The sequence below is a fragment of the Sorex araneus genome, chromosome X (assembly GCF_027595985.1).
Source record: "Sorex araneus isolate mSorAra2 chromosome X, mSorAra2.pri, whole genome shotgun sequence".
Lineage (NCBI taxonomy): Eukaryota > Metazoa > Chordata > Mammalia > Eulipotyphla > Soricidae > Sorex > Sorex araneus.
In genome coordinates, this window is record NC_073313.1 from 240,717,083 (window position 1) to 240,855,924 (window position 138,842).

Consider the following 138,842-nt stretch of genomic DNA (forward strand, 5'->3'; position numbering starts at 1 on the left):
GGGTGGGATACTCTCGATAGCTTGCTGGGCTCTCAGATAGGGACGGAGGAATCAAACCCGGGTTGGCCGCGTGCAAAGCAAATGCTCTACCTGCTGTGCTATCGCTCCAGTCCCGTCTGTATGTCTAATCTTCAGAAATTCAATAACCAAGTCAGAAGAAACACAGAGACTAGTAGAGATCTTAATGGATAGTATCACGTTATTTTTCAGAATTTTTTAACCAGTTTCAACTGCCAACTCAAACATCTGAGAGGGAATGTGTTGTCACACTCTTCCAAGAAATGACTATGATCAGATTTTAAAATCTTAAATTGGTGAGCATAATACCTATTAATTTGCATTACTTTGACTGTTCAGAATAAATGGTCTTATAACTATTAATGTTTGTATTTTTATATGACTGTCATTCAATGTCTTTTATGTACTTTATATGAATATTTTAGTGTTTTCTTATCTTCCTGAGGGATTTCTGTATAAATTTCTATCAAATCTGTTATCAACTTGTTGGAAACATTTTTTTATAATGGGTCAAATTTTAAAAATTGTTTATATATTGAAAATGTAGAACTATTTAGGGAACAAAGTAGGAAAATTTCACAAACCTGTATCCAGCTGTATCAGGCAAATACTTTTTTGAAAAAAATTAGGAAAATGGATGCTGGGAGATAATTGCTTTGCACATGGCGACCTGGTTTCTAGCCCCAGTCCCCCATATGGTCCTCTGAGCCCCTCCAGGAGTGATCCCTGAGGGGAGAGCAAGGAGTAAGCCCTGAGCACCACCAGGTATGGGCCCCAAATATACACACACACTCAACAACCATTGAAAAATGAAATGGTTTATTGAGAAAAATGAAATAGGCAAGAAATAAAATAAATTTTTTTTTATTTATCACTTTTGAAAATAAAAGCGATAATGCAGTGAGAGTTGTTCTACTCGATATTAAGTTGATAAAGCTGCGAGAAATGGCTAATGGTCAGTGAACAGAACAGGGAGACAACTCAGGAGTTATCCTCCACAAAATGATCCCAAGAACTGAAAAGTAGGGGCTGGAGAGTGGTACAGGACTTAGGGTGCTTGTATAGCACATGATTAACCATCGTTTGATCAGAACCACAGTAGTGATCACCGTAAGGAGTGATCCATGAGGATCTGTTGTGTGATGCTCCAGGTATGTGCTCCTCCACTTGGAACCATATCTGGTCCATATCAAAGACAAGCCCTGGTCACATTCACTTTTAAAAACTTTTCTAGGTTTTTAATGCTCTTCTGCTTTTTGTTATTTTAAAAATATATAATTAATTGTCATCTATTGGTCAACTCTATCTTGTTGTTGCTCCCATTTTTTTTACTTGAATTTATATCTTTTTATTCATTTTGTTCTTTTGGGGGGGCCATACTCAATAGTTCTCAGGGATAGCTCCTGGAGGGATTGAGAATCAGATGGGGTTCTGGGGATTGAATCCACATTAACTTTGTACAAGGCCAGAGCCCTCCCTATCCAATGAACTATCTCTCCAGCCCCCCTCTTTTTTTACTTAATAGGGAAACCATTTAAATATATGCTTTTTTTTGCACTCAGGAATTACTCTTGACTGTGCTCGGGGTACCATATGGGATGCTGGGGATCGAACCTGGGTTGGCCGTGTGCAAGGCAAATGCCCTACCCATTGTACTAACTCTACGGGCCCCATAGGTTCTTTTTCTTCTTCATTTTTTTTTAAAAAAAAAAGCATAACCATGTATTTTTTACAGCAAGCTATTCAGGATATTTGGGTTTTTATTTCTGATTGCAAAAGTGATAACACTTATAGGAAATAATGAAAACCCAGGAAAGAAGGAATGCCTGTAACTTGGAGACTTGTGAACAGACTTGTTTGTTATGTCTTTTCTTTGAAGATGTATCTTAAAGAATGGGTATTTCACAGGGGAGTTAGGAGAAAGAGAGATCTGTAAAGATATTACAAAAAGAAAATAAATAATGCCAAAATGATCAGACTCATCCTGACTCAGAGGATGTTGTTACATGGAGTAAGAATGGACATAGATAAAGCTAGAAATGAGTTGGTGTGAGATCTTGGAGATCTCAACTGATAGGCTATGAAATTTAGCAGCTACATTCAAAAGGAAATGAAAATCCAAGTTCAAAATTTGTCTCTAAAAACCTTAACTTCCAGAACACACAAAATTCCCGTAAAGTTCTTTTCTGTACTACAATCCACAGACTCACAATTTGAGAATCACTATTTGCTCATTTCCTGTAAGACACGTTTGAATATAAAATGGGAGGAAAAGCCTTGTATTGGACTTCCTTCCTGATTCTCCTCCCAAGGGAGGGAGAAGCATGACACATTCACCTTCCTCAGTTGAACCAAATCAGAGCCATGCCCACTGAAAACTGTTGCACAAAACAACATTGCTACAAAAAACACAGAGCAAAGGTTTACATTTTTAACAGAGTCAATAAAGTTTTTTTGCAATGTTACAGAAAACCTGAAATGTCTGTAGTTTTGGTAGTTTTCTCAGTAGTTTGAAAGGACCTTGTTTTATTTAGTTTTTAATCTTGGGGTTAATTTTTCTTGGTCTCTGTCCCAATCAGTCACAGTGGTAAGTCATAAAGGATGACTCAGTGTGTAAGTTATCTGCTTTCATGTCTTATCTTCCTTGGATGACCAAGAACACTCCTCATTCATCTCTTTATTTCACACAAGTCCAACAAATTTTCTCTGTATTAAATGTTTGTTGAACCATATGAAAGACTTTCAATTCATCTGCCAAGGCTGGGAGTTGACCAGTTGTTTGTGATGGACCTGCTGGTATGAACTCAAGGCTGCTAGTTAGAGTCATCATGGCAAAACTAATGCAGGAGCTTTCTTCTTACTGTTCCCTGTCTAGAAATGGCCTAATGAACACTATTATCTAACAAGGAAACAGCTTTTTTTTAATTAAAAAATTTTTAATCACTGTGAGATAGACCATTACAAAGCTGTTCATGATTGAGTTTCAGTCATACAGTGTTCCAACACCCATCCCTCCACCAATGTACATTTCCCAGCACCAGTGTCCCCAGTTCCCCTCCCACCCCTCACCCCCTGCCTGCCTCTATGGCAGGAACTTCTCTCTCTCTCTCTCTCTCTCTCTCTCTCTCTCTCTCTCTCTCTCTCTCTCTCTCTCTCTTGTGCATTATGGTTTGCAATACAGAGACTAAGGGGTCACTGTGTTCAGGGGGTTCAGTATTTTTATCAGGAAGGTACAACTGGAGAAGCTTTTTTAATGGGGTGGCAATTTTGGAATGTGAACGGGACTTCTGGGGCATCCAGAAGTACAGAGAGGTGGGAGCACATAGCTTATCCCAACTCTGACAAAGCCTGGATACTTTAATTTTGGGAACAGCAGCTGCCAAGGTCTCTGGGCAGGCATGGGGGCATAGTCACTCTGTTCTGATGTGCCCTGGATTATTCAGGCATGTGTGGGTCTGAAGTTTTAATGTGGCTTTTAAAAAAAAAAATCTCTTCTGATATTTATGGGTTTACGAAGCAAGGCAGGTAGAAGAGCTTACATGGTAGTGCCAGAGCTGGCTCCTGGGGGTGACTGCCGGGACTGCAGGAGTATTGAGAAGCGGTGGGAATTCTGAGTCTCTGAGAAAGCCTGGAGATTTCAGTCTCAAAACACAGATACCTGGGTCTGGAACGGTAGCACAGCGGGTAGAGCTGTTTGCCTTGCATGCAGCTGATCCGGGTTTCCCAAATGGTCCCCTGAGCACCGCCAGGAGTAATTCCTGAGTGCATGAGCCAGGAGTAACCCCTATGCATTGCTATTTGGGTATGACCCAAAAAAAGCCAAAACCACGGATACCTGAATTTTTAGCGGGTTAATTTCTTGGTGAGGTCTGTTTGGAGATGGTGGAGTCCTCTTGGAGACACGTCAGTGATTTTGGACTATGGGGACGAGTAGTTGCCTAAGGCTCTTTGGGGCTAGGCACTTGGCTAACCCACCCCCTTCCAGTGTGATCCAGATTATTCAGCTATGGAGGGTCTGAGATTTACTGCATTAAAAAAAATTGTTTAATCTCTTCCAGGATTTATGTATGAATCTCTGGAGTGAGGTGCGTGAATGAGCCTGTAGGGCTAAGCCAGAGGTGGGTTTAGGACATGGCTCCCACGTACCTACATTTTGGCAGTTTGATTTCTCAGAAAACTTGGTCCTGAGTTGTTGGAGTCTGGCCAGAGGCAGAGCAGAGACTTTTGGGTGTCAGGAAGCCAGAGGGTACCGGCAGGCTGGCTGCTGATGCTCTCGCCCTGTAGGTCCAGGTTGACCTGCTGATGGTGCTGCGTCCTCTGGGCCCCAGTGGTGGCAGCAGTGCCAGGACCAGGAATGGGGCCACAGCAACTACTGTGCATGGCTCAGGCGCTCCAGGTGGGCTGCCACTACCAGTCCAGCAGAACCCGACCGGGGGGCACTTTCCCCTGCTCTGTGGGTCCGGCCTCCAGGCAGTTGGAGCTCAGGGAGATTTTCTTTCAAAATATACTGCAGATGGCAACGGTGGTGCCAGCTGATCGGGGGGGGGGGAGCACTGGCAGTGAGGATGCCCTACTGGTGCCTGAACCAGGATCCTCTATGGTGGAAACCTGAGGTATATTTCAGCTTTTCCACTCGCTGTATAGCTGCCGCTGTGCAGTGGAGCCAGGTTGGACCCGAAGAGCACTAATCATTCACACAGAAATTCTGCAGCCGCCGTGGCCTGCTGCCCATGGCGCCAACAGCTACCACAGCTCCTCCAGTTCTGGCGCCTGCAGCCACCCTGCCGCCACATTCACAAGTCCCACTCAGGGCCAGCACTCCATGGCGGGTGCCAGGTTGGTTTTTGAAAGACACTCTTCTTGAGAGAGAATATTTAAAGGACATGTACATTCATTATGTAGAAATTTCTGACCATAGCCGCCCACTGTTCAGAGCGCTGAGAGCTGCCTTCACACCACCAGCTCTGGTACCCAATGACATGCCGACACCCTCTTCCAAATCTGAATCTGTTCTTTCCAGAAATATGTTCCCCCTTCAGATAGTAATAGGGCTCTTCCGTGTATTGGGTTTAAGTGGTCCCAATAGGGTGCACTCTTGGCTGGATGCTGAACACTTGGTGAAATGATGTAAATCCAGAGGCTTGAACCTTCATGCTTTCTTCAGGAACACTTGGGAAATGACTCAGGTCTTGGGAGCATGCATATCTGAAAAGCCACTAAGTATCTCAAGGATGTCACTCTGCAGAAGCAGTGTGTGCCCTTCTGGTGCTACAATGCTGGCATCGGTAGGTGGGCCCAGGCCAAATGGTGGGGACGGACAGAGTTGGCCCGAAACAAGAGTGCTGAATTTTTACTGCACATGCTTAAGAATGCAGAGAACAATTCTGAAGTCAAGTGTTTAGAGGTAGAGTCTCTGGTCATTGAGCATATCCAGGTGAAAAAAGCACCCAAAATGCACTGCAGAACTTATAGAGCTCCTGGGTAGATTAACAGCCACATAGTTCTCCTTGTCACTCTGAAACGATCCTGATGAAAAGGAGCAGATTGTTCCTAAACCTGAAGATGAAGCTGCACAGAAGAAAAAGATACCACAGAAAACCTGAAGGAACAAAAATGTATGACTCTGAAATAAACTAAGCATGGAATAAATATAAGTAAAATTAAAAAAAAATACGGAAGAGGCTGGAGTGATAGCACAGCGGGTAGGGCGTTTGCCTTGCACCTGGCCAACCGGGGTTTGATTGCCAGCATCCCATATGGTCCCCCAAGCACCGCCAGGAGTAATTCCTGAGTGCATGAGCCAGGAGTAACCCCTGTGCAAGGCTGGGTGTGGCCAAAAAAACAAAGAAAAAAACAAAAACCGGAAATAGAACCATTCACCATCACCAAGAGTTTACAGTTAATTAGGAAGAGGGAGGAACACAGATGAGAGTGGTTCCTCCTCCTTTGGAATGCAAGTAGAATGTGAAGAGCAGAATAAATGCGCCTCCTTTCCAAACCCCTAAACAAGCAAAGGGGTATGTGTGTGTGGGTGGGGGTCAGCCAGCAGGCCATGGAACTGAGTTGCATAGACTGAAGATGAGTCCTCATCCTGAAGAATGTCGCTCTGATGTCACATGAGAGGTCTGCAGGAGTCACTTCACTTCTGAGAAGTATTGGCCGGGAGGAGGAAGGAGCTTTTTGGCTTCTGAATCACTTCTCAGAGGTGCTTGCAGAGTTCCTGTGAAAACTTTTGTGGGCCATCCATCTGGGTATCAAACCAAGGTAGCATAAGTTGGAAGCTGGACAGGCAGGACCAAGGCCTAATCATTAAAGGGTCCAGGGAAGAGCTCAGTGGTAGAGGCCCTGATTGGATCCCCAGAACCTCCCCATTCAGCCAGTTCCGCTGTTTGGGATTCCTGGCACCACACCCCCATGTGTGTGATCTCTGGCGTAGCAGAACCAAGTGCGTGAGAACATTCCCACTGAAGTCTGTGAGCCCAACCTAGTACTATGACCAGGGATATATGTCCCCCAGTCTTTACAGAAACCTCAACAATGTAGAAACGGAGGGAAAGAGGAGCCTCACTAAAGGAAGTGATGTCCATCAGCACAGAGAAAGCACAAATGTTGCTCCTGGTTTGGGTTTGCAGGAGGGAAGCTGGAGTTGCTCTACAGAAAGAAAATTCTGGGAACTTTTCCTCTCCTGTCCTGGAGAACTATTCGTCATCCCCCATCATTGCTGCTAATCCTTCAGAACGGTCTTAGAATGAAGCTAACTTTTGGGTCTTAGTACATCTGTGGTTGTACTCCTTGGGGAGCAGAAGGGAAACGGAGAGTGTTTGGACAAGAAGGACAAACTTCAGTTCTAGTGTGATTCAGTTCTGGGAATCTCATGTACAGCATAAAACTAATAGCTGGAAGCTCTGCACGGCACACTTGAAATTTACCATGATATTAAATCTTCTCACCGTACATGCAAAAAGCAATTCTGTGAGATGATGAATCTGTTTGTCAAATTTAGTGTTATCATCACTTTGCAGTATAGATGTATATCATCCCATCATGCTGTTCATCTTAACCTAACACAGTCTTATGTGTCAATTATCTTTCCATAAAGCAGAAAAATGACAATTTCCTGGGTCTGGTTGTAGAGATTTATTTATGCATTCAACATATATACAGCATCTATGTGTGACAAACATGACAGGGAGACAGTGTTTGCCGAGTGAATGGTGACTAGGATTTAGGAAGCTTCTTTGTGGTTCAGTGGCCAAGAAGTTTTTACCAAAAAGATCCACAGTTTGAGTGGGTAGGGTTTGGATGAGAGGAGATGGAGAAGGTGACTGGCTGGAGGGCTGGTAATATTAGTAGGGACATCTGCGAGGACTCACACAGGAAAGGCAGATTTCAATCAGGCTGAGAAACATCTGGAAGTCAAGAAATATGGAAATGGGTTGGATACATAACAGAACACTTGCGTTACCTGCGCAAGGCTCTGGGTTTGATCCATGGCATAGAAGGAAGGAATAAAGAAAGAAAAGAGAGAAATAGAGGGGGAAAGAAGGGAAGGACAAAAAGAATGGAAGGAACACAAGATGGAGGAAGAACGGAGATGTATGACCACAGGAGCAGAGCTTGGAGAAAGGGGCCCTGAGCCAAGGAATGAGGCTGCAGCTTACAGCTGGAAAAGTCAAGGAAATGGATTCTCTTATGGGTCCTCCAAAAGGAATACCACCTTGCCAACACCTTGATTTTAACTAGTAGCTCCTATGTTAGGCTTCTCAACTTTCCTCAGATCTGTACTGGTAGCATAATTGTTACCAGTTGAAGATTTGGTTCCAGGTGAAGAGGAAACTAATATGAAAGAAGACTAATGTTAATTTCTGGCATGCGCTTCCCAGTGATGTTTCTCACTGTGCTCACATTATTCTTCACAGTGAGAACAGCACTCAGAAGCTTGTCACCAGCAGTGCTAAGTGGCACAGCTGGACGCCAGCCAATTCTAAGGAACCTCTGAGCTCCTACTGGTCAGCCTCAGTGCCAGAGCCCACTAGCCTCTGGCTGCTGGGAGGCTATGCTGCCGCATGAGCTGGGAGGCACTTGCTGTCCCAGGAATAACAGCCTGGGAGGAGCATGACTGTCTGCAGCTCCAGGACTGTGCCTCAGACCCCGTGTGAGCTCTGGGAGCGCTGAGGTTAAGAAAGCACCACTGAGAATGGCACATATTAAAGCAGTGATGCGGTAAGAAAGGAATCCTCATCCACTGTGGGCGGGAATGTCTTCTGGTTAGGCCTCTGGAGAAAGCAATGTGGAGATCTATCCAAAAAATATGAGTAGAACTACCAAACGACCCAGTGATACCATTTTTTGGCATCTATCCCCCAAACATAAAAGCATTAATTAGAGGGGGCAGAGCGATAGTACATTAGGTAAGTTGCTTGCCTTGCATGTGGCTGACCTGGGTTTGGTCCTTTACTTTTGTTTCCCCCATGCACAGCCAGGAGTAATTCCTGAGTGCAGAGCCAGAAGTAACCCCTAAGCATCGCCTGGTGTGGCCCTAAGAAGAAAAAAGCATTAATTAGAAAACATACATACACATTTATGTTCATTGTCACACTTGGTACAATAACCAAATTATGGAAACAACCCAAATGGCCAACTATGGATGAATGGATCAAGAAGTTGTGAGATATATATATATCTCACAACACAATGGAATAATATACAGCTCTAAAAAAAGACAAAATCATATAACTGGCTAGGACATGGCTGGAACTAAAGGATATCATGCTGAGTAAAGTTGATCTAAAGGAAAGGGAGATACACAGGATGATCCTCCTTCATATGTGGGACTTAAAGATACACAGCAAGGTAGCAACAAAGGGCCAAAGACAATACAGCAGGAGAGATGATCCACACAACCAGATTTGTGTGTGTGAGAGGGAGAAGGATGAAAGGGAGTAGTGTTGGGGTCCTTGAGGGGAAGAGAGAAGGGTACACTGGTAATGAGCGTGGTGTAGGAGCTATGTGCATCGGAAATCACATGAACAGTGTTGTAAATCACAGAACCTTAGTCAATAAAAAAAAATGGTCAAGAAAATGGCAAACATAGAATGGAGATATAGAACAGTGGGTAAGACCAGGTGTGGTCCCAAACCAAAAGAAATAAAAAGAATATAGTACCGGGGCTGGAGTGATAGCACAGCGGGTAGGGCGTTTGCCTTGCATGCGGCTGACCCGGGTTCGAATCCCAGCATCCCATATGGTCCCCTGAGCACCGCCAGGAGTAATTCCTGAGTGCATGAGCCAGGAATAACCCCTGTGCATTGCCGGGTGTGACCCAAAAAGCAAATATATATATATATATATATATATATATATATATATATATATATATAGTACCATGGCCAGAGCAACAGTCCAGTCCATTGTTGGCCTTATGACTGTTTCCTCAGCCTGCAGTGGATTCTGGTCAGGAAAAGGGTGTTTGTCCAGGAGCAAAGAGAATTGAAGTGGTATAAATGCCACACAGAGAGAGAGACAGACAGACAGACAGACAGACACAGACAGACAGACACAGACAGATAGAGAGAGACAGAGAGACAAAGAGAGACAGAGTGAGAGACAGAGAGAGTAAGAGACAGGGACAGGTATAGATAGAGTAAAGAAACAGAAACAGAGACAGAGACAAAGATAAAGACAGGGACAGGGACAGAAAAGTCAAAATTTGTAGGAGAGAGGTGCCACTAAAAATAAAAATGGGGGAGCAGTGTGAAGGGATTTGGGTCACACCCGGCAGTACTCAAGACTTACTCTTGACCCCGAGGTCAGGATCACTCCTGGCAGTGTGGGCATATGTGGTGCCAGGGATCTAATTGGAATGAGCAAGGCAAGGCCTAAAGCCCTGTAAAATCTCTCCAGCCCAACTAAAGAGAAAATTTGTGTTTCTACTTTAACTGGAAGTGGTGGGTTTAGATGTTTACACTACCATTGCGAATGAAGAGGTCAGTAAAATTTTTCCATTTTCATTTGATCTAACCACTTCCCTTTTCCAATATTAAAATCTGAATTCCCTTCTCTCCTACACAAATCTACAGAAGTCTAGGGACGAGGGAGATAGTACAGGAGGTATTTGCATGCAGTGGTGGCAGCCATGACCCTGGTTTAAATTCATGGTTCCCGGTAAGCACAGAGCCAGGAATAGACCCTGAGAGATGCTGGATGTGGCCTGCACCCCCACCTCAAATCCATAAAAATCTATGAAATAAAATTCTGCCCCCATTGATCTCTCATGCCATATTTAAAAACAGAATTAAAATCAAGTGTACATTTAAAAAAGTGAGTTTATGCTGGGGCTGGAGCGATAGCACAGTGGTAGGGCCTTTGCCTTTCATGCATTCGACCCGGGTTCGATTCCTCCGCCCCTCTCAGACAGCCCTGCAAGCTGTCTAGAGTATCTCGCCCTCACGGCAGAGCCTGGCAAGCTACCGTGGCATATTCAATATGCCAAAAACAGTAACAACAAGTCTTACAATGGACATGTTACTAGTGCCCTCTCAAGAAAATCGATGAGCAATGGGGTGACAGTGACAGTGAGTTTATACTATGTGAATTCTATCTCAGCTAAAAAAATAAAGACTGTAGTTAAGACTACTGAAAGGAATTAGGATGTTAAAAATGTATACTTGAAGCAAGAGTCAAGTCAGTTTTTACCCAAAGTTAAACATTTTAGCATTCAACATAGCATGTCCAATGAAAACCATGTCTTTTTTTTTTTATAAAAACCACTCTGTAAAATCCCTGGAATTTCCTAGTGTAGAATAATAGGGATTCATTTTTTTTTTACCTTTTCTTAATAACTTCAGTGCCACCAGATTTCCCTCCAGCACTGAAACTCATCAGTGTTCCCACTGCTAGGCTGAGTTTTCCTTGGTTTGTGTTCCTTGCCTTGAGTTCTATGGAAACTATAACTTGAGCGTGCATGGTTTGTCAGAAATTCAAAACCCATGTGATGCAATTTCAGTTTCCTTAAATTCTGCACTTTACTCCACAAAATTTCTTGTAACCTTTCTCCTCATGTGTATTTACTTTATGATTCAATTATACTATCTAGTGAACCCTGAACCTCATCATTCTATGCATAATACATGGCCCTATAATAAAGCAAGTCAGTTTCTTCCATAGATCTGAATAATCCCAACATTTTCATATAGTTCTTTCTAATATTTTTCTACATTTATAAACATCCTTGATGTAATTTTGTACAAATTGTTACGTATTCCATTGTTTTTTGTTTTCTAGTGTTATAAATAAGGCCACAATGTACATATATGAACATAAGTCTTGGTTTGACCATTATTTTATTTTAAAATATTGGAAATAAACATTTAAGTTGCAAAACAAAGTTGAAGTAAAAATTCAGAGAATTTTATTTTGAGTATTTGAGAATAAGTTGACAACCTGAGGTTCCATGGCCCCTAAATATTTATTTCACCCCTTTTCTTTCCTTTACTGTTATTACTGTTATTGTTGATATGTTTGGGGGTCACACAGCTGGTTGTTAACATTTATTCTGGCTCCAGGGAACACGGTCGGCCATGCAGGGTGGAGATCAAACTTTCATCCTCACACGTGAAGGCAGGAGCTCTGATACAGAACCACACTCACTGTGTGCTTACCTACCAATAAGAACAGTCTTACGTGAGCATGAAACAGCAATCCAAGTCTAGAAATTAAAACTGATACATGAGGACTGTTTGATAATACTTGGTTCTCATTTTTGTCTGGCCAGTCATTCTATCAATGCCTTTCTAAGGGATTATTATCCCAGTTCATACTCAGATATTACATTCTGTGGTTATGTCATTTTAGCCCCCTACAGACTGAAACTTTAATTCAGGCTTCAATTTATTCATGAGCATTACATTCTCCAAAACATAGCTCTGGTATATTATACAATGACCATTGAGTTTAGTTGATGTTTCCTCTTCATTAAGTTTATTACAGATCCTTGGCAAAAAAAAAAAAGCACAGATTTGATGCTGAGTTCCCTTTGCATCCTAAGTCACACATAATTAAAGTTTGCCCCTTTATTAGTGTGCTCTTTGATATTTGAACCATGGTGGTATCAGTCAGCCTTCTTCTTTATAAAGTTATTCTTCACCCCTTTTCAATTTATAGATGTTTTATGGGGTGTTATTTGGAAGCAATGAAATGTTCCATTTCTCATTAAGCTTTCAAGGTATTGACTTAGCCATTGGGATCAGTATGGACTCAAGAACTAACCCTTCTGATCTCTCTGTACAACTCATAAAGTTGTAAAGGAAAAAGAAGAACTCGAGCAGAGACTAAAATAAAAACCAAAACAGACACTCCAATTTAGGGAGTCCTCTCTAAAGAATGTTTCTAAAATTTATTATCAAACCAAATGAAATCATAAATTGAAGTGTCATGGTTAGAGAGCACACGTTTGGCCAAATAAATCACAAATCCCAGTCAAGGAACAACGCACTCTTTGGTTTTCATAATCACAGAAAGCAATAAATGACAAGGACTAACTTGCAATAAAGCTGTTATCAGACTATGAGCAAAAGCCCATATATTCAAAGTTGTATTATAGCTATGACAACTCAATAAATTCAGATGCCTTTTTATGTTAGAATATTTTCTCATCACAAGTGAGGGAGCAAGTGGTGTTTGCGTTTCCAGACATTTGTCAGTCATTCCTACACTCCTGCCCGAATCACACTAGCTCATGTAAGAGGACTTAGAAATTGTGGCCAATCGTCCACACAGGTCAATGGAATAAATGTGCAGCTGGCTCGTGTGAAAGCTCATTTCACAAATAACTCCAGGCAGATTTATGGTGGTCAGACAGTGTGGGAATTTCCTGAGTGTTGGGGCTGAGAGGAAGGAACCAGAAGAGGGTTAGATGCACCTGTTGAGCTACAAGAAAGACAGAGAGAACTAAAAGAATTTAGAGAAGGGCTGCAGCCCCGAAGAGGCCCCGAGTTGCCGCCCATGAACGGCTCCTGGCTCCTGAATGGCCATATCTCAGAGGCACACAGACCAGTCTCGGAACCCAGCGGCTTTTGTCAGAAATGCATCTGGACTGAGCATTAATCTACAGCGCCGTGCCACACGGGTGGGGAAAAGTGTTTGTCCCTTCCACCTTTTCTCCCTGGCGGTGAGGTGGCTGCCACCTTTTCAGAGCCTATTGGACAGCCAGGTATGAAACTACAGTGACATGACACGTGGGGCCTCACGCGATGAAAGCTGGAACCGGCCCTCTCCCCGCCCCGACTAGGCCCCAAGTTGCCACCCATGAATGGCTCCTGTCTCCTGAATGGCCATGATCCAAGAGGCACACAGACCAATCTCAGAACGCAGAGGCTTTTGGCAGAAATCCCTCAAGACTTATTACTAAAATATCAGAAATCCAAAATCACGCGGCCATTTCATGGCCGTGTGACATCACATGCTCTTCATAATCAGCAATGGAAAACAAATTATCTAATGATGCCTTTTCGGCAGGTCTGATTGTTGGGGAAAAGTCCAAATAATAATACTGTGTCTTTTGTCGAAATATTGAATGTGATCAAAGTGGAGAGAGAGTAAAGTGGAAATCATCTGCCACATAAGCAGGGGGAAGGGTGGGATGGGAGGTATACTGGGGTTCTTGGTGGTGGAAAAAGTGCACTGGTGAGGGGATGGGTGTTTGATCATTGTATGACTGAGACTTAAACTGGAAAGTTTTGTAACTGTTCTCACGGTGATTCAAAAAATTAAAATTAAGAGAGAGAGAGAGAGAGAGAATGGCTGCAAAGGGAATGGAGTCAAGGAAAGAGGCAGTCTGCACTCACCCACTGCCCCAGGCTTGCCCTATGGATACTGTAGGGACTTAAGCACTGAACAGCTTCTGCTGTGAGGTGAGTAATGAGCACTCCTTCTTTCCTTGGAGGACTCTCCTAAAGCTGGTGAGATGACAGGTGACAAAAAGAGCTTTCAAAAATCTTGGTGAACTACTACAAAGAGAAAGACATTTTAATTTTGTCCCTAGCCAAACAGAGCATTCAAACTCAGTACATCAAGATCCTCCTCGAGCTGTATTACAGATTCACTACCAGGATCTCACCATTCTACAAGGAAGTGATACCATTTCACTGAAACTCTTCAGTGCCACCCTCAAGAATATCATGCAATGACTGGAATGGGAAGGAATGGGAGTGAAGATAGACGGCCGGCAACTATACCACCTCCGCTTCGCTGATGACATCATTCTCATAATGCCAAACATTAGCCAAGAGGCACAAAAGCTGGCCAACTTCCACCGCGAGAGTGGAAAGGTCGGACGGCAACTGAATGTTACCAAGACAATGCTCATGAAAAACGAACTAGTCCCTGATGTTCCATTTGCTCTCAAGGGAACAAACATCTCAGAATGCAGCAGCTATGTGTACCTGGGTCAAAACTCAACATGAGAAATGACTTGGCACCAGAACTGCACAGGAGAAAAAGTGCAGCATGGAATGCCTTCAAGAGCGTCGAAGAAGTGGTTAAGAGGATGAAGAACCTCCAGCTCCGGGCACATCTTTTTGACTCGACCATTCTTCCTGCACTAACATAAGCCTCAGAGACCTGGGCCCTAGGAAAATAGGATGAGAATACTATTCGGGTATCCCAAAGAGAAATCAAAAGAGCTATGTTAGGAGTATCACATTTTACTCAATGAGAGAAGGAATCTGGAGTTCCAACCTCCATCAACGGTCAAGAATCAGGGACGCTGTCTCATTTGCCAAGGAATCAAAAATCAGATGGGTCGAACACGTAATGCGATTCAGAGATGACCGCTGGACTAGAGCTTTACCGACTGGATTCCATGGGATCTCAAAAGACCGCGTGGCCGCCCACCAACTAGATGGTCAGACTTCTTTATCAAAACCCTGAATGAACGATTTGAGGCTCTTCCTGTTCCTGAAGCGAGCAGATATCATTGGGCTACACTAGCACATGACAGGGACAAATGGAGACGTTATTGGCGCCTGCTCGAGCAAATCGAAGATCAACGGGATGACAAGTGATACAAGTGATACAAGTTCTTACCATCACCCTCCATTTAAGTGTCTTTAAAACTGAGGAAAACACATTTTGGTGATGTGGATAAAAGTCAGAGCCCCTTGGGGCATGCTGATCTGTATCCAGCCCCCACCCCCTTACATTTCACCTGGGATCAGGCTGCTAGTACAGGTGTTAAGGCACTTGCCTTGCGCACAGCTGACTTTTTCAGTCCCACATATGGTCCCTCTGAGCACCACCAGAAGTGATCCCTGAACACAGAACCAGCAGTAAGCCCTGTACAGACGAAACAAACATAACAAATTATGTTTTATTTAGGTACAACTGCACTTTGTGCCTCTCTCCCCCTCAAATCAGAACCTGCCTAGCAATGCTTCCTGGGGTGTGTTGTTCTGCATCCAGGCCCCCCAGCCTCTTCAAATTTTCACCGCCAGTAAGAAGGACATGTTTGCAGATGCCGGAGCTCTCAGGAGCAAGAAGGGCCCCTAGCACAGGGAAGAGACTCCAGTGAGGGAAGCCATTGTAAGGTGGGATCTTTATTTTCTTTCTGAAGCTCGGGACAGGATTTGTGGGGAGGGAAGGATGCCCAGTGCATTTTCCAAATATACGGTAACAGGACCACTATGGCAGAGACGTGACAAATTATGTTTGATTTGGGTGCAACGGCACTTTGAAATTAATCATGAAGGAAATATTGGGAAAGAAGCAGAAAATAAATCCAGCTTTCTGCTTGTCATGATGAAGCATGGTGTTTACTTTTAAAGGATTAATTTAATAGGGATGGGGGTCCTGGCATGATGCCAAAAGAGTGGGACATACAGTTGGGGGGGGGAACTTTCTAGCCTTCTCCCCACCTCACCACATAAAACATGACCTCCTTAGGTCATTTCTCTCCAGTAAAGAATCCAAAGAAGTGAGGATGGTGATTTTTATAGCCCTTCTATTTATTTAATTTTAGTTTTTTGGGCCACGCCCAGCTGTGTTCAGGGCTTACTCCTGGGCAGGTTCAGGGAGCCCTATGGGACACCTGGGATCCAACCCAGGTCATCTGCTTATAAATCAAGTTCCCTACACACTATACTATCTTTGTAGCTCCTATTTATTTTTAATTAAAAAATTATTTTTGGTATTGAGCCATACCTGGCAGTGCTCAGAGCTTACTCCTGACTCAGTGCTTATGGATCATACCTGGTGATACTGTAGTTCTGGGGAATCAAATCTGGGAGGGCGTCATGCAAGGCAAGTGTCTTACCCACTACACTATCTCTCTAGCACCTACTTAAAATTTTTGACCTGCCGTCGGCCCCTTCCCTTCAACTGCGGTGATTGTGGTCATCGGGGATCACACATGAAGTTGTGGAGCATTGCACCCTTGATCACAATGCTTGCTCACCGAGGTTCTCACTCCTGTGGCTGTGGTGCTTACCGGGGGTCATACTCTTTCATGGAGGCACACAAGTCATGGCTGTGGCTGCTTCCCCAGGGGTCATTCTGGTGCTCACACAAATGCTCTCAAGAAAGGACACTTGTGGGCAATGATTGCTGCACTTTTTTTTTTTTTTTTTTTTTGCTTTTTGGGTCACACCCAGCAATGCACAGGGTTTACTCCTGGCTTTTCACTCAGGAATTACTCCTGGCGGTGCTTGGGGGACCATATGGGATGCCGGGGATCGAACCCAGGTTGGCCGCGTGCAAGGCAAATGCCCTACCCGCTGTGCTATCGCTCCGGCCCCGATTGCTGCACGTTTTGAGTTGCTGCGGGGAATCTGCTGTTGGAGCCTGGCAGTTCGGATAGACTTGGTGGTGCCCCACTTTTTGGTGCTTGCCCGCACCTGGCTACAGTGCAGCCAGAATTGCGGGTGGCACCAGGGAATGCAGACAGAAGAGCTGCCAGGCCCAGATAGCACAAAACCCAGAATCACCACCAGGGATTGGACTCATGATTCTAGGCTCGCAGTGTTCTATCCCTGCGCAATTCCTCTGGCCCCGAAGTCTTCATATCAGGAAGAACTTTGAATTTATTTTCAAAGGTAAAAAATTGAAAGACAGAAGCCAGAGCAATAGTACAGCGGGTAAGGTATCAGCTTTGTATGTAGCTGATCCAGGTCTGATCCCCTGCACCTCGTAGGGTCTCTCAGGAGTGAGACCCTGTGTACAAAGCCAGGGGAAATCTTGAGCATAGTTAGGTGTGGCCCCAAAAATAAATCCCCCAGAAAAACCAACAAAAACAAAACCCCCAAATCCACTGCCACCTTAACTGCTGTTAATGACTAATCTCCGTGACTTGCATCACAGGGGATGACAACACACAGGGTGTGCTTTCGGGTGTCCTCTGAGGTACTCTTGTCCAGAACACTGCTTAAGGACCCAAAGCCCAGTTGAAGCAACTCTCCTCTCCCTAATCCCAAACTCCAAGAGTTCCACAAGACTCTTCCCACTCCAAACAATAGGAATTCTGAATAAGATACAGTAACTTTTTAAAAATATATAGATTTTGAAAGGAAACGCCTAGTCACCAAGGCAGAATGTAGAACTGCAACGGAGCAATTCAGATTTCATCCAGGAAGACGCAGGGCCACTATATCTAGTCAAAGGTTCTGATGGGCGTGGGCTGGCATTGAAATATTGTTACAAGGCCATGGGAGAGATCACACAGGGTAGAACTGGAACCAGACCTCAGATGGGATCAAACTCTCTCAGTCCTTTTTTTTTTTCTTTTTGGGTCACACCTGGCGATGCACAGGGGTTACTCCTGGGTTTGCACTCAGGAACTACTGGCGGTGCTCAGAGGACCACATGGGATGCTGGGAATCAAACCTGGGTCAGTGGCGTGCAAGGCAAATGCCCTACCCGCTGTGCTATTGCTCCAGCCCCTCTCAGTCCCTCTTGAAGTGGGAGGGGATGCCACATTCAGAGCTCACAAGCAGTGTGCATCCTGGATCCTTTGAGGGAGGGGGGGTGACAGTGGGATCTCCTTCAAGAAATTAAACCCCCATATAAAGGTAAGTTCTGAATCTTAGCTACCCACGTGGCACGAAAATCTCAAGTGCAGATATTAGTATAAAAATAGGTGACGAGTGGGATGGAGTTGCTAGCAAAAGCAAACGTAAAAATCTCTCTTTGGGGAATGTTTTCATCCCCAGGGTACAGAGAACATGTAAGGAAACAAGGCACTTTGCTGGAGAGGTGCTCACAATGAACATCACAAACCACACAAGGAAGTGAGAAAGGGCAGGAGAATTAGCACCCCAGGAACTGAAGACAATAGCTCTGCAAAAGCAATCCAGATACAATGCAATGAAACTCAAGCTGGAGAGGCCCGTGTTGGCCAGTGAGTGGAGGGACTCCTTGGAGCACTTACTCTGACAGCATTACTAACGCAGAATGAATTCAAATCAGAAGCAAAGACCTGAAGCTTGAAAATAATTGGCTGTCACACCTTGGGATGAATGACCGGCAGGAACGACAGAAACAGGGTGTTGTGATTCTCATAGATTATGTTTAGAACCAGGGAATGGGTTCAGTTTAGATCAGAAATGCACAAACTTTTTATTGACATTGAGTTGCTATAGGAATCAATTTTATCCATCAACAATGATTTTTTTCCTAGTTTCTAAGCTTTTTGTCCTAATTATCAAAATAATTTATTTTTGAGTCATGGAAAAATCAATTATGAACCATGGAAAAAAATTCCACAGCCTTTCTGCCCCAAGATACTATTAATATTTTAACATATTTCCTTCTAGTTTCTCTCCGGGCAATCTGCCTCTATGGAGCCAAATGGATCCTGAAGTCAGATATATTCTTTATTTTATTAATTTAACATTATGTCATAATCATTTCCCTTTGTTCCTAAAACTTGTTAAGTAACATAAATGGCTGTACACTATTTCCTCATGGATAGTACATCTATTTTATAATTATCTCTTTATTACATATTTTGGTTGCTCCCATTTTTTTTATACCTTTAATTCTGTGTAAATCTTTGCTTACAACTTTACATATAAATCTTTGTTTATAGGATGAATTTGGTCCTTAGGTTAAATCTATGGAACTGTTTTTTGCAAGGGTTTAGGGTCATACCTGTGGTTCTCAGGGGTGTTAATTCTGGCACAGTACTTGAGGGTTGCTTCTACTGGTGCTTGAGGGACCATGGAGTGCTGAGGATTGAACCTGCTGAGAATACACTCTGCTCCCTTGAGCCATCTCCCTAGCACTTTTTAAAAAAAAATTTAAATTCTTTTTTATTAATGAGTCATCGTGAGGGTGAGGGTGCAGTTACAGAGTTTCGTGCCTGTGTTACAGTTATACAATACTCAAGTACCCATCCCTCCACCAGTTCCCATTCTCCTCCACCTATGGCCCCAGGGTACCTCCCTCCTCCATGCTGTCTCCCTTTCCCCCCTCCCCCATGACAGGGAATTCCTTATTGTTCTCTCTCTCCTTTTGGGCGTTGTGGTTTGCAATGGAGGTACTGGGTGGCTATCGCGTTCAGCACTTTTTTTTTTAATTTTAAAATCTGATATTTATTTTTATTTATTTATCTGTTTGTTTATTTATTTATTTATTTATTGGTTTTTTAGATCAATTTATTTTTTAATTAGTGAGTCACCCTGAGGGGACAGTTACAGATTTATACATTTTTGTGCTCATCTTTCCCTCATACAAAGTTCGAGAACCCATCCCTTCATCAGTGCCCATTCTCCACCACCAGTAAACCCAGCATCCCTCCCACCCCCCCCAATCCCATCTCCCCCCATCCCACCCTGCCACTGTGGCAGGGTATTCCCTTTTGTTCTCTCTCTCTAATTAGGTGTTGTGGTTTGCAGTAAAGGTGTTGAGTGGCCATTGTGTTCAGTCTCTAGTCTACATTCAGACCGCATCACCCTTCCCCCGCGTGGCCTCCAACCACATTTTACTTGGTGTTCCCTTCTCTATCTGAGCTGCCCTCTCCCCAGAATGTGAGGCCAACTTCCAAGCCATGGAGTCAACCTCCTGGTACTTATTTCTACTATTCTTGGTTGTTAGTCTCCTACTCTGTTATTCTATATTCCACAGATGAGTGCAATCTTTCTATGTCTGTCTCTCTCTTTCTGACTCATTTCACTTAGCATGATACTTTCCATGCTGATCCACTTATATGCAAACGTCATGACCTCATTTTTTCTAACAGCTGCATAGTATTCCATTGTATAGATGTACCAAACTTTCTTCAACCAGTCATCTGTTCTAGGGCACTCGGGTTTTTTCCAGATTCTGGCTATTGTAAATAGTGCTGCAATGAACATATAAGTGCAGATGTCATTTCGACTATACTTTTTTGCTTCTCTGGGATATATTCCCAGCAGTGGTATTGCTGAGTCAAATGAGAGCTCAATTTCTAATTTTTTGAGAATCGTCCAAAAGGGCTGAACCAGTTGGAATTCCCACCAGCAGTGTAGAAGGGTCCCTTTCTCCCCACATCCTCTCCAACAGTGGTTTCAGCACTTAAAAAAAAAAAAAGAGCAAGTGACGAAACCTGATCTTTTATATTCATGTTCTCAAATAATTTTGATTTTATTTCAATACAATTTATTGAGTATTGAACTTTAGGCCACCTCACTTTCCATTTTATTTTGGATTTTGGGTCACTCTTGGCAGTGGTCAGGAGCTTTGCGTTAGGAGTGATCCCTGCTAATGTTCAGGGGATCGTATGTGGTGTTAGAGATTTGAACCAGGTTGCCAGGCAAGCTCCTTAACCCTTGAACTACCTCTGTGGCCACTAGGTAACTTTTTCTTAGCTTTTTAATATTGCGTGTTTTTTTTTTAATTTTCACTCTGCTTGTCAAAGTCATGTGTACTTTAGAAAACTTGATGTGTGCACACACCATATGCATATATGTATGTAGAAGGAAAAGAAAAAATTGTTTGTGCTTATGTTTGTGTGTGCATGTATAAAAAGGAAAAAGTACAAAAGAGGAAGCAAGAAGAAATCTAGCTAACTTCTGTATTTTGGACCTACCTTCAACATATAGGATTCAGCCAAGAAAGACAAAGTTTAGTTAGAATATTTTCTGGGCATGTAAAAAAATCTGCAACACCAGCTCACTGTTTAGATGCATAGGTGTGGATGCTTTGCTTTGTTAGATCTTTAGACTGTATTTCCACTAAGCTGGAAAAGCAAATCCGATTACCTCCTCCTCAGACTTTCTGTTAGAATTCTAGGATTTGATGACAACTTTTGTAGCTACATTTGAAAACTAGGCTGGCCTTCCAACATATCTATTCCACCAAAACAAATACTTCTCAACCACTTTTACAAACTCCAGCTTGTCATTATATATTTCAACTAAGAGGCAGCTAGTGTTAGTCATGCTGCCTTCTGATTAAATGGACCAAACTTATTTCACAGCAGCAATTTTCAATAAAGCCCGAATTAGAAAAAAAAGAGAACATCAAGGGACTGGAGAGGTAGTACAGTGGGAATCGCTTGCAGATAGCTGACCCTGGCACCACATATGATGCCCTGAGCATGGTTAGGCATGAGCACAGAGCCAGGAATAAGCTCTGAGCATAGTTCAGTTGTGCCCCTCCCAAAAAAAATAAAACAAAACAACAAAAAAGACATTAAACCGGGTCTACGTCAAATATTGATTTTTTGTCTCTGACCCAGCAAATGATTTTATTTTTGCCTTTGACACAGAGAGATATACTATTCTGCATGTCTGTTTAGGTTTTGTAGTAGTAGAACTGTAGCATTGTCATCCCATTGTTCATCAATTTGCTTGAGTGAGCACCAGTACTGTCTCCGTTGTGAGACTTGTTGTTACTGTTTTTGGCATATCGAATACGCCATGGGGAGCTTGCCAGGCTCTTTCGTGTGGGCAGGATACTCTTGGTGGCTTGCCGGGCTCTCTGAGAGGGACTAAAGAATCGAACCTGGGTCGGCCACGTGCAAGGCAAATGCCCTACCTGCTGTGCTATCACTCCAGTAGTAGAGTAAAAAAACAATAACAATAATAATAAAAGTCATAATGTTAAAATATGAAAATTGGGTAATAGATGGAGGTTGAAGGGGGCAGAGATATAGCATGGGGTTAAGCTCTTGACTGGCACATAGCCAACCCCAGTGAGATCCTGATGACATGGTGCTCCTCTATTTTTCTGCTCCAACTGTTAGCTCCCTGGTGCTTCCCGCTGTTGATGGAGAAATGTCTTTGTGCTGTGCTCCGTTAGCACATTATCTAAAGCTACTGTCAGCAATTTTTTTAAATTGCTGTTAAAAGCAATTTAATAATTTAAATTTAAATGGCTGGAGTGATAGCACAGTGAGTAGGGCATTTGCCTTACACGAGACTGACCTAGGTTCGATTCCTCCGCCCCTCTCAGAGAGCCCAGCAAGCTATCAAGAGTATGCTGCCCCCACGGTAGAGCCTGGCAAGCTACCCGTGACGTATTCAATATGCCAAAAACAGTGACAACAAGTCTCACAATAGAGACGTTACTGGTGCCTGCTGGAGCAAATCGATGAGCAACGGGATGACAGTGACTGGGACAGCCGTTAAAAGCCCAGGCTATGCATGTAGGGAGTATCAAAAAGCATGTTAAGGCACCAGGGAAGTGGCTTAGGGGTAGAGCATCAGTCTTGAAGGCTGGAAGCTGAGAGTTCAATCCCCACCAGCACCTACATACTACATGTAACCCCAGCAGCAATGCAGTTGGGATCTCTAGGGTCACCAGCATGTGCTGCAAACAAGCGTGAGACTCCTCAGATATTGCAACAACAACAAAGGGGAGGGAGCAGGAGTAAATAATAACATATAATCTCTAAAAGTGAATTTGAGAAAAAACATTATTTTTTTGGTTTTGGTTTTGGGGCCACACCTGGTGGTGGTTAGGGGATCCTAGCCATAGCGGTGCTTTCTCACTCTGTCAAATAGGGAGTTGGGCACACAAAGCAAGCACCTTAATCCCTGTAATATTTCTCCAGCCCCAACATTTCTTTTCTCAACAAATAGTAACTTAAGAACATAGAAATTTAAGAAAAGAAGTTCCTGCAACTTAGTCCTTTAATTCCTCAAACAATGTTCCGTGGTAAGGAAGAGGAAACTCAAAATGAATAACAGGAAAAACTACAAGCTGCTTTTCACTCCACAAAATAGTTTCTGTTGTGCTTCCACGGCTCGCTTGTGACTTGAGCCTTCCCAAAGCACAGGCCTAAAACAACCAACCTAAACAGCTGAGAAACGTGGTGAAGCAGGACCGCAGGATGGACCGGGCCCAGTGGCTCCAGCCAGAGCAAGCTCGTCACAGGTCGGATCAGACAGTGCAAGGCAGACGGAGGCTTTAGTGACAGGTGTCCAAAGAGAGCAGCTTATTTATTTATTTATTTATTTATTTATTTATTTATTTATTTATTTATTTATTTTTGCTTTTTGGGTCGCACCCAGGGATGTTCAGGGGTTACTCCTGGTTCTGCACTCAGAAATTACTCCTGGCAGTGCTTGGCGGACCATATGGGATGCCAGGAATTGAACCCGGGTTGACTGCATGCAAGTCAAAAGCCCTACCCACTGTGCTATCGCTCCGGCCCTGGGAGCAGTTTTTTCTTCCTTTTTTTTTCCTTTTTTGATGAGTGGGGAGTGTAGGGTGCGGGAGGCTCACCTGAAAGTGCTTAGGGCTTCCTCCTGGCTATTTGCTTGGCGAGGATCACTCCTGGCAGGACCTTGTGGGATGACGAAGATCAAACCTGGGTCAGTTGTATGCAAGGCAAACGCCCTACCCATTGTACTGTGTCTCCAGCTCAGAGGGCAGTTTGTTCACTCCATCAGAGCCCAGCGCCCTGGAAGAGAAGGCCCTCTCACTCGGCGCCCCTGGGATCTCCTGTGACACACTGCTTACTCGAGTCCTACTTATTTCAGCACCAGACCCATGGTTTTCCTTGATTGTCACAATGCACGTATAGAAGCTATACCCAACTTTTTTTTCTGTGCAACAATTCAAAGCTCAGACCAGAAACTTGGTGGTGGTGGTGGTGGGGGGGGGGAGTCAAGCAAGCCAAGCTTGCTTGCTTTCTTCTTTCTTTCTTTCTTTCTTTCTTTCTTTCTTTCTTTCTTTCTTTCTTTCTTTCTTTCTTTCTTTCTTTCTTTCTTTCTTTCTTTCTTTCTTTCTTTCTTTCTTTCTTTCTTTCTTTCTTTCTTCTTTCTTTCTTTGCTGTAAAAACATTTTTTATTTAATTTATTTATGTTTTAATTAGTGAGTCACCGTGAGGGTACAGTTACAGATTTACACATTTTCGTGCTTGTGTTTCCCTCATACAGTGTTAGTGAGCCCATCCCTCCACCAGTGTCCATTCTCCACCACCAATGAACCCAGTATCTCTCCGACCCCCCCAGTCCCATTCCCCCCACCCCACCCCGCCTCTGTGGCAGGGCATTCCAATTTGTTTTCTCTCTTTCTCTCTTTTTGGGTGTTGTGGTTTGCAATAGGGGTATTGAGTGACCATCATGTTCAGTCTCTAGTCTACTTTCAGCACGCATCTCCCACAAGCCAAGGTTTAGAACTCTAAGGGGCCTGTGCCTTTCTTCCTGACAAATGTGTCTACAAGAGACTCCCCGAGGAGTAAGAATGAACACAGGCAGATGCTTCTGGTAGAGCGCCTGGTGCACAGATGGGTCAGAGAAGGCAGCTGCTCTCTCACAGCTGTGCGTCAGGAAGAACCCAAGTTTGGGGTGAAGCGGCCCTGGTTTGATGTTGGCGCTGTCACCGCCAGCTGTGTGACCTTGCGTACACTGCTCCAGCTCTGGACCTCAGTGGCCTCCTGCCTCCACGAGGAATAACAAGAGAACCTGCTTTGTGAGGGAAATTGTGAGGGGTGAGTGAGAGAATCCATACGGGACCCCGGCACACGAAAAGTTCTCATAAAAATCACAGCCATTCTCCAGTGGCTCAATCTGCAGCTGCTATTTGCTTTTTCATAAGGTTGCTTGGAGATTTTATGTAACTTAAACATAAAAGCATTTAACAAGACTTCCTGCTCTTATTATGTACTCCCAGTTAGATTTTTAATTTGGTGGTTTTTATTATGATTATTAGTATCTCACTATGTTGATAGCTCTTGTTGTTTGTTTTGAGGCCACACCTGGCAGTGCTCAGGGTTATTCCTGGCTCTGCACTCAGGAATTATTATTAGTGTGCTCAAGGGACCATATAGGTTGCTGGGGATTGAACCCGGGTTGACCTCATGCAAGGCAAGTGCCTTACCTACTGTACTATCATTCTAGCCCAAGCTCTCTAGTTTAGACAGATTTCTACGTTTCTAAATGATCATTTATTATTAAAAAATTAGATGTTATCCTGAGTTGGTGGGGGGGAGGGTATTTTCACATATGGTTGAGAAAATCTTGCAACAATATAAAGAAAACACAAAATTGCTTTACCGTTCTGAAAATGTCTTGCTTTCTGCCTCTGTGTAACACAAATTTTCTCTATTCAACGTTTTGCCTTCTGAGTTAAATGTATACTTATTTCCTTCAAAGTAATTTGAGCCAGTTCTTTGGTATTGCGTTCAATTGAACTTGGGTATTTTGGAGCAGTGTCTGTTGACACAAATATATTTGGCGTCAGTGGGGAATTTAAAGCTACATACAGACGGTGTCATGCTCTTTTAAATGCAAGAGGACAGTGCTAGTATGGAGTGAAAATGTGGCTAAAAATTTCCCCTGCTGCTGTTTTTTACTAAATATCTGTGCATGTTGATGACTGGTTAGTAAGAGTTGATAGAGTGTTTATTTTTGCAAACATTCCTAATGAAGTACACAAGGCAGGATGTTATTCTGCTCAAGAAGAGAAGCTGGTAAGATTTGTAGCAGGAGGCATGTAACTCTTTACTCACCTTCTAGCTAAGGACTATGTGGGCAACAATTAGTTCCCTCACCCGATTTCCATGTAAGGCACATTTGATTCTCATTCAACCTGTAAGACATGGATTCACCCTTGAGACCTGGGTGTGGTCTTTCCTAACTCGTTCCAGTTTTGAAAATCTCTTGATGGTTGAAATAAAAAAAAATGGAAGAATTAGGAAACAGCCTTGTATGGGAGAAACCTGCGTGACTCTGAGTCTTCTGCAGTAACTGTTGGTAGGTAAAGGAGCTGTGTGGAGATCTCTGCAGGCTTTGTGAAGACTTCACATTGCCTCTGGTTGAGGTTCCCACAAGGCCTTTCAGAGTCAAGCAAGACAAAGGTCTGGTGCTGAAGAGCTAGGACGGGGCAAGACACTTGCTTTGTATACAATCGACCAGGTTTGATGCCCAGCACCACCTCTAGTCTCCTGAGCCCTGCCAGCAGCACAGAGCCAGGAGTGAGCCCTGAGCATTGCTGGTGTGGCCCAAGAATGAAACAAAGCGAACAGTAAAAGAGAGGCAAATAGCACCTTCTACATGAAACTCAAACAAAGCAAAGCAAAGCAAAACATAAAAGAAGAAAGGCCAACATAGATGATAAGATCTGTAGTTTCTGGGCCAAAGACATAGGCGTTATCCTGGTTCAAAGCACCACATATAGTGCCCCAAGCATGGCATATGACCTCCTGAGCACCATCAGGAATGATCCCTGAACACAGAACTCAACTGCCGCCCTGCTCACGGCCATTCTCCACATGCTCGAGCCAAGCCTTACCCACAAGTGAACCTTTCCCTGGACCACGCAGCCACATTTGCGGCCACACAACACTTCATAGGACACACCCTACCCATAGCCCAAGAGTACCACACCACATTTGATGGGATTCAAAGTAGGAGGTAACCAACCTTAGAGGGAAACATTATGTTATTTTGGTTCTGCTTTGGGGCAGGGATTGTGGTTCAGGATGGAAACACCTGAAATATGATGGTGGGAAGGTATAATGGTGGTGGGATTGGTGTTTGAATATTAAATGTAATCAAATATGAACTACTTTATAAAATAAAATTTTTTTTAAAAAAGACACTTCCACTAAATGACTCAGGAGAGGCCTTGTGGAAAAGTGAGTCCCGTTGACAAGGATAGTTATCTAATCCTGACTTCTTAAACTGGGAATCCTTGATTAGATTTTGTTTTGTTTTGTTTTGTTTGGGGGACGGGCTACACCGAGCAATGATCAGGGGTTATTCCTGGTTCTGCCCTCAGGAATTACTCCTGGTGGGGGGGACCATATAGTATGCAGGGAATCAAACCCAGGTTGGCCACATGCAAGGCAAACACCCTACCATAGTACTATTGCACCAGCAACTGGGAATCTTTGAAGTGTGAAAAATTTGGCAATAGTAACAGGTTCTGGTAACTTTCTTCTGTGTGGCATTTCTCAGGCACAAGGGTTCCGGAGTGGAAAGAGTTTACCAAGCCCTGATCCGGTGTAGGGAAATAGGCTGGTGGATATAAGGAGAGGGTTTAGGCATATCCCAGACAGCAGCCCCTCACCCTGCCTGTTGTTCCAAACCTTTTTTTTTTGCTTTCTGGGTCACACCTGGTGATGCACAGGGGTTACTCCTGGCTCTGCACTCAAAACCTACTCCTGGCAGTGCTCAAGGGACTATATGGGATGCTGGGAATCGAACCCGGCTCGGCCGCATGCACCGCAAATGCCCTACCCGCTGTGCTATCACTTGAGCCCCCCACATCCCAAACCTTTAAGATGCACTGCTACATAGTTGGTTAGCAAGTCACCAACTTTTGCGTAAATTTTGACTGGCTGCTACACAGGAGTCAAGCACCACTGTTAGAACACAGCAGGTATGGTGGTTCTCCAGTGGTTTCCCCTGTTTCCCCTCTGAGCAGCAGTGGTCGGGCCCTCTTGCTTATTCCAGCTCTGGCTCTGGCTCTGCAATTGTTTGCTCTCATGTCACAGAAACAAATCTTTGCACACTTCTGGAGGCTGGAGGGCCAAGTGCAATATGTGACAGGTTGGGTTGAATTTCAGGGCGCTGTCCCTGGTTCCTCTCCCTGGCTAGGAGTTGGCAGCGGCTCCTAGCTCCCCCCATGGTGGATCTCCTTGTCTCAGTGTGCAGTCTTCCTTTTCTTAAAGTCATACCCTATTGGACCTTATCCAAATGATCTCATTAACTTCTTACCCCCATAAAGATTCTATGCCCAATGGGGGCTGGAGCGATAGCACAGCGGGTAGGGCGTTTGCCTTGCACACAGCCAACCTGGGTTCCCAAGTTCAATTCCCAGCATCCCATATGGTCCCCTGAGCACTGCCAGTGGTGAATCCTGAGTGCAGAACTAGGAGTAACCCCTGTGCATCGCTGGGTGTGACCCAAAAGGCAAAAAAAAAAAGATTCTATCCCCAAAGAGACTCACTGTTGGAGGTATTAGGGGTTAGAACTTTAACCAACACCACACACACACACACACACACACACACACACACACACACACTATTATTTTCTGGATAGAGAAACCAGTTCAGTTTATAAAGCATCTTCTTAAAAACACCTCATAACCTGGGCAAATAATATTCCTATTCAGTGACACTTTTATTCATTTATTTCTTGAAAAATTTTCTCTACTGAATATGACTTCTGGAAGGCCAAGTTCTTTGTTTTGTTAGCGGCTGCAGCTTCAGTGTCTAGCTCACTGCCTGGAGAGTGGCAGGTCCTCAATAAATATTCATGAACAGATGAATGCATATTATGAAGCCATTATAAATTACTCTGCAAAAAAGCAACGACAGAGAAAGATGTTCTGGCACATTGTGAAGAAAGCATATTACAAAAACCGCATATGTAGCTTAGTTTTATTTTTTAATTTTATAAATATATATAAATAATCGATATTCCTGTGGGCTGGGGTCATATCTAGTAGTACTCAGGGGATACTCTGTTTGGTGCTGGGGGACACTTTTGGTGGTCCTTGGGTGACCAAGAGATATTGGTGACCAAAGCTGTGGTTCCCATAATGCATGTGCCCAATCCTCTGAGCCCTCTCACTGATCCCCCACACCACTGATTTTTTTGGAGGGGCACACCCTCGTGCCGCTCAGGGGTTACTTCTGGCTCTGCACTCATGAGTCACTCCTGGAGGTGTTTAAGGGGACCATATGGAATACTGGGTCATGAACCCAGATCAGTTGCATGCAAGGCAAGTATCCTACCCACTATACTATCACTCCAACCCTGCAAACCACCGATTTTTAAAATTAAAACAAATGTTGGAGAGATTGGCAACAAAATGCCAGCTGAGGGTGTGATTTGGGTCTATTTTTTTCCTCTCCTTTAATTTTCCACATGCTTGTTAGTAAATTTTCTGCAAGGAAATGAAGATAATAAAATGTATTAAAAGTATATAAAAGGTATTTTTGTCACAACTTGACTGATAATTATGCGAAGAGGAAAAAATATACTTTCCCCCCAGTGGGCATCAGTGTGGAGCATGCATGGACAATGCCTTGGCACTGAAGCTAAGAGTACAGCCTGTGGGGCCTACCTGGCTGGATTCAAGTCCTGACCCCCCACTTTCCGCGTTTGTCACCTCAGGAATCTTTGTCACATGTACTCACTCTGGATTTCTGATCTGTAAAATTGAATACTGATGTACACACAAGACTTACCTCCCGTCTCTGGTCCAGTCTAAAATGTTATTCTTTTGATCTCAATGGTTTGAAAATTTCAGAACACTGAAAGCCAGAGTTCAGTTTAGAAGTTTGGTTCCCTCCCTCCCTCCCTCCCTCCCTCCCTCCCTCCCTCCCTCCCTCCCTCCCTCCCTCCCTCCCTCCTCCCCTCCCTCCCTCTCTCCCTCCCTCCTTCCCTTTACCTTTCCCCATTCCCCCCTTCCCCCTTCCCCCTTCCCCCTCCCTCCCTCCCTCCCTCTCTCGCTCCCTCCCTCCCTCTCTCGCTCCCTCCCTCCCTCTCTCTTTCCCTTTACTTTTTCCCCTTCCCCCTTCCCCCTCCCTCCCTTTCCTTTTCTCCCTTCCCCTTCCCCCTCCCTCCATCCCTCCCTCCTTCCCTTTACCATTCTTCCTTCCCCCTCCCCTCCCTCCCTCCCTCCCTCCCTCCCTCCCTCCCTCCCTCCCTCCCTCCCTCCCTTCCTTCCTTCCTTCCTTCCTTCCTTCCTTCCTTCCTTCCTTCCTTCCTTCCTTCCTTCCTTCCTTCCTTCTTTCCTGTTACTCAGGCTCAGTGATGCCTTGGGCCACCAGGCACCCGGCAGTGTTCAATGGCCACCAGAGAGATCCCTTCCTGTGGGGGCTGCACGCAGTATTGTGGATCAAACTCAGTGCCTTGCCCGTGCAAGATATGAGCTCTATCCCTTTAAGCTATCGATCCTGCCCCACTCGTTATTTTTTAAAAATGTATTCTTCTCCTAGGGCAGGCCAAGCAACATACAGACGTGGCTGATGCTGTTGGTGTGCACTGGATGAGGGGGAGGCGGATCAGGCCGTGACTGCCTGTGCCAATGTTAGGGAGCCATCAGGTAACTCAGTAACCAAGATAAAGGATATGCTAGGGTAATATTTCATTTATTTTTAATTATGTTTTTAATAAAGCACAACGATTTACAATGTTGTTATGACACAGTTTCAGACACACAATGTTCCAACACCAATCCACCTCTGTCAACTTCCCTCCACCTGTGTCCCCAGCTTTAAACGCCCCCCCTCCCTTAGCCTGCACACCTTCCTAGGCACATTTTGAAGTTAGGTTTGTAGTTTGGGCTTGCACTGTTGTGGGCTCTCTGGTTTAGACATATATACAAAACTCACCTTTCCTGGTGTGCTGGGGCTCCCTGGCCCCTGCCCTATTACATCCCATCTGCTTCTTTTTACTTTCCCTTTCAATTGCTTAGTGAAATATTTTTCAATTATTTAAAAATTGATAAAAAGGGGGCAAAGTGATAGGACAAGGGGTAGAGCGTTTGCCAACCTGGGTTTTATCCCCAGCATCCCATATGGTCCCCCAAGCACTGCCAGAAGTGATTCCTGAATGGAGAGCCAGTTTGCTCCCCTTTCCAGAAAAATCTATGATAAACAAAACACCAGTAATTTTAATAAGTACAGACTCGGTCGTACTAACTGCTCCTTTGCCTCATGCTCTAAATTGTGGCGCAACTCAGCACTCCTCCTGACCCCAGCCCTCGGAAGGACACCTTCAGTGTTCCTAGTGAGCCTTATTACTTCATCATCATTGACATTGAAACTCCTGAGTTTCAGAACCCACCTTGCTCCACTGTGGTTGTTCGGCTTTCAGTCAAGGTCTAGTAATGATGCCTGGAGAAAAAATGTATCTTTTTTGCCTTATTTTTCTTCTACATAGACAACTGATGACAAGTGCTCTCCAATGATGATTTCTTTCTTCACAGAGCACTCTGCTGAGCGAATTTTTCCTTATTCTCTTATAGAAACATAAAATGCCAGCAAAGCATGATTCCTACCTCAAAAAAGAGCCTTAAGCAGAGTTCCTCGATGTTGCAAGCTCGTCCCCTGACAATTCTGGGGAAGGGCATCCAGACCTTGGCATACCTGCTTCAAAAACATTCAATAGTGAGCTGCGTTCTTCCCATCTTCTCTGTTTCATTTAACACAGGATATCTCATTTGATGAAACCAGAGATCAGGCATCATCAGGACACAGTGGTGCTCCTAGCATGCATATTTTAGGAAATCTTCTATTGCTCTTTTCAGTTGAATTTAAAGTACACATTACTTTCCGAAGTTTGGACCCCATGTAATGAACTTAACCCATGGCAAATATGTTTCTGAAAGCACCTTCAGAAATCCAAGATATTTCTGGTCACTAAAAATAACCTTAGAGAACCAAAGGGAAAAGGATTATTGGTAGTGCAAAAGAAGTAGATGTGGTTACAGTAAGGGTCATGTAATCCATTCTAAGGCCATGATATGGAAAAACATCAAAGTTCAGAAACAGTGTTAATGGGGACATCGGTCGTGGGAAATAGACACTGGTGAAGGGATGGGTGTTGGAACATTGTATGACTGAAACTCCATCATAAACAACTCTGTAACTGTGTATCTCCTGGCGATTCAATTAAAAAATTATGTTAAGTAGTTATGAAACTTCCATTGAGGTTTATTTTTAACCCCCTCCCCACTACCTTTGAAGAAATGTTGCTTTCCAAACATCCTTTCCTCACTTACATTTCAGGGTAATGTGTTAACCAGAGAAATGGGACATACTAGCACTATATTTGTGTCCAGTAAAGAAGTCTGGATACTCGAAGACTACCAGGCTATGTGGCTATGTCATGGGAGTGAAGAAGCCAGCAGGGAAATGCTCACCTTAGGAGAGTGAGGTGCAAACAAATTAGGGAAACCCAGCTAACATTTCAAACTGACCCTACAGTATGGCTTCACAGGAGCCATCTTTGTCCCCAGTTACTAGACCTACTCTAGCTGAAACCCCAGTCATTCTTAAGAAAAGATATTTGGTCGGCCCTTGTACCTTGCCTATAGTATCACCCATAAAAAGAAGACTATTACAAAATTCTGCCTGAAAAAAGTGCTATAGAGAACCAGAAACCAGAATCAGAGGCATATATGTGAGTAGAGATTATTGAAAACTAAAGTGTAACTTCATTTATTTTTGTCTATTTATTTAGGACTGGAGCACAGCGGGTAGGGCATTTGCCTTGCACATGGCTGACCCGGATTCGATTCCTCTGTCCCTCTCAGAGAGCCCAGCAAGCTACCGAGAGTATCCCACCCGTACAGCAGAGCCTGGTAAGCTTCATGTGGCATATTTGATATGCCAAAAACAGTAACAAGTCTCACAATGGAGACATTACTCGTGCCCGCTCGAGCAAATCGATGGATGACGGGATGAAAGTGCAGTGTTACAGTGCTATTTATTTATTTATTTATTTATTTATTTATTTGCTTTTGGGTCACACCTGGCAATGCAAAGGGTTTACACCTGGCTCTGCACTCAGGAATTACTCCTGGTGGTGCTCAGGGGACCATATGGGATGCTGGAAATTGAACCCCGGTCGGCCGCATGCAAGACAAATGTCCTACCCACTGTGCTATCGCTCCAGCCCCTAAGCTGTAACTTTAACAGCTATCAAATTGTTATAGTTGGCACTCTGCTTCTTTTTTATTACTTTATCCATTTATGCAAGAAAAATGTTTTGAGATCACTGCAAGTCTGGCATCATATTTTGGGTTGGGTATAAAAAAGGGGGGAGGGATGGCCGGAGCGATAGCACAGCGGGTAGGGCGTTTGTCTTGCACGCGGCCGACCCGGGTTCGATCCCCGGCATCCCATATGGTCCCCCAAGCACCGCCAGGAGTAATTCCTGAGTGCAAAGCCAGGACTAACCCCTGAGCATCGCTGGGTGTGACCCAAAAAGCAAAAAAAAAAAAAAAGGGAGGGGGAGGGAGTGAAAGAAGGAATTAAATAGCTCTGTCCTCAGAGAATGCCTAGTTTAATGGGGCTAGCAAACAATTATCATAGAGTGAAGGTGTAAAGCTGCTCGGTTGAAAAGATTTTCAGAAGGAACTAATGGCTCTGAAAAATCAGTACCTCACTGACTTCAGGGGGTCAGAAAAAACATTGCACAGGAAGCTTTATTTGAGATAAACCTCCAAGTATGGGTTGAGGTTACCAGATAGCCAAAGTAAGGCAGAGTTTACCCTGGAACCCTGGCTGCAGAGAACAGCAGACTTGGCTTGGGCACCGGCTTATGCTGCTCCTAGAATATTTTTTAACCTCTTTTGGGAACAATATTGATTGCATAACCAGAGTATCTTTCTTAGAGGAATGTTTTATCTGTGTGGTAAATACCACTGAGAAGACACGCCCGTGCCACATGAGGAGTGGAGCATTACTCAACCTAGACTCATCAAATGAATACTCACAGAAGTTAGCCTGCTCAGCAGACAGACCAAGGCCCTCGGCACAATAAAACAGTATAAATTATGTGTGTGCCCTCAGGAAGAAAAAAAATCATGTTTTAAAATTTATGAGTTTTGTTTTAAGGTGACAAATGGTTTTAAAGATGCTCCCCCAGACTTTTCCTTGCTGCCCAAGCTAATGAAACAATTCTTCTGAAAGGGTTTTTGATATCTTGATCTGATGAGGGAGAAACTGAAGGAAACATGTTAAACCATCACAAGAAAAATAATTCTAACTTCACTAAGGCATCTTGGTCAAGGACTCCATTGAGAGAGGAAAATTTGACTTGTCTTCAAAGTATCAATATAGCACAAATGAGATAGTGGAAATAGTCAAATTATAAAACTGCTGGGGGCAAGAAGCATTAGCAAGATGTGGGGAAGAAATGAAAAGCATTTTATGTGTTTACTTATTCTCAGTCTTCTTCCAAAGTAGATCTGGCAGTGAGTTTATTTCCGGGGCAACTATAGAGGGTAGCTTTCTTATGAAACTAAGTAAGTTCAGCTCTTGTACTGTGATGGAGCTACCATCTGCTTTAGACAGCTAAAGACTGAGCAGGCTTCTACATAAAATGCCTCAATATTTGAACTGCAGTGGAATCAGATCAGAACGAACCTGGTCCATGAACAGTAATTGCCCCAGGAGTATTACCAGGCAAAACCCCCACTGTATTAATGTATCTTCCAGTATATCCTTTAAGGGCTGGAGCGATAGCACAGAGGTAGGGCGTTCACCTTTCACGTGGCCGACCCGGGTTCGATTCCTCCGCCCCTCTCGGAGAGCCTGGCAAGCTACCGAGAGTATCGCTCCGGCATGGCAGAGCGTATTGGATGTGCCCAAAACAGTAACAAATAAGTCTCACAATTGAGAGACATTACTAGTGCCCGCTTAAACAAATAGATGAGCAACGGGGTGAGAGTGAGAGTTGACATATCCTTTAAAATAAATTAATAATCTGCAGGCAGCTCAATGAGGTAGAGTTAATACATTGCATGCAGGAGCCCTGGACTCATTGCATAGTCCCCCGAGCACCTCTGGAAATAACCCTGAGCATGGAGCCAGGAATAGCAGCATCACATATGAGCCAGACAATAATAATAACAAATTAAGACTCTCAACTCAAATGACTCATGTGGCAACATCAAACTTATATACTATGAGGAGAATGTAGGTAGGAGAATAATTCAGGAGTAGAAAAAGACAAGCTGAGAGACATTAGATGGTTTACTGAAATATGAACATGAGCACCTTAGAAAGTTCCACTTACCAAAGGAAATCCAAATTAAACTTTTCTGAAGTTAGAGATGAGAATTAAGTTAGGAATCACATTGTTCCTCATTGAACCAGGTATACCAGCAATTTCTAATATTTCTGTTCAAATATCTTTGAGAATATAGGACAATTATAGAATTTTTATCTATAATATATGTATATTGTGTCAAGATTCTATTGAAAAACTAGTCCTAATACTCTAGATGGAATCCAGTTAGTACAACACATAAAATATTTGGCATCCATAAAAATTTGTGTCTGACCTTGTCTGAATCTATAGTTTAAGCCTCTCTCCATATTTTCTGTGCTCTCAGAGAAACACAGAAATATCAACCCAGGACTTCTTGTATAGCTTTTTCATATACATGTTTAAAGGGCTATGGCATTTTATTGGGATAATTCTTGATTAAGTTGAAATTTTTCTCATGCTACTCTTTAATAGCCAGTCCTTCCTTCAGCATTAGTTTACTAAGCAGAATATGATTACATTTTCAAGCCTCCCTTGCAGTTATGTACTTCCAAGTGACTAAATTTTAAGTCCATGGTATGTAAGCACTATGTGCTGCAGATTTTGTGGACCCCTACACCTCATTCTTCCTTCTCCAGACTCTCAACAATAAAAAAAATAGCTGGGAATTAACAGCCATCCTGGGTCATGCTTTTAGAATATCATAGTCAACACTGTCTGCTGACACACATTCGAGAAGATGAATTCCATTGGTATAGGGCCCTTGTTTATCTTGGTGATAGCAACATCTCCAACACTAAAAAGTGGTGCTATGTGGTCAGAGAACAAGTACTGGATGAATACTGAATGAGTTTACTGCACACCTATATCAAAACACTAATAGAGTTCTCCCAAGGGAAGCTCTGCTATCAGTAAGCTAGCTATATGAGATCTCGTTTTATTATGAACTAGACTCTTTTTTAAAAAAATTGTAGTTTAGAGACTATGATTAATATAAAAACATTTATGATTTTGATGTATAATGTTATTGCTCCTGCACCATCACCAAACTAAGACCTTTCCCACAGTTCTTATGTCATTTCCAAGTAGATTCAGGTTCTTGGTGAATTCAAGCCACATCAATACCATTTGCTTTCCTTTGACCTCTCAGACTTACCTCTATCACAGAAGCAAAGGAGCTATTGTTAAATTCTCTCAAGTGCTCTCTTTAAAGAAAATATTTTCAAGTATACTCTCAGAACAGTGCTTCCAAATATATTTTCCTGCCTGGAAAGTTTAAGATTCTTCAATTTTCAAGATCATACAGTGTGCGTGTGTGTGTGTGTGTGTGTGTGTGTGTGTGTGTGTGAGAGAGAGAGAGAGAGAGAGAGAGAGAGAGAGAGAGAGAGAGAGAGAGAAAGAGAGTTGTTCATGATTCTAAAAGTGTGCTTTATAGTCAAACATGTCTCTTGCATTTCCTGGTCTTTACATTTATCTAGACTGTTGTCCTAATCCTTTCTGACAGAAATGTTCTAGAGGGTCTTCATGTTATATTTCATGAGACGATGAAAGTTGATTTGTCTCATTAAAGGCTCATGTGTATTTGTTGTTAAGTGCTGACTCTATTTTGTAACTTAATATTAGGTGTTGTCTCAAGTATGTAAGCATCATCCAAAATGTCATCAAATGACATTCCTACAACTTTAGACAATAGTATCATTATTGAATGTGGTCACAGTTAGAGATTTAACTGTTTACTGAAGCTGAACATTGAAAAATTCTTTCCCATCTTCCACTTCTGTGCCACACTGTTTTTCAGATTTTTATGGGGTTTGCTCAAATTTCTTTTGTTATGGTGGTGTTCATAGTGGTATGTATGTGTGTGCAGGGGAGGGGTGATGGTGCCCTAGTTATTACAGTGTGCCTGGGGTCAAATTTCTTTGGAATCTACCCATGTCTGAGGAAAGATACTATTGTTTTTTGTCAGATACATGTAGCTTTTCTGAAGTGTAGGTTTCTTGATACACTATCTTCCCCTTTTCAGAGTAATTTTCCAAATATAGATGTATATTATAGAGAAGAGGTAATCAGATGAGTTATTCCTAAACCCCTCCTCAAGCAAAAATGTCTCTATGACCACACTTATCCTTTCTCCCTCTTGCTTTAATTTTTTAGCAATCAAAAAACTTGTCTCTTCTCTGCAATTTATCCACTTCTGTCTTCTTGGAGACCTTGTTTTGATAATTTCCCCTTCTCTAAACTGAAAAATATTTTTCTTACATTTTTTGACCTTAGAAAGGAAAACATTATCCTAACCACTCTTTCCCCTCTAACTCCTACTACATTTCTCTTTTCAGTGAAGTATTTTATAAGTTAAGCCTTCAATCCTTGTCTTCATTTGCACTTTTGTTTCTTTATTCACTGCATGATATAGACAGGTACACACAGCCACCTTGCTGCTATAATTTATGGTATTTGTAGCTTTCCCTTCCTCCTGACAAGTTTTGATTATTTAAAGAATTGCATATTGAGTGCTACTCACCAGGAACTATGCTAAATGCTGCAAAGATAGAAATGGGAGGCAGATGGCAAACCTATCTTCACCGACCTTTCCAGAAGCTGTTTCTGATGGCTTCCTTGACTTCCTCAGAATTTTTTGACTTCTGCTGCTTCCTCTTGCAGAATTAAAAATTCCTATTTTCCAGTCTCCTTACTTTGGAGAAACTTTCTCTTTTTCTAGATGGGAGGGGTACACCTGATGATGCTCAAGGCTTACTCCTGGCTCTGCACTCAGGGGTTACTCCTGGCAATTCTTGGGGAACCATATGGAAAGCCAGGGATCGAACATGGGTTGACTGCATGCAAGGCAAGCACTTTACCTGCAGTATTTCTCTGCTCCCTAGAGAGACTTTCTTAATATAGGTACGTACCTCTTCAAGACAATCACTGTCACTGTCACTGTCATCCCGTTGCTCATCAATTTGCTCCATTTGCTCAAGTGGGCACCAGTAATGTCTCCATTGTGAGACTTGTTGTTACTGTTTTTGGCATATTGAATACGCCACAGGTAGCTTGCCAGGCTTCTGCCATGCGGGTGGGATACTCTCCGTAGCTTGCCAGGCTCTCTGAGAGGGACGAAGGAATCAAACCCCGGTCTCACATGCAAGGCAAACGCCCTACCCACTGTGCTATCTATCTCAAGACAATACATTCAGATAAATTTTATACACTTTTAGGACAACAAAATTGAAGCAGTTTTTATTTAATAGTTTTACTCTACTTTGGATGTCTCATTTACCAAAACCATAGCTCCTAAATAATATTCTCAGTGTGTCATGTAAGTCAATTTCCCAAATTTCTTTTTTTTTGTACAATTAATTTGTATGTTATTTTCAAAAACATAAGTTGGGTTATTAGAAAATGAACTTAGTCTACTGAAATTTATATTCAAGTCAGCCAGAAAGCACTGTTTCAGTCTTTCACTTAACCAAGCCTAAATTGATCTGGAACTTCAAATTGATTCCTCTTGTTGGTCTGTGTAGGAGAAGGTCACCACTTTCCACCCAGGACACCAAACCAGAAGCTCTACTGCCATTTTTTTCCTCTTTCTCTTCCTCCCTTCCCCTCCTGCTTCTTTCCCTCTCCTCTTCTCTTTTCTCCTCTCAGCCCCTCCCCTTCCCTCCTCTTCTCCCCCTCCTCTCCTCCTCTCCTCTCTCCCCCTCCCCCCCACGCCCACGCTCTCTCTCTCCCCTCTCTCTCTCTCCCACCCCTCTCCCTCTCCCCTCCCTCCCTCCCCATAGCGAGCATTTTTGTTCTCCCTGCCAAATGGTCTCCAATCCTTCCCCAGCAGATAAACTCTCCTAAGCGGTCTTGTGACTTCCTTCAACCCTCCTTGTGTGTCTAGAGTAACCTCACTTAGAAAGCACCAGGTCACGTCTCCTCGTTCAACTGGTCTCGCACATCCACGTGCCTGGCACACACAAGGGACTCCACGTGGGGACAACCGAAAGCTTTAAGCACCCACACCCACATCCACACCCAAACCAAACCAACCCGCCCCCCGCCACCACCACCACCCAACCACCCAAATCAATAAGATCTCCTCCTCGCAGCTTATGTTTCTACCTTCTAATAATCACGATAAGGGGGGCATGTGGGGTCCCAGACTTTCTGGCATCAAATCCCAGTTCCACCCCCTCAGCAACTATGTGACTTTGGGAAAAGTCACTTCTGCTTCACAGTTTTTCTTCGGTAAAAACGGTGTGGGGAGGTGGGATTCAATGGACTACCTCGCTTGGCAGAGTCGGGTGCATGGCCAGTGCTTGCCAGATGTTTTCACGATCAAGCCAGGACCGTGAAATCCCACGGCATGCTTCTCAACGTGTATGAGAAAAACGGTGCTTTCTGTGTTCGGCGTTGGCTCGAGACCGGAAACCTGGAAGTGTCTGCGGTGGTCGGGGGTGGGGGAAAGGGAGTTGATGAGCCCCACCCAGTGTACCGCGCCAGGGAGGGACGAACTCGGTCTCGGTTCCACTGCCGAGGAAGCGGAGGGGTGACGTGTCCTCCAGCCTCATTTGAGACGATCGGCCACAGCTCGTTTCGGGGTCCGGGGTGGTGGGGGAGCGTGGGAGGAAGGGTGAGTTTGCGACGGTCAAACTGCAGATGGAAACAACACTCTTCTTGGAAGGGAGGAGGGGAACACGAAGTTCCCCAAAGGGTCACAGCTCAGGTGTTCAAGTTGGGTGAGTCAGCTGTCAGACCTGGAGAAACCGAGGTAAGAAAGGAACCGGCTTTTTCTTCTTTTTTTCTAACAGGGACTTTCTACAGAGCCCACTGGCCGCGGTCGACTTGGACGAATGAATGCCCCCAGCCCGCCGCCACTGGCACTTTCCGCAGGACCGGAAAGCTCGCTCGGGACTGCAGCAGATGAATGGAAACCGGAGTCCCCGGCGCACCGCGAGGTGGGCGGGGCGGGGCGGCCGGGGGCGGGGCATTGTGAGTCACGTGCGTGGGCCGCGGGGCGGGAGCGTGGCGGGAACTCTGGGCGGGATTGGGTCCCGGCCGACCAGGTGATCTCAGGACGCCTTCCGGTTGGTGGGCGCGGGCCAGGTCGCGCTGCCTTCAGTTAGGAGGCGGCGGCGGAAGGAGGAGGAGCTCTGGCCGCGCTCTCTCCCGGCAGTGGCTGCGCTTCTCAGCGCTCGTCGGGTTCCCACCCCTTTTAAATAAGCTGGGCTGGTCACCGCCCTCGCAGAGTAGTTGACTCGGGGGAGGAGGCGGCTGCAGCGCGGCAGCGGGGGTGCGGCCGGGGCCGGGGCCGGGGCCCTGCCCGGGCCCGGCGAGCGGGGTCGGAGGGGCGAGCCAGCGGGGCCAGAAGACTAGCGGGGCTGCTGCCAGGACCCGGGCGCGCCATTGTTGGGGGAGGGGGCGCCTGCCCAGGGCGGCGGCGGCGTCGGGGCAACCGTGCAGCCCACGGCGGCGAGGAGCGGTGGTGGCGCCCCATGGGGAACACTCTGTCCTGTTGCGTGTCCCCCAATGCCAGCCCCAAGCTGGGCCGGCGCAGGGGGTCCGCGGCGCCCGACGACGCTGCAGACACCTACGGGGCGGCCCCCGGGAACGCGGCGGCGGTAGCGCGGGAGCCGGCGACCGGCGCCGGGAACGCGGTGGCGGCCGCGGCAGCAGCGCCCGAGCCGGCTGCGGCGGCCGCCGGGGACGCCGTGGTGGTGGCGCCGGAGGCGGCGGCCGTGGATCCCGGCGAGCTGGATCTGGGAGCGGGCGAGGGCCACCACCTGCAGCACATCAGCGACCGAGAGATGCCCGAAGGTAAGGGGGCGGCGGCCGGCGCGCCCTCCCTCGTCCACTCCCGAGCGCAGCCTCGGGTGGTTGCAGCCCCCCCACCCCTGGGGACTCGGGCTCCGGGATCCTGCCTGGAGTCAGATCCCCGGGGCTCGGGCGCCGGGATCCTGCCCGGAGTCAGATCATCGGGATCCTGCCCGGAGTCAGATTCCCCTGGCTCGGGCGCCGGGATCCTGCCCGGAGTCAGATCATCGGGATCCTGCCCGGAGTCAGATTCCCCGGGCTCGGGCGCCGGGATCCTGCCCGGAGTCAGATCATCGGGATCCTGCCTCCCCGGGCTCAGGCGCCGGGATCCTATCCGGAGTCGGATCCCGGGGCTGGTGCGCTGGGATCCCGTCCGGAGTTGGATCCCAGGGCTCTTGCGCCAAGATCCTGACCAGAGTCGGATCCCGGGGCATCGAGACGGAGGCTGCTCCCCTCCCCTTCTTCCTCCCCGTGGCCACTCAGTGTCTTCAACGTCTTCGCCTCTCCGATACCCAAATCTTCCCACCCTTTCCCATTCATCCCCAGCCTGACCCCAAGACCCTAAGACTCTATTTGAACACCCCGTAGGACTTGACCTTTTTTTTTCTTTTTTCTTTGCTTTCTTTCTTTTTTTCTCTTCTTCTTCTTCTTCTTCTTTTTTTTAAGATTCACTCCCTTTTCACAGTGAAACTTCAGTACCCCTTCACGAAGTCTCCCTCTTCTGTGCGCTAACTTATGCATAGGTATGTGGGCATCTGAGGGTAGGAACCAGGTATGGGCTCCGCCGTCCCACCCGTTATCTTGGTCCCTTCTCTTTAAGTAGCTGACATTCAGGAGAATTGTGATGTAGATGTTTGGGGTTTATTTAAATTTATAATAGAGACTGACATAGGAGAGTTTACGTACTGTTTTTAAATAGGCAAGATGCTTTCTAGTCGCCTTGGTGGAACGCTGGTTTTTATTCTTTTCCAACCATAATCTGAACAGTGGAAGAAAATGGTGGGAGAGGAGGCTTTTAGAAATGGTGAAAGGTGTGCTATGTTACTGGCAGAGCTGCAGAGAAGAGGGTTGCTTTTTTAAAATGTTTTAATCCAAAGGACACGCCATCAAAGTTCCTTTACATAAAATTTCTCACTTGCAGCCAAGTGTCTTCAGTCCACTGCGTGGACCATTTGACACGTTGCCCTTTCCTCAAGGAGGGTGGCGTGGATTGATCCGGCTATGGCCAAAAGTTCGTGGAGCAAAAAGCAGATGGAGACTTTGATTCCCTAGGGTTAAGGCTTGGGAGTTAAGATGTCAGACCCTGCACAAGCATGCTTGTCTCCACTTCTTCCTCCCCCGCCTGCCAGTAGAATTCTATTCAGTTGTAAGAACTAAGCACATTGAGGTGGAAGTTGTTCACTAAGCCCAGGGCTGTGGGTGTAAGAGAGGTGGAATGTTTGATTTTTTTTTTTTTGTCTCTTGAGTTTTGGAAAGGGATGAGACTAGGTAAGAATAATTTTGGATAACAAAGTGGTTCTTTAATGAGGACTGTTCTTTAAGTTGGAGACTTTGTATCATTTAAAAAAAGTCAAACCCAGAATAGCTCGTTTGTTTCATTGAAATGTCAAAGATTATTTAATTTATGCAGAGCAGATACCATATTGCTCTTTTATTTAAACTTAAATTGGACTTGTAACTTTTCTAGGAGAATAATAAAGCTTGTGGATCCACCCATTTGATGGACATGCCTTTGTAGCTGGGAAATGCTCCTTTCAGAATATTCAAATATTATGAAGGAGTGAATAAACTATATAAATTTTGTCTTTAAGCACAAAGCATGTAAGTACTTGCAGAGATTTCTGCACTGCTTGGTGCTATATGATAAGCCTCTGGCAAGTTTTATAAACCAGATGAGTAGTGTTAGACAGGAGATCAGAATCGAACTTCTGTTGAATTTTTTTTCAAAGATTTAAACTCTCTATAAGATATGCAGTTTTATGTAATGAGTATGTTGGATGAGAGACCAAAATAGGACATCTATATAAATCTTTTAAGATACACATTTTCATGCATGTCTCATTTGGGCACTTTCAGTTACCACTGAGAGCATGTACATTCTCTTTGTATTGCTAGTAAAGAAATCAAGACTTAGAAATCTGAAATATGATACACACAGGTACTGAATAGTAGAGACCAGCGTGGAGATGGCAGGTGCACCAGCTCCAGTTCTTGGGGTCCTTAACAACTTCTCAGAGTGCATCTTGTATTCCAGATTTTACCATAGGGTAGGCCTCTCTCAAACTTAGTGTAGTCTCACAACCATTCAAAGTTTCTTGTACATAGCACACATTCTGTCTCTGTCCGTTTATTACAGTGAATAAGGATAAAGGTACAGGGGAACACCAGCCAGGGAGATGACCGAGACATGAATAAGTGCTTTGATGTGCGAGGTCTGGATTTGGTACTCTGCCCTGCCTGGTCTCCCAAGCACTGCCTGGGTTGACACAGAACTCTAAGTGGGGAGTCGCCTCTGAACACTGTCAGGTGTGGCCCCCAATCAAAACCAGTAAGGGTAGATAGGGGTAATGCAATAATAACCCAAGTCTACAAATCAGTTAAGTGGGGTTGATATATCTCATGTTGTTTTGTAAGTTTTGGGGGCCCACATCCGGCTGTGCTCAGGGCTCATTCCTGGTTCTGAACTCAGAGATCACTGCTGACTAGTTGGGAAACCAACTGGGGTGACAGGGATCAAACCTAGATCAGCCACATGCAAAGCAAGTGCCCTCCCCACTGTGCTGTCACTCCAGCCCCAGGTTGATATGTATCAGTTTGTTCTGTTAGTCTAGAACTGACTCTGCACTGTCACTGTCACTGTCAACCCATTGCTCATCGATTTGTTCAAGCGGGCACCAGTAACATCTCTCATTGAGAGACTTATTGCTCCTGTTTTTGGCATATCCAATATGCACGGGTAGCTTGCCAGGCTCTACCGCTCGGGCTTGATACTCTCAGTAGCTTGCCGGGCTTTCCAAGAGGGGCGGAGGAATCGAACTCAGATCAGCCTCGCGAAAGGTGAACTCCCAGCCGCTGTGCTATCGCTCCTTGTTCTGATGATCTCAAATTGAAGGTGAGCATATAAGACTTTAGAAGCAGTCATGAGGGCTGATAAAGTACCAAACATTAAGCACAAAACTATGATAACAGAGTATTAAATCAGAAAAGTTGAAAAAAATAGATGTTAGGAGAACGGAATTTTCTATATTTCACAGTTAAATTTCAATTTGTTGTCTTTTTTTTCCCCCTTAAAAAGTGATCAGATAAACTTCAGTGTCATCATTTGTCTATTGTTTCCATAGAAACAAGGTCAGGATACCAAATCCAAAGTACAGCCACATTGATAGTTTGCCCTTTATGTCTTTATTTCCATTTTATATTAGTTTCCCAGGAAACTGAGAAATACCTACTTAGATGTAAAACATTTTGACTGTTCTTCAGAGGAAAAAAATTGCTAAAGTGGTTGCTTAGATGTAATCTGCTTGTTAGGGACTGGAGGAGAATGTTTCGGAGGGTTTCAGCACATGATGCGGAGCTCTGGGTTTGTGCACCTCGCTGCGAGTTCCCCTCGGTAACCCCCAGATCTGCTTTTTAAGTGATGTGCTACTTTGTTCGGGGATGTTTAAGAATATGATGTCCTGGGGCTGGAGCGATAGCACAGCGGGTAGGGCGTTTGCCTTGCACGCGGCCGACCCGGGTTCGAATCCCAGCATCCCATATGGTCCCCTGAGCACCGCCAGGGGTGATTCCTGAGTGCATGAGCCAGGAGTGACCCCTGTGCATTGCCGGGTGTGACCCAAAAAGCAAAAAAAAAAAAAAAAAAAAAAAAAAAAAAGAATATGATGTCCTTAAACAAATTCCCAAGAACCTTGTGTTGGTTTCCAGTAGACTCAAAAGCATTTTCTACTCCCTTGTTTTTTTAAAAAAATTTTTACGTATATCTAGTAGAATTGATGGTAGTATCCATAACGCAGAAGAAGATACTAAAGTCCTCTTACTTGGTTTACTTCTCATCGACTTCTAATATAGCCTTTTGTGTTCTGACCTTAGAAACTGTAATCTGCTGGCTAAAGAACTCTTTCAAGTGAAACTCTGTCACTTGAAAGTACCCTTCTGCACAGGAGAAGTAGGGAAGGAATTGGCAATTCTGTATGGAAAAATCTGAGCGTTGGATGGCCACACACACTCTTTCTTGATGACTGTATTAGGCATTTGTGCCAAAGATTTAAAATAATAAGGCATTCTCTCATACTCACATTCAGAACACTTATTTTGGGTTAATTCTTAAACTTATATACATATAAATAAACCCTTATTTTATAAAATAGGATCACTGTTTTGTAAATTTGGCAGTGATGGAGCTAGGGAAATTACGCAAAGGGCTGGAGTGTGTGTAGAAGTCCTGAATTTGATTTCTGGTATTGTATGGTCCCTCAAGCTCCAGAAAACACAACAGAAAAAAGAAAGCAGTGAAATAATGAAACAAAGCTATTGGACCTGTGCTTGACATCTTGAGAAATGCTTCAGGATTTATTTCCTGCCACTTCACACAGTTCTGTTGCTGGACGTTTAATGACAGTGCAGTGTACTACTGAATGATTGGCTCATCATTCAATTACCCACTCTATGAGTTAGGCATCTTGTATAGAAAGTCATAAACTATTTAATTACGGTGCTTTATGTTGATGGGACAGATAAAAACTGATGTGTTTGTACTTCCCTATAGAACTTAGATGGTATATTTTGTCTTATGACTTAAATTCATAGTCTGTGTCATTGTTAAGAGTGTTTAACATTAAATGTCTTTATTCCAAATCAAAATTACCATTGATTTTTCACTAGAAATTAATCCTTTTTCTGGTATTTGTGGGTTTTGGTGGTAGGCTTTCTCACATCTTTAATTATGAATACCTGTTATAGCCATCACTGAAAGTGAGCTGAAAGTAGTGTGAGTATAGATAATAAACCAAGGACAGCATAAGAGAAATCTTAAACTTAGACTGTATGAATGAATGGGAGGATTGGGAGAAGTAACTAGTTTAGGGTATCCTGAAATGGTTTGGGATATATTGAAGCTTATTTACATGATGCTATGTAAATAAGGACACATAGCGTCATGTATGTGCTATATAGGGGGAAATCCCCTCTATAAATCAGATCCAGTATTCTAGAGGGCCCCCAGGAATAACCACAGGAGTATTTAAGCATGCAAGGCAGTGTATGCACAAGGCCCTGAGTTTAATCGCTAGTCCTTCATGCTCTCTGTAACTAAGCCCAGTGACTCCTGTGTACCATTGGGTGTGGGCTTGATGATCACCCATCACTTTTGAAGCCAGAGCCGCATGTTATCACTGGGCTTGAGCACTAAACTGTTCTCAACTAGGATGAGTATCAGCTGGAGTGACCCGGGGGCTCCCTGGACCCTGCTTGGGAGTTCCAAATGTCAGACATCAGGATGCTAGGGAGAAAGTAGAGGAGGGCTAGGAAGGAGGACAGTTTTACAAGGGTCATTTAAGATGACTGATCTCCCAAGAGCCTTTGACGCTGTGCGAGGACAGACATCCACTCAGATCCCACCTCCAGGTGGGGATATGCTTAGCTGTGAAGAGGACAAAAACTTGACAGGGCAAGTGAGTTTCAGGAAGAATATGGTGGATTCTTTTCCTTATATGCCAAGTGGGCCTTGACATAAAGTAATGGATTTCAGTTTAATTATATTGACAAATCACTGGAGAAATTATATGTATGGGAATGGTATTGATTACTTTTTATTTGGAGGGGGGTGTTGTTGGTGGGATGCAGGAAGATGCCCTGTGTTACTTGGGAGCCTCTTCTGGTATGACGTTTGAAGGGACCATGTGGTGTTAGGAAGAGAACCTGGGCTTCCTTCCCTATGCAAAACATGTGTTCTGGTCCTTTGACTTATCTCCCTAATCTATCTAATGTGTGTGTGTGTGTGTGTGTGTGTGTGTGTGTGGTGTGTGTGTGTGTGTGTGTGTGTGTGTGTGTGTGTGTGTGTGTGTGTGTGTAAGGGGTTGAGCTTAGGACCTCCCACATGCAAGGCAGGCACTTTGCTGCTGAGCTGCTTCCTCAGCCCTGATGTTACCATTCTTAAAAAAGAAAAAATCAGATTACATTGTGAGAACAAACAAGGGTGGAAGCAAGGAGACCAGTTAAGAGGCTAATGCAGTAGTTCAGATGAGTCAGCAGTGACTTGAACAAAAAACAAGGTCCTAAAATAGAATGACTTAAAGAAATTAAATCTAAAAGTAGGTAGCAAAAATATGAATGGCTAAGTCACAGAGAAACAGGGGACCAGGAAGATGGTTCAAGGGGTAGACCACATGTGTCTTGAGGCGCTGAGATTGACGCCTGGCCCCTCATGCCCTCTTCACATCCCTGCAGTGTAGCGTCTAAACACGGTATTACAGGTCCCTACCTTATTTTTGGGGAACCAAAGTAGTTTATTAAAAGAAATTTATATGTGAGGGGTGACAAAGAGATACGTATTAATGAGTGAACAAGGCTTCTGGAGAATGGCTTTTGGGCGAACGTCATGGACAGTTTCCCCAAATTGTCTTGGCCTATATTCTTATCAGAATACAGGTCCCTATTTTAATAAAACAAGAGGCAGATTACCCTTAGTCATATATATATGTATATATATATATATATATACATATATATATTGCTTTTGGGGTCACACCCGGCAATGCACAGGGGTTCCTCCTGGATCACGTACTCAAGAATTACTCCTGGCGGTGCTCAGGGGACCATATGGGATGCTGGGAATCAAATCCAGGTCGGCACGTGCAAGGCAAACGCCCTACTCGTTGTGCTATTGCTCCAGCCCCAGTCATATCTTTTTACACAATTGAAATGCAAAATAAAAAATATGCTGTAGTTTCCCATTGGAAGAAATCTAGAACATGGCATTTTTGGAGAAGGCTGTGATAAAACAGTGAAATTCAAAAATTGTAAAATGGTTCATCCTCTCAAGAAGGTCAATTTTGCACAGTCTCACATGCTGCACTTAATCCAGATATTCCACTTTGAGGAATCTGTCTTAAGGATGTACCACAAATGCAAAACCACATATTTGCAGGTTTTTGTGATATTATTTTCAGTGTAAAATACTGGAGATAGATGTCAAATAAGGGCTGGTCAGATAAACTGGTCCATTCACATAGTGGAGAATTAGGAGCTGTAAAAAGAATGCAATCCCTCTTTACTGTTATGACATTGCCTCCAGTACATATCACTGACAGAAAGCAAGAGGACATGCAATAGGAACCTGCGTGCCAGGAGCAGGAGGAATAATACATCTTGCTTATTAAAAAGCAACTTGCAGAAATTCTTGCTTGATTGCATGACTTTACTTTTTTTAGTAAATAGCCAAAGCCATATTAGCTAAAGATGCTTTTAGCTAATGTGAGTGGACATTTCTTATGCTTTACAAGAAATGCTAAATGCGCTTTTTTTTTAACTTTTGAGTTAATTTGTGCAAGCTTTGTTGCTTATTTTGACTTACATATGACACAGATCAGCCTTGTATTTCATGTCTCACAAATAATGTCAGTATTGGACCGACCTTTTTTGCGGTGCAGGTCACCCCTGACAGCGCCTAGAGATCACTCCTAGAAGGGCTCCTGAGACTATATGTGGTGCTGGGGATTGAATCTGGGTCAGCTGCATGCAAGGCAAGCACCTTACCTGCTATACTATCACTCCAGTCCCAGGAACATACCTTTTTTTCTCTCTCTCTCTCTCTTTTTTTCACATATGAGAAAACAGACCCTGAGTTATACATTGAGTCGTCTTAAGATTTTTTTTTTTTTTTTTTATTGAATCACCAAGTGGAGGGTTACAAAGTTCTCAGGATTATGTCAGTTATACAATATTCAAACACCCCTCCCTTCACCAGTGCCCATCTTCCATCCCCAACCCCCCCAGTATATCTGCCGCCCCCTCCCACCTCCCTAGTCCCCACCCTTGTACGTGATAAGTTTCACTTCATTTGCGCTTATCTCGATTACATTCCATGTTTCAACACACAACTCACTACCGTTGCTGGGGTTTCCCCCCAAAAAGAAAAAGACAGTCCTATTGCCAATGAGGCATTTGATAATTCTCCATTACTAAGCATATAGAGATATGAAGTCCGTCCTGCTGTTTGTTACATAACTTTTCTTTTTCCCCCTTGCCCCGCGCCACCGAGTTCACGCCTGTTTAGTAATCGGCACGCTGTCTGACAAAGGGAAAAAAACCGAAGAGGATGGTTATTTCCCGTCATCAGCCGGCGTGGGGCTCTGGCTTAGTTGATAGTCTAGTAGAGTGTCTGGAAGCAGTTTCTGGAACCAAAGCTCTTGCGCTGATATCGGCTCCGGCTCGAGATACCACCAGCGTCCCGCTGGTCCATGTACCTAATTTTTCCCCTTATTTCCCATTCCCACGCCACCAGGTCTGTTTGCTTAATGGACATCACACTATGTTTGACACCACGCCACGTTTCTTCCCGAGAAAGAAGGATATTTCTTCTCAGCCGGCGTGGGGATATAGCTTAGTTCAGTCTAGAGAGATGGCTACCATTTTGATTGCCTTCAATATTTCAACAAAATACTTACTATTCTTGTTAGGATCACCCACAAAAGTCCGACCCATTAAGAAGGAACCATTACCTATTGCTGATACTAAGATGACATTAGGTCGCGCGGCCGCAGGAGCGGCCGCGCGGTTCTGGGTTTCTGTCTAAAGTCCAGGGAAAAAGTTGAAGGAGAGAGAGAGAGAGATTTCCGCACGGGGGACCTGGCGGAAACTCTCAAGTCACATACTGCAGGTTGCTGGTGGGCTGCCGGTGTCCCAAGCAGCTCCATCCTCTTCGTCAGTCATTCTGGGGGTGCGGGCGCGGAGAAATGGGAAAGCCCACGTGGCTGCACTCTCTTTAAGTGTCCGATGTGGGCGGAGACCGGTACTTCCCCGCCCTCGATCCCCCGCCAGCCGCGCCGCGCACTTGGGTGCGTCTCTCCATTTTGTGCTCAGAAGTGGGGTAGATGCTGTGCTGTGCCCAGAGGTTGAGGGGAAGAGAGATAGATTAAAGAAAAAAAAAAAAAGAGAAACGCCAGGCCCCCGCTCGGGGGACCTGGCGGAAACTCTCAAGTCACATACTGCAGGTTGCTGGTGGGCTGCCGGTGTCCCAAGCAGCTCCATCCTCTTCGTCAGTCATTCTGGGGGTGCGGGCGCGGAGAAATGGGTCGTCTTAAGATTTTTAAAAAAGAGACTTGATACATCAGGAATGTGAATTCCAGATACATGGCGCACAGGAATAGAATCTTTAGAATGACTCACACATGGGCCTCTCTGAGTGCAAATTTGTGGGGGTGCCAGTTCCAGTCTAGGTACTAAGGAGAAGCAGCCAGGGATGGAACCCAGGACCACGCATGTGCAGAGGATGTGATGTAAATGGAATCACACCTTGGTTCTGGCTGCGGTGTTGTAACAGGGAAAGCCTTGCACTCCATATGGTCACTTTTAACTTGGAGGGCTAACCTTAAGGTGAGATTGAACTTTCACCAAGTTAAAGTATGGCACCAGAGAGATAGTACAGAGGGGAAGGCGCTTCCCTTGCGTGTGGCCAACCCAGGCTTTATTCCTGGCATCCCATATAATCCCCTGAGCTCTCCGGGAATGATCCCTGAGCACTGCTGGGTATAGCCCATCAAAAAAGTACCTATTTGGGGGGGGGGGGGTAAACAGTAAATTTGCATGATGTGTAATGAAAAAGAAGTAACTTAAATCCAAACCCAGAAATATTCTTTTTTTTAAAAAAAAAAAAAAGTAGGTTTTCACCTCTCTGATTTTTCAATTTTTTTTTCCCACTTTTTGGGTCACACCTCGTGATGCACAGGGGTTACTCCTGGCTCTGCACTCAGGGATTACTCCTGGTGCTGCTTGGGGGACCATATGGCATGCTGGGACTCGAACCCCGGGTCAGCTTCATGCAAGGCAAATGCCCTACCCGCTGTGCTATCGTTCTAGCCCCTGCTTTTTCAAATTTTTTAAATATATTTTTATTAAGGTACCATTATTTCCAAAGTTACTCATAGTTGAGTTTCAGGCATGCAGTGTTCCAACACCAATCCCATTGCCAGTGCTCATTTCCTGTCACCAGTGTCCCCATGTTTCCTCCCACCCCCCAGCCTGCTTCCATGACAGGTACCAAGCAAAAAAGTTTGGTTGTTGTAGTTTGGATCTCATGCTAAGTTTTGTTGGTTTTGTGGCTCTGATACATCGATACCTCTACCTACACATCTTTACACCTCCAATGTGTAAGCTTTGTGCCTCTTTTCCCAGTTGCCTCCCATTTGCATCCTCCTGTTTCTCCTCTTGATTTCTTTCCTTCGCTGTCCTTCCCAGTTCAATAATCTAGGGACCAGGGTAATCTGGGTAACCCTTTGTTTGATATCTTGCTTTCCCCTGACCTGTTATTCTATATCCCACAGATAAGTGAGATCATTCAGTATTTGTCTTTCTTTTTTTCACTTACTTTGCTTAACAAGATATCCTTCAATTCCATCCAAGTTGCAGCAAATTGCATCATTTCATCCTTCCTTACTGCTGCATAAATAGTATTCCATTCCACTGATCCACTGATCTGTCCTTGGACACCTAGATCAATTCCAAGCAATTTAGTCCAAGAAACCAAGCAAAGTGCTCTATAGAAGTATTTCAAAAGTCTACTTCATTATACAACCTATCATCTTAGTAACGTGAGTTAAGGATTAAGACAAAACAGATAACCAAGGTTGATTGGGGTACGGAGATGGCTGGAAAGGCCAGAGTTGGGAGAATTGTCAGAGGCTAGACATGCAGAAGTTAGTCTAAAGCGAGCAGTAGGTTGGGAGAGTGGGCCGTGTGTCCTTGGATGAGGAAGGCTAGCCCATCAGGTATGAACTGCCTGTCTGGGGTGAGAAATGGGCAAGGATATAAGTGCCTGGTGGTTGTAAAACTTGAAATGTTTGTGTTCTGTGCAACAAAATGAACACAGTGGTAGAATGGAGGGTTGATAGAGTAGCTCTGAAAGTGGAGTCAGCCTTTATGTAAACTAGTGACCAGCACTTGGCTCAGAAACTGCTGACATTTTTTATTTAATTGGATGATATTGAAATCAATATGTTGAGATCAATTTCCTTCTGAAGTATGTGTCTTCTGTCAGATAATTTCTTGGTCACCACTTCTCCCTCTGATACTTTGACAAGGAAAAGTCTTTTATTGACAGTTAAAATGACACAATTTTAGCACTTTCAACCCTAAAGTACTTCATTTATTCTAACACGTGTGCAAATAAGAGCTTAAAATCCATAGATCAGAGGAAAGCAGAACTGAATGCTGATGGTTGTTTGCAGATTTCCTTCTCTAAGGAATGTTTACATTGAGACTCAACCTTCATTTTTTTCTGAAATTGTACTTTTCCTGTGCCAATATATCATGCTGTCAAATTGCAACTTAGTATTGTTAAAGTGATGGGTCTTTAAAATGCAGTTTTGATCATAGTAAAAGGGAAAAAGAGCCAATACAACAGACCCTGAGAGTCTGCCTGTAAACTAAGCTGGCTGCAGTAAGGGGGAGGGGGTCTGGAATGGGGACAAGAAGGGACCTAGAGTGGAGGGATGTTGACACTCCGTGCTAATGTGGTTCAATGACACTATAGCCCTAGAGCATTAATAAAGAAACTTATAATTTTTTTTAAGAAATATGCTTTTAGTTATAATCCCTAATCATGAGCTCGAGTATTTCTAGGTTCAAACATTCTTAGAGGTTTCCTTAAAAAAGTCATATTTTGGAAAGAGTCATATGTCAGCTGTAATGTAACTCGCTGACATTTCTTGTCATTGTGCAGGCATATAGGCTGAGAAGTGGCTAGAAGGCTTTGTTTGTAGTTGGCACTCTTTCAGTTGTGAGGACGATAGCATCGGCATCTGCATCCGTGTTCCTCGAGCCTCTCCCTCAAGCCTCTGACCTTGTTTCGTTCCTGTGGCTTCCTTGTCCCTACTCGTCTCGTGCTCCCCATGTACGGGATTTTCACCTGTGGTTCTCCTTCCAGCGTCTGGGCCCTGGTTGATGAATGCTGGTCCACACCATAACATGGTCTCAGACATTGGGGAGAATACAGAAATACTCTATTTGTGCATGAAAGTGAGTTTCCCATCTAATGGCTTCAGTAGTCTATAAAATTGCAATGTAGTCATTGTATTTTTACCAAAAATTGTGTTATATAGAAAATTCTGTGCTTTAGAATATTAATATTTTCTGAAAAGCTCATGCAAATTGAGATTATGTCCCTAGTAGGTACAATACTATAAATTACAGGTAATTCCCCAAAGCGGAAATTGCACGCTAACTGTGGAAAAAGGGCCAAACTGCGGAAGAAATGAAAAGGAGAGCTACAGGGAGGTTTCTTCAGCTCCTGTTTCAGTACTACAGTGCTGTTGCTGGCAGTATTTTACACTGACGGATTCGCACTGATGGATTCAGTGTGAGAGAGAAAGCAGCTTCAGCCTTCTTCACTGAGCCAGAAAAAAAGGCTGATTCTTTGGTCATCATCACACTTTTTCGTTTTGGGGGGCCTCCATTCAATGCTCATGGTCAGCGGTCACTCCCTCGATCATCAACCAAGCAGGCCGAACAGGTCTGTGCTGGGCCCAGCAGTGTTGCTTTATCCAGGGACAGGAGGACTCTCCGTTCCATAGGAATTGAGGTGGACGCACTGGGCCCTGACCTGTCTCTCTTGCTCAAATCATCCCACTTTTGAAGAGATAATATATTCTTTAGGGGGCCGGGATTTAGTGTAGTGCCCAACCAAGTTCAAGTCCCGCCACCGCGTTGTGTCCCACACATCACTGGGTGCAGCCATAGAGGCCCCCAAGTACCACTGATGGAGGCCCACAGCACCTCTGGGATAGCCTGTGTACCACTGTGTCTGGGGTCTCCTGCACTGAACCGACAGCTCGTTGGTTGAGAATCAATGATGGGACTCTTGAACCTACTGAGCACTGCTTGGGAGCCCCCCCCCATATACATGTATCCCATATATATGTATATATCCCATGCATATGCTTTTAAATCAATAGCTGTACATAGGAAAAACATTTGCTAATAATGTAAGATTAGAATCAGACTCTTAAACCCCAGGTGTAGGACCCAGGAATAGGGGTTTGGGTATCTATCCATTACACAATATATGCTGCAGTAATGTTACGTACTAATAATAGCTTATAAGCTGTATATTGATTAGAGCCGTTTTTTTAAAAAAATATTTAAAGCAATTAAAATGCAAGCAATAGTTGAGAGCTTATGGGTTGAAAATTTCTGCTCATGTTTAAGGAATGAGCCAATATTTTATTTAACCCCGACTCTAGTGTGATTATCCTAATTACTAATTAGCGAGGTCATTTCAGTTGATTTTCTTTAACAGACTCTCTCAGATTAGTTTAAAATTAAATGTATTTCCTTGCAATGAGTGCCAGGAATAAATTAAGTACTACTTAACCTAGGAATCAAACGGTCTTCTCAGAACCCATCTTGCTTTGCTCTCATCTGTTGGTCTGGCTTGCCAGGTTTTTCCCCTACTTGTACACGTGGGGGCATCTGACAGTTCCAGATGAGCTAAGGAGCCTCCAGCAGCCTGTCTGGACCCTCAGGATATTCCAAAGGGGGCATAGATGGAAATCGGGTAAATGGGGGACAGGCCATGAGACTGGGGCCCACGCAGGAGACGGAGGGGTTGCAGGAAGGATACCTTGGAGTACAGCTGCCCTTTGCCCTCTGCTGCAAGGGCAGCCCTGTGGTAGGAGAAATACCTGATGTTTACTTATCACTTGGAACTCATTTTGCTTTTTTCCTGTGTTGTTCTTTGTTTCTATCTCAGCCTTCTTGATTTTTTTTTTCTTTTTGGGTCACACCCGGCGATGCACAGGGGTCACTCCTGGCTCATGCACTCAGGAATTACTCCTGGCGGTGCTCAGGAGACCATATGGGATGCTGGGAATCGAACCCGGGTTGGCCGCATGCAAGGCAAATGCCCTACCCGCTGTGCTATCGCTCCAGCCCCAGCCTTCTTGATTTTTATATTTATATTCATAGTAGCTAACACTGGTTTGGGGCAGTTTATGTGCCTGTGTTTTGATTTTGGTATGACATTTTCCCGGACTGAACATTGAAAGTTGCTAATTAAAATTTATCATGCCATAGACACTAATACATCATATGGCTATTTCTGCATACATTTTTAGGTTAAGAACTAAGGTAGGAAGTAAGTCATGAATCCTTATGGCAGCCTTTGGGGTAGAGGCAGCTGTGAAAGCCTCTGCTGTACTGCAGAACTGAATTCATTTTTCCAAATAGCTAACATTATCTCATTTTTCAAATATGTGGAAAAACTTTAAAATGAGCCTTTTTACATAAAAATGTTGAATAGAAGATTCATTAATAAACTCAAATGCAGGGAATTTCCCTGCAGAACAAAGCAGTTGGTTTAGCTATGTAAATTTCTAGTGCTGGCTGTATTGTTAAAATGGATGGTTCGGATTCCTGTTGTACCAGGAAGTTCACATAAGGTTCTGTTTACTTGGGGAGAAAAAGATTCCAGGTACATGAGTTTGCGAAATGTTGAGTTAGTCTTCACTGCTAGAACAATTTTTTTTTAAAAAAATCAGTGTACAATTTTATTTCTCCAAGAGTCAAGGATAGAGCGTTGTTTTTTTTTAACCATCCAAGCACCACACCCCCTCCCCCCACCCCCCACCCCTGCTTTTGTAAAAAGTAGAGCCATTATTAACTTCAGATTTGGTTAAATACTTCCTTTTCTCGACCTTGGTACAAAAACGACTATTTTCAACCGCTATCTTTGTTCGCTTTCTTGTAAGATTGGTTAAATAACTTCAAGATGGACTTTATCAAGGACTATTAGGGTAGTTTTCTTTTTCTTCATTCTGTTTTGGGGCCACATCTGGCAGTGCTCAGGGATCACTCCTGGAGGCACCATGCCTACCCCACCTTCTGTGCTGTCTCTCCTGCCCAGCTCTCTTTTTCAAAAGCTCTTGGTTGCTACTGGTTGTTGTTTGACCACACCCGGCAGTATTCGAGGACTAGGCCTGGCTCTGCACCTGGGACCTTATATATGCCAAAGATTTGAACTGGGTTGGGGGTGGGGGGGGCGGTCAGTATGTGCAAAGCAAGCACCTTAACCCCTGTATCCTCTGCCCTTAAAAACATCTATTTTCAATGAGTTGATATATTTATTTTTTTAACTTTCTTCCTCCTCCCCAAGCCCCTTCCCTTTATGGCTGTCCATACTGCTGTGGTGGTGGTGACGGGCACGCACACCAGCTGTGCCGTGCGAGAGGCCGGCAGTGCTGCAGAGACTGCCCTGAGCTCCTGCCCTTTGAGCCATCTCCCTGTCTCCCACCCCACCCCTACCCCTTGCTTTTATTTGTGATGCTTGGAGGCAGGGTTGGGGGGGGGGAGAGAGAGAGAGAGAGGGGGGGGGGAGGAAAGGAGAGAGAAGAGAGAGAAGGGGGAGAGAGAGAGAAAGGGGGGGAGAGAGAGAGAGAGAGAGAGAGAGAGAGAGAGGAGAGAGGGGGGAGGAGAGGAGAGAGAGAGAAGAGAGAGAGAAGGGGGAGAGAGAGAGAAAGGGGGGGAGAGAGAGAGAGAGAGAAAGGGAGAGAGAGAGAGATTGTAGTGCTTGCACATTTGTCCTCAATGCTCCTCGTGATTTGCACGTGCTCGCTGGGGAGTGTGCGCCCTTGAGTTGTGGCATACAGCTAATGGGTGTGGCACCCACCAGATTTACTGCAGTGCTAACATATGTGCTTTGCTGGGGCTTGCAGTTCCTGGTCCTGATGTGCACACATCATTTCACTTGTAGTGCCTGCACACCCTTGGCTGAAGTGTGGCCAGAAATTGTTTGGGAGCACCAGGGACCACAGGCAGCTGAGGTGCCAGGATGGTGCTCGGCCCATCTGGCCAACTGGCCGTTGGGAAATTTGAATTTGTGGGCGTGTTCTTGCAAGGGAGGTGCTCTAAGCCACCGGCTGGATTCGTCTCCCAGTTCTCCCCTGCCCTCCCCTCCCTTCCCTCCCCTTCTCTCCATGGTGCCTTTGGATCCCATCTAGTGGCAGTTCAGGAAAATTCAAGTACATATTTTGTATTGCCTGGAATATTCACCTACCTTTGTGCCGGGAATGCTAGCAGCAGACTTATCTTGACGTGGGTTTTCTTAAGCAGCCCTGCCCTTATTTAAATTACAAATATGTGACTTGGAAGAAAGAAATGAGAATTTAGCTTTGGAAGTTGAGAGCAAAATTGAAAAGGTACTTTTTCCCCATGGAGAGTGTTCCTAGAACATTACAACATTAAATTTTTATGCAGTTACCTTAAATCTGCTGTGATAGAGTCCTCAAGTAAACCACAATTAACTGAGTTCATTAGTTGAATAAGGCTAGAATTTTTAGGCATTTGGTTGTTTAAAGAGCATTTGTCAAAAATTATTTTTGACATATTTGAATCTTAGTGGATACCTTAAAGTAATGGACTATAGCATAACTTGTTTATTAAGGCCATTCTTGGAATGTTCTAGTAATAGCAGCATAAAAGAGGTGACTGTTTCTAACTCTGATATACATAGGAGAGGGACAGCACATCATTCACCTGAAAGTTGAAGAGATTATTTAGAGACAGGTTTCTTTTTTCTCTAAATCTAGGATGTTTTAAAAAATATAACTTGCTTGTAGAATTTTTGTAACCTCAAAATTTTAATTTTGTTCCCTTTATTAAAATTGGCTTTTTATTATTAGTTAAAACTCTCCCTATCTGTTAAAATTGATGTGTAACTATTTTTTAAAATTCTGTATTTTCCTGCCTAACCCCATGTTCACAACATTTCCTCTTCTTCCTTCACAGACTTAGCTTTGGAATCAAACCCTTCTGATCACCCCAGGGCAAGCACAATCTTCCTCAGCAAATCACAGACCGATGGTAAGATATTTTTCCTCCTGAGAAAAAGCGTGACACGACTATTTTTGTTTTGTATATAATAGAAATTATTAAGAATATTAACACTGACTTAAATTATTCTGCTTTGTCGTGTATCCACTTACCTTAATATGTGATAATGCACTTTCGTTTAATTGTTACTGTTTATTGATAACTCATGGACAGTTAAACATCTTGCCACTTTTTTTTTTTATCGACATTGTTGACCTCATGATTTGATGTGGTCTGTTTCTAAATATATTTCCCTTTCTACAAAGAGCACACATCTTAAAGGTGGATGACAGGGTTTAGGTCAAAGTGAGGTTTCAAGGTTTTACTAGACCTAAACTGAAAAATCGTACAGGGATTGAATCCATGAAATGGATTGCATTTTACACAGTACCAAACGAGACGATCTTATATCTAAATTTATGCTACTCTGAACTTTTAAGTTATTCAAAATTTTCTCCCCTCCACATATGTAATTCCATGCATGGGTGTGTCAGTGCAGACATGCCCCGGGGGTCCCAGGATGTCAGCCTCAGTGTGGCCAGCATTGGGCATTACCTGTGTCCTGTTTCTTTTAGGATGACAATCAGAACTGGAGGAGTTTAGCTACTTTTGCTTGCCTACTTTTTTTTTTTTTTTTTTTTTGGTTTTTGGGTCACACCTGGCTATGCACAGGGGTTACTCCTGGCTCTGCACTCAGGAACCACTCCCGGCGGTGCTCAGGGGACCATATGGGATGCTGGGATTTGAACCCGGGTCGGCCGCGTGCAATGCTTGCCTACTTTTTTATAACCATATGTGATGAAGCTGTTCCAGTCGATCACGACAGTATGAATATAGGTGATGGGTCCATGTGATTTGAAGTCATGCAGCACATTGAAAAGTAGAATGCTGCTTATACTAACGTTTTCCTAGTGTGTGTACTTGGTCTCGTGTCAATGATTTCTGGTTAGGTTTGCTCTATTTCTCAGTTTCTTCCAGAGCTATGGGATGCTCATAGACACTTTGGAGACAGTTAAGAAAGGCTGTCCCCTCCCTTTGCTCGCCAGTTGTAGGTAATGTGTGCCTCTGATTCCTGTCTTGAATTTGGGTTGGGGTGGGGGTGTGGTGGGACGGTTAGGGTGATGGGGAGTGAAGGTCAGTGTTCACCCCAACCTTCTCTGGAACTTTGATTCTTCTGGCTTTTGTTAGAAAAAAATTATCTTGTATATTATAGAGACATTAATTTAGGTTAGCAAATCCAGTTTAATATTAACTTAAGGTAGGTTACTTTTAAGTTGTATAAAGACCCATTGATTTTTTTTAAGTAATTTTAATAGATTGCTAATAAATGCTTCAGGATGCTTCCAGGGTATTCAGTATCTGGCCGGTACCAGGTTCTGAAAGCTGTCAGCAGTTGAATCTTCACAATTTGAAGTAAACTATGTATGAATGTAGACTCAGAAGAATACCACTAAGAGTTAGGATATGTAATAGCTACAGTTTGTCATCTTAAGTGCTCACCTTCCCTAATTTTCACAGGACACCCCTCCCTTTTTGGTCATGTAGAGTCATTTGTACCTAATTTAAAATTTGTGTTAGGTTCAAAAGTTTGGGGAAGGACAGAGTTTTAACTTAGTGATAGAGTTCTTTTCTTGCATATGTGAGACCCTGAGTTTGATTCCCGCAACACAGCAAACAATATATTTTTAATTGAGGTGAGATTGATTTATACCTATATAGTCTCAGAACTATAACTTCACACCTTGACAAATCAGTATCCCACATCATACCTGCCACCAAAGGTCTGGTCACATCCATCACTGTCTAGCTGACCTGTCTACATCTTCTTCTACATTTCCCCTCCTATGTTGTCAGAATGTGAGAATTTTTTTTTTTTTTAGATTTTACTTCATGAACCTCATTTTTACAAGGTGCTTTAGGTGATAAATTTTGATGGAAATTATTTTAAAAATACAGTGGAATTTCATATTGTAATCAATATATCAGATAATTATCAAGTCTATTTTCCTATGACATTTGTGTCAGAATTGATCGGTTAATTTTTTTTTTATTCTTAGTGCGAGAAAAGCGGAAGAGCAACCATTTAAACCATGTAAGTAAACAGTTGAAATATAAGAAGTCTGTAATTTGAATGATTAATGGTGCCATGATTCCTACAGTTACATAATGGACTCTATACAATTAGTGTGGACCTCTTTCTCCAATCTTTAAATTCTCTACTGTTTTCCTCATTATCAGATGTAGCTGGAAAGTTTTGGACTTTCATTTTTAGGTAAAAATGAATTCTTTAAGGGGTTTGACATTTAAGTTAAGGTTCAGTAACCTATTTATGGTATAAAGTTCTGCCTTAATTTTGCTATATTATTTTTATTATTATCTCATACAGACAAATGCAGTTAAGTAGCTCCGTTTGTTTTTCCTGCTTTCATAATTTTAAAAAAATTTCTTGATTGTATTCACCTGCTTTTTTCTAAATGCTTTCCCTTCTCACCCAAATGTAACATTTTGTCACATGCCTATAAGAAGTATTTTATTGAAAATATTTTATTTGCACATCTGTTCTCATTTTTTCCTTGGAGATAAGCCTCCCAGACTTTTGTCATCCTAGTCCAACTTAGAGCTGGTTTTTCCCTAGGTCTGCTCTGTGCCTGTTTTCCTGAGCTAGCTGAAGCCATCTGGAATCTCATATCGCTACCACCTAGTGTTGGATCCCCTCTGTCCTAGATTCTGTGTTTTCCTCTGCCTTGTTAGACTTCCTTTTACTGGAGCACATTTTCCTGAGAAAGGGCACATGGCACAAGTTTTCCAAGATGAAGCTTTCTATTTGATGCATTCCTGTATGATACAGTATAAAATTCTGAGTTGAAATTCATTTTTGCAAGTCCATGCTCTTAACTCTGTTGACATGGTGTGATGAATTACAACCAACTATAGTTATTTTCCCTTGCCTAGTCCTTTCTCTGAAAATCGTTTGATGCCTTCTCTAACCCCGGGATTCTGAAATTTCGTGCTATGGTTTTGTGTGGATGTTTCAGTCTTATTGGAGTAGATGATCTCTCTTCCTCGTGAGATTTTTTTTCTTTTATGTTTCCTCTGTCCCCCTGTCCCCATCCTCCCCACTATCCTATTTTTAGCATGTTGGGCTTCTTAAGGGAGAAGGGTCCCAAATGTATTTTACCTACTGACTCCTTTTCAGAAAAAAGGTTTTCTGAAACTGCATTCTGTTACTGACTGCTGGAAATCTACATCCTTTGAGAAGACAGAGCGCTCCCAGTTGCACCTGAGATCCCATCACCCCCTGGATTGTTCCAGCCCCGCCAGGGTGGTACCGTCCACTTCGGGAAAGCACTGCCTTGACTAATATTCCTGTCTGGACTTCACCTTTTCTTCCCTTTTGTTCTTTTGTTCTGCTTCCTGGGGTTTCATAGACTTTATCCTCTCACTCTCCTTTCATCTACTTGTGTCTCTTATTTTTAATTTAGAGAGGTGTCATTTTTTTAAAAGTATTTAATTATTTCACTGATGTAGTTCCTCATTTTTCTGAGAGTGTTTTCGTTTTTCATTTGCTCCAGAATTTTACCACATTTATCATTCCCTTTTCCCTACTTTGATGCCACTCACTTATTGGAGGCTTCCCTCTTGTGTGACGGGCCCTGGCTATGTCTTAAAAGCTGATTGAAGTACTGTGAGTAAGCAGAATTGTGACGTGTTGAGCTTCATGGCAAGAATTTAGGACCACACTTCAGCTTTCTGCGTTCAGAACCTGCCTTTGATTCTGAAAGATGCTCTGGCTTCCTGGGTCCTGTCCGCGTCACTGAGGGCTGTAGATCAGCTTCCTTTGTTCTTCTGTGTCACTGTCAACACCTTTATATCTAGTCTTTTCAGACATTAAAAACTACCTGCTTTTTTTCCTTTTAATCTTGTTTCACTTTTTTAAATTATTTTTAGGGAAGTAGTTTTATTTAGGAAGAATACTAATCTGAGGAGGATACGGCATTGGCTTTGAGTGCAGCCGACCTAGGTTCAACCCCTGGTAGGAGTAATTCCTAAGTGAAGGGTCAGAAGTAACCCCTGAGTATTGATGGGTGTGTCCCCCCCAAAAATAACAAAATTCAGTAATGAGTCATGTAATGAATCTGAGGTGTTTCTGGCCCATGTTGCATTTCTCCAGCAGAAAAGGGGCCACAAGTGGGAAAAGTATAAGAAGCCCTGCTCCGGAGAGTTTTCCTTTGTGGAAAATGCCTATTTTTAACATGATGATAGTCTTTGAAAGGCGGAGAGGAAATACTTGCAGTCTACCACATTTACTCAAACTTAGAATCTATATTGAAAGTTTAAGTATAAAAGTTTTTAGGTTTTTTTTTTTTTTTTTTTTTTTTTGCTTTTTGGATCACACCTGGCGATGCACAGGGGTTACTCCTGGCTCTTCACTCAGGAATTACTACTGGGGGTGCTCAGGGGACCATATGGGATGCTGGGATTCGAACCCGGGTCGGCCACGTGCAAGGCAAATGCCCTACCCGCTGTGCTATCGCTTTAGCCCCTTAAGTATAAAAGTTTTAATGCAGCATATTAAGATTCATATAGTATTTTTGCTTTTAATTGATTGATGTATTTCCCTTTCTTGCAAGACCTTGATTCCGAGTTCTCTTAAGGGCCAGCAAGATAGTATTGGGGCTTAAGGCTTTGCCTGCATGGGAAGCCATTTCTATCCCCAGTCCTGCAGATGGCCCCCCAGGCACCGCCAGGGGTCATTCCTGAGCACTGAGCCTGGGATAGTTCCTGGAATCACCCCTGCACACCCCAAAGAATTTTGTTCAAACCACAGTCTTAGCGTATTGTTTCATTATTGTGCAACGTAAGTAGTTTTTCATTAACGTGTAAAGTGTTTGAAACTTTTTAGTTACTATAAGCTGCTGAGTGTTGGGAAACATGAAAAACTTGACTTGTGTAAAAGGGCAGAGGAAAGAGTTTTGTTAATGGATTAAAATAAAAGTAGATTAAAATAAAAGTATAGTAGGAAAAACAGGGAAAATCCGTGCATGGCGCAGGATTTCCACCTTTGATGATAAGGTTTGTGTAATGACTTCAAAGACTGCCAGGTATGATTATTTTCTACGGTTTGTCATTGTAACTAAGTTTCTAAATAACTCCCTTTTCTTAAGATTACAGACATGCATTTAGCTTCTCATTAGTGGTGAATTAATAAGGTTAAATATTGTCTGATCTAATGACCAACTGAAATGATTTCTACTAGAACTATACAGTTGATATTATTTTTTAAAATTAATTTTTGAATTAAGTATTTGCATTTCATACTTTGTTTGTTTGGTATAATTAACTGAGGCAGTGAGCCAGCAATTTTAGTTTTAATTATAGATTGCTGTCTTAAATTTTCAAGCAAGATGAGGGCAAAGTAACCTGCTGGAAGGTGTCTGTTTTTCACCCTCTGATGAAATGAAGATCCTTGACACTGAAAAGTTTGAAATGTAGAGCATAGGGTGGACTTAAGGAGTCCTTTTTTTGGATCTGACTGGTAGGCTTTAAGTAGTTTATTCACTAAGGCAGTGCCCGTAGGACTGTAAGACCTAATTGACACTTTTTAATGCTTTAATATTTTCAAAGATCTACCCAGTATGCACTCAGAAATATTTTAAATTGAAAATGGAAGCAAATATTAATTTTTTTTAATTTTTTTTCTTTTTGGGTCACACCCAGCAATGCTCAGGGGTCACTCCTGGCTCATGCACTCAGGAATCACCCCTGGCGGTGCTCAGGGGACCATATGGGACGCTGGGATTTGAACCCGGGTCGGCTGCGTGCAAGGCAAACGCCCTGTGCTATCACTCCAGCCCTGGAAGCAAATATTAATGTCCTACCAGCTAGTCTATATTTGATAGTTTCCTTCCTAATTTTTTTAATTTCCCCATTCTATAGGCTTTTGATAGAATTGATTTTTTGGTTTAGTATATGTCATATTATGCCCTAACAGTAGTGACCTTAAGAGACCTTTATCCATTTAGAATAAAGGTATTGAATGAGGTAATTTTTTTCATGCTATATTATTTTAAAATTCTGGAATAAATTAAGCATTACCTGAATTATGTAGGAGCACATCAGAGTTTTAGATAAAATAATTTTCAATTTCAGGGATAATTTAGTTCTCTAAGTAGTATGAAGCTTTTTTTAAAAAAGATGACGTTCTAGAATAAGTGACTTCACAGTAAAACACATGAAATAAGCAAATACCACATGGGATATTTGATAATTGGCCTCTGGACTTTACTGCTCTGGATTTCAAAAAGTATCGACTAGTGGGAGAGTAGTAGCTTGGTTAAACTTTTATATTAGTAGGAAGGAAGGCTTACCTGAATTTGTTTTTTAAAAAAACAGAAACACTAAATTTGGTATTCTTTAAAGTTGCATGTTAGTATTTTGACTTCTTACAGTGACTTGAATTTGTTTGCCAGACATTTACTGGAAGAGAATATCCTACCAGAGTTAAGTCTGTTTTAGCATTTGACTATGGCTGCATTCTTGAACTTTGGCAAATAAGTGGATACTTCTAAAGTGTTAAAGAGAGTGTATTCTCTAGAGGGACTCATAAAGTTCCTTGTCACCTCTCTAGTACTACGGCAAATAAAAATCTCATGAATCTGTGTGTGGCAAGATTTGCCTCTCCAATGTAACCGATAAGTAATATGTGAAACCCTTTTGTACTCATGATTTGTTCCAGCCTTTGTGCACAGCTACTGGAGTTAGGAGTAGACCTCCCTCCTGCCCCCAGAAGCTCACTCTCTTAGAGGGATACCTGCAAGCAGCTTAGTATCACGTCACCAGTTAGTCATCTGCAAGTGTGCAGAAAGAGAGGGACTTTGTGGCTACTGGCAAAGGCATTTTAGAGGTTGTTGAAAAGGAAGCTTGCTGAGGCAAGGAGGAGACCTAGCCGCCCGCTGGTTTCATTCTTGAGCACCCTGCCGTACAGCCGTACATGCCTGTGGCTTGGCTAGGGTCATGTGTCTCGCTCTCTTCTTAACTAGAAGTGTGATTCACTGCAACAAAATGCTCTTGTGTCACTATCTTATGTAAATCATCGGGCTTTATTGTAATCAAATACTAAGAATAGAACATTTTATTACTTAAGTAAAAACCCGTCTTCTAAACTTTAAAGTGTTATAAAGGGAGTTTATTATACCTAGGTTTGATTATAGCTACTGTATCCAGGGCAGCATTTTATATCTCATTACACTATGGGTTTCCCGTAGAGCTGCACCTGATCTCACACCGCATTTCATGGAGTGTAAGAAAAATCTTAATGCTTTATCGTTTGACATTTTAACCAAGGAAAAAACACACTTTTCTAGGTTTAACTTACTGTGACTTCTTCTATTTCCCTTCCCCTTCAGGTATCTCCAGGGCAGCTTACTAAAAAGTATAGCTCATGCTCAACAATATTTCTAGATGACAGCACAGTCAGCCAGCCTAATCTTAGAACCACAATAAAATGGTGAGTACAACTAGGTTGCCGAAGGCTGAGTGACAGACCCCTTACGCTAAAAATATCCTAGACATACGTGGTCATTTTAGTCATTTTGATTGTCCTTTCCAGTGATCAGGGCTTAGAAACTGGTGTCAACTCTATATTGATTTCAAGGATCTAAATATGAATTTTTAGTTTCCATTTTAATCTTAGAGTGCATGGTAGAAGGAAAAGCCAGTTAGCAAATAAGAAATCCCTGGAAAAGTATACCTCATTTTTGTTGCATTTCTGATATTAAGATATTATTGACCATGATGAGGAAAATAGGTGCTTTTAGTTGAATATATGGGGGGAGAAGGGGGCGGGAATTCAAAAATTCTCTGCTGTAGGTCTTACACAATGACTGCTACTTGGGAAGCTCCTCTTGAATGAAGGAACAGCATGTCCCCTACTGGCACCAGGTTGCATTTGCACTTTTATCTTTAATCCCATTGTCATCCGTTTGCTCATTGATTTGCTCAAGTGGACAACAGTAACATCTCCATTGTGAGACTTGTTACTGTTTTTGGCATATCGAATACGCCTCAGCTAGCTTGCCGGGCTCTGCCACGCGGGCGGGATATTCTCGGTAGCTCGCTGGGCTCTCCGAGAGGGATGGAGGAATCGAACCCAAATTGGCCGCATGCAAGGCAAACGCCCTACCCACTATGCTATCGTTCCAGCCCTTATCTTTAATATGTGTATATATATATATATAAACATATATATCTTTAAATATCAATTTAATTGGATTTTGCCAGATTTTCATTATATACTCCCCCACCACCCTTACTTATTGTTTCTGTATGAAAAGTCACTTCTCCTTCCTATCCTCCAAAGAGGGTGGCAAATTGATAAGATAGTTTTAAGGAACAAATTTTTAAACTTAATTTATTTCTTTATGTATGAAACGTGTCCAGCTGAGGTTTTAGTTGATAAATGTTAAATTTTATGTAGGCATGTGTATACAGCTCCCAGAACGGATGCCAGTTCATAGTACAGAAGAAAGACAGAGAGGAGAAAAGGGGAAAATGACATTTTGGAAACAGCCCTGGTTGGATTTGATAATTAGGGCAAACATGTTCCTTAAGTCCTGGGAGCACCTCACAGTCCACAGTTGGGAATGCACTTTCAGAGTACGTTAGGCCTGGGGAGATAGCTCGTGCTTGGGAGGCGGGGGCTTCCGGCCAGATCCTCAAACACCACCATGAGTGTGTCTCAGGCATCAAAAAGGGTGTGCTCTAAAAAAAACCCAAACTAAACAGAACATCCTAAGAATGCCTTTCGGGCTGATTCAAGGGAGAGCGAGAGGAGAAGAGAGAGAGCAAAATGCTGAGCTTCCTGATGTGTTTGGGCTGCCCACGGAGCATTACTAACATCTCCTTGCAGTACGAGTGTTTACCAGTGCAGAATTTGGGAAGTGCCACTTGAAAATATCAGTGTCCTTAACCCTTAATTTACTTTTTCAGTGTTAAACTTTAATCAGCTTCATTTTGTTTCTAATGTGTCATCTTTTTTTTTCTTTCTTAAAGAAAGAGCTTTAATTAAAGACAATAACCTTTAAAAAGAACAAATTCACCATCTTAGAAGGAATCATTTCTCTGTCACGTAGGACAGTTGACAAAATGCATTTTAGCCAAAACTGAGCCCCCAAACAAAGCTGAAGTCCTTAGCTTTAGCACCTTTCAAGTAGTTGATACTTTTGTTTGTTGTATGAGCCGGACCCAGTGGTACTCAGGGGCTATTCCTGACTCTGTGCTCAAGAATCACTCTTGGTGGTATTCAGGGGGAGTATATGCAGTGCCAGAAATCAAACCAGAGTTGGCTGCATGTGAGACAAAAACTTTAATCCATGCCCTGTCTATCCTGCCTCAGAACTTTTATTTTTTATTTGAATATTTTTATTCAGCTAAGACACTAAATCCATGGGTTAAAAAACACTATTTCACTTTGCCAGTATTCCCAACTTATTTGATAAATTTTGGGGGCTGGAGAGATACTTGTTTGTGGTTGACTTGGCCCTACATATGGTCCCCAAGTACTGCCAGAAGTGATCTGTCAGCACAGAGCCAGGAGTAAGCCCTGAGCACTGCCAGGTGTGATTCAAAAGTCAAAGGAAAAAGAGGCAGATACTGTTGTTTCAGTATCAATTCAAATGTAGTTAGTTTTCAAGTTTAATCATGCTCAGAAAAGTAGTTTATTTCCTCCCCCCAAGTTAGTTTAATTTTTGGCAGTCCAATAAATTTGACTTTGCTCGAATAGTTTTAAAAATGATTATTCGGTACATTTACTTCTGGTAAAATAAAACGTTACTGAAAAGATTAATAGGACAGATGGGCTTTTAGGAGTGATTGTGGAAAGTGTTTATTTTGGAGTAGTGGTCTGTTGTTCCCAGTGGGGTGGATGGCTTATTAAAATCATCTTGGCAACTTTTCCCGAAACATCTTCGAGCACATGCATTCTGTTTGGTAAGTGGAGGAAGAAGGTGGGGCATGATTTTATGTCCAGAGAGAGCATCTTGGGTATATCCGCTCATAGCCCTCGCTCATTCATTGCAAACCTGGCTGCACCTTTGAAACCCCTTCGAGGGCATTCAAAACAGCGCTGCAACCCAAGTGGTGGGTCTGATACTGTTTCAGCCGTGAGCCTCTCAGGTGGAGATGCTTCCTGTCTCTGGTTGCAGCCAGCAGTTTTGACAGCCCCTTCCGTGAGGCGGCTGAGAGAGAGAACTGCTCTGATTCTGGGCGGGATTTGAGCGAGTCACTCTGAAGCCCGGCGTCCCTTACCTGTAAAGTCAGTTGTTGAATTAAATGTTACTTAAGGTCCAGAAGTCCTTTTCAGCTTATAACTTTAAATTTTATGACTTTAAATCAATTTGAAGATGAAGCTGAAGCACTATAGAAGTATCCATCTTTATGTTAATAACTCTAAAGGCTTTATTACGCGTGCTAGTAGCCTGTAAACCTACTTAGAAATTCAGATTTGCCTTCCCTCAGTTATTTCGAGCTTTGTCGTAGACCCTGAAGGTAAAGAGCAGCTGCATAACTTAATCAGCAGAACTCATTTGTTGCAACATCTGCATATAATATCTCTGAATAATGTAGGAATTTAGTAACGTAGAGAATGAGGATTTATATCTGTTCATTAACATACCCTCTAATTTGAAAATTCCTGCCATTAGTATACTAGTATTATTCTGTTGCATTGTTTGCATTGCTTTTATTTCAGGGTAGAAATATTAGACATATTGTGTATTATATTCCTAGTATATCATAATAGTAGACACTTGATTTTGTGGATACATATATTTGCTATTAAATTTTCTCATATATAAAATTGATTTTGGATTGCCTTTTTTGGATATGTATATCCAAAAAATATATACGTAAGAAATATATAGAACACATCTGCAGTTTATTTTTAGGAAAGTCATGGGGATTGGTAAGTAGATGGATAGTGAAATTAAAGCTAATGAAAGAATAGTCCAAACAGCTCTTTTTAAAGCAAGCACAGTACTGCTTTCCTGTTTAAATGTGTGCATGTGTACAACTAGGTATGCTGTACGGGATGAATGGTACCGTGGGTAGAAATCAGATGACAAGGGAAATAAATAATTCATATATTTTGTTAACCAACCAAATCTTCAGATAGCATATCACCTAACACTTGGGGTCTTCTTTTTTGGCCAGAAACCAAAAAATCAAACCCAAAGCAGCACCCATGTGGACTTCAGGACTACCATGATAAAATGAATTGTTACAAACTTTTTTTTTTTCCCTCCACAGTGTGACCTTAGCAATATATTACCACATAAAGAACAGGTGAGCACTTTTTAAACATGTCTTGTTATTCTAGCTCATTAATTTGCAAGGTAACCCATTTAGTGTTAGGTATTAATAGTGTTTTTAGTACAATATTGAAGTGTAAATCTTTTTTGTTTGTTTGTTTTACAACTCAAGTTATTGAATATCCCCAAAAGTATGTTTACAGGAATTATGTTGATATCTACTGTATTAGAAATTTAAATCGAGAATTTAAAAATTACCCATTGTCTGCGGAAAAAGGGTTTCTTTAAGATCTGACTTAATGAAAGAAAGCTGATAGTTGTATCTACTTTTTTGTCATTTGCAATCTCCTCAGTAAGTACTTTGGAGGAAATAATATGATGTCATGTCCGATGCAAGTATCTTTTGGGAAAGGGGTAATTTTAAAACCTTCAAAGATAATCCTTGATATTCTGATACTGTACTGAAAGTTTCTCAGTGAATTTCAGTGGTATTTTAAGTCCTATTAATGAATTTGTAGTATACCACTGATGAGCTTCCTTACTGTATGGGTCGTGTACCAGTGTTTGATTTTATAATATATTATACATTAGTCATTTGCTTCACATTTCTTCATACATTGTCAAGAACATTATTGCTATCAACACCAATCTTATTAGAAAACTTTTTTTTTGTTTTCTTTTTTTTATAATTTATTGATTTTTTTAATTAGTGAGTCACAGTGAGGGTACAGTTACAGATTCACACATTTTCATGCTTGTTTTACCCTCATGCAATGTTTGATAGCCCATCCCTCCAGTATTCATTCTCTACCACTTATGAACCCAGTATCCCTCCTACCCCCCCCATCCCATCACCCCCACCCCACTCTGCCTCTGTGGCAGAGCATTCCAATTTGTTCTCTCTTTCTCCTTTTGGGTGTTGTGGTTTGCAATAGGGGTATTGAGTAGCCATCATGTACAGTCACTAGTCTACTAGAAAACTTTTTAAAAACAAAATATCATGACTCTATCAAGCTCAGAGTAGAAGGTTGTAAAAGTGGCTGAATCACAGCAATACTGCAGTCTGCAGAAATGCTTAGTGCCTACTTTCTATTTACCCTTTCCAAAAATGTAAAAGGAGGCTCAGGGTTTAATGACACTATTCTTTTTATTGCTTTATCCAGGACTTCTTCAGTAGAGCAGAAAGGTTTCTTACATACACATGGTAACAGTGCAGAGTAGAAAGTCGAACAGTACAGTTGGGTCCCGCTGCCTAGCTTCATGCTCCGGCCAGCAGCGGGCCCTGCATTTGCTCTTAAGAGTGACAGCAAATCTGAAAACAGTGCCAAAGCAGAGCCTGTATTTGCATTCCCATAAGAGTAGTTTTGACTTCAGAGGTCTCCTGAGGAAGGTTCAGGAGAATTCCAGAGACCCACAGGCCATCCTACTGGAAAAGCAGTGCTTATGTAAGTGAACAGAATGTATTCATGCGGGGGAGCTTTAAAACAATGGCCCGATGCCTTTGAAAAATAACGACAATTCTGTTTTTAATATACACAACTTAAAATTAGCATGCATGATAAGTTGATAGAGAGCCAAAGGAAAAACGATTCTCCTCTTCATATTCATTAAAGTTTCTAAGGCTTTCCTGCCCACCATTACTGCTTTATAAAATATCCTTGTGTTCCACTGTGATTTTAGACAAGCAAAAATGTACTTGATTTACTGATGGTGCCTGAGAGGGGGAGGATCATGGTTGACAAGGCAACTCTGATGGCTCGTTCTAGAAACCACTTCACAGAAGTTAATGTGCTGAATGGAAGGAGGTCAGGGAGAAGGGCTGGAGCATGCGCCTTGCATGCTGGGGACTGTGTCTGGCCCCCCGCAGGGTTCTCCCCCAGCATCGCTGTGGTGACTGCTGAGGGCTACAGTGGGAGTCATCGTCATCAGACCAGAATGCAAAAGAAAATGTTAAACTGCTTTGTTGAAAATCAAGCTTGACCCCTTCATTCCCCCCTCTCTACTTCCAGTAGATAGTATACTAAGAGAACTTTTCTTGAATTAATCTTTCAAATGCACATTCTTATTTTATAGGGATGCAAATAGATCCTTGGATATTTTTGATGAGCGATCACATCCACTCACAGTAAGTGCCAGTTTTATTAAAGTTGTAGTTGGGTTTACTGCATGTTGGTTGACTTTGAGATTAATTACTAGGAAAAAATTACTCTCTCCAGCTTGAAGTCTGAATCATCTTCCTTTAAATGATCAAGTCATTTTACAAAAAGTGTTATATAAGGGAGATAACAGTAAGGACTGTATTGCATCTTGAGCTAAGGTAGAATGCAACCAAGTAGCACTGTAGTACTGGAAGACTGTCTTCCTTTTGTTTATCGATTTGCTCGATCGGGCACCAGTAACGTCTCCATTGTGAGACTTGTTACTGTTTTTGGCATATCGAATACACCACAGGGAGCTTGCCAGGTTCTGCCATGCGGGTGGGATACTCTTGGTAGCTTGCCAGGCTCTCTGAGAGAAATGGAGGACCAAGTAGAAAAATTTTTTTCCTTTTCTTTTTTTTTTTTTTAATTCAGAATTTTAAAACCTCTATATAAAAGAATTCAGAAAACCATATTTTCACTCAGTCCTGACAGTGTTTCCACATCTGCAGGTTCTCTGGAGCCACCTGTGGCTGCTGACTGAGTGGGACAAGCAGTGTCTTTAGAGTTTTGTGGTACAGGAAACTGAAATGGTTTCCAAAGTCGATTATAGAAAAGTGTGACACATGGTAATCAACAAGACTTTGAGCCTAAAAATAGTTTACATTTGGATAGAATTCTAGAAGGCAGGGAGATGGAAAGGAACATGCATAAATTTTCTGAGTTTTTTGCCTCTATTTTTCTGCCATGAATGGTGGTTGGTACTGAATCTCCGTGGGGTTGTTACTTGATTTCATGCTCGTGGTGCCAAGGATCAGTTACCCATGTGTCTTCCATGAGGGATATGCACTCTGTCACTGGGCTCCATCCCTGGTGTGAATCATTATGGTATTTTAAGATTCCAGTTTATATTTAAAAGACTGAAAGATTTGTCACCCAAGAAAAATTAGTTTTTCGGGGGAATGTGGGTACATGTGTGAAGACTTGCTATCTTTAGAGTTCTTGTGTTTCTATTCAATGGGTATTTATAATGTTTATTCTTCTTTCAGCAAGAAAAGGTTCCAGAGGAATACTTTAAGCATGACCCTGAGCACAAATTTATTTACAGATTTGTCCGTACTCTTTTTAGTGCTGCACAGCTAACCGCTGAATGTGCAATAGTGACTTTGGTAAGATTTTCTTTTCTTTCACAACATCTTTAGAAATTCCTGGTCTTATGCAGGATATGGTCTATTGTTCAAATAAAAATAAGTTCTTGAAAGGATCATTGGAATTGCTTTAAGAAAAAACTATCCAAGTGGAATATGCATTCAGACTTCATCATTGTGGGGCAGGAGATAGTAGAGGGGTAAGATAAGGTGCTTGCCCTGCATACGGTCCACCCCAGTTCAGTTCCTGAGCACTGCCACGAGTGACTCTCAGGCATGGAATTGGGAGTAGATCCTGAGTCACCACCAGGTGTGGTCCAAAATCTCTGGGAAAAAAAATTTTTAAATCATAATGAGTTTACATGTTGCCATTACTTTTTTTTTCCATGACAAAACAATTGCTGTTAAAGGTAGTAAGTAAGTGAGACTTTGGGTTTCTCTTCACATCTCAAGATATGCATGCACACACAGTGCACACACGTACATGCATCCAAGTTGTACTGTTTGGGTAGGAAGGGCTGGTAACAAGCCATCCGGCCCAGGGGAGCAGAGGGTATGAGCCGAGACCGGGCCACACTCCCAGGTAATTCTTATGTGTGTCCTGGTTGAGAACTAAGACCCTAAACTCGCTGTTCCTTGATTGGCAAAGGTTACCCGATCTTTGCTGTACTCTTGTGCCCATGTGGGGAGTGGCCCAGGATTATCTCTAGTGCTGGTAGTGCTTCAAAGATTTCCCAGCTAGCCTGCTAAGCTACCTCTTTAAGACCCTCTGTGTTATACAGAATTCCTGTAGTAAAATTTTTATCAGTTTCAATAATAAATTCTGGTCAAATGAAGTGATTTGCTTTTTTTTTTTTTAATTTCTCCTTAAGTAAACCTATAGGGGATAAGCCAAATGCATGGTCTGGAAGGAAAGAATACTTAGGCCAGTGCCTGTCCTTGTAGTAACCTGTTAGGTTCCAGAGACAAGGACCCTTTCTGAGCACCTCAGACCCTGGCCTTCTCAGGCACCACTGACCATCTGGGTGCTCAGAGCCTGCTGGGGGAGAGGCAGGGGCGGCCTTCCATGCAGAGAGCTCAGGACCGCAGGAAAGAGAGAGTCTGGGCTGCTGAGATCAGATTCTAGTAGACAAACTAATAAGTTTGAATGATACAGGTTTCCCATACATTTCAACGGTAATTTTTGGAGTCGAAACATTATTACCATTCATTTATATGGGGAAAAAAGGTTGCATGTTCCCAGGCACCTTCTCTCCCTGGCCCCCCCTCCCCCCAAAGAAAACCAACATACTAAATCATACCAAATAGGAATGTTCTACTTCTGGATTTCAGGAGAAACCCGTACCTGTGAGACTGTAGACTGGCAGTGTCTAGTAATCACTTGGCTGTATGGAATTTGGAGCTCACGAATCTGAGTTAGATGTAGAGAATGAATCCGGAAAAGGTGTGTAGAGTAAATAATGGATAGAAGCTTGAGCTGGGCTGCCAGCACATAAGGAAGACATAGCTGGAAAGTGGTAGGAAAGCATCTGGCGGAGAAGAGTGAGAAGCCAAGATAAGAGGTTTAGGGAAGAGAATGTGGTCACAGTACGGGCTGCTGCAAGAAATTGCTCATGCCGTGAGTCCCCACTGAATCCACCGCATCTCTATTCTGATTCTGGGGCTAGAGGAGAGAACATGTGGGATAAAGTTCTTGTCCAATAAAGTTTATGTTCCAGTGAGAGAGATGTGATTTTTTTTTTTCAAAAATGTGTTGTTAAGTAGTGGTAAATGCCTCGAAGATGAGGCAGAGTGTGGGGACCGAGTGTTTAGAGCACATTGCTTTTTCGAGAGAATGATCAGGAAGAACCTATTTAAAGAGGTGCAGGGGACCTCTCCAGGCAGTAGGGACAGTTACAGACTCCAGCTCTGTAATCCAGGCGTGGGGCAGGCTGTGTGTGTGGTCAGAGTGTGGGATGAGAACCAGCACAAAGGGCGAAGGCCACAGGCGGGCAGTAGGAGACATTGTGGGACCTCAGAGCTTGCAGGCTATGCAGGAAGGCGGGAGTCAACTTCAACTTTTAAGGGGAACCTTTGGTCAGTCTTTTTTTTTTTTTTTTTTTTTGCTTTTTGGGTCACACCTGGCAATGCACTGGGGTCATTCCTGGCGATGCACTCAGGAATTACTCTTGGCGGTGCTCAGGGGACCATATGGGATGCTGGGACTCGAACCTGGGTTGGCCGCATGCAAGGCAAATGCCCTACCCGCTGTGCTATCGCTCCAGCCCCACCTTTGGTCAGTCTTGAGCAGAGAGTGTGAGGTGCTTTCCCTTAAGTAGCGCCCTTCCCCGGCTGCTTCGGGGGAGACTGGAGCCGGAGCAGCTGGCAGCAGAGACAGTGATCCTGCACCCAGTGACAAAGGGGAGTCCAGGCGAGAAAGCACATTCTCGGTGAAGCTTGAGGGAGAGCCCAGTTGCCAGGGAACGGAAGTGTGGCGTCCAGCCGCTAGGGCAAGGCAGGCCTGGGATGGAGAGCTGAGGTGAAGAGCTGTGCCGGGTATGTGCAGAGGCACCGAAGGCCTTGGCAGGAGGGTTTCAGTGGCGCAGAGCAGCCAGGGACAGACTCAGGTGCATCGGGGCCTCCGTGGAAGATGAAAAAGCAGCATCAGTGTGAGCAGAGTGAGAGGAAGCGCTCCGGGGCAGAGGGAGTGCTGAGGAGCCATGTGAACACTGCCGTGATGGGGGAGTCTCTGGCAGGGAGGGGCCCAGGAAGTGTCCAGAAATACCGTTGCTGCAGCTGTATTCCGAAGCAGTGGGACGAGTCGGCTTCACTGAGAGAAGAGTCAGCTTCAGTGAGAAGAGCGGCCAGTTGCGCTGACAAGCCGAGAAAGGGGGTGTAAATGCCTGATCCTCAGTACTTACTGAGACGCATCCCCACTTTGCCAGTGAAGGTGACAGCAAGTGCCAGTGTGGTAGGAGTCCCTCTAATTCGCCCCATAAAGTAGTCAGACTGCACAGAAAAGTTCACCTTTAGGGTGCCTGGGAGCACGGAGACTGGAGACGGAGAGCAAAATTTCACTAAGAATGTCTCGTGCAGTAATTATTTGTTTTTGGAAACAGTTGAATTTTGGAGAGCATGCAAGTCTTAAGCTATTCTGATAACCTGCAGACAATAATATTTGTTCAAATTCTTTCTTTGTCAGAACTTTATTTTCAAAGAATATTTGACATTTGATTGCATGTAAAAGAAAATCAAGAAATTACCTCAGAAGCTGCGTGGCCAGTTTAGAGCAGCCCCACCCTTGCAGCTCTGTCTTTGCAGATTCTTTAATTCACAAGTGAATTCTTACAGAATGGCCATAGAGGAGTGGAAACTAGGGGCTAGGGGTGACCTACTCCTTTTGTATGAGTGTGTGTTCCGTAAAAAGGTGCTGAAAATGGGAGAACTTCACCCTTGACCGAGGCCTTTGGAAAGACAGGCCTCCAGCGCCCCCATCTGTACTGTGTGTCTGCTGTACTCCACAGCAACCACTGGGAGGCGCTCTTGTCTACCAGTTTTTCAGTTCAAGCTCCTGCCACTACTTTCTGAGAAAAGGAAAGAAAAATGTGCTCAGTATGATTAAGAACTTAACTGTCTCGAATATCATGTGAAGTTATTTCTATAACTACCAACCATGTCTGGTCCAGTGTGTACACAGGCGTTCAGGTATTGAAAACACTGGGCCTGGAGATGTTGCTCTTTCTAGCAGGGCTAGAATAACAGTACCTGTCTTCCCGGTGCCCTTTGCTGAGACTCATTCCTGTGACCAAACAAAATTGAGCTGGGAATTCACACGGGCCGCAGGATAGTCAAAAGAAGCACACTAATTTAAAACCCGGGCTTTGGCTGCCCAGGTAGTCTCAGTGGAACCTAAAGTATAAACGGCATGCCAGAAACAGATTAAATTTGTCTTTCCTAACAGTTCTTAGTATAGTCCTTAAACTGAACTAAAATCAAAGAGAGGTGTTCTGCTTTTTGCAGGTTTACTTAGAAAGACTTTTAACGTATGCTGAGATTGACATTTGTCCCACTAACTGGAAAAGAATAGTTTTGGGAGCCATTCTTCTTGCCTCCAAAGTTTGGGATGATCAGGCTGTCTGGAATGTGGACTACTGCCAAATCCTCAAGGACATTACAGTTGAAGACATGTGAGTTTGTGAACTTCCTAATCATTTTTTCAACCTCATTTGCTTCCATAAGGTTTACATCTTAAAAAAAAAAAATTTAAGTTACATTGTATAGTTACACTGTAATAGGCATTAAGGCACTTTTTTTTCTAATCAGCTGTGATCTAACAATTCATACTCTTAACTAATCCAGATGTTGTTATAATCTGTTTGATAAATTTAAACGTTATTTTTTTTTTTTTTTTTTTTTTTTTTTTTTACTTTTTGGGTCACACCCGGCGATGCACAGGGGTTACTCCTGGCTCTGCACTCAGGAATTACCCATGGCGGTGCTCAGGGGACCATATGGGATGCTGGGAATCGAACCCGGGTCGGCCGTGTGCAAGGCAAACGCCCTACCCGCTGTGCTATCGCTCCAGCCCCTTAAACGTTATTTTTATGATTTCTGGCAAACATTTTACAAGCTCATTGTCAAAACCACATAATACCTGAAATATTTTCGTGGATTTCTTAAAGCTGCCATTCCAGTCTGCTTTTAAAGGGCACACATCTGGCCTTGAAATCAGTGTTTGGGTCACTGTTTAAATGGTCTTAGGGCCTCGAGGCTATCGAGGCTATCGAGAGAGAGGAGTTACAAAGTCTGCGGGAGTCAGACATTGTGTATTGGGTTTTGCCAGGTTTCCTCCTTTCTATTTGATATTCTATTGTTCCAGAAGCTATGAAACAAAAAGTAGCACATCTCCAGATTTCAGCTCCCCATACTCCCTTTTGTCCCTCCCTATTAACTTGTAGATATCTAGAAGTAGGTGATCTGCAACCATGTCAGCACTTTGTGGGGCCTGCAGTTAGGCTAGAGGATGCTTGCCACAGAGGGCAGGCAGCATGCTGACGTTAGGGTAAAGCACCAAACTTCTCAAGGGTTTTTCTCCAGCCATCCTGGCTGCTATGAAGGCCCTGGCGGGTCGGGGCGTGAGTGAGCCCAAGAATCTATTTTCAGCAGACTCTCAACTCTGTGATTTACAGTGAGATTGTCTTTGTGAGTCTCATCTTAGGAAAATGTTGAAGAACATTTGATTATATTGAACAGCGTAGGAGAATCCAAATAATGGGAGAGGAAAAAAAAATGGTGGGAGGAGACAGAGGCAAAAATTTGTGTTGGTTGCCTTTGCCCATTATGTGGACCTTCGTTTAGAATTAGTAAAATGCATAGTTGCAACTAAAATGAGGATACGTGTAAGTGAAGGTGCCAAAGCTGTCAGCATGGCTTTTGGTGAGAATGGTCAGTGATGATGGTGTGAATTCAGTGGTCGTGGTGATGTTGCTGACATCCATTTTAGCAAACAGTGTGATGAATAGAAATACTGTTGGAAGTTGAAGGGACCAGAGCGATAGCACAGTGTGGGGAGGGGGGGCACCTGCTTGCATGCGGCCAACCTGGCTTCAATCCCCGGCACCTCATGGATTCCAGGAATGATTTCCTGAGTATGGAGCCAGGAGTAACCCCTGAGCATCGCTGGGTCTGGCCCCCAAACTAAGAAATGAAATTAAAAATTCAATTTGTTATCGCTTCTTGGCCTTTTGTGTCAAGTGTGGAAGGTGAAGGTGCTTTAGTAATTTTGATCATCATTGTCGTAAGTTCCAAGCTGATTCCTTGAAGGAAGGAAAATTTGTGATTGAGCACTGGCCCCCACGATGATGGCAACTGAAGTTTTCTCCAAACCTGCAACTAATGTGGCTGGGACTTAGTTATCACATCCAAGAGCATGCAGGGAAAAGTGTGGATTTCACAGAGGCTCACCCCAGGAAGATTGGTGGCAGTGTCGATCTACAAGCCTAGTCCTAACCAGTGCTTTTGTGGCCAAACAGAAACACCGGGAACTCTGTTTATAATAGACGGCTTTTGTTTGTAACTGGAAAGCATTACAGCCAAGTGTTAAATACACATTTGTCTCACCCCCTGCTGCTGGACTGTAATTCGTAATGGCCTCATTTTGACTCCAAGCTCAAAATTGGGTGTCTTGTTACCTTTTTCTTGAAAGTTTCTAAAATCTTTGTATCTTTATTATTTCATATACACACAGATATATTGCCCTTCAAAAAAATAATAAGCTAAACTGAGTAGCTGCTATTTAAAAAACTTGCTGTGTCGGTAAATGGTATGCTATTCAGCCATCTAGTCATTTATAAAACAACAAAAAGCCCAGAAGATGCATATTCTGTAGGCATAATGCTTTTCTTCAGTGATTAAATCTCTATTAATGGACATGTTAATCCTATGAAGCACTGTATTTCTACACAATTAAAATGTATTACAGGAGGAAATATAAAAGGGATGGTGGAGTGCATTTATGCCTTTAGCAAATTAGGTCCTGATTAGCTGATTATCAAAACATTATCTGATTTACATTTCTATAGACTTATAGCCATATGAGCAGGAAATTAATTTCAGTGATAGGTTCTATTGGGCTTAGAGTTCAACAAAATGAAAAAACCTCATCTCCTCAGACTCTGGCTGTTCTCTGTACGGGAGAACATTATGCGTTTGTTTTGATCTATTCAATGGAAAAGAGACATCAAAACCTTAAAAACAAGAAGCCAACTCCATTCTCAAAATGTTTTAAAGGAGTTAACTGAAAGTAGTAAGGTTTATTTTAATTTAAATTTATTTACTTAAAAATGTGCAAGTCACAGCTATTATAGTCAAGTAGCAAAGCTCTGCTTCTAGCATTTTCCTGCACATGGTCGTGTGTGTGTGTGTGTGTGTGTGTGTGTGTGTGTGTGTGTGTGAGAGAGAGAGAGAGAGAGAGAGAGAGAGAGAGAGAGAGCTGCCACATTCTGTTTGGCAAGGGGTGGTTGGTAGATGTTGCTTTCCCAGCGTGGCAGAGACAGGTTTCAATCCAAAGCTCTCCAAGAGTCCCATCGTAAAGTAGGTATAGTCTAGCCGAGTCGTCCCTCCTCGATGTCCCTGCCTTGCAGAGGTATAAGGAGCGCATCCCATCCTATCTGTCAATGGCAGTTTCTCCCCCTGGCAGATTAAGAAGAGAAACTTGCGTTGTGCCCTTTGACATAGCCCCCTGCGCTGAGGTGGGGGCAGGGTGTTCCTTCCCCATCAAATGTAGCTTCTTTATTTATTTATTGGAGATGAATCCTTGTTGCTCAAGAGTTTTTCTCCCTCCGAGGTAATAGCGGTGGCTCTGGATGGATCCATTTGTTGCCGTGGTGATGTGCCCACTCCTTTTGTTGGCGCGTCTCTACTTCAATAAGCCCCTTCCTGTTATCCGCCGGTAAAAATGTCTGCAAGTTCTTCAGAGCTAATAAACAGCATACATCATTCCTTTCATCTGATCACTATAGTGGGGCCTCGTGAGCGAGCGTGGAGCATGAATCGTCCAGCTGCACTAATGGAACTCTGAAGAATGAGCCCCGAGTCGGCAGCAGCACGAGTGCATCTGAGGGCTGTCAGCCCCCCCCAACACACACACACCCTGTCCTAAACTCCGAGTGCAGGGATGCAGAAGGGCCTGCCGAGAGCTGGACCTTGTTGGTGCATTAGCGAGTTAATCCAGCTGGGGAGTCTTTATTTGGTCCAGCACAGATTTTACAGCCATCCGGTTGCTCAGAATGATGTTTTTGAAGATAGCCCAGTTGACTAAAATTGTTCTGTGGTGGTTCTCTTGTCTCCTCCCCCCCAGGAATGAGATGGAAAGGCATTTTCTGGAGCTACTTCAATTTAATATCAACGTTCCTGCCAGTGTTTATGCCAAATACTACTTTGACCTTCGTTCTTTGGGAGATGACAACAACCTGAATTTTCTATTTGCTCCTCTTAGCAAAGAAAGAGCACAGAACCTCGAGGTAAGGCTGTGAAATCACTCTGTCAGCACCACAGCCAACACTGGCTAAATAAATCATGTTAAGCAGTGATTAGCAAAATGGAATGCCTTTATTTGAACACATTGAAGAGCGTATTAACCCTTTGGCATCATATTTCCTGTCTTTTACAGATCCCACATTATAAAAAAATTATACTCTCAAGCGACCATCATTCAAAATATTCTGAATCAAATTTAATTTGTTCGTAATGGTTTTCCATTTGATTTGCTGCCCTTCTATATAACCGTATATGAGTAATTTCTTGTTATTGTATTCTTAATCATAATTATATACATAATCCATTCACTTCTCAACTGCTTTACTCAGTTTTTAAATCCACATTGGTGGGTTTTTTGAATTAATGGTTTTTGGGTCACACCTCGTTATGCTCAGGGCTCACACCTGACTCTGTGCTCAGGGGGTTACTCCTACTAGCCATAGGGGGACCAAATGTGATGCTGGAGATTGAACCTGGGTCAGCCATGTGCAAAGCATCCTACTTGTACCATATATTTAATAATTCAGACCCCTGAGTGTGAGACAGCATTAATAGCTAATCTGAAATACTATTCTTTTATTTATTTATTTTTGCTTTTTTGGGTCACACCCAACGATGCTCAGGGGTTACTCCTGGCAGTGCTTGGGGGACCACATAGGGTTCCAGGGATCGAACCGAGGTCGGCCACGTGTAAGGCAGATGCCCTACCCACTGTACTCTTCCTCTGGCTTGACTATTATTTTAAAACAATATGTGTTTCAAATAGAAAAGTACTGGATTTTTAATATAAGTAGTAATGCTTATTTATGACTTTTGACTATAGTTTTTGGTGAGTATACCACAAAATTATTCACAACCCAAATGGTCATATTTAAGATGGACACTTTCTGTGGTGTCTTGGTGTTGTACTTTATTTGTACTGGGTCTTTGAACCACACTCAAGTAGTGCCCGGGGTCCACTCCTAGAGATGCACAGAGGATCATATGCCGTGCTGTGGAATGAATCAAGTCAGCCACATGCAGGCAGATGCCTTAATCCCTGCACTGCCTCTGGCCCTGGTGTTGTGCTTTAGAATAAGACATTTTTCTACTTTGTTAATGTGTAAATGAAATCACATCTTTTGGTACTGTCGTAGCCACTGGAGCTCTCCCACCTTCTGGTGCAGTTTGGCACATGCATGTCTTGTTTAAATTTGCTTGGAGGAGTTTATAATAATAACTGAACACTGGATAGACTCTGATAGCTGAAAAACACTGATTTGCCCAAACTCATTATTTATTTATTTATTTATTGCTTTTTTGGGTCACACCTGGCAATGCACAGGGGTCACTCCTGGCTCTGCACTCAGGAATTACCCCTGGAAGTGCTCAGGGGACCATATGGGATGCTGGGAATTGAACCCGGGTCGGCCGCGTGCAAGGCAAACGCCCTACCCGCTGTGCTATCTCTCCAGCCCAAACTCGTTATGTTTTAAGGAACAATTGTGTAAGTAACTGATAATATTATGACTAAGAACCTGTAGCAAGTCATTGACATGGTTGGGGTTCCAATTTTTAAATAATTCTAAATATTTTTCTCTGTTTAAGCAGTGTAGTCATAGCCCTTAAGGAATATTGCTCTAGTGAACGACAGGAAATAATATCCCTAGAACAGAGTAAACCTCATCCCTTTGCAGTAGAGATTTCCATGTGTCCACTATGCAAAATAGCAGTAACTGTGAATTATGTAAAGTAATATGGATGAGACTTAATTGTAATGTTCTTTTCTTTTTTAAGATTGGAACACCTTTTTTTTAACGTACCTTTACTCTCTTTGACTTTCCTAGGCCATTTCCAGATTATGTGAAAACAAAGACTTATGTAGAGCTGCTATGAGAAGATCTTTCAGTGCTGATAATTTCATTGGGATTCAGCGCTCTAATGCCATCCTCTCATAAGGGAGAAATATGATGGGTCATAACATCATGAACCCCTCATCTCCAAGGACTGGAGAATGTCACCTCTCCTGCTCAAAAACCAGCAATGTTAGTTTTTTCACGTAAAAGAAAGACTCCGAACTCAAGAGACCTAATGTTGTCCTCTCTTAAAGGAGAAATATAAGGGTTTATAACATGGTCCTTCATCTGCGAGGACTGGGAGAATATCACTTCTCCTCTAAAACCAGCAATGTTATTTTCTTCTAAAGGAAAGATCAAGAGATGGACAGCATGGATTATGCTCGTAGGAAAGACTGGAACCGTATCAATGCAACACACACTCTTCTGTCCTTTTAATGTAAGCGGTTACAAAAGCCACTCCAAAGCAAAGGCTCCTAATCCACAGTTATTTGCTTACCGTGTAGGCTGATAACTGTAAAACTATGTGAGGTTGTTTTTTTTTTTAATAAATTGCTTAAATTTTTAGATTTTAAAGACAATATATAACTTTTGTTTCTCCTAGTGTCTTGCTCCTTCCTCAATATTGCTGCATATGTTCTTAAAATCAATGCAGTATTATCAAGACATGAAACTCTTTAACAACTAAAGCCACTGGGGAACAGACTGTAGCACTGATCGGTATTGAAGGGGTCGTCCTGCCGAGATTATCATTGAGCCTCATAGTTTGGTCCTTATGGCAGTCATTCTACCACAAAGCTGCTGACTAACACTTGGCCACATTTTTTTGCAGCACACTCACTAGCTTATTAGTGTATTTGGGGTTATAAACAAAGTTTCAGTTGTTGCCTACTTCTGTTGGGGCCATGCTGAATTTCTTTTTCGTTTTTGCAGTGCCAGAATTGAACCCAGGTCTTATGTATGAGGGTGTGCATGCACTTCACCTTTGAGCCACATCCTCAACCCATGCTGAAATTTCTTGAGCTTTCCTAGTTTAAATTCATAGAATTTAAAGACACTAATAACATATATTTTTCCACGTTTTCTCTCCCCTCCTTGCCTTATTGCTGCATATGCCTTTAGAATCACTGCACTATTACCATCAAATCCTGGGATTCTTTACAGCTTTTAATACTAGTACTTCGGAACTGACAGACTAGCATTATTGTTGAAGGATTTTTCTGCATACCCCTGTCACTGAAGCTGCTAGTCACTACTGGCAATATCTATTTTTTAAACAAATATATCTTTACTTCCTTTTTGAGTATTTGCTTTATTGAATCAAGGTTTTCTGTAAGGGTGAATCCTGTAATCTTTCGTTGATATGCACATAGTTTGGTGGAGGTGACTGGTTCCATATTTAAACACAGCAAAGTTTTCCATCAGTTATAACAAGGACTAACAAACCTTTCCTCTAAAGGGCTGAGTAGTAAATATTGCAGCTTTATGGCTGATATGCCCTTGGCTGCAACTCCTTAACACCACCACTGCAGCCAGAGAGCAGTCACCGGCAGTGTGTCAACTGATGAGTGTGTTGTGTTTCCATGAATATTTACTTAAAAATTAGGAAGTAGTTTGGACTGGTCCATGGGCTATAATTTCTGACCTCTGCGTTACAGTTTCTTTTACAGCTATGACCTTAACTCATTTCCCAGGATTTTATGGGAAGGTGTATATATAATTTTTATTATAAAATAATTGTATATATTGTACTCGAGACATCTATCCAGATAGCCATGTTTGGCTTCATTTTTTGGTGATCATTTTAAGCCAAAAAGCTGCTGAGGAACACATTTCAGATTCTTTGTAAGTAGTATTTAATTAGCATATCAGCATGTTTGGGATCATAAACAAAGTGTTAGTTTCTGATGATCTATTTCTATTGGGTCTATGCTGCCAGTTTTCTTGAAAACTATTACGGTGCTTCTCGTTTTCTGGTGATTTTCTGGCGTTTTCTGGTGTTTATATTTAAAAAGAAAGAAATTATAGACATACTGCTCAAATCAGAATGTAAGTTCAGGATTTCCAGCAGTTGAAAGAAAATGGAAGAACAGGAATTAGAATTGTGATTGCAGTAAAGAGGACAGATTTTTTTAAATGACATATGAATTTAATAGGTTATTCTAATATTAATGTGTTACTTGACTTTACAAGAAATTAAATACTTAGATTTTAATTTCTTGACCCTTACCATACACAATGTATATCCACAAGGGGACAATTTTAAAATATATTTTCCAGCTTAATATTTTGGTTAGAACTAAATCAAATTTCTGGAAGTTTCCTTTAAAACTAAGATCTGAATCAGGGCTGGAGCTATAGTACAGCAGATAGGGTATTTGCCTTGCACGTGGCTGGCCCAGGTTCAATTCCCAGCACCCCATATTGTCCCCTGAGCACTGCCAGAAATAATTCTTGAGTGCAGAGCCAGAAGTAACACCTGAGCATTGCTGGGTGTGGCCCAAAATAACAAAACAAAACAACTAAGGTCCTCGTCACTGACCTTGAGCAATATTCAATAAATTCCCACAGTATTGATATGTTTTAATGCACTTTATTTCACACTCTTTGTAAAGTGTAGTAAGGGAATTCTAACCAATGTGGTGGTGATCCAGTGGTGATAAGCAGGTAATAAAATATAGGGATTCCCAGTTTTTAAATTTTAATATAGTATATAGTATATGCTGGCCCTTTAGGACGTTCCTGCAGAGTGTAAATGCCACCAATTTAGAACACATTTGAAAATTTAAATTTCTTTTAAACTGAATATTGGGCTGGAGAGAGAGTTCAGTGGGCAGAACACATGCTTTATCTGTGTGAGGCTGAGGTTTGATCCCTGGGACTGCCTTGGCCTCCTGAACACTACAGGGAGTATTCCCTGAGAACCTCAAAACATGAGGCCCCCAAAACAAAAATCAGTATTTTTAAGTTTGAAAATACAGAGGCTTTAATTTTTGTTTCAGCCCCTCTTTGAACATGGCAAATATTGGCTAAGATAAAAATTTAAATCAGTATTTTAAGCTTATGAAAAGTAACTTTAAAAGAAATAAAGATGACTTTCAAGGTTTTAGGCACTAAGATTAGGGTTTTGTTATATATTCACAGTTACGATAGCTTCTTTTTTAAAAAAAAAATAGTTCTTTGTTTACCTACTTGAATCACCACGTATTTTTCTAAACTTGGTAAAGGAAGATTCTGAGTCAGCAAAGTTTGTTCAATTGTAATAAAGTGAAAGGAAACAGGACACTAATGGTGATCGGAAAGTAGGTGATGTGAAGAGCTTTTCTGTTCTACGTGGTAACCTCGCTGTAGGTATCCCATCTCTAATCCTGCCTTTTATGACAAATCATACGAACCAGAGTAACCCTTACCTCCATCTTTAAAGTGCAAGGAGTTAAGTAATCGGTCTTTCAGGAGATTGGTGGCAATATCCAGTTAAACTTGAAATTTTACAAGGAGATCAGTGAACAAAAATACTTAAATTATTTTAAAAATTTTAAATGAAAGATTAGTGTTCTCCACTATGGAAAATTCAAAGCCTAGATATTCTGCCTGTAAAGAGAGTATCACTGGGCCAAGAATACATTTCTCTCCATGTAGGAAGGCTTCAGATTAAGTGCTACAGGTTCCGTCATTCTGAAAAGACAAATGATAAATAATGGTTATAAAATATTACAATCTACCACCTCAAAAACATTGTTTATGGAGTTCAGAGCTTGGAGATGATTCTAGTATTGATTACAGTTTTACTTTGAAATGAATGCTACAACTTAAGTGGGGTTTTTTTCCTTATGTTTATATTAAAAGAAAAACTAATAAACTCTATTTTAATTACGATATGGTCAGTATGTTTGTGATACTTCTCCATTAGTTACACAGCATTACAGCTCTGCCTAACATGTTTTCAGTGTTAATCAGTTGGTTTCAACCTTGCTTCTTATTTGAGATGTCAATTTTCTGTTTATTGGTTTTTACTCCTTTCAACCTGAAGGTGATTCATCACATTTAAGCCACCAGCAGCTAGGTGGCATCTTTGAATAGCCTGTCATTGTACCAGGAGGGAATTGTATATTCAAGCGAAAATATCTTGTATCCCCCCGAATTAAGTTGTATTTAATTTAAATTTAAATTGTAGTCTCATACTCCAGAGAGAATTATAGGCATAATGCAGAATCAGTGTGAGTTGAAGATTTGAAGGAGTTAAACAGGAAAGCTGGGAGTTAAGGCACTAATATTGTGTTGCTGTAGAGGTAACTTTAAAATTCTTTTTTCATGGCCAAAGACAAGTATAGGGGTTAAGGCATGCATGGGCTTTGCATGTGGCCAACCCTGGCTCAATCCCTGGCACTGAATATGGTTCCCTGAACACTGCCAGGAGTGACCCCTGAGCACCACCAGATGTGATCCCTACGACTATCCCTGCCCCAAAAATGTTATTTTCCGAAACTTCAATTAGAAATATACCAACTGTCATTCAAGGTTATTTGAAACTAAGACTATTTTTCAGTGAAACTCATATCCTCAGTACTGGTTGTACTTTCATCTGCCTTATCTTACTACCTATAATATAATGTTTAATCACTTGGTTCTTGATAACTTGCTGATTAGGATAAGTGATTTGACTTAGTTTAGATGTAAAAAAAATCATTGTTTATAAGACAGTTTGTATCTAGTACTATGCTAGTTACTAAGTTGGAAATGTCAATATATAGGACTATTGGAAGATCTAAATTTGGGAGATGTACACTGTGTCTTCAAAAGCAACTGGTAGAATAATTAAAATCACCAAGAATGCCCTTTGGCTTTAATTCTGAAAGGCAGTACACCTTTTCTGATGAACAGGAAATTGAGTCAGCTTAGGGTAAGATTGTAAATACCAAATCCCAAGTAGGTAAACGTTGTGGGGTGGGGTATGAAAACTGCTTACTAGTTGAAAGAGAACTATTGCAACTATCTGAGTTTCAAACCTAAAGAGAATTTGTTTTTTAAAATAATTAGAATATTTGGCCGACTCATCTAATTTATTTTCTTTCTTTTTTTCCTATTGGAATACTGGCCTCAATGAAATTTTAATTCTGGTAGAATATTGTGAACAGAACTTTTGGGGAGTCTGGGGAAGTAAAAAAATCTGGGTTCATACATGCAAAGCATGCAATCCAACCCTTTGAACCAGCTCCCCAGTTCTTGAAAGATTTTAGAAGGAAAAAACAAAGGTCTGAAATGAGTTTGAATCAAATAAAACTGACATTTCTGTACGTGAAAAAAGGCAGCCTGTACACAACTTCATATGTTCATCCTAAAACAACTAGAGTGCCATGTTTGTGGTGAAACATTTCATATTTAAATACTCCATGCAGATTATTGAAATCTAACCACTGAATCTTAGTTTAGCTTTCCTGCATCTATAAACACACACACACACACACACACACACACACACACACACACACTTTTGTTTGTTCTTGGGCCACACTCACTTTTGTTTGTTCTTGGGCCACGCCCAGCAGCGCTCAGGGCTAACTCCTGGCTCGGTGCTCAGGGATCACTCTTGGCAAGACTCAGGGGGACCAAATGTGGTGCTGGGGATTGAATCTGGAAAGGCAAGCACCTACCCACTGGATAGGGGCACTCCGGCCCCACTTTCTTCATTTTTAAAACTATTGATGTTAATCCCCACGGCAGAGCCTGGCAAACTACCTGTGGCATATTCGATATGCCAAAAACAGTAACAAGTCTCACAATGGAGATGTTACTGGTGCCCGCTCAAGCAAATCGATGAACAAAGGGATGACCGTGCTACAGTGCTCCATTGATGTTAATATAAGGAAACAATTCTCTTGGTACTCAGGTTACGTATGCAGTAAGTATTCTGGGAAATGTTTAGCTTCAATGCACAGACTAGCTAAAATCTTCATCTCCCAAGCCTTCTTAATCACATCTAAAATTATTTCATCTACAAGTTGCATTCTTGAATATAGAGCTACTTAGAAGACATTTTTGACAGCTGGTAGAGAAATCTCCCAGGTAAGTGCTACCTAATATCTATACAGATAGAATATATAGAGTACATCCAACATCTATCAAGTTAAGGATGTGATGATTTAAAGACTAAACCAGCCACCTACTAACCTGTCACTGCCAACGAGAAACAACAAAAGGGTCTGGGTGCCCTTCAGAAAGGCCTGTCCCCTAACACAGGCACAGTCTGGTTTCTGAGGTGACTTCTGTTGAGTATTTCAAATAGGTTGGGCAAATGAGAGAATACTTCATGTGAAAATTTAAAAATGTCAGTTTGTGGTTTAGGACCTGGAGGATGCAAAACTAGGAAAGTTAGTTTACTATTAAAAGGACTCATTTTTTTTTTTTTTGAGTGGTGGGGGCACTCCTGGCAGTTCTCGGCGGACCATGCCATACTGGGGATTGAACCGAGGGCTCCCGTATGCAAAGCCTGAGCTCCAGCCTTTTAAACCACCTCCCCGGCTCCCAAAAATAATCTAGCTGAATAAAAAACAATGACTTTTTTTTTCTAAAGGAGCAAGTTATATCATTACTAGAAGTGTTGCCAAGGGAGTTGAGAGGTGTGGCTCAGCTGTGGAGCCCTTGCCTGTGTGAAAGGCCCTGGGTTTCACTCTATAAATGTGAACAAAATGCAGATCTGTTAAAAGGTCTGCAAGAAAACAAAATTAGTATCTCATGACCTCAGTAACTTTTTCTTAAAACATCTATCCCTTCGTTTTCTTACTCAATTCTAACTTTTGCTTCTAATTCCCCGAATGGTGGCCTCTTTATCTCACTATTGGAACTGGATTTTTCAAAGGTAGAGGTCAGTGTTTTTTTCCATTTTCTGGTTTAAAAAAAGACTGTTTAGGGTCTTCCCTCCAAAGGGTCATCTTATTCATTATTCTTTGACCTTCTGCCAGTGCCTTCCATCAGCAGTGATGTTGATTTTGCTGGTTACTATTACCCCTGGTTAAAGCATCACCAGGTTCACATTGAAATTTCTCATGCGCTACCTAAGTAGCCCCTGTCATTGCATTTGAGTTTCTTGGGATCTATTGTCAGTTCCTGGACCAGGAACCTAGGAACCTATGTTAAATTGGCACCCCAAATAATCCTTAGGCAAATTCAAATGTTAAAACCTAGTTTTCCAATTTTCTTTTTATCCTATGCCTGAACAGCTTCCTCCTCGCTTTACTTACCTTAACCTGTTCCAGTCCTTGAAGGAGATTCCTCTTTCAGAGGGGAAAAAGGTAGAAGTACCAAGAGGTAGGTGAGCAGTGCAGCCTGTAGATGGTGGGCCTGAGATTTAAATTTCCGGTCAGTCGGGCTCCCTACAGGATGTATTGGTAGTCACCAAATCACTAAAAGCGTTGTTACAAATAATACTCTAGGCCACCTATTTCCCCAAGCTGCTTCTACATGCCATAGTCCGCCAGCTCCCGTTTGTCATTTTGCCCTTTCCCCCCTTCTCTGTGTGGGGAAAATGCTCCCAGAGAAAGCATCAGGATTTGTGCCACCTCGAGTCTTCAGCACACAGTCCAGGTAGGTGCTCGTCGTGTGCCTCCAGCTCAGCTACTGCATTTTCTGTTCTGTAGCTCTCACCTACCCTGACAGCTGTGGTGCTGAGTTATAGAATTATATACTCATGTTGTTAATCACTTCTTACTGCATTGGCCTTATCTCGCAAACACTTTCAGCTCCTAATTACTCATCTTCTCCACATACCTGTGCCTCTGAGCACTGTCAGAGAAAGTTCAATACGCTCCATATCAGGGCATTAACTGGAGGTGATGGTGGCTGGTGGACAGGCAACTAACCTGCATTTGCCAAAGCAGCAGCCACTAAGCAAGCACTGATAGTACTACCTGAGGTTTACTGAGTATGTCCGGTTTAGCAGGAAGCACCACATCTAAAACAATTTATGTTCTCTTATCTGGGCTCCATGACATATTTAGACCACAAAAAACTTTTTTGGCCTGTTGTCCCTTTTTCAGAAATAATAGGCACCAATTGCAGCCAAGGCTACCACTTCATCCTGCCCCCTCAGCTGTCGTTCCCCAGACAGTTCTAGGACCCTGTAGGAGGCATTATCACCAACTCTGAGAAACAACAGATCTAGACCTTAATACCTTCATACGAACCTTAATAGGAATCTAATTACTGAATGAGATGGGCAGTTTGGACAGTTCCTGCCCCCAACTGGAGACAGACCAGCAGCACCACCTCTGTTCAAGCAGGTTCAGAGAACAGACAATGTACACTGTTCAGTCTTCATTTCTTCAAATGAATCGAAACAGGATTAGCTGGAGAAACCTGTGAAGTATTCTCAAAATTCTTCTGGTGATTGGAATTTGCCTGATTTTATTAATAAAAATGTTGCTACTTAGATCTTAAGTACATCTGAGAAATCTGATTTTGAAATTAGGATCTAGACATCGCATACTCATACAAAGCAGTGGTCTCTAAATAATAAGCGCATGAGAAAAAGACAGCATCTTTCAAAATTTTTTTAATCATTGCTTTAATGCACTTTAAAATTTTATCTACATGAATTGGGAACAAAGAAAAATAGACATTTCTTTGTTGTTCATAAATAACTACTCTTTATATTTGATAAAAATCTCAAACCATTATTTTACCTCCCCACAAATAAAATACATACAAAAGTCTTTGAAATAATAAGGTCAGCAAATCGGTATTAACTTGAGACTACCAGAACCACATACAACTGCTGTACAACTGACTCAGGAACAAAACCAAACCAAAAGCTGTACCGTGATGCTCTGGGTTTCCGTTTGTTAGTGTTAATGGACTCAGAATTAGTGATTATTTGCCAGTAATAATTTATAAATTCAAGTTGATTGTCTACAAATAAAATATTGCTGGCTCTGATTTGTGAGTTCTGGATTTGACATGACAGTGAGGATACTGCATGAGATAGGCACTATACACATATGCAAATCAGTCTCCAATGCCCTGGACTTGAACTACTGACTCAGTATGTGCCTCATTTGGCTCAGTAATAAATTCACCTGCACCAAACCCGTAACAAAAGTCACTAAATCTCTCATATATATATATATATATATATAAAATATATATTAGGTATATACATTACCCACAACACACATACTGTACACATAGTTTGTAACAACATGAAATAATAGTGTCTTAAAATGATACACCACAGACATGGTCCTGGCTGAAATACATCCTGTAATTGTCCCTGCGCTGCCGAGAGTTCTGAGTGGGTTCCTGCGTGATTCCATCCTGCCTAACCTTGCCTTTGCTCCGATGTCTTGAGAGCTTTTTTCTGTCCCATCCAGCCACTCTCGGCCCAGGCACATTGCTCCGCCATCACTTGATTGGACTCTGGCGCCAAGAAAGGCCAGGCGGGGAAGCCCGCAATTCTCAGCCCCTGGACCCCCGCACCTGCCAAGACGTGTGATGTTCTGGCCTGCTGGCCACACTTGGTGTTCGAAAGCAGGTCCTCAAAGCTTTGTCCCTTCTACCCGCCTTGGCCTTTCTGTGCGAGCACGGGAGTGCCAGCAGCCTCTTGAGCAGGGGAGCAGTTCATTAAAATATACAACTACATGTCCTAGCTCTGGGGTTCCCATTCTGTACTTGAGAGTGCGGGTCGGGGATGCTATTATTAAGGGTCAGCGTGGGGTCCGGGAGGTTTCCTCCTGGTGGCCGGTGTCAGGATTAGTGCGGCCCTGGCCCAGGAGGAACCAGCCTAATGAATGCGGACTCTGACACCGTGCTGTCGGCACATTGTTGAAGCTCGTACACGCTCACGATCACAACACATGCGGACGGCCCGACAGTGGGAATGGCTGTGTGACTATGACAAAGGTTTGCGGGGATCAACCAATAAGGCACCAAGAAAAATGATCTTCAGCTAATTTAGACAACTTGAAAATGAAAGGAGTCATGGGGGTTAAAAATTTCCTCAAGTCTGGCCGAATCATACAATAATCTGATCATTGAATGATTCGGCTGTGGAAGGAAGTGTTGCTTGCTGAAAAACTGAGCTGTGAGAAAGAAGGCCTGGAAGGTGAATTAACTGGACTCTGAACTCTCCAATTTCATGGAGCCGGCTAGGAAGAAGTTAAACTGCCCCCACCACGGTCCATTTTACTATTGTTTGTGTGAGAGCTGTTTGCACAATACCACTGCAAATCAGGACAAAATAGTGGGGGGTGTGGGACAAGGAGGTGACAGTGAACAGGCAGGTCCCAGCTTTTCGCCTGGGTAGGGTGGGGAGTTGACACTGGAGACTTTGGGAGGTAGGTGGGCTTTATCTTGGAGGGAAAAATGGATGGGAAGCAAGTGCGAGGTTGGAGACTGAGAACTAAGAAGCAGTGTGACACTAGCCCAATTTCTCTAGTTTTGCCCCTCTGGCTTAGAACACTTTGTCCTGTCTGTGGCCGAGCTACAGCACCATCTGATTTTTGATTCAGAGGTTATTTGCAGAGCAGTGCAGTGTTAGACCTTTGAGAGTTCTGAAACCTCCCAACAATCAGGCATCGTCTCGCCAGCAAACTGCTCAAATTCACTCTGCCTTGTTTACTTAATATCCCATGAAATAGAAACTGGTCTGGCCCGAAATTTAATTTTTCCAACTTTGGTATCAATGAACTGCATATGCCTAGGCTGGTTTCCCTAGGGAGGTATTCTCCAATTTTAACTGCTCTTGCCATCTTGCTTCCTAAATTTAGTCCCCCACTCAACCCTGGTCATTGGTATTTTGCTAGCCTGTGCACTGTCACCTCCTTCCCCCGGTGAAGGCCTCTCACTCTTCATGAATGAATGGTTAAACAGATTAGGAAAAGCAAACAGAATGGTCTAAGTAGTAAAGAATCTGTGTGTGTGTGTGTGTGTGTGTGTGTGTGTGTGTGTGTGTGTGTGTGTGTGTGTGTGCTCATCAATATATAGGTTTTCATGGAAGAATGAAGGAATGGCAGATTAGGAAAACAAATTAAGCAGATTAGGAAAACAAACAGAACTCTGTGTGCTCATCAATATTAGGCTCTCGGGGAGGGGGAAGGGGGAGGAATAAGGGCAAGATGTGGGGGGTGGGGGAACACTTTGCTCTGGCGGGAGCATGTGACCCAGCGCAGGAAGGTGTGTTACGGGGCTCATTTGTCTTCAGAGGCTGCCAAGGGCAATGTCGCTGCCTATGGGATATCTGGCTATAAACTAGTCCAAAGTCCATGGACACTTATTTCCCTCACTGCTGCCAATGTTTGCTCGCTCCCAGGTAGCCAGCCTCCCTCCCCCAGTTCAAGCACCTCATTCAAGGGTGGGTGTGGTTTCTAATCGCAGCTCTCCGGGAGAGGGGGAATAAGAAAAGCAGAAAAAGACTGTTTAACATGATAAAGGAGGTAGGCTGGGGGCGGAGCAGATAAGAGAAGTGTGGAAATTTTACTTAATTACTGGAGGTATATCCCTTTAGGTCCTTAAATCTAAAAAAGGTGGGGATGGGGGTGGCTCTTAACAATTAGCAGAGGAAAGGAGTGGGTTTACTTTAGTCAACATGGTGACAAATTCCTTTAAAAACAAAAAAGTAACTGGACTTACTTTTTTTAGATCCCACCCTCTCCTTTGGCACAAAGCAGCCATTTTACTAGTCTGGACTTCGAGAAAGGGCAACCAATCGCCATCCCTTGGTTTCTCACTCTTCCACATGCTCACACTAGACGCTCCATACAACTACGTCTAACTTGGGCAAGACACCGCGCCCGACGCTGAGCTTGTCGGCAAGTACCACAGGGAAGGAACCAAAGCGTGGGGCAGCACAGCATCGCTCAGCAGCCCCCAACCTGGTCACCTGGGGGACGCCCTACCCACAATCAATTGCGACCTCCTGGGCTAACACAGGGGGGGCTACCCTGAAGGTAAGAGTTGATGGTCCCCTCACTCTCGGCAAGGACTAGCCACTCTCCTCCAGACGCACACAAAGGGCAGGAGAGCTCCCGCCCCCGTCCTGCTCCCAGCCAGCCCCACTTTCACTGTTCACATTTTTCTTTAAAGACACGGGGCGGGGGCGGAGGGGGGACCCTCCCCACCAATCAGCGCGCGACCGTCGGGGAAACCCGACCCCCGTGGAACCTCATTCTCCATGCCAACCTGCGGAGGGTAAAAGCCGCGAGCGCAGGTACAGTTTTGTTGCCAAAATGCAACCAGGTTCAACATCTGAAAGTACATATAAATTAAAACCAGGGTGTCCCTCCCTCCCCCGCTTCTCGAGAAGGCAGTGGGAAACGCAATCCTGAAACACACCTGAGCCCCTGGGGAGAAGTGCCGGCGCGGACACCTCCCCCCTCGACCCCCACCCCCCCAACTCTCCCCTCTCCAAGGTGCCCCAGGAGGGGGCATGAGCACCAAGAAGCTGTAAACGGAAGTGACCTTGGCGAGGCCGGGCGCACGGCCGCCCCCTCCCGCGCTCCCGCCGGGCTCCCCGCTGCTACACGTGCGACAGGGACACCTGCTTGTGGTAGGCGGCGGCGGCGGCTGCAGCGGCGGCTGCGGCGGCGGGGCCCGGGGGCCCGGTCCTGCCCGTGAGCGCTGCGCTCACCTCGGCGTAGTCCCCCGCGGCCGTGGCGCCGCCGCTCTTGTGACCGCGGCGCGGGCGGCGGAAGCAGCAGCGGCTGGTGAAGCGCCGCCACGACTCCACCGTCTTGCCCGACCAAATCCACACGCCCGACGTGATGCCCACCACGAGGCACATGAAGTACTTGAGCATGAGCACCCAGTACTCGGGCTTGGCGCGCGGCTGGCCCGCGTCGGGGCCCGGGCAGGCGCAGGTGAGCGCCGCCTCCCAGCTCTCGCGGTAGTGCTGCTCATACAGGTAGCAGGCCACCACGATGCTGGCGGGCACCGTGTAGAGCAGCGTGAAGATGCCGATGCGGATCATCAGCTTCTCCAGCTTGTCCGTCTTGGTGCCGCCCTGCTTGATGACGCTCCGGATGCGGAACAGCGACACGAAGCCGGCAAGGAGGAAGAGCGTGCCCACCAGGAGGTAGAGCACCAGGGGGCCCAGGACGAAGCCCCGCAGCGAGTTCAGGTTCTGGTTGCCCACATAGCAGATGCCCGCCACGGGGTCCCCGTCCACGGAGCTCAGGGCCAGCGCCGTGATGGACTTGACGCTGGGGATGAGCCACGCGGCCAGGTGGAAGTACTGCGCGTAGCCCGCGATGGCCTCATTGCCCCACTTCATGCCAGCTGCCAAGAACCAGGTGAGCGACAGGATGACCCACCAGATGGAGCTGGCCATGCCGAAGAAGTAGACCAGCAAGAAGACCACGGTGCACAGCGCGGGGCCTGTCGTCTCGTAGTGAATGTGGCTGTGCTCGCGACTGCAGGCCACGCTGGCATGGCCCACGACCAGGCGCACCAGGAAGCCCAGGGACACGCACAAGTAGCAGGCCGACAGGAAAATGATGGGGCGCTCGGGGTAGCGGAAGCGCTCCATGTCTATCAGGAAGGTGGCCACGGTGGTGGAGGTGGAGATGAAACACAGCACTGACCACACGCCAATCCAGACGGTGGCGAACGTGCGCTCGGTGAGGCTGAAGGACGGCTGGTAGCAGGGCACGGCGCAGTTGGGCACCTGGCCGGTGCGCACCTTGTTGTAGAGTGGGTGCGACTCCTTGAGGATGGGCACGAAGGGCTCGCGGCACTCGCACACGGACGGCCCCCCGGAGGCGCACTGGCTCCCCGAGGCCGGCCCCCGCGGCAGACTGGGGAGGGTGGGCTTGGCCGGGAAGGCCCGGGGCGGCGCCGTGGTGGCCTCGCTGTGGTTGTAATCCATGCACAGGACTTCGGAGTCGCGGCCCAGCACAGGGAGGCGGTCGCAGCTCATGCGCTCGGGCCAGGCGAAGCCGTACTGGCGCATGAGCGGCGAGCAGCCGGCCTTGGCGCGCTCGCATACGGAGCGGCACGGCGGCAGCGGCTTGTGATAGTCGGGCAGGCAGATGGGCGTGTACATGGAGCACAGGAAGAAGCGCAGGTCCGGCGAGCAGTGGATCTCCACCAGCGGCCAGAACTGGTGCACCTCCAGGCCCGCCTCGTCCTGGGTGTCGTGGTTGAACTGGTTGGGCATGTGCGTCAGGTTGTAGCCGATGCCCCGGCACATGGGCACCGTGATTTCCTGGCACACGGGGGTCTTGGAGGCGGCCGCCGCCCGGCCGACCAGCTGCGCCACGAGCAGCAGCAGGAGCGAGGGCGACGCGGACCGGTCAGGCCGAGCCATCGCCCCCTCCCTCCCCTCGCCGCCCGCAGCCTGAGCGGGGCCAGCGCAGGCAGGAGAAACCCGGGGCTCCGGAGCTTTCCCTTCCGCGGACCGACTCCGGGTGGCGCCGGGGCCGGCAACCTGTTGGTTTCTTTTCCTCTCCGAAGAATCCCGTCCCGAGACGCACTGTTTCCAAAGCGGTTCCGGCAGCGCTCGGCTCCGGGCAGAGCAGGGCAGGGCAGGGGAGGGCCGGCCGGAGCTCGGATTCCGGGGGAAGTACTCTAGACGAAGGTGGGAGAGAAGGGAACATCGCAACCACTCCCACGGAGAGGGGCGTCAATGGCTCGGTCCCCCCCGCCAGCGGTCCCCAAATGTGTAAGTGACGTTCTCTTCCCCGCGTCCCCCACCTCCCCTCCCCGGTCTCCGGGAACCAACTACCGACTCCCGCCCGAGCCCGCTCCGTCCCCCTTTTCGCTGGGCCCTTCCAGGCTGTGCACCCCGCGACCCGAGCGCCCAATCCTCGGGGAAAAGGGGAAGCGAGCGACCCGGAGAAGACCCGGAAAACGCGCAGCCTCTCTCACCTCCCGCGGGTCCCGAGGGCGGCGGAGTCCGCGGTCAGCCCGAGAGTCCTTCCGTGCCTGGGACACCCCGTTCCGAAATGCGACTCAGCAACGGGCTCGGCACCGGCAAAGTTTGGCGACAGGCTGAGATCCGGAGAGGCGGCGGCACATGGCAGCAGGAAGGGGGCAGCAACTCACACACGGGGTCACTCCCCCCGCCCCCACCACCCACCACCCCCTTAAACGCGGTGGCCGCAGGCCGGTCCTTCGCCCGCTCCACCTCCGGGCCCTCCCCGCATGATCCGGGCGCGGCAGGGCAAGGGCAAGGCGGTGCGTTCCAGCGGGGTCCGGGGAGCCGACGGCGGCGGGAGCGCTTCCGCGGGCAGCACCTGAGCGGGAGGAGGGTGTTGAGCGGCGGCCCGAGGACCCCCGACACCTCCCAGCTCGGGGAGCGGCCGGCGCGTGGTGCGCGGCGGTGGTGGCGGCGGCCGCGTCCTGCCCGCCGCTCGTCTCCTCCCCTGCAGGGGGCTCCGCGCTCCAGCCGACTCCTGGGGGCGGTGGCGGTGCTCTCCCCCAGACGCGCCCGGCTCGGCTCCTCCTCCCCGCCCTCCCCCTCCCGCGTGCACTCACACCCTTTCGCCCACCTCCGGCGGACACTGAACGGCGCGCGGCGGCGGCGGCGGCAGCAGCGGCAACAGAAGCAACAGCGGCAACAGAGGCAGCAGCGACAGAGTCACGGCCGCGGGCGGACTGGCCTCTCCCGCCCCGCCCGGGTCACCTGCCTCTAAAGCCCGCCGGGAGGCCCCGCCCCGGCCCCGCCCCCTCGCACTGCACTCGGTTGGTGGCCGCTGGGCCACGCTCGCCGCGAGTCCCCGCCTACTGCCCCGCGGCGGCGATCTCTACCCCCCAGGCCCCGCGCCCTCCGGCCCCGCCCGGAGCGGGCAGCCGAGGCGCGCGGGCCAATCGGCCGGCGGGAAGCGGCGTGGGCGGGGCGAATGCTAATGAGTTGACTTGAGAACTGGAGCGGGAAAGCCGGAGCGAGACGTCCCTGCGGAGGGCTCTCCGCGGGCGCCCACGGGCTGCGCGCACTTTCCCGTAAGGTTCTTCCAGCTCACGACTCTCTGGTCCAGAGCTCCTATCCGGGATCCTTTTCCTTTCCTTTTCTTTTCTTTTCCTTTTCCATCTAAGCGACGTAATAAAAGCTCTGCTCCAAGAATCCTTCTTAGCCGTGACACCTGTCACCCCCTCGGCGCTATCCAGCCAGCAGCAAGGTTCTCGTGGAGCACAGAGCGGGTGCGTCCCGAGTCTCCACTTTGTGCTCCGGGCAGCGCGTCCACCGGGTCCCCATCTCAACACAAGATCTCCAAGTCTTAACAGCAATCAATGGCGGGGGGGGGGGCAGGATAGAGAGAGGGGGAGGGAGAGAGAGAGGGGGGAGGGGGAGAGAGGAGGGGGAGAGCGAGAGAGCGAGAAGCTAAACCCAGATCCCCGCAAGGAAGCTCAGACAACCTGGCCGAGTCGGGTGTTCTGAGCGCCTGGCACGTAGTAGGCGCTCTCAAGACAAACCCGGATTCGAACCCAGGAGGTTGGGCCGCAGCATTTTTTCACATACAGTTCTGTCCTCCTCTCCTGCCTTCCAGACGGTGCCTGCCCAACTTTAGCCCCCAGCCTTGCATTTCTTAACTGAAAGGTATTATTGTGCCCAGTGGTTACTTACCTCTGACAATCCGCGGAGGTTGTTCGACCTCGGCCAGTTGAGACCGAAAACTTCTGGGAGTTCCGAGGTGACTCTCAGAAAGAAGCAAAGCAGACTCGGTGTTCTTAATGGGCAGCGTCTCCTCCCTCCCGCTCAACCCACGCACCCCCCGCTGTCCTCCTGCTGAGCACCGCGCGCCGCCGGGGACCTCCGGGAGCTGCGAGCAACCCGGCCCGCGGCGAGTGCGGCGGGATGCCCCGAGCAATGCACACGGCGACGCTCTCCAGATGGATGCGTAAGCGGCAAGTTTTAAAATGTCCTGGAAAAATGGCTCTTTTCTACATGCCCTAATTAGGTTGGAAAGCTGAGGTGTTTCGCATACTTGAGATTCATTCACACGCTTTCAAAGAGGGGTTGAATTGTTCTCCCACTCTCCCACCCCTTCCCTACACTGGGAAGAAGAGAAGTGGAGGGCGGGAGGGGTGGGGTGGGAGAGGGGGAAGGCAGAAGGGTCGGAGGGCTTGAAGAACTCAGGACTGGACCAACGGGCTGGGATGGACCGCGGTCCATTTCGGAGCCGAGAGACTTCAGTAAATCACAGAGCAGTCTGTTTTCTCTCGCCCGCTCATCAATAACAGCTTTGTGGGAAATAATGAAGGATCTTCGTATCAACCTCAGCATTAGGAGGAGTAAATGCCCATCGCTTCACAAGCATCAAAGCTCTTTAAAAAAAAAAAAGAACAAGTTGAAATGTGCATTCATCTTTTCTCCCCTGGGATTCTACAGGTGTCCCAGTGCTATCTGTTTTGGGGAAAATACTTGGCACTGCCGGGGGCAGAGGTCCCCGGGGTTGAAAGTAATGGGAGTTGAAAAGCGGTGGAATACAGTCAAATAGAAAGGGAAGCCCTCAGTGGAAAGTATGTGCACGCTGCACGCTTGCCAAGGGAGGGCTGCTTCATTCTGTGCCCTTTATGCAACGTGTGCTATTGGGCATGGACAAGTGTTGGCTAATAATAAAAATTATTTGAAGTTGGAGAATGTTAATCACTCCCATTGGAATTTAGCCAGAATACTTTTGGTTCTGACTCAATTGATGTTATCTGCGGGTTTGTAAACCTCTGTCTTCATAACCAACAGCAAAATGTTATTTTTGCTCGGAGATTGCTACGAACAGTTGTGATACCAGCAGAAAACTTTGCTGAAAGAGGCATATTTTACACTCACTGAGTAGCTCTGGAAAGGCTTTTAATTCTGTTTAACATCCATATCAATTCAATTTTTAAAGGGCAACTTAAAATATGATAACTTCTGGGGGCCAGTTCAAAGGGAGGTAGTTTATTGGTCTGTTACCACCTGGTCCTTGAGCACTGCTTGATGTTCCCCTAGTGGTCTCTGAGCACTGACCCATGTGCCAGGTGGTCCCTAGCATTGAAGAGAAGTACTCCATTGCCTAGGGGACACTGAACTTTTAGGTCCACAGAGCTGGAAGAAGCACAGAGTGCTCCCACTCTGGGCCCTCTGAACATCGCATAGGACTCCCCCCCAAAAAGCTGAATATTCAACCTGTACTAAATAATTAATTTACTTTTAGCTCATTTCATTTTTCAAATAATCAGCTAAAACTGCACCATAATGATTTGCTTTAAACTTGAAAAGAGTGGACATACACGTACCCATTTTCTCCTGATTCATCTGTTATTCAACAAACTTATATAACAGGAACTTGACAGGGCTAGAGAGAGAGAGAGCGCAAAAGGGTAAGGTGCAAACTTTGCATGATGTGATCCCCACCACAACTACAGTCTCCTGAGCTCCGGCAGGAGTGCTCTCTGAGCACAGAGCCAGGAGTAAGGCCTGAACACAGTAGCACAAACTCCCCCCCCCACACACACACAAATATGGAAGAAAAGGAAAACACTAACTTTGGGGGGGAAAGGGTGGGACAGAAACAGTAGTGGTTAGGGATTACTCCTGACTCTGTGCTCAGGGATTACTCTTGCTATTCTCTCAAGGAACCATATGCAGTTCCAGGGTCTGAACCAGGATGGCTACATGTAAGACAAGCACCTTAACCCCTGTACCATCTCTCCTTTACAGAAAAAATACTATTTTTTAACATGCAAATTTTAAGTACTTATCTAACAATGCCAAGCCTCATATTTATTCTTCTAAGTTGCTCAGACTATCTTTTAGTCACTCATCAAACATTACATTTCCAAGCTGAAGACACTGTTGTTATTTTAAACATATTTCTACAAAGCTAAATGAATAAAATTCACTGTCCTAAATGTGTTTATTGATGAAAACGCAGAAGCAGATGCTAAACATTCTAGCTGGTAATATGTGACGTTCAAAAAGTTAGATACTATTGATTTAGGAGTTTTGCCTTGGGGAATAGTTAGAGAATTTTCTGTCTTTCTAGACTTTTGTTGGTTTTATACATGTAATAGTCTGCGGCCTACCGGGTTCAATTCCTCCGTCCCTCTCGAAGAGCCCGGGAAGCTACCGAGAGTATCCTGCTCACACGGCAGAGCCTGGCAAGCTCCCTATAGTGTATTCGATATGCCAAAAACAGTAACAAGTCTCACAATGGAGATGTTACTGGTGCCCACTCAAGCAAATGGATGAACAATGGGACAACAGTGCAATAGCCTGCGGAGATACTTGAGAGTGCAAAGCCACAGGAACGTAGGGTTAGAGATCTTTGCTTGGTTCTCAATATCTTGAAAATCAAGACTGAGGGCTGGAGAGATAGCACAGCGGGTAGGGCGTTTGCCTTGCACGCAGCCGACCCGGGTTCAAATCCCAGCATCCCATATGGTCCCCTGAGCACCGCCAGGGGTAATTCCTGAGTGCAGAGCCAGGAGTGACCCCTGTGCATCGCCAGGTGTGACCCAAAAAAGCAAAAAAAAAAAAAAAAAAGAAAATCAAGACTGAAACAACATGCAGCACATGGACGGGATGAGTGAATGAGAGCTAATATTAACTTCTTAAGCCTTAGCAACTGGCATCAAATCCTTGAATTCGACTCAATAGGTGTCTATGGGACTCTGACTATTCTGATAGTATGAAACAAACATACAAACATTGGCTCTGCTTATACTAATTAGCTTTAACTCCTCTTTCTTAATCTGTGAACTGAAGGTGCTAGTCTTAGGGTTGTAATGAAGAGTGAATATTACACACTAAAGTGCCTAGAACTGTGTCTTATACCTGCTAAATCTACATAAATCGTACTTGTTTTTCTACTTGTTCCTGCTATTCTATTGTTTGTTTTATTAGGCAATAGTGGAGGGGGTATAATATAATTTGTGTCTGTTCAGGGTCCCAGCCCCACCAGCCATCTCAGCATTGAGATATTAGCTAACTACGATTATATGCCACCCAAAAGTCATTTCATTGATGTGACATCAATGACCAGCTCACAAGTGCGCCAGCATAAACAGTGGGGTACAGGCGAGCCCCCAATGAATGCATGTGGATACCTGACAGCTATTTCCAGACAAGCTCCTTAAAGTCCTGAGTGTTTCTATTCACTTCTATTATCAGATCAGATACCTCTAGATGAGAAACCAAGATACCAGCCAGAGGATTAATACATGATGAGCCATTCATCTAGGCTCATAATGAGAATGTCTTGTTCACATTATAAGTGGAATAATTCAACTATAACCTTTATGCCTCTCCCTTCCCCCACTATAGTGGAGATTATAGAAAGGTAAAAGCTTCTTTCTTTTCCCTCCAGAGGTAATGGAAGTACTAATCTTTCCTGCATTGAGCATGGCTCTCAACAACACATTACAATCACCAGAGGGAGCTTTGAAAAAAATCACTCCTGCTTAGCCCTGTTACATCAGAGTCTCTAATTGAGGGCCCCAGACATTGATATTCTGGTTCGTTTGATTATTTGTGTTGCTGTTTTGATTTTGACTTTCCAGATGATTCTGCTGTTCAGCTGGGGCTGGGAACTTCTGATATAGATGGTTTTAGATTTTTCTTTAGTATAGTCCCAAACCTGGTTTTAGTATTTCCTTCATAGAGTTCCAAAGATACTAAATCTTTTACAAAAAGGGTTGTAGCACTGTCACACTGTCATCCCATTGTTCATCGATTTGCTCAAGCGGGCACCAGTAACATCTCCATTGTAAGACTTGTTACTGTATTTGGCATATCGAATACAACACGGGTAGCTTGCCAGGTTCTGGTGTGCGAGTGAGATACTTTCGGTAGCTTGCTGGGCTCTTGGAGAGGGACGGAGGAATCGAACCTGGGTCGTCCGCGTGCAAGGCAACTGCCCTTCCCGCTGTGCTATCGCTCCAGCCCACAAAACGGTTTAATTAACTACATCAGTTTATAAAATGGCATTCTTTGGAGAAGGTATAGAGAAGTTCATTCTAGGGCCAGAGATTTACTTGCTTTTCGTGCAGTGGACCCCTGTTCCAACCTCAGCATCGTGTATAATTCGCTATGGATTTCCAGGAGTGATTCCTGAGCACAGTACCAGGAGTAAGCCACTGAGTGTGGCCCAAACACTGCTTCACCCCTGCAATAACAAAAATGAAGTGTATTCTAGTTCATGTGCGTGTATATGAGTTGAAGAGAAAATTACGTGATGGGTCTTAGTTTTGTGGGTCTATCAATTGGGTGACATCTATGAGGCCTGAAGGAAAAATTATGCTAAGCAAAGAATCGTGGTACTCTGCATTAAGAACAACAGTGACTGAAATTAATAGCAACTAACGGGTGTGGAGCTCTTTCAGTATACATGTGCTGTATTCGACATTTACATAGATACTCTCCCCATTGCCCTCAACAATGTAAGAATATTTTGCCTTATGCTTTTTTGGTTGATTTGATTTGGTTTGGGGGTTGCAGTTGGCAGTGCTGAGGGTTACTCCCAGTGCAGTGTCTGTGGGAGCAGCGATTCCTGTGGGTGCTCAGGGGGATCAAATCGGGGCTCTCATATGCAGAAGCAGGCCTGGCAGCCCATTGCCCCCTGGGCCAAGATTGATAATCTTATCCCAGTTTTGTAAATGAAAAACACTGAGGTTCAGATAAGTGAAGCCATTGATTACACGCCTCCCAGCTTGGGTTTTCCTGGTTCTAAAGCCTCTGCTGCCAATAGTTGCAGGCTAATCACCAGATGGGAAATCTTGAGATAAAGTAGTTTCTCTTGCTTCTTAAGCTCCTCTGTCCTTGGGGCTCTATCCAGTCTTCAAAATTAGTGTGTCCTATTCAGAATAAAGGCTAAACTCTTGGAAAAGCGAAGAAACCTGGGTTCATCTAGAATCTAGTCTAAGTAACGAGGAAACTAGTTCTTCAGTGAACCTGGGCCTTGCAGATGAGACATGATATAGGAACCTCTTAGATTTTACAACCCTCCTGGCACCTTTGCCCAGGAAGCCTCCCTTCAGTAAATAAAGCTGTTGCATGTTCTATGAGCTCAGTCAGGACCTGTGCCAGGGATATGAAGCTCCTGAGGTGCAGACTTCTCTCGTAGGGAATGCTGGGTCTAGAGAAAGCAACTAACCCAACCTGGTGAGTCAGGGTGTGTCTGGAAGGCTGAATCTGGGGTGATCGGTCCGTCAGGGCTTAGTATTGGAAACAGAAACCACCGTTCACAGCAGTGAAATGAGAGTCAAACAGCGCCTTGCATAATTATCAGAACCGAAAGGGTAGAAGTCAGTGGGTGACCTCTGGACTTCTAAGTTCCAGAGCCTTCTGGGATGGCTATCTTCCAGAAGCCAGGATTACGTTGCCGCTGTGGTTGCTCTCCTCATCCACGAAGCTTGCAACTAGATACCTGGGATAAGGTATGAGACTCATGCTGATTAAGTAAGTGCCTCCTCTTCCCCCTTGCCTGCCATCAGCAACTGCAGTAAAATGATGTCTGCTCCCTGCAAGATTTCACAGAAGGGCTCTGGCTGACAGAATATAGTTAAGACCCATGTCTTAACACAGTTAAGACCCTAACTACAGGGATGCCTGAGAGACACAATGCTGAGGTTTCCAATGTCTCTGGCAAGATTTCTCCAAGAAAGGAGACCCACAAAGTCAATTCTAGTGTCTTCTGCAGTTGGGAAAATAAGATCTTTCTTCCCAGAGGAATGAACTCACAAGTAAAAGGCCCTTAGGCTCAAAGGAGCATGGTTTAGGTGACCAGAACTGGGAATGACTAAGCAATTAGGAATGACAGAGTATCTGGACTGAGATTTTTTTTCTTAACCCGAAAACCTCCTCCAGTCTAATCAGCAGATTTTTAACTAGCTAGATTTCAGATGTACATGACAGAGATATCATTCATATGTTACTCAATTATTCAACCGGCTACTGGCTTAGAAGGAAAAAGAAAGGAAATACATAAAAATCACTTTAAAAAGTGTAGACAAAAGTTGTAGGTGGCATTCATCCACAGGGAAGACAGAACCTTCTCCAAGCTTAATGTTGCCAACACCATTTATTGAAAAAGTTATCTTCTCTTCCTTCGTCTTCAGTGAACCCCAGTTTTGTTTATTATTTTTCTTTTTTTGGAGGGGGGGTATAAATCTTTCTTCTGCATGACCATGTACTTAAAGGGAGACAGACACCCTAGAAGTGTCTGTCCTTCTAGTCTGTCCTTCAGACATCCTGAGAAGTAATTTGATCAGTCCCACTGATTATGTTCCATTCTTTCTCATCAGAATTAGGAACTGCATGTTATGGACATGATTCGACCTATGAGGGAGTGGGCCCAGTGTGAGAGAATCTGTATGGGAAAGATTTTACTCAAAAGGAGAACTGCTTCTCTCCTATGGAGCATTGTTTTGTCAGCAGATCATGCCCTATGCTGTCACCTACATGGGCCTCACCTGCAGCTATCATGCAACTGCAAAAGGGTCAGCTGATACCAAGGGAGGGTGGCATTGGTGCTGTCCAATCCTCCTGCTTCAACTTCCTCATTATGTCATGCAGGACTCTGCTCATTCAGTGTGCCCCTTGAACCAGTCTTTGGCCACTTGAAACCAAGAACATCGTAACTCATATGCATTTTGGATGAGGATCTTCCCACTTCAACTTGGCTCATGGAACTCTCTAGAGGAGATTTAAAGATAGAAGTACACCCCCCCTTTTCTTTCATCAGAAAAATCACAGTTATTGATCTGTCAATAGCATTCAAGACCCAGTCAAATGTTTCTCCATGGTTATAGCATTTTACTGATCTACTCTATCAACAAGTAGTCATTGAGCACCTATTATGGGGTACTATCTTTCAGTGTCAGTGGATGCAGCAAGGATGCAAGGACCTTCTAGTGGCTGAGTGGGAAGATAGAAAATGAACAAAGGGCTGGGGCAATAGACAGGACAGTGATATAGTGCTTGCCTTACGTGATTGAAGCTGACCCGGGTTTAATCCCTGATACTACCTGGGTTCAATCCCAAGATCCCTGGGTGTAGAACTAGGAGTGAACCCTGAGCACCACTGGGTATGTACTCCCAAGTCCAAATAAACAAATGAATTAAGTTGTATAGCTGAATCATTTAAAAAGAAAGAAAGAAAAATGTACTGGGATGACTTTCATCAAAGGAGGAAGCAGCATTTCCTAACATCTGAAAGAGGGGGAGATAAAAAGCATTTTAACTAGTAGGGCTGGAGTGGGTAGGGCATTTGCCTTGCATGCGGCCGACCTGGGTTCAATTTCACCATCCCTTTCCGAAAGCCCAGCAAGTTACCAAGAGTATCCCACCCGCACTGCAGAGCCTGGCAAGCTACCCATGGCATATTTGATATGCCAAAAACAGTAACGACGAGTCTCACAATGGAGTTGTTACTGGTGCCTGCTCCAGCAAATCGATGAACAATGGAATGACAGTGCTACACACAGTACTACAGCTTTTATAGTACTATGATTATCTGTTCATATGACAACTCTCCTCCACCAATTTGTCATTTCTTGTTTTCTCACAGCCCTCATGCCTTTTCTGGGAGGTTGGACTTCCCAAAGAAGACCTCCCAAGCAGCTCTCTGCCACGTGTGACCTTGCTCTTCTCCCCGGGTGTGGGGGGTGATGGGAGGAGGGAGGAGGTCCCAAGTGCCTTGACCCTTGGAAGGTTTGTGATGGTTTTGACCAAAAGTTCATGTTGGAAGGGATGCAAAGGGGCCTTCTAGGGATAGGTCATCAAAGGCCATATGGCTCCCACCTGATTCTCTTGGATTTCTTGCTTTCTCAGAACGGTCTCTCTAGGACAGCTGCCTCTCAGAAGCCACAAGTAGATGTTCCAGCTGACAGTCCCAGCTGTGCCAGGCTACAAATCATGCTAGATTCGGTGTCTGACCTCTGAGTAAAAAGCCTTCCAGATGATTCCAATTCCCAGCCTCAAGTCATCCAGCTGTGCCCGTCTTCACAAGTGGGACTCCAGATCCGCTACTCAGCTATAACTTAGCCGAGACAAGCCTTCCCCACTGTTCCCTTTCTACATTCCTCATCCGCAGCCCCCATGAGCGTGATCAAATGCCTGAGGGTTCACATCACCAGTTTGGAGCAGTTTGTTACACAGTAGTAATGACTGGAATACCCCCAAATCTGCCTGCCTGTGAAATCTTAGATGACAAAGTAGACAACTTTTTTTTTTCTTTTCACTTGACCCAGTTGGTGATCAACTTATGCGCCGATGCTTAAGAACTTTCATCCCGCTTACTTTCATCCTATTGAGAATGGCTGTTGATAATATGCATGTGAAACGTCTAATCTTTTAAAACACAAAAATCTTCCCCATTGATCTTAATATCCTGCTGCAGCAAGTTCCCCAGGTCAATTGTGTGTAGTGGGGAAAAAAGTAACTCCTTTTATCCATTTTAAACATGCTTCCTTTTTATCTCATCTTGTCCTCTTGTTCTTCCCCAAGTAAAGCGATTTCCATTTTGTAGATACCTAGACACAGAGAACTGAGTTGAGACAATAATTTTTCTTTGAATTGGTCACTTGGAAGGCCCCGGGCACACTGGGACCTGGAGCAGCGAATTTTTGCTAGTGGCTAAAAGGTGCTGGTTCAGTCTATTGTAATTAGTCATAAGCTTAGTACTGACAATTTGGAAAAAAAGTCTCAAGGGACCCCAGAAATGGCTTCGTAGTAGAGCGAGGGCCCCTAAGGCCTGAGATTGTGTCCAGTCCTGGCACTGTGGCTTATGCCATTTGTGATCATCAGCTTCATTAAAGTTGTCACACTCCGGTGACCCAAACCAAGAGCATGCAGGTATCACCATCAGGTATGCAACCACTGGCGAGCACTACAACCCCAGTATGCACAACTAAAATGTGGAAACAGTGTACATCACAACTAAGTGTGTTAACCACTGGTTATGGGAAAAATAGCAAAAAGAGAAAAGCATTATAAAAACATTTAAATTTTTTTTCTTTTTGGGTCACACTCGATGATGTTCAGGGGTTACACCTGGCTCTGAACTGGCAGTACTTGGGGGACCATATGGCATACCAGGGATGGAACCCGGGTCAGCAGCATGCAAGGCAAATGCCCTACCCACTTTTGATCACTCTATCACTATCATCCCGTTGATCCTCGATTTGCTCAAGCGGGTCCAGTAACATCTCCATCCTAGCCCTGAGATTTTAGCAGCCTCTCTTTACTCATCCTTCCCAATGGTGCCACAGTAGAGGCTCTTTCAGGGTCAGGAGAATGAGACCCATCATCATTACTGTATTTGGCATATGAATATGCCACGGGGAGCTTGCCAGGCTCTCCCTTGCAGGCATGAAAACTCTTAGTAGCTTGCCAGGTTCTTCGAGAGGGAGAACTAGGCTATAAGATATTGCTTCTGGGAGCTTGGTTTTATAGTCTCTGGATATTTGCCATTGATGGGATTACACAGCTCTGGGGGCAATTTCTGGGTGTGACTGCCTAGCTACTGGAAAATTGGGGATCTGGGCCGAAGAGGCCCAGTCCCCATCCGAGCAGGCTTGGAGATCTCAACCCTGGGTCCCGCACACCTGGGTTCCTCTGCCGGTGAACCTGCATGAAGGTTTGATTTTACTTGACTCAAATAAATAAATAAATAAATAAATAAATAAATAAATAAATAAATAAATAAGATGTAGGAGGAAAACCTCGTGGAACACTGAGGATTCTGAGATGAAAGACTATCAAGAAATCCCTAGATATTAGCATGAAAGTCACCCCAAAGTACAGACATTAATTCTCGGTAGCCTTTCTTCCTTCCTCCCCCCAGTATCTCCTGGTTAGCTGACCCCAGTCTGCATTGTGGGCCCACCAAGCTCTGGCCACACTGTGGGATGACCACACTCAGGCCCAGAAGGGGAGTACAGCTCCAGAGGCACATCCAGAGCTGTGTCCCCAGCACCCACTTCCAGGTGCCCTGTGTGTCCGGAGAAAAGACCCACTCTGGCCCCTAAAAATTCTTTTTTGAATCTAAATTCTACAAGAGGTGAAGAATACCTTCTCATGCTGCTGGCAGAGCATACGAGTAGTAGAAAGAAGGCAGGACCAGGAAAATCCATTCAAGTCTCCTCTTGTAACTCCACTTTGTGCTCTTGGGCACCATACTTACCTCTTTGGGTTCTCGCCCCGCCCCCCAACTCTAGAATGAAGAGTTGAGTTCAAGAGTCCCCGACCACCTCTTTGCCTATAACATTCTATGAAATATCCGTGTTTGCCACTTTGACCCATGTACTTCATAAATGTATACTCAGAAGTCGTGTATACCTCAAACTGTGACGATTAGGCTGTAACGTAGGGCTAGAGAGTGAACATGTCTGGCCTTATTTTCCCCCCCTTGTTTTAAGAAAACAAATATTGTTTCATTCCAAAAGCAAAGTCCAAAGTAGATGTTAATCACCAAATAAATATTCCTGTTTTTTGTTTGTTTGCTGAAGCCTAGGATAAAACCCAGGGCCTCACACACGCAAGATATGTGCTCTACCACTAAGCCACATCCGTGGCCTTCTTGCTAACTATTAAGTGACAATTCTTCCTTGTGAGCCCTTTAGTTGGGGCAGAGGTCCGGTCAACTCCCATGAGCCTTTGCGTTCTCACAACGACATGTCTGACTGGTTGCCTTGGGACAACTTTATGCCAAGCAATGAAAGTGAGAGTGGAGGCTAGAGAGATAGTATAGTGGGTGGAGCATTTGCCTTGCACACAGCCAACCCAGGTCTGACCGTGCCTTATAGGATCTTCTGGCCAGGAGCGATCCCTGGACTCAGAGCAAGGAGTAAGCCTCTGGGCGTAGCCCCAAAGAAACAAACAAAAAACAAATGAGTGCATATAAAGAACTAGAGAGAGTGCTCCAGAAGCAGAGCTTTTGTGCCCCCTACACCTGACTTCTGCCTCATCTGTCCCTGAGCACCTGTGAGGGTGTCCCCTAGACAAATAAAAAATGAAAAGGAATCTGAGGAAGTGTGTCTGTGTGAGAGGCTGGAACGTGGACTTGGAGCGGGGGAGGAAAACAACGGCCTTCAGGAGCAGCCCCTGTAAGGTCTTCAGGTGGGGAATTGCAAACAGTGTGAGATCGCCTCACGTCCCCTTTTTTAGGGAGAAACACAGGGGCAGGCAAAGCACCAGACCTGCTCAGCCTGGACACGTTTTTCCTGACCTGCTCTATATTTCTTCGACAGTTGTGATTCTCAGAGCGCTTTGTGGCTTCACACCCACTTCTCAATCTCTGCATCCTGTTTTCTTTAAAAGCTTTTTACTCTCCAGGGTCAAGTGGGGAGGGTGGGGGGGGGGCAATGATTCTCATTTCTGATCTGTTTTTGGGTGTGCACCCCCATGCAGTGCTCAGGGGTCCTTCCCCGCCAGTGCTCAGGGGTTCCCTCCCAATAGCGCACAGGGCACCATTTGAGCTAGCTCCAGCCCTCCTCTCTGATTTTAAGCTTCATTACTGAATTGCCCCTGTGGAGGGCCATGTGTCGGAGTGAAGAACTCTTTTCCCCTGGGGAGATGGAGGAACTCTATCAGTAGCTATGACCTGGTCCAGGAAGCCAGACATGGTCCAGGTTAACAGGAAAAGATTTGCAGCATGATTCAAACCCCAATGGTTGGTCCGTCAGAGCTAGTGCAGCAGGCTGAGCCCATGCTTTGTTCGTAGGAGATTCAATCCTGCCACCACAAGGTCCCCCAAGCATCTCCAGGAGTGCGTCCCAGGCATAGAACTGGGATTAGTCTCTGAGTAGTGCTAGGTGTAACCCCCCAACCACAAAATACCGGTAGCAATAACAAGCAGCAACAAAACCTGAAGTTTTTAGAATTCACAGAGAGTAGAGAATCTTAGGCAAAATTTTAGGTGGGAGTTGGACAGGGCTGGGGAGAGAGCTCAGAGATCAGGGGAGTATGGCCTTCATACATAGGCCTGAGTTTGATTTTTTTTTTTTTTTGCTTTTTCGGGTCACACCTGGCAAGGCACAGGGGACACTCCTGGTTATGCACTCAGGAATTACCCCTGGCGGTGCTCAGGAGACCTGGGAGTCGAACCTGGGTCGGCTCCTTGCAAGGCAAGTGCCCAACCTGCTGTGCTATCGCTCCAGCCCCCTGAGTTTGATTTTTTATTTATTTATTTTTTTGCTTTTTGGGTCACACCTGGTGATGCGCAGGGGTTACTCCTGGCTCTGCACTCAGGAATTACTCCTGGCAGTGCTTGGGGGACCATATGGGATGCTGGGGATCGAACCTGGGTCAGCCACATGCAAGACAAACGCCCTACTCACTGTACTATCGCTCCAACCCCCAAGTTTGGTCCTTGGCTCTGCATGGGACCCTGGCGCAGGCAGGTCTAGCCCTGAAGACCTGGAGCACCTCTGTGTTCGAGTAGCACCACATCACCCGACCAAGCATTTGAACCATCTGGCCTGGTTAGTGGAGTATCCCCCAGAGTGACTCCCAGGCTTCTGGGCACTGAAATAAAGAGAAGCAGGAAAATAGCAGCAGTTACAGTGATAAAAAGTAATCCCTCTCTTCCTTGAGGAGTTTTTCCAATGTTAAAGAGGTCCTCTCTGCCACACCCTTCCCATGCTTGTCGCCTCATCCTGCTCACAATATGTCAGAGTTTTTCGAGGTCATAGTTAAAAGCCCTCGGGGAAGGCACAGAAAGGTCACAGCAACAACTCTCAGCCCCACCAGCAGGCAGACTGGAGGCTAAGGTGGGCGCATTCTTTGATTATGATTTGCTCACTTAGGTTATTTGCGGAGACTTGTTTCTTAGAGAGTGTGTTCCCTATGAGACTGCCTTCCCACATGCTCAATGAGTTCCGGGTTGTAGACACAGAAGGTGGTACCGGGGCCCAAGCACCACCCTCCCTGTGTCTCCTTCCGCCAGCACACAGTAGTGAGGGGGTTTGATAGTGAAGGCTCCAACCTGCTTTATTCACACTGCATTGCCGCCTGCTGCCCAGAGACATTGTGCAGAATTACTGCACAATGTAAAATTTAACTTTTTTTTTTTCCTTTTTGGGTCACACCCAGATGCTCAGGGGTTACTCCTGGCTCTGCATTCAGGAATTATCCCTGGCGGTGTTCGGGGGACCTTATGGGATGCTGCGAATCCAGCCCGGGTCAGCCGCGTGCAAGGCAAACGCCCTACCCACTGTACTATCGCTCCAGCCCCTAAAATTTTAAAAAATTAATTAGTTATATGTATTTTTTTGGTGTGGGGCCACACCTGGACTCCAGCAGGCCCTGTTAACAGTCACTTAGGAGTTAAATCTCTTTTACACTGCTTCATCTCCAGTTTCCAGAGAATCTCCACAAACATAGTGCATAATCAACACAGGAGGAATGAATGACTTGCATTTGTTTGTTTATTTTTTTTGGAGGGGGTCAAACCCTGGCAGTGCTCAGACATCACTCCTATCTCCGTGCTCATGGGTCACTTCTGGTGGAGCTCAGGGGAGTAGAGGCGGTGGCAGAGATGACATTGGGGTTGGCTCCAAGCAAGGTTAGAATGTCAACCTCTAGCTGATTGCTCCAGCCCCTTTACATTACGAATTTATCTAGTGACTTTCCTTTATTGTTGCTGTGGCAAGGGACCGCACACACATGGTCATGGTGCTTAGATGATGGATTGTGAGGTCGCTCCCAAAGCTCACCAGGTATCACAAGTCCTGCTGCCAGGATAGGGCTTCTCGAATAAGGAGTGAAGCTGGGGATTAAACTCACTGCCTCATGCTCACCAGGCAGGTCCTTGCCACTGAGCAATCTCCAGGTCCCATTAGACTTTATTAATTATTAATTAATTGACAGGTTAGTTTTAAGCTTCCAGGAAATTGAGTCCTTAGAATGAAGAGTTTCATATCTCCCCTCATCCCACTCAGTTTTCCCCTTTATTAACATCTTGAGTGCATACGATAGGCACATTTGTCTCGGTTGATGTGCCAATATTGATATTAATGAAAGTGCACACTTACATCAGGATTCACTTTCTGTTGTCAAGGTCAACAGATTTTGTCAGACATGGTGCTAGAGCACAGTTACTGAACCATTGAGAAAACTTTCACTGCTCTCACCATTTCCTGTGCTCCATTGAATCATTCCCAATCTCTCCACTCCGGATCTCTGGTACTCATGAACTTTGTACTATTTTCTCATTTTACCTTTTCCAGAAACGTCATGATGATGGGAATCACATAGACTGCAGATTCTTTAGACTAGTTTCTTTCACTTAGCAATATGCAGTTAAGTTTCTTTCATGCCCATGTAAAAAAAAAACTTTATTTTTATAAATTTGCTCACGATGATTTACTCACTTGTCATCCCATTGCTCATCGATTTGCTCCAGTGGGTGACAATGATTACATTTAATATTCCAACATCAATCCCACCACCATTGTACCCTCCCACCACCATTATTTCCCAACCACCACCCAAGCTTGCCCCAATATCAGGCCCTAATTAATTTATTTTATATTGATTGTTATGAATAATTTACTTAAAATGATCAAAAAAGATTCCTTTAGAAGAAAGTATATGAAAACTGTTGTATCTCACCTTGGAGCAATTAACCCTTGTATGAGAGGTAACCAACATGTTGTTACAGGTTAAGACTTGAGCATGTTAATATTTTCTTAATCGAGATTGGTAACCTTCTACTTTACATCCCATTCAATGTGGTGTGCTACTCTTGGTATGTCAGTGGTGTAGAGTATGAGATGTTGCATGACTGTGAATACAGCCCTACATAGATCCAAGAATTCTAAAGTTTTGAATGGGGTGACACAGTTGGAGTTAGATTTTCAACTGAATGGTGACTTTGTGGTCCAAAAGCATCTCTGCAGTTTGTTGATCACTTTTGAGATTTATTTATAAGTCTCTGTATCATGATCAGTCAATGAGTTTATCTGATTAATGAACTTATATGGCGTCAGAGGCAATTCATGAACGTGACCTCCAGGCTCCTGAAAGAACAGGGAAATGGGGAGGAGGAGCATCATCCCCAACTCTGTGAGCGCTAGGAGATTTTGGTTACATACCTGAGTTTTTCAACAGATTCATTCCTGGATAAGGCTCATCTGGAGCCACCTTCATACCCTTTAGACTCATGTCTTGAAAGCTTCTTTATTTTCTCAAAATTGTTTAATATTTTTAGGACTGTTTAGGTTTACAAAAAAAAAATTACACCCCTTCCCCAAAGTACAATTTTCCTATTCCTTGCTCACACACAAACACAGCCTCTCCCATTTGTTACTTAAGATGAGCCTATATTAACACATTCTTTCCTGAAGACAATGGACTCACATTTGGCTTGTTCAAGCTATTGTTTTAATAATTATTTAATAACAAACCTATCACTATAGTATCAAATGGGACAGTTTCACAGCTCTAAAACTCCTTTGTGTGTCCCTCCCAACCCTGGCAACTCATGATCTTTTCACTATCACCATTTTGGTCTTCCAGAATGTCCTACCATTGAATTTATGCAAGATACATAACCTTGGAGTGATAGCACAGCGGGTAGGGCATTTGCCTTGCATGTGGCCGACCCGGGTTCGACTCCCAGCATCCCATATGGTCCCCTGAGCACCACCAGGAGTAATTCCTGAGTGCAGAGCCTGAAGTAACCTCTTGCATTGCAGAGTGTGACCCAAAAAGAAAAAAAAAAACAACCCAAAAAAAGATACATAACCTTTCCTGGTTAATTTCTCTTGTTAAGTCCTATGTGTTTTGTGGTTCCTACATGTATTTCTTGCAACTCATTTGCTTTTAGCACTGAATATTACTCCATCTTAAAGATGTAACTGCTTTATCTGTTCACCTACTGAAGGACATTCTGATTGCTTCCAACTTTGACAATTATAAATGAAAAGCTGGTATAAACATGTGTGTGCAAGTTTTTGTATGAACATAAGTTTTAAACTCCTTTGAGTTACTATGGATCCCTAGGGAAGGGAACAATAGGACAATGGGGGAGGGGAAAGTGCCTGCCACAGAGGCAGGCTTGGGGGGGAGGAAGGGAAACTGGGACATTGGTGGATGATCCTGGTGAAGGGATTGGCCTAAAACTCAATCATAAATATTTTTGCATCTGTGTAATTCACAGCGATTCAATTAAATAAAGGAAAAGAAAAGCTGCCAAACTGTCTTCCGAAGTGGCCCTGCCATTTCCTACCCCCAGCCCTCAACCCCCGCCCCCCTGGGAAGCAGTGAGACTCCTTGGGCTCCTTGTTCTCTCTAGCCTTTGTGGTGACCAATATTCTAGACTCTGGCCACTCTGAAATGCAGGCATTGGCACCTCGTTGTCACCCTAAATTACCATTCCCAATGACAAAGGCCATGTATGACATAGATTAGCCTTTCAGATGATTGTCACTGCATGTCTTCTATGGTGAGGTATGTCAGTTCAGATCTTTTTTGTCATTTTAAAAATTGAATTGTTTCCTTTTTAAAATTCCTGGGCTATAAGAATTCTGGGAGGTGATGTATTTGTAGGAAAGCTTTATCAGATATGTTTTCTATGAGTAATTTCTCCAAGTCTGTGGCTTGTCTTGTTCCCATCACAGTGTCATGAGTTTCTCAGAGAACAGGTTTTTAACTCAGTGAAATACAACTTACCAATGTTTCTTTTGTGGATCATATCTTTGGCAGTATAGCTAAGAAGGGGTCTAAATGCCCGTGAAACAAACCCTGTGGAAATCACAGAAGCAGCTTGAAAAGTCTTAGAAAGACAGCAGGAACGGCCCTTGCAGAAGGAAGGACCCTGCATCAGGCCAAACCTTAAATACAAAATAGTCTCCAGCCTCCTGCCCTACTGCCAGTGCCCTGACAACTACCTGCCTTGCTAACATCTTTGTGCCCTGAGTGCTGGCTGACTCCATGTGTCGGGACTATGGACAAAGGAAAGATCTAGATTTCCTTTTGGTTATTTTTGTCACTCCTCACTTCTTCATGATTTATTAAATAAGTTACTTTTTGAGACTTACCAACAGAAATGGATATTGCTGCCAATCCTTCCTTCCTTCCTTCCTTCCTTCCTTCCTTCCTTCCTTCCTTCCTTCCTTCCTTCCTTCCTTCCTTCCTTCCTTCCTTCCTTCCTTCCTCCCTCCCTCCCCCTCCCTTCCTCCCTCCCTCCCTCCCTCCCTCCCTCCCTCCCTCCCTCCCTCCCTCCCTTCCTTCCTCCCTCCCTCCCTCCCTCCCTTCCTCCCTCCCTCCCTCCCTCCCTTCCTTCCTCCCTCCCTCCCTCCCTCCCTTCCTCCCTCCCTCCCTCCCTTCCTTCCTTCCTCCCTCCCTCCTTCCCTCCCTTCCTCCCTCCCTCCCTTCCTCTCTCCCTCCCTCCCTTCCTTCCTTCCTTCCTTCCTTTCTCCCTCCCTCTTTTCCTTCCTTCCTTCCTTCCTTCCTTCCTTCCTTCCTTCCTTCCTTCCTTCCTTCCTCCCTCCCTCCCTCCCTCCCTCCCTCCCTCCCTTCCTTCCTCCCTCCCTCCCTCCTTCCCTCCCTTCCTCCCTCCCTCCCTTCCTCTCTCCCTCCCTTCCTTCCTTCCTTCCTTTCTCCCTCCCTCTTTTCCTTCCTTCCTTCCTTCCTTCCTTCCTTCCTTCCTTCCTTCCTTCCTTCCTTCCTTCCTTCCTTCCTTTCTCCCTCCCTCTTTTCCTTCCTTCCTTCCTTCCTTCCTTCCTCCCTTCCTCCCTCCCTCCCTCCCTCTTTTCCTTCCTTCCTTCCTCCATCCCTCCCTCCCTCTTTTCCTTCCTTCCTTCCTTCCTTCCTTCCTTCCTTCCTTCCTTCCTTCCTTCCTTCCTTCCTTCCTCCCTTCCTCCCTCCCTCCCTCCCTCTTTTCCTTCCTTCCTTCCTCCATCCCTCCCTTCCTCTTTTCCTTCCTTCCTTCCTTCCTTCCTTCCTTCCTTCCTTCCTTCCTTCCTTCCTTCCTTCCTTCCTTCCTTGGTAGTTTTTTTTTTAATATCTCTTTCCTTTTCTTTGTTGTAATCTCTTGGGTCACACACACTTGGCCATGAGGCTCACATACTTAATTTATTTTTTTTTAATTTAATTAATTGGTTGGGGGGGTCACACCTGGTAGTGCTTATTGGTTACTCCTGGCTCTGCACTAAAGAATCACTACTGGTGGGCTTGGGGGTCATATGGAGTGATGGGGAACAAACCCAGTTGGACCGTGTATAAGGAAAGCACCTTACCCTTTGTATTATCGCTCTGGCCCCAGTTCACATATTTTAGTTGTAGTAAGATGAAGTCATTGCATACAACAGAAAAGCCAAATCAATTTGAGAAAGAAAATATGAAACTGGGGAGAGAGCTTAAAGTGCTAACATACATGTTTTACATGTGGGAAGATCAGAGGGCAGCTTTGAGTGACCTCCAAGCACTGACCTGGAAGTAGTTCCTGAACACCTATAGGCGTGACCCCCAAACAAAAACAAACAGAAAAGAAACACAGATCAGTATCTCTTCCTTTCCTTTCCAGTGCATGGAAGACAAGGTGAGCAGGAAGAATAATATGGTCAAAACATAAAAGTAGAGCCAGCCCTGCTAGAAAGAGGCCAGGCACATGGTTTCTTTGGAGTTTCTAGTAAATCTGCGGCATCTTATGATGAAAGGTTATTTCTGGAGCCCTTTGTCTATGGAGAGGGTCATCCAGCCCAGGTAAGGAGGCGTTCTGGTGTGAACAGTAATAGATGAGAAGGCAGCAATTCTGAGAAGTGATCTACAAGACAAACTAGTGGACAAGTACCCAGTCTACAATGCTGGTCTAGTGCTATGGCCCCCGCACCCCTGCCCACTGACCTTTGAGACTTGCCTACTCAGCTCCCAGGTCAATGTCACTGACCACGGGCCACTCCAGGATCTTTCTGCTCTTGGCGTGAGTCTCGCTGAACTTCTGAGAAGAATGTCCAACTGCGATGCTCTTTGCAACTGCCTGGGAAGCTTGAGCAAGACATTGACGCCAAGCTCCCGCCCTTAAAGATTCTGATTTAATTGGGCTTCGGTGTAATTTCAGCATAGAGTTATGTGTTTAAGTTTTTATTGAAGTATACTATGCATGTAGAAACGTGCACATACCCTAAGTAGAACTGCAATGTAGCTTTACAAACTGAAGGCACTTATGTAACTACCACCCAGCACAAGAACTAGAACATCTAAGCACCCTGGAAGCATCAGGCTCCTCCTAGTCTCTCATCACCCCCATCCATCCCCACCCCAACCATTTGCCAGGCTCCTTTCAGCATAGAGTCGGAGCACAGACATGGCTGGAATATAGAGCCATGATTGGGAATTATTGTCTTATTGGTTAAAGGTAGGTAAGTACATTTAAGTAAACCAAATGCTTAGATACAAGTAAACTCCAATGAAACCAAAGCCAGAAGACACCCAAACCAGACTTCATGCCTTAACCCAGACTGATAACTCCTACGTTATCAGTTTAAAAGTGTTAAAAGTGTGTGGGGTGTGTGTGTGTGTGTGTGTGTGTGTGTGTGTGTGTGTGTGTGTGTGTGTTGGGGTGGTTTGAGCCATACCGGCAATGCTCAGGGCTTATGCCTATATCTGAGCCTAGAAGTGTTAGGGGACTATATGCAGTGATGGAGACCGAACCCAAGCTACCGAGAGTATCCCACCCGCACGGCAGAGCCTGGCAAGCTACCCATGGTGTATTCGATATGCCAAAAACAGTAACAACAAGTTTCACAGTGGAAACATTACTGGTGCCCACTTGAGCAAATCAATGAACAATGGGATGACAGTGCTATGCTATCTCTCTAGTGCTTAAAATTATTTTTTAATTAAAAGATCACTTTTATTAAGATACTATGATTTACAAAACTGTTCATAATAGAGTTGTTTTTGACATACAATGTTCCAACACCAATTCCACCACCAGTGCAACCTTCCCCTGACAATGTTTTCTAGCTTCCCTTCGACCCACCCCTTCGCCCCCAGTCTACCCCTTTAGCAGGCACATAATAAATTTAATCCCTGAAATTTTTTTTTAAGAAACAAAATTCTTTACTTTGGAACAACTTCTCTCCAGGATTATTTTTTATTAAAAGAAACTGCCTTCCTAAGAATTGTTAAGATCGTATTTGCAGATTATAACAGACAAATGTGGTGCTACACATCAGGCCTCTTACTAAGCAATGTTTCCTGAATGATCTCATTCAAAACTCACAACACACCATAATAATAGGTTCTCTCCTTTCCTCATGTTGCAGATGAGGAAACAGAGGCATACAGCGATGAAGTAACTCCCCCAGGGGCACAGAGTTCTATAAGCTGCTTCTAAGCTTAACTAGCAGAGAGTTTTCTGACTCTCCACTGTCGTTTTCATTTCAGATATCTCTGCTACTAAAACATTAATGACACAATGATTTCATTCTTTTCATATTGAGGCAAAGAAGCTAGGATAATAGTGGAGGAAAGTCACAGAATTACTCTACGTGTGTTAGAATGAACCTCGAGGACCATGTACTTTTTATTTATTTATTTTTTTTGGTTTGTTTTCGGACCATAGCAATGGTGCTCAGGTCTTAACCCTGACTCTGCACCCAGGGATCCCTTCTGGCAGACTCAAGAGACAATAATGGGGTGTCAGGTATGGAACCCAGGTCAGCCTCTCACAAGGCAAGCACCCCATCTTCCGTTCTGTTGCACTGATCCTTGGTAAGGCATTTGGCATTGAAAGTTTTAGGGGCTTTTTATTTTGGTTCTTGGTGTTTTGTACTTCACTCTTAAGCACAACTTTTTAGAAGCTGGTAGGTTTTTTGAGCAAGTCAAGATACACTTGCTTCTACTAAACAAAATAAAATAACAAATGTGACCATGTACTTTTTACTTTCTTATTCTACCGATGAAGGAAATGGGTCAAGAAAGAAAATCCAGATGACCCCCCCAAAATTAAATGAGTCAGAATTATAGAAAGGGTGAACGTTCGGGGACAGGTGGTGGTAGGCGGAAGGGATGAGGCAAAGCCTTCTTTGGGCAATGAGAGAGACTTGAATCTGTATCCTCTCGCCTACATACATACCTCTCATGGTCTTTGATACACATCTCTGGGGCCAGTGCTACTACTGGTGTGATTTCATGGAACCTTCACAGCCTGTTCACACGTGAAGAGCGTTGTTTGTCTAAGAGCCTGCGGCATGAGCCTGTCATCTCTACCGACGGGGCACTGATGATCATCAAGTTATCCGAGTTGGAAACTGGATGCGCTCAGGTCTCCCTGGGCTTGTTCAGTTTGTTTGGATTTTGTGTTGCGGGCACTGGGCCGCCTAGCACAATTACCCTGGCGGCAGGAGGTCTAGGATGTGAGAGAAACCTCGTGAAGTTTTCGTGGCAAATCCGGTGTGACCAGTGGAAGTCTCATTTCTTGAGCACCTCCAAAGAGCAAAATGATCTCAGAGAACGTGAGGCCTGTTGCGCTTCCAAGTTTCTCCCCCAAGACGATGTTGGAGTTTTTTTGGCATTGTTCATGTTTTGTGTTTGGCCTTTGCCCCACCTCCCTCGCCTCTGCTTTTGCAGGTACCCTTCCTCCCACTGTTCCCCCTTTATCTGCCCTTTATCTGCCGGGTTCACTCTCCCTGCACTTTTGGTGTGAAACTCCCTTTGAACCAACGTGTTTGGTTTGTTGAGCTCTAATTTTTTTTTTTTTACCAGCGCAATTTTCCCAATATAAATTATACCCTCAATTACTGTTCCCATCTCGAGCAGTGAATCACACTCCAAGAAGCCGTTAGGGTGGGGGCCACTGCAGTCAGCGCTGGGAGGCTCTGGAGGTTGGAGCCAGTGATGGCTTGCTGGCCTCTTTCTCTATTTCCCCTGCTGCCGGCAGGCCAGAGGGCAGCTGAACGTTGAAGTCAGCAGCCTCTGCGTGCCCTCCGGCACCGCGCCCTGCTCTGGGTGTCTCAGTGCCTCCGAGACATTGCTTCAGAACTGCCTGGTGCATGGCAGCGAGAAGGAACATGGGCTGAGTCCAGGATGGCTTGGCGCTTCATGGCTGGGTTAGATTGCCTCAGTACCCTGGACTTTCAGCCCTCACTCTCCTACTATATGCTCTGGGAATTTGCAGGTCCTCTCACCAAAAACTGAGTCTATTCTTCAGCCCACTTCTTCTTGATTTTTTTTTTTTTTAAATTATAAGGTATGGGGCTGGAGCAATAGCACAGCGGGTAGGGCGTTTGCCTTGCACGCGGCCAACCCGGGTTCGATTCCCAGCATCCCATATGGTCCCCTGAGCACCGCCAGGGGTAGTTCCTGAGTGCAGAGCCAGGAGTGATCCCTGTGCATCGCCGGGTGTGACCCAAAGAAAAATAAATTATAAGGTAGTTCACAATATTTGATTACATTTAATATTCAAACACCAATCCCACCACCATTACACCTTTCCATCACTATATTTTGGATTTTTCTATCCCGAACCCCAATTCCTGTCCCAAAGCAGAACCGAAATAATGTATTTTGTATTTTTATTATGAAAAACTGCTGAAGATGCTACAAAAAAGTATCATTAGATGAAAGAGTGTGAAGATTGTTCTATTTCGACAGGGGCCATTGAGACCTTCTATAAGAGATCACTAACATGTTGTTAAAGGCTATGCCTTGTGTGCTTTTGTATATATATCTGCAATATATATATATATATTATATGTAGACTGGAGCAATAGCAACAACATGTAGCTTGTTTGCCTTGCATGTGGCCGACCCGGGTTCGATTCCTTCATCCCTCTCAGAGAGCCCGGCAACGTACCAAGAGTATCCCGCCCGCATGGCAGAGCCTGGCAAGCTACCGGTGGCGTATTTGATATGCCAAAAGCAGTAACAACAAGTCTCACAATGGAGATGTTACTGGTGCCTGCTTAAACAAATCTATGAACAACAGGAAGACAGTGCTACAGTGATAAATATATGTATGTAAGATTGGTTGCCTATTACTGTGAACCCCATCAAATGTGATGTGATACTCTTGGAGTATGGGTGGTGTGAGGTATGAGAAGTCCAGGAATAGGTTCACTCATGGGTGAGGCTCAGCCCGAGCATGTGGAGAGCAGCCGTGAGAATGGAGGCTGTTGCGTTCTGGAGGTTTTCGGCTGCCAGGGCTGGGTCCCTTGGGGAGGGGACGGCTCTCACCCGCCCCTCTCGCGGGCGCCCTGAATGAAACAGCCTTTCAGTCCACTGCTTGTGATCATAACCCCTGCTTTGGCTAAGAGAATGTGAGCAGATGTAACACCAGCAAAGTTTTTCTTGTTGGGAGGGAGTGCTCCAGCAGTGACAAGGGGCAACCAGGACTACCACCTGAGGTGCGAAGGAGGGAGGGGGTGGGGGGTGGGGGGCCTGCAAGGGACACCTTAAAATACCAACTACCAGACTTGAGGCTATGTGCACGCAAGGAACAGCTCCCACCCTTTGAGCTGTCTCCCCAGGGCCAGGCAGAAAGCATACTTAGGTCATGAGGTTTGCTTTTTCTTGCATGTCTTTGTCTTCATGAAAAGAGCCTAGGGCTAAGCCACAGATGCCGGAGCAGGATGAGAGATGGGTAGGGCGATGTGGCTCCAGCCTAGAAGAGAGCCGGCCAGCTCTGCTGAGGCGCAGGTACAAAGGCAGCCAAGATCAGCAGCCTGCCTAGCCAACCTGCACATGAACTGCAGATGTGGGAGAAGAACACAGACTGATTGTTGTTTAAAGCCTCTGAATTTCGAGGTGGTCTGCTACCCAGCAATTGCGATGGGGCCATGCCCTCTGAGATCAGTACGATGATTAAGGGACAGCTCGAAACAAAAACATTCTGTCCAAAGACCCTGGGGTTGATGAGTGGAAGGGTGGGGGAGAGCAGAGAGAAGGGGAGGGGACTCTTGAACAAACTCTGGGCTGGAAGGTGAACCTGAACCTGAGTTCAACTTGACTCCCTCCTCCATTCACTCTGAAACATCAAATCATAGGACTCTCTGTGTCTCCCTCTCTCTCTCTCTTTCTCTCTGCCTCTCTGTCTCTTCTCTCCTTCTGTCTGTCTCTGTCTCTGTCTCTCTCTCTCTCTCTCTCTCTCTCTCTCTCTCTCTCTCTCACACACACACACACACACACACACACACACACACAGACACATAAATCACAAGAGCTTGAGATGTGACACAGTTAATATGGCCACCCTGAAAATCCTAGGTGGAAGGTTGAGGAAGAAATGGAGAAGCGGGTAGAGAGTAATTATTAGAGGGGTTACTAGTAGCACCAAGCATTGCCACTGGGTCCTGAATCTCCTGAGCACTGCTTTGGAGTTCTCCCTTCCAACCCCACACCCCCAAATGGGAAAGGCAGGAGAGAAACCAAAAGCTATTTTGTATGGGAAACAAACAACATATTATTCTCAAATAAAAGAGACATCCATTGGCTAGGGAATTGGACAGCTTTGAGGACTGTGTTTGAGCTAAGGCTGAGATATATTTGGTACCTTTCTATTTCTTGGCCATTTGTTATATGACCTAGGACAAGTCACTAATCCCATATACAATGAAATTCAGGTCATGCCCAGAGAGATAGTACATCAGCTTGGACGTTTGTCTTCCACTCGGCCTACATGGGTCTGATCCCTAGCATCACATATGATCACCCAAAGCCTGCCAGGAGTGATCCCTAAGTGCAGAGCCAGGAGTAGACCCAGAGCACTACTGGGTGTGAGCCAAAATCCAAAACCAAGCAAACAGCAGGTCATCCAATCAATCATATATTGATTCCATGCTATGTGTTAGGGGCTTTTCTGGAAACTGGAGATGAAGGGATGAGTAAGAGACTTAACCCCTCTCTGACTGCTAACAGCCCACTGGAGTCCTCATACACTGGCATTCATGTCAAAATAAGCAATATCAGGCACTTCTTTAGAGGAGGAAATTGTAGCTCAGGGAGATTAAGTGGCTTGTTGAAAGCCACACAACTTATAAGAAAGATGAAAAATCACCACTTTTGATGCTAAAACTTATAATGTTACTACTGGATCCTCTTGTACACTATTTGATTTTAGTTTCGAAAATGTTATTTTTCTATTCAAATATGTACATAAAACTGTAAACCCTTGCATATAAATTAAATTATATGTTTGGGTTTTTCCTATTGTTCCCTGGAGAAATATGGTGGTTTATAAGCCAAACAAGCAACTTCTCCATGTATAGAGATAGAGAAGTAGTTTTCTTTTGAATATGGACAAAAGTGAAACACACAAAAGCAAGGGGATGTTTTTATCAAGTGGAACATTTGCAAGGCATTAAATATAATGGCTCGCTCAGACTTTATAGGTAGAATTATAGGTTGTCATTTCTCCTCAAGGAGGTCAACTTGAAAATGTTTCAAAACAACAAATGATGTGGAATATAAAATAACATGATATGAAATTAATACCCAAGGACAGTAGAGACAAGGTGCAGGAAGATTGCTCCACAGTTGGAAGCCTGACTTATGAGCTGGGGGAGAAGGCAGCTGGGATAGAGAAAGGATCACTAAGTCAATGATGGTTGGAGGGATTGTTTGGGATAAGAGACATGTGCTGAAAGTAGATAAAGAACCAAGCATGATGGCCTCTCAGTATCTGTATTGCAAGCCACAATGCCCAAAATTAGAGTAGAAGGAAATTGTCTACCATAGAGGCAGGAGATGGTGTCGGGTGGGGGTGTCAGGAGGGATACTGGGGACATTGGTGGTGAAAAAATGTACACAGGGATCATTTTATGACCGAAAGTCAATGAAAGCTTTGTATCTATCTCACAGTGATTCAGTAAAATAACAACAACAAATGAGCATGCTTTTGCTTGGACAATTTTAGCTGAAGAAATTTGTTCTAGGGAAATCTTGAAAGATGCCCATTATTCAGAGTGGCACTTTTAAAAGTAAAATACTGGAAATAATCTAAATGACCATCCCTAATAAATTTAAATAAATCATGGTACAATATTAGGAGAAACTAGCACACAACTGTTCAGAAGGAAGAGAAGAGAAAGAAGAGTGAGTGGAGAGAGGAGAGAAGACTGAGAAGGGGAGGAGGCTCTTGGTGTGCTCACAGGAGACATTTCCAAGACACAGTCTTAAGACATGGTCATATGAAATGAGAGATGAACGGATTATGAAGATGTGGTTCAGGTACACAAGGGAATACTATGCAGCTATAAGGAATGATTAAAGCATGCAATTTGCTGCTATGTGATTGGAACTGAAGATATCACCTTGAGTGCGGTAAGCCAGAAGAAAAGAGACAAACACAGGATGATCTCACTTATCCGCGGCATACAGAATACTGGATGAGGAAATATAGTAAAAGGGGGGTCGCTTAGATCATCCTTGACCTATACCATGGTTAGAGAGAAGGAGAACAGAGAGGAAAAGAAGTCAAGGAGGGAAGAAGAGAACAGGAGGTAATAGTGAGCATCACAGCTACAGTTATACTGGAGATAGAAGTGAGTAGTGCAGCCATATATCCAAAACAGACTCAACAGAAGTAAAAACATGAGACCTAAGCCGCAACCACTGAAACTTTGTAACATGCCTGTCAAGTTGTTGGGCTGGGGGTTGGGGTGGGGAGGGAATATGGAAACAATGATGAAGGGAAGTTGAAATAGTAGTGGGATTGTTGTTGAAATACTAGATGCCTCAAACTCAACTATCAATAACTTTGTAAATCACAGTTCTTTAATAAAAAATGTCTTAAAAACTAAAAAAAAAAAAAAAGTATGAGAACACCCATAAGAGCAGGCAGACAGAGGGTCTGGGATGCCAGAGAGGACCACCTTGGTTTAACTCATGGATTAGGACTTTCTTCTTAATTAACTCATGTCAACTCTTATGGATTATGCATTATAAGGAGGGTTCTTAGATACAGGTCATAGGAAATCTGTATTGATATGAGAGAAGGTCACTGTGTATAAAAGTTAGCAGTCACGGGCTGGAGCGATAGCACAGCGAGGAGTAGGGCATTTGCCTTGCACGCGGCTGACCCGGGTTCGATTTCCAGCATCCCATATGGTCGCCCAGTACCACCAGGAATAATTCCTGAGTGCAGAGCCAGGAGTAACCCCTGTGCACTGTTGGGTGTGACTCAAAAAGAAAAACAAAAGAAAAAAAGAAAAAATAATAAAAGTTAGCAGTCAGGGGCTGGAGTGATAACAGCGGGTAGGGTATTTGCCTCACATGTGGCCAACCCGGGTTCGATCCCCAGCATCCCATATGGTCCTCTGAGCACCGCCAGAAGTAATTTCCTAGTGCAGAGCCAGGAGTAACACCTGAGCACCCCACCGGGTGCGACCCAAAAAGCAAAAAAAAAAAAAAAAGTTAACAGTCAAATTCCCTCACTTGTACAGAGAATGGGGAGTGAACCTTCGGTTGTGATGAAAAAGTTTGGGCATGAGGAGTCTTTGGGGGCATTTCACCAGGTCTGGGCAAGATCTAGAGTAAGCAAGCAGCTGAGGGGGCCTGGGGTTCAGGTCACTCAGTGGTCACAGAGTCTGGAATGAGGAAGGTGAGGTGGCAACAAAGAGAACGGCTGTTCTTGGAGACAGGGACAGAGAACAACTCAGTGTTAAGACCAGAGCACTAGGTTGGGGCAACTCTGAGGATGTTGGATACCAAGATAAGGATCTGGAATTGTGTTCAGATATTTGAGCCAAAATTATGCACAAAACAGTGTTTAGGGAAGTGTAATCTGAGTACCCTACGCCAAGTGGATTGTATCAGAGGAGCCTCCCTCTTTGAAGACAACTGTAGACCACGACAAGAGTTCAGGGCTGAGGTGAGGACTAGGCAGTGGCTGGAAAAGTTGAGAAAGGAGTCAGACACATAGGCATTATTCCTCGGTCTTCCATGCCTGGACATGCTTGGACATTCCCCTGACAAGTCATAATCCGAGACCAGTGATTCTGTCAGGTTTTACATGTGTATAATATGCGTGATTGTACAATCGCATGAGGGTCCAAGACAATTCCCTTTAGTTGCCTTCGTGGCTGTTTGCCAGCAAACCCATACAGACGGAAACCTGGCAGGTCTTACGACACACACACACAGCTGCCCCCAGCCTGCAGAGAAATCATAAATGTAAACCGCTTCCTGAAAGCAAAGATGAACAGGTAAAAGTGGTTCTTAAAAGTTATTTCCTCTAGACTCTTTTGTTTGATTTTTTGCCTTGGGGTTTGGAGGTGGGGGGGGGGCGGGGGGGGGGTGCGAGGGCTACATGTAGTGACGCTGAGGAGGTCAGGGGATGCCAGGGATTGGTCCTGAACCCAACCCCTCTGCTTGCCAGATCCTGGGCTCCAGTCCTCTGAGCATCTCCCCAGCCAAGAGTTTTCCTGACCTTTCATCAATGCTTCCAGTTTAGAAAGGGGTGACTATAATAACATGTAGTTCTTACAAAAAAAATCCTGTAGCTTCTGAGTGCTCTGGTAAAGAGGGTCGAGCTTGGAAAGTGATGAAAGTGTCTCCTGAGTATCAGTGTGCACCATTTCCTCTATAAGTAATCAAGGCATTTTAGGGTTGCCATCTCTGGGGCTCCCTTCTGATGGGGGATGGAGAAGTGGAGGAAGCCTGCAGAATGGGAAAGGCTCTTGAGTTTCTGAATCGCTCTGGAATTTTACAGGTAGTCTATTGTTTAGAATGAAAAGATGATGATGATGATGATTTCCTTTTCAATTAAGAACCACCTGTTCTTGGGACAATGCTCATCCCAGAGGGGCAGCCTGGAGGTTTGGTGATCAGATGAGGGGTCCCTGAAGTGCTGCTGTCCACCAGAGCTAAATCCAGGGGCAGGACGGCTGGGAAGCAAAGCCAGAGCCTTGGATCTACAGATCATGTGCTCTCATCACATGATCTATGTCTCCAGTTCCCTGAAGATTCTTTTTAAAAATCAACAAGTCTCACAATGGAGATGTTACTGGTGCCCACTCGAGCAAATTGATGAGCTTGCTTGTCACTGGGATGACAGTGACAGTGGTGCAGTTTATTATAATAAAGTTGGAAAGTCTAAATATATCACAAGGGGAAATGGACCAAGTAAAATATGATATATTTTAAGGAATAGTCATAATTATGTAGATGAGGGTTTAGAGCAATACAACAGTGGATTGGGAACTTGCCCTGCATGCAGGTTCAATCCCCTGGAGCCCCATATGGTCTTCTGACCACCACCAGGAGTGATCTCTGAGCACAGAACCAGGAGTATGCCCTGAGCACAGCAAGGTATGCTCCCCACCAAAAACTAAAGCAAAACCAAAAAAACTCTCCCTAAACAACAAACAAAACACTCAAAATGTAGATGAATATATGCTAAGAAGGTAAAGTTTGTAATTTAAAAAAAATGTATAAGTAACAAAATAAGTGTAACCCTTTCTGAAAAAAATGAGTGCACTTTGAAGAAATGATTTGAGCCATATTCAACGGTGCTCAGGACTGATTCTGGGATTTGTGCTTAGAGATCAGTGTGTTTGGGAGACCATATATGGTGCCAGATATTCAAACTGGGGTTGTCTGCACGCATGGCAAACATCTTAAACCTTGTACTGCACCTTCCTTCCTTCCTTCCTTCCTTCCTTCCTTCCTTCCTTCCTTCCTTCCTTCCTTCCTTCCTTCCTTCCTTCCTTCCTTCCTTCCTTCCTTCCTTCCTTCCTTCCTTCCTTCCTTCCTTCCTTCCTTCCTTCCTTCCTTCCTTCCTTCCTTCCTTCCTTCCTTCCTTCCTTCCTTCCTTCCTCCCTCCCTCCCTCCCTCCCTCCCTCTCTCTCCCTTCCTTCCTTCTTTCCTTTTCTTTCTTTCTTTCTCTCTTTCTTTCTTTCCTTCTTTCTTTCTTTCTTTCTTTCTTTCTTTCTTCTTTCTTTCTTTCTTTCTTTCTTTCTTTCTTTCTTTCTTTCTTTCTTTCTTTCTTTCTTTCTTTCCATCCCTTCCTTCTTTCCCTCCTTCCCTCCCTCCCTCCCTCCCTCCCTTCCTTCCTTCCTTCCTTCCTTCCTTCCTTCCTTCCTTCCTTCCTTCCTTCCTTCCTTCCTTCCTCCCTCTCTCCCTCTCTCCCTCTCTCCCTCTCTTTCTTTCTTTCTTTCTTTCTTTCTTTCTTCTTTCTTTCTTTCTTTCTTTCTTTCTTTCTTTCTTTCTTTCTTCTTTCTTTCTTTCTTTCTTTCTTTCTTTCTCTCTCTTTCTTTCTTTTCTCTCTTTCTCCCTTTCTCCCTCCCTCCCTCCCTCCCTCTTTCTCCCTCCCTTTCTCCCTCCCTTTCTCCCTCCCTTTCTCCCTCCCTTTCTCCCTCCCTCCCTTCCTTCCTCCCTCCCTTCCTTCCTTCCTTCCTTCCTTCCTTCCTTCCTTCCTTCCTTCCTTCCTTCCTTCCTTCCTTCCTTCCTTCCTTCCTTCCTTCCTTCCTTCCTTTCTCTCTCTCTCTCTACCTTTTTTCCTTAAAATAATATATCACCTCACATAATTACTTTTTTTGGTGGAGGTAAGAATTCAGAACTTCTATTCTGCTTTTTGTTTGTTTTTCGTGACATACCCAGCTGTGCTTAGGGATCACTCCTGGCTGTACTCTCCAGCCCCAAAGGTCTACATTCTCATAAAAATTTTAATTGAACATGATAGTAGTGAAAATATGCATAGCCTTTTTATGTGCTATATTTTCAGCCCTTACTCATTTTATCATTGAAAATTTGTATCCTTACCAACCTTCCCATTCCCCAGCCCTCTCCCTGGGAGCCATTGCTCTTCTCTCTGTATCTGAGCTTGTTTTTTATTTTTTCCATTTTAGATTCCACATAAGAGGTACTATTCAGTATCATTCTTTCTCTGGAGCTTTTCACTTAACATCATGTCCTCGTTTGAGCTGTGATGTTACAAGTGGAAAAAGTCCCTTCTTTTGAGGGGGATGCATAATATTCTATGGTTATACATTTTGGGATATTATTATACATTGTATTCTCAGACCACAAATATCCATATGCTCTTTTTTGTTGAGGTGTGGTCTTATAATACTGTCTATACTTATTGAGTCCAGTTTTACACCTATCCAGATATATGTATTACCACAGCATACCCACCACCAAAGGATGAGTTTCCCTCTCCCCACCACAATCCATCCGATTCCCTCCATCCTTTCCCCCTTCCTTAATACTCTCAGTTCTGAGGATAGAATTCAAGTGTTTGCCTTTCTCTGTTCTCTGGCATTATTCCTCTGTATCACACCTGACTGAGTTCAAGTGCTATTTGTTCATCTCCTTGTGACTTATTTATCTCAGTATGACCCTTTCTAGTTCCAACCATATTGTTTCAAAGGACAAAGTTTCATCTTTTCCAGTAAGTCAGTAGTATTCTATTCTATTGTGTGCATATACATATGTATATATATACATGCATATATGTATACACATATATATCACATCTTCTATATCCACTCATATATCATTGGCAAATAGATTATTTCCAAATTTTGGCAATTATAAACAGTGCTGCAGTGGACATAGGTATGCATATTTTTCAGCTAGTATTTAGTGTTCTAGGAATGCAAATTCTGGGTCATATGATAATTCTAGTTTCAATATTTTGAGAAATCCTCTATACTGTTTTCCACATATGTTGAATCAGTTTCCATTCCAACCAATAAGTTAAGAGAGTTGTTTTATCACCATACACCAATACTTACTGGTGAAAGAGACTTAAAGGCATTTATGTCAGTATTTGTTGTGTAATAGAAACATAATGTGAACTACATATGTAATTTTATGCTTTCTGATACACATTAAAAGCTTTTTTAAAGAAAAGTAAAACCAATTTCAATGATATGTTTTATTTAACCCGATGTATCCAAAATATCATTTCAACATGTAATCAAAATAATTATTGAAATAGCTAACATTCTTGTTTTTGTTCCAAGTCTTTGAAATTTGCTGTGGATTTTGGATCTCCAACACATCTCCATTTGGAATGAATAGATGTAGAACTCAGCTACTTCAACTTAGTAAACTTTAGACAGTCTTTGCATACATATGATGCATGAATTTAAAAAATAAAAGCAATATTTATCTCCCCTTGCTCTTGGGCATCAAACTCCAGCATTCTGAAGTCTGACATCAGACCCTGTGCAAGGGATGAGGCTGTCTCCCCAGGCCTATTAACAACCTAGTACCATTGTGGCAATGAACCTCAAATCTCCAGATGATTACATGTGTGGATTGAAAATCCAACCCCGAATCCCATTTTCTGAGACTTCTTCCCTGATTCATTTGTCTCAAACCTGCACCTTCAGCTAGAAGTGCAGTTCTAGCTGACTTCTAACAGTTCTAACAGCAAGTGCTAACAGACTTGCAGTTCTGCCTGGTCCCAGTTGGCCTCAGCTGGAGCTTCTTGGCTGGTTGTTCCCCATCTTACCTACCTTCCCTCCTATTTCAATCTGATCCCCAAACCTGACTTTTCCATATTTTCTGGAAGGCAGGGTCTGGCTTCTTCAGTTCCTCCAGTGGTTGCCAAGGTACCTGACACATAATTGGTACTTAATAAGCATTCATTGTATTAAAGCATAAAATAATACAAGACTTTTAAATTTACCTTTTAAACTTCTACATGGCATAACCCCTTGGATATGCATTCACCAAATCCCAAGGGTATACAGCTTCCATGCTAGGTTAAAGTGCTAGGTAAGGTCTCTAAGTTCATGGACCTCTTGGTTTTTGAAGCTCTTTTGATCACATCCAATGGTCCCCTGATGAAATTCATTTGAGGATCAGGAATGTCACTCAACAGTTACAGTATTTACCTTGTCTGTGTGAGGTCCTGGGTTCAAGTCCCGTTCTGGAAAAAAAAAATATTCACATCATAATTCCCCAAGTCCCCATCTGACCATTTATACTAAAATTGAGCACCTGTCAGGTGCTAGGATTATGTCAGACATCCAGCCTCTAATTTAGTTCTTGCAAGAGTACCCCCGGAAGGCAATGCCAGCTCCATTCGCCTCACAGGAAAGTGAGACTAGGTAACCAGCCCAAGCCCATGTTGGTCCATTAGTGAGTGGAGCCAGTATTCCACTCCACCCACCTTCCCTAGTGGCCCACCTTGTTCCTGCCAGTGCTATGGACACAGGGAAGCACTTGACCCTCCAGGGATGAGGAAAGAGCTGGAGCTCAGTGGGAACATACTGTGGAGATAGATGGGTTGAGAGGTGCTGCTCCATTTTGCTGGGGGGCTGAGGGGAAGGGTAATGAGTGTGAGACACTGGGAGAAGCTGCTTGCCCAGTGCTTCCAATTACCTTTTCCTCTGATTCCTTACACCTTATTCCCAGTCTCTGGAATTCCAGCTCCTCCTGACACACAACTTTGTCAATCTGATTTCTGCTTCACATGCTTTTCTGGACGAAAGCTCTCAGACAAGCCCGATGGAAAGGTTTGTTCCTCCAAACTGTAGCACTGTCCCGTTGTTCATCGATTTGCTCGAGCGGGCACCAGTAACATCTCCATTGTGAGACTTGTTGTTACCGTTTTTGGCATATCGAATATGACGCGCATAGCTTGCCAGGCTCTGCCATGCGGGTGGGATACTCTCAGTAGCTTGCCGGGCTCTCAGAGAGGGACAGAGGAATCGAACGCAGTTTGGCCACGTGCAAGGCAAACGCCCTACCCGCTGTGCTATGGCTCCAGTCCCGAAACAACCAGGATTTGTTGTGGGCCATGATTAGGATCTCAAGGACCTAAGCATGATTGCCAGGCAAAGTCAGATTTTAGGTTTGGAAACACAAGCCACGTGTATCATTGTCTGCAGGGTGCTGCAGTCAGGTGGGATTCTGCGGGGTGCAGAAGGGAGCGGGACAGCTTCGCTCTCCGGGGCTTTGCTTTCCGTTCCTCTCCAGCATCTCCGTTTCCTCCTGCTCCTCCACTTCTCTCAGCTGCCAAACCGCCTCCCTTCCAAGGCCGGGCCTCCAGGAGCAAGGAAAGAAAAACAAGAACCAGTTATTGCGATAAAATAAGAGCGAGGAGACTCCGGCAAAAATTGTTGTAACCAGAGCTACAGACTCGCCACAGGCCAGGAGGGGGGAAATTCTGTAAAAGAATCCTGCTCACATTCTCTCTCTCTCTCTCCCTCTCTCTGCTCACTGTTCTCCCAAGTTCTGCTGAGTCTTCTGCCCTGATAATTTCAGATCATGCAGGAGCAAGGGACACAGGGGAGGAAGTGGAGAGGGAAGGGCGGGGGTGGGGGGGTGGGGGGGTGGGGGAGGGAACTATCCCAGCCTGCAAAGAGAGGAGAAAGGTTTAATGAAATGGGCGGGGCGGGGGGGGGGATGGACCTGAGTGAGCGAGTAGCTGCCTTGCACGTGTGAGGCTCTGGAGTCAATCCCAGGCAACTGCAGATTTCATGGAACAGACTTGGGATTTTGAGACTTGTGCTGGAATTGGCAAGCAGGGAAATGGAACACTCTGGAAACGATGACTCCAGCATTAGGTCACTTGGGCAAGGCAGGCTTCCTGCACAGGCGAAAAGTGTGGCTTCAGCCTCTTTTCTTCCCAATGAAGCCACAAGTGGGAGAGCGCCTTCATTTATTCACTCATAAAGGGAGTACTCACTGTATTTATAGGGATTGTGAAGAGAGAGAGATGGAGAGAGACAGAGACAGAGACAGAGAGACAGAGAGAGAGATAGATAGATAGATAGATAGATAGAGAGAGAGAGAGAGAGAGAGAGAGAGAGAGAGAGACAAGTGCCTGCCATAGAGGCAGGCTGAGTGGGGTTGGGGGACAGATGTTGGTGGGAGGGGAACTAAGGATATCGGGGTGGGAAATGTGCACTGATGAAGGGGGAGGGGTGTTGGAACATTATATGATGAAACCCAATCGTGAACAACTTTGTAACTGTGTATGTCACGTTGATTTAATAATAATAATAATAATAATAATAATAATAATAATAATAATAAATGATTTAGAGAAAGAAAGGGGAAGATTACATGGTTCTCTGTCCTACTGAGGCAGCAGCAGGAGGAGCAAACAAGCTCAGGAGTAATGATGGGGACACAGGAGCAGTCTCCACCCCCACTCCAGGAGGGAGGCTCCGGCAAAGCTTCCCCCACCGGCACACAAAGGGGCCATCCTGTACCTGCTCTCATCTTTCTACACGGCAGCAGCCAAGTTCATCTCATCAGAGCATGTCAACCTGATTCCTGTGAAACCTGGACCACGGTGCCTTGTGAAGGAGGGCTAGTGTGGTCCCAGAACGAGAGCTGGAGGTGGCACAGGCCTTTCTGGAACTACAGTCACTCTTCCAGGAAGCCTCCTTGGCCTGTCACCTCTTGTCACTCACTCACGCTTCCGGTGGGGCTGTTGACCAGGTGACTCTGCTGCCTAGTGAGGGCAAAGGCTGAGGGCGGTGCCCGTCCCTGGTGTGTCACCTGCTGACACCTGTTTCTACCTTCCTTCCGGGTTTTTTTTTGTTATCATTGCTGCTCTTAGCCCGGGCTGGGTGACTTCCCCGAAGACAGAGCGCTAGTTGGGGTCTTCCATACAGCAGTCTAAGTGCCACATCCCCCTCATTACAGCTTCTCTTTTTCCATCTCAACCTGAGTCCTTTTCATCCTGGCCATAGATCATTGATCTATGTGGGAATGTGCGATTTCATCAACTTTAACCCAGCAGACTTAAATCCCAGCTATTTGCCTAAGGCAGAGAAAAGAAAATATGACTTCAAAAAAGGCTGAGACAGAGCAGTGGTTGTTTTGTTTTTAAATTGTCCTGCTACTAATGAGAAACAACCACATAGCCCATGAGTCTATTACCAGCTGACCTTACCAACTGTAGGCAGTTCATGCATGCAATGGAAAAGAACTCATCAATTAAAATAAAATCCAACTCTAATGCAGTGATATAGTATAGCGGGATCTCCCAGATAAACCGAACGAAAGAAGCCAGGCACATGCAGACGTGGTATCAGACTCAGCTTATGTGAAAGTTCCGGAATGGGCAGACCTAGAAGTTAGATCAATGTTTTCTTGTGAGGGCTGGAATGACGAAGCATAAAATATAATAAGCTGCGGAGGATTGACTGGGAAATGGTAGAGGGAATGTTTGGGGTGATAACATTTTTCTGCATTCTGTTTTGGGACACACCTGGCAGTGTTCAGGGGCTTATTCCTGGCTCTGTGGTACTTTGGCGGGGGCTGACTGCTGGCGGAGCTCAGGGGACCATGTGGCACTGGAGTTCAAACCCAGGGTTCACACATGCAAAGCATACACCCGAGTCTTTCAAGTTATGTCCCCGGTCCCAGTGTTCTGTATCTTAATAGATGTGTGGCTTTCATGGCTATTGTCATTTGTTAGAACTGATCAAGACACACACTTAAGACCAATGTGCTTCGATAATGTAGGCTCTTTTTTAAATAAGAGGGAAAGGCTGTCCATGACTATTAGGAAACAATGCAGGAGTAAAACCAAGCTCTCGGAAGTGCGCGGCTGCTTTGCGCACTCTCTCTGGGAGAACCTGGCAAGCTACTGAGAGATTCCTGCCTGCATGGAACAGCCTCACAAACTCCCCATGGTGTATTCATATGCCAAAACCAGTAATAATGCTGGCTCTCATTCCCCTGACCCTGAAAGAGCCTCCAATGCAGCATCATTGGGAAGGACGAGTAAAGAGAGGCTCCTAAAATCTAAGGGCTAGGATGAGTGGAGACATTACTGAGACCTCTCGAGAAATTCAGTGATCAATGTGATGATGATGATGATGATGATGATGATGCAGGAGTAGCGAAGGAAGTGGGAATTACTTTTCCTCATTCTCATCACACTTCTGAGTGAAATGTTGCTCAGTGTGCTCTGCAGTGCCCTTCCTGAGACTCTCTAAGATCTCTGCATGCACTTCCACACAGGGGGCCCACTCTGTGCCATGCGACTACCTGCTTCAATGCAGCATGTAGAACTCCAGGAAGGTCCTGGGTGCTCCATCAGAAGGCTGAAACAGTGTTGCCTGAGTGTCAACAACTTTCTGATTTCAAGGAAAAGGGGCTGGAGCTGGGTAAAATGGACAAGCGGGGAGGGGTGGTGTAGGGCCATAGCACACTACACAGCCATAGTACAACACAGAGTACATTTGCTTTGTAAGCAGCCAATGCAGCATCCCATATACCTATCCCCCGCCCCCCCTTGCAAGGAGCAATCTCTAAATGCAGAGCCGAGAATAAACCTTGAACATAGTTGGGTGTGGCCAAAAATGGGCGGGGGGTGGTAAAAGGGTCAATTGCCTGGGACTGGAGAGGTGGTAAGGCCACCACATGTGGTTCCCCAAGAATGATCCCTGAGCACAGAACTAGAAATAAGCCCTGAGTATCACTGGGTGTGGTCCAACTTCTGCACTGCCTCCTCCTCCCTAAAAAAGAGGGTCTGTTTTCTGGTAGCACTGTAGCCCTGTTGTCCCTGTTGTTCATCGATTTGCTCGAGTGGGCACCAGTAACGTCCCCATTGTGAGACTTGTTATTGTTTTTGGCATATCGAATATACCAAAAAGCCTGAGTAGCTTGCCAGGCTCTGCCTTGCAGGTGGGATAGTCTCGGTCTGTTTTCTGGTAGTGGATGGAAATGAGTTTTTTTGTAGTGATCAAGTGGTAGGTCAAATTTAATATTGCAGACGCCACAAATGTCTGCAATATTACAAACTCATATTTCCTAATCGGACAACCAGTTTCCTGCTAAATAGAAAATTTTTTTCACACCCAGCTGAGTAAGAATTATTTTGTAGATGTCACTACAGGAATACTTCTGTGATGTAGTATTTTTGTAAACATGTTTTTCTTTTTAGGGGCCACATCCTTCCCAACATCATTGCAGGTTCCATTCCTTGTGTCTTTGTTCTTGACATCTGATAGGAAGTTATTTAATCCCTGTGGCTGCTATCCAACTCAGCTATGGGATTGAACCACCTGGCTACGCACAGGGCTTATTCCTCATTCTGCTCAGAGATCACTCCTGTTGGTGTTGAGGGGCCCATAAAGGGTGCTGGGATTAAACCCAAGCTGGCCACATGCAAGGCAACTGCCTGCCTTGTTATCTTTCTGGCCCAAGAATCCCTTCTTCTTCCTCTTCTTATTTTTTTATTTTTTAAGAATCCCTTCTTAGTCATACATCCTTCAAGGCATTCCCTACTATCTTTTAATATCTATTGAATGAGAAAACACATGGCAAGGCAGAATTGTCTATTAATTAGGATTTGCATTTTATCGCTACAGAAGAATTTGCATGCATTAAAACAATTAAAAAAATTTTTTATTAAGCCACACCAGGGTCGGCTCAGGGCTTACTCTGGCTCTGTGTTCAGGGATCACTCCTAGTGGGCTCAAGGGACCATATAGGATGCCAGGGATTGAGCCTAGGTCAACCAAGAGCAAAGCAAGTGCCCTACCTACTGTACTATTGCTCTGACTACATTATGAAAGTAGGAGCTAAAGTGAGAGTACAGCAAGTAGGGTGCTTGCCTTGCACAGGACTGGCCCAGGTTCAATTCTCAGCATCCCATGTGGTCCCCTGAGCACTGCCAAGAATAATTCCTGAGAACAGAGTCAGCAGTAATCCCTAAGCATTTGTTGGGTATGACTCCAAAACACAAAACAAAAAACCAAAAATCCGACCAACCATAAAAACAAATAAACAAAAAAAATCTACCCATTATTAAAGCAATAATAGCAGCTATTACTTAATTGTATATGTGCCAGAAGTTTTGCTATGTGCTCTACATGTGCTAGCGATAATTCTACAAGGCAGAGCCTGTTGGTATTGCCATTGTATAACTGGGGAAGCTGAGGCTGAGATTAAGTACCAAGATCACACTACCTGAGAATTTAACAGACACGAGGAAATGGAACTACCCAATCTCACCCTTTATTTACTGACTCTGTGGACAATGTTTGGCATGTCTAGGAATTCCCCAGCTCCTGCCTTAAACTTGGGGCCTCCTGGAATCTGAGACCTTAGGACAGGGTCACTGGTGATCAAATGTAGATATGGAGCACTGCGCTGAGCATAGGGACTTAGGCGTCTCCTAAATCTAGCCTCATTTTCTCCAAATCTTCCCATCCTCTGCGCACCCTGGGCTCTGCTGCTCTGGTCTGGCTGTCCCCAGAGGCTGGAGGTTAATAGCTGAGAACCTGTTTGCAGACTATTAGGAACAATAATCACCTTGCCCAGTAACCTGATCTAACTCTAAAGAAGGGTCTTGATTTTAGCAAACACTTTAAGTGGCCTCTGTTGAGAGGGTGAAGGCAGAGCAGGAGCAGGCCTGAATCAGCTCCCCTATGGCCCATGGTGCGTTTCTTCCAGCCAGTTGGAATGTGTGTGGCTGGTGCTCAAGCCAAGCCCAAAGGCCAATTCCTGGGTTTGGGCAGCCATGTCACCCCCTCCTGGCTGCTGCCGCCTTGGGAACCCTGAAAA

At 44.4% G+C, this 138,842-nt stretch overlaps 3 protein-coding genes and 1 pseudogene across 4 annotated transcripts; 3 read left to right on the forward strand and 1 right to left on the reverse strand.

The window, feature by feature from the left end:
* The first annotated feature begins 5,123 nt into the window (after positions 1-5,123).
* On the forward strand, positions 5,124-5,621 carry LOC101546340 (60S ribosomal protein L17-like; annotated as a pseudogene).
* A 34,783-nt stretch (positions 5,622-40,404) lies between these two features.
* CCNYL1 (cyclin Y like 1) lies at positions 40,405-86,371 on the forward strand. Of its 2 annotated transcripts, XM_055121038.1 has the most exons (10): positions 40,407-40,976; positions 57,969-58,043; positions 60,110-60,144; positions 65,459-65,559; positions 69,357-69,392; positions 71,432-71,483; positions 72,546-72,665; positions 76,644-76,810; positions 80,482-80,644; positions 82,487-86,371. In XM_055121038.1, the coding sequence occupies exons 1-10, from the start codon at positions 40,655-40,657 to the stop codon at positions 82,595-82,597; spliced, it is 1,182 nt and encodes a 393-aa protein (XP_054977013.1). In that variant the 5' UTR covers positions 40,407-40,654; the 3' UTR covers positions 82,598-86,371. The 2 variants fall into 2 exon arrangements, with proteins under 2 accessions (XP_054977014.1, XP_054977013.1); XM_055121039.1 differs by lacking the exons at positions 65,459-65,559; positions 71,432-71,483 and having other exon boundaries at positions 40,405-40,976.
* An 8,553-nt stretch (positions 86,372-94,924) lies between these two features.
* FZD5 (frizzled class receptor 5) lies at positions 94,925-96,807 on the reverse strand. Its single transcript, XM_004601425.2, has one exon. The coding sequence runs from the start codon at positions 96,789-96,791 to the stop codon at positions 95,004-95,006; it is 1,788 nt and encodes a 595-aa protein (XP_004601482.2). The 5' UTR covers positions 96,792-96,807; the 3' UTR covers positions 94,925-95,003.
* Positions 96,807-98,118, forward strand: LOC129399873 (serine/arginine repetitive matrix protein 3-like). The gene is made up of 2 exons (XM_055121265.1): positions 96,807-97,145; positions 97,259-98,118. The coding sequence occupies exons 1-2, from the start codon at positions 97,142-97,144 to the stop codon at positions 98,116-98,118; spliced, it is 864 nt and encodes a 287-aa protein (XP_054977240.1). The 5' UTR covers positions 96,807-97,141.
* Positions 98,119-138,842: the final 40,724 nt, after the last annotated feature.

Excerpts from the sequence above, each read along its gene's own strand:
- CCNYL1 (XM_055121038.1), top strand. The coding sequence starts at position 40,655 with ATGGGGAACACTCTGTCCTGTTGCGTGTCCCCCAATGCCAGCCCCAAG. Across the intron at positions 58,044-60,109 it reads CAGCAAATCACAGACCGATG|TGCGAGAAAAGCGGAAGAGC; the intron begins GTAAGATATTTT and ends TTTTATTCTTAG. Across the intron at positions 69,393-71,431 it reads TATTACCACATAAAGAACAG|GGATGCAAATAGATCCTTGG; the intron begins GTGAGCACTTTT and ends CTTATTTTATAG.
- FZD5 (XM_004601425.2), bottom strand. The coding sequence starts at position 96,791 with ATGGCTCGGCCTGACCGGTCCGCGTCGCCCTCGCTCCTGCTGCTGCTC.